The sequence below is a fragment of the Nelumbo lutea genome, chromosome 2, assembly GCF_056320005.1.
Source record: "Nelumbo lutea isolate HS-2025 chromosome 2, American lotus-T2T, whole genome shotgun sequence".
Classification (NCBI taxonomy): Eukaryota; Viridiplantae; Streptophyta; class Magnoliopsida; order Proteales; family Nelumbonaceae; genus Nelumbo; species Nelumbo lutea.
The window spans coordinates 29,468,511-29,612,689 of record NC_142685.1 but is presented as its reverse complement, the minus strand read 5'-3'; the positions used below and the strand labels follow the sequence as shown (position 1 = coordinate 29,612,689).

Sequence of the window (144,179 nt, the reverse complement as noted above, 5' to 3'; positions counted from 1 at the left end):
TTCAATTGCTCTATAGATATGATAGATAAATCCATAAATCTAAAACATATTAAGTCTTTATAAGTAAAGAAAAAATTACATTTTCAAATTTTTTGTTAATTTATATTTTCCCCAAATATCTTCATGAAATTTCCATAGATCTACTCATAACACACAAAAAAAAATTGTGATTTTGAATGTAACAAATGTAAAGTAACATAGATTTAAACATTCAAGAAAAAAAAAATCACAAGATATTATAAAAATTGAAAAACCTACATACTTTTTCCATATTTTTCTTACAATTTTTTGCACATCTAGCACTCAAAGAATGAGATTTGGAGTTTTAGAGTCATTTGGGGGTGAAATAAGGCTTATTTCAGGTTTAAAGTTTGTTCTCCCCCTTTATTTTTTATTTCAATTTTTAGATGTTTCTTTTTCGTAATGTATTGGTCGATACATCCCAATACGGTGGAAAAAAGATGATATGACCAATTTTTCACCGTCTCTCATATGGGACTTTTAAAGATACGATACAATACACCCCTATTAGGCATATCATATCAAATCTTAAACATTGTAGTTCATCTAATATTATTTTACTACAAGCATAAAGCCTTGCTCATCTAATATTACAAATACAAAGTTCTCTTCTATAGTTCCAATTATTAACATTATACTTCATCTCATGAGATGCTCAAAAAGGCTAACGTAAGTGTGTCTCAATCTCTCAGATAGTATGGCCGAACACCACTCCTAATTGGCTTAATTAAGCCCACGAGAAGTTCAATGAGATTTGCACTAGTGTTTCTTATGTTGGATAGTGTTTTATCCAGTACTATTTTAAAAACCAATTCAACTGGTTCAATGCTTCTTATGTTGAATGCTTTTTGTCTCTCGGTCGTGGGTCACCAATTCAACTGTCTAGGTTGGACGGGTCAAACCGTAATGCATCAGCACCTGAATAAGTTAAGAGTGATTTATTACACATTAAAGAAACTAGAAGAGCTTGCCATAGACCAAAAAGGATATAAGTAGTAATAAATGATTTAAGCACTAACAACTTAATAGTAGATATGACGTTAAGGCCTCATTTGGTTTGCGGGAATAGAGGTCTAGAATTGAAATCGGAATCTCAGTCCCATTCCTGTTGGAATGGCATTTCCCTGTCCCTCCTTTGGGAATGAAATCCTATTCCTACTGATTTTAATTCCCATTCTCATTCTTCTTTGAACCAAACAAATTATGGGAATAAACCATTCTGATTCTGATTCCGGATGATTTTGACTCTAATTCCGACTACAAACCAAATGGACCCTTTTGGTAAAACATGATTCATTAGTCAACTCATATAATTTGGATAGGGCATAGATGCTAATGATGAGATTTTGAACAGTTACTCACAGTTAATATAAAGATCACCCCAATCAAATAATCAACAAGAGAGTTATGCCCTATGAAATTGATCGAATGGCTAGGTCAGATGGGTCAACAGTTCAACCACCCGGACTGGTTGGACCTAAAATTATGATTAGATAACCGTTCGAACGGTTCAACTGTCCGGATTAATGGCCTGTAAAAAACACTGGTTTTGTCTCCTCTAGCCTTCGAGACTGGTGTTTGAGGCAAGGGGCAGCTCCAAGCCTCTCATATTATCTCAATTTTCTTCCCATGGCATCAAATTACACCATCGAATTGGAATGATGTAATCTTCTGTTCCGTCCATTGGGGCTATACTTGTTTTGCTATCAAAGGTCAACACTCACTCAAGAGACTCAAGACGACACCATCACTCCATCGGTCGGTGGACAATGGGTAAACCCGTCAACCACTTCGATTGATTTTCCCCTCTGTCACGGTTTGGCTCTTAACCGCTGGACATGGTCCAATCTAAAATCCGAACCCGGTCCAAGATCCGATATTTAGTTACCCCTTTAGAAAGACCCACTGTTTCATTCTCTGACAAACCGAATGAAGAAAAAGGCAAAAGCCAAGCCAATCTCGATTTTCCATTAAAAACCAATACTTCACATCGAAGAAACTCCCCTCTCTCTCTCTCTCTCGCTTTGTTGAATTCAGCTCTTGGAGCTGATGACCTTTCGAATATAAGTAAACGGACGAACTTGCCTTGCTCTGCAAGACCCACCAATCGCTTTTAGTTTCCAACGACTTCGTTCGCAGAATTGAGAATTCCTTGCGTTGCCGCTTTCATGGAATCAGAAGCTTCATCAAAGAATACGAGCATGGCAAAATTGAAGATAGCAGGATCTTGGTCGGGTGCTTTGGAAGTCGATTTAGATGTCTGGACGATACCCATGTTGAGAGAAGAGGTTGCCGGGCGATCGAATTGCAGGCCCGAATCAATCAAGCTTATTTGTGGTGGGAAAGTTTTGAAAGATGGAGAAGGGAATGATAAATTGAGTGAATTGGGTATCAAGAACAATGGAAAAATTCTTGCCAGCCGGGTTGGTGCTGATGAAGGGAAGTCCATGAAGGAAGCATTCTTGGCCGAGGAGGAGCGATCTCGCAGGCTTGCTCGAATCAAGTAAGTCTTGGGGCGTTTTTGTTTCTTTGAAAGTTGGCTTCCTTGTTCTTAATCATTTGAGTTTGCTAGAATTCTGATGTTTGCTGTAATTCATGGTGATCTTATCTTATATGGTACTTCTTCGATGGTTTAATTCCTTTAGCTCCTTGGGTTTAATGACGAGGAACCAATGTGGTTTGTATGACTATTTGATAATAGAAACACCCATAAAGCATGCTTTTTATTTGGTTTAGACTTTAATCAGAAGCTGATGGAGGATTTCGGCTGGAAAGTAACCATTGATATTCCTTGCACGTTTCAGTGCCATAATGCTTACATTTATATCATTAGTCATAATGCTTGCTTTTGTCTCCTTCTTGTTATTTACTTATGCCTTCTGCAACTGCAACTGGATTACAACTCTTGCTAGCTTGGTACCCCCTAGAATGGTTAAATTTTCCATGCAGGTCAATTCCCCATTTTATTGTTTTTAAATGTTTTCTTTTCTCTCCATATAAATGGGTAAACACTACAATTATTTCAAATAGGACTTTGTTATCTGTTAGGGGTAAACCATCAGTTTCCAATCTAAACAGGAAAAAGCTTAGGATGAGGGGTTTTCCCTCCATGGGATGACCAAGTATTGGACAGACTCTGCTACTGAAGTTACCTTGGGGACTAGAAAAGGGATTGAGGATTTCTCGGTACATGGAAAACTCTGTATAAAGATCCAAATGGACAAGAAACCTTTTGAAAACACTGAGAGGCCATCCTTGAATCCTTTTTCTATGGGCTTAGTAACCTATAAATGCCACATTCTCCTCAAAGACAATTGCCCATTTGTTTATCTCTTATGACCCGTACAAATTTATATAAATGAAAAATAAATCTTTTACCCCAAAATGTTAGCCACCTAGCTTTACGGAAAGTTTCAATAGCTCTATCATATTGATCTACAATCTAGAAGTTTCCTGTTTCAACTTGCACCTATTATTTGCTTGACGTGCATGACTATGGCTCCTATAAATTAGAAGTGAACAATATTATTCTTTTGCAAGGCTTATTGTCATTTACTTCAATAGAGCAAACTGTGAAAGTTATCTCTCCATTATTTATATGTAACAACCCTCAGAATGACAGGCTATTCTTATGGCTCCAGAAATTCCCATCTATAAATCATTCTTCCTACTTCTTTGACAATGCATATTCTTTGGTATCAGCAAATAGAAATGGATGCTGCATTGATATGGCTTCCCCTTTCCGATCATGAAATGGAAGTTTCACTTCTCTAAATTACAAGTTTCTTTTCTCAAGTATCTGATAATAGGGACCACTCTATGTTTGATCCACCTTTCTTAAAGGTCAAAATCTATTTTACACCTTCCTCCCATAGTAGTGGTTCCTTAAGCCGCATCACTTTTGAGTTTTGAACTCTGTATTCGTTCCCATTTACAGCTTGACTCCTTGTAGTCTTTTGCACTACCCTTGTATTGTCTACCTGGAAGAAATTAGCATCTACTATACATTGTGAAATTCCATCATTCTGTAGAAAGCTTATGTGTTTAGAATATAGCATTGTTTCATTTACCTATACCTTTGTCTGCAGGTATATTCTAAAAATTTGAGAGATATCCCATTGTTTAATCCAACATAATATGTGTATTGTTGTGTAGAAAAATTAGTCTCTTCTAGTTTAATTTAATGAACTGCCTTAGTCCATGTCTGCTATTTCATTGAGGTGGATTCAATGGATCTAACTATTGATGGGCAATGCCACCTTTTACCCCATGCTAATGCAGCATGGTTAAACATTATGACCCTCTCCATATTATACCCAGTGTTTTAAAAGGCATGGGAGGTGTACGCCTGGAGGCACGCCTCCAGGTGAGGCACTCCCAAAACGCCCTGAGGTGTATGCCAGAGGCGCTGACACCTCTGAGGCATACACCTCATACGCTTTTTTCATGAGGCGTGCTAGATGTGTACGCTTCATGTGCCTCATGCACATCTTATATAAAAAGACAGAAAAAAGAAGAAGAAAAAAAGGAAAGGAAAGGAAAGGAAAAGAAAAGAAAAGAAAAGAAAAGAAAAGAAAAGAAAGGGAAGAAAAAAAAAAGAGAAAAAGAAAGAAAAGGAAAGGGAAGGGAAGAAAAGATAAGGAGAAAGAAAGTGGTTTGCCCCCCTTTCAACTAATGTTATGCATCTTTATTCTTCTTAATATAAAAGATTTTTATTAAAAATACAGAAAAAATCAGATACCCACTTCCTCTTCATCTTCCTCCCCTTCCTCCTAACCACACTCCTCTTAAGGAGGCTTACGCCTTTTGCGTTCTGAACTACACCTCACGCCTCTAGGTAGTGGAACGCCTCTGCATTTTAAAACATTGATTATACCATAGATTATTTTGTTGCATGTCCTTCAAAATTTCTTTTCTTCCTATTTGAGCCTTAAATTTTGTAGAGTTAATCTTTGAACTATCATGTAGTGTGTGTGAAGCATATCATTAGTTGCCTTCAACTTCAGTTCTGTTTGAAGGAGTGTTATCCGTAAGAGGGAGAGGGGAAAATATAAGGATAGAGCTTGTTGACAGGTCCTTGGAAAAAGGCATGCCACTGCCAAGAACATAGGGAGTTCACTTATATTGTAACATCTGGATGATGAGGAATGGTTAGGCGAGTCATTATTCTCATCTATGAAGGAACATGTGCAAGAGTAAATTATTGTCCATTAAGTCATATTAGATTGAACAGTTACTAACTTACTACTATTGCAGTCAGTTGATCTTTCATCCATTATATCTCTTGTTAGGAATGCATATGGTGGGTGGCATCACCCTACCTAGTATTTGATGTATTTGTTCATTTAAAGGCATTGCTGGTTCATCACACCCTCCACTGGGTTCTGTTCTCTTTTTAACTCTGAGCTAAAATCTTGAAATTATAGGGCTGCTGCTGTTGCATTGGCTGAGCGGCATGTTGATGGTTCATTACCAATGGAGGACTTCAATATAGAACTTGAAGATCAGAGTGGAAAGAAGGTTCATTTGGGGTCTGAGACTGATCAACGGTATGGTTTTATAATGTTGCTATATTCAAAGCTGAAAATTTCAATATTAGTGGTGTTTCAAATATCTACAATCCCATTCTTAATTTTTAATTCATATTTGGACTATCATTTGGCAGGGGAGTGATGATGGGCATGATGCTTCATGCAAATGCAAAGCGACTAATTAAACAACGAAAGTACAAGGATGCATTAGATGTGCTTTCCATGGGAGAGGTCAGTTACTGGTGTAATCCATGGGAGATTTAAAGCTATTTTTAATTGTTTGAATAGTAGTTGGAATTGGTGTCTGATTGTAGTAATTGAAAGTATTTTCATTATTTTAGAAATCAAATTTGTTATTATCCAATCAACCAAAAGACAGAAGATTAGTTACTTCCTAGGACATGTTGTGTAAGTTATTTAAAAGCTGAGGAAATTAATGTCCCATTTCAGTGTCAGTACAATTTTCTAAATCAACCCTAATAGATGTTGAACCATAGCAGGATAGGGGACATCTGGACACCAATCACTGGCCATGCAGATTGGGATTAATTTTTTATTATATATTTTGCCTCCTGACTCTTTGTCATGATTTTGACTTCAAATTAAATGCTATAGATCATATGGTCATGGTTATCCAGAAGGTATTTTCTAGTATAGATATATATTTTTTTGAGAGGAAGGTAATCATTTTTTTTGTTTGATAATTAAAGGTAAAGTAATCTATTAGACAATAAGCAAACAAGATCTGCACAACAAGGAACTGTGCAGTGCCCAATCAAAAACTGTAAATTTTCTAACTTGTCTACCCTGTTTGCATAGATGCAAAAGATCTCCAGAATTATAAAAAGAGCTATATGGTCTATTACTGAATAGTCTGTGTTCCTACCCATGAGTACATCCTACCCCAAAATCCTTTACATAAATTTTCCTCTGTGACAAACTTATTTTCAAAGTTTTTTGTTTCTTTCGATCCATCCAAACCACTAATGCTGGTCCTACTCCCCAAATAACCTTGCCTTCTTCAGGGAGACCTTTCAACTGCCAACACTGTGGCACTGCAAATAGATTTTCTGTGAAACAGAACTGAGCTTCAAACAGTCCCAAAAACTTTGCCCGTAGGTTTTGAGCAACTCTACAGTGGATCAGTAGGTGGTCTGAATCTTAGAAGCTTCCCCACACATTATGCACTTACTAGGCAGCACACTCATCCCTCTCCTAGCAAAAACATTTGCTGTCTAACACTTGCCCAACACTGCCACCCGTAATAAAAAAGCATCTTTTGTAAGGGTTTCAGTATTCCACACTATGGCTTCTGGGAATCCCACCATCTCTGCCTGCGTGAGTTTATTATAGAAAGATCTGACTGTGAAAATTCCTGCTTTATTTTTTGTGAGACTTCTAATAGGTAGACTATCCTTTGATCTACCCTATTGGTGCCTTCTTCTAATAACTCTATTGCTCTTTGATTCTGTAAAGCTAAGAACTGCTAGTTATCTTTTCTCAGTAAAGTCATCAGAATGAAAAGGTACCTACTTTTTCAATCTTGTTGATTATGTGAAATCTTAGCAACAGGTGTTTCAAAGCAAAGCAAGTGAGTTCAGTCCCCACTCCTTTCTGGGTGCTTAGGCAAACCAATTAAGTAAATAACAATGTACATTTGCCAATAAAATGCTTTCCTGTTTGTTATTTTATTTGATACCGATTTAGCTAGATTTGGGCCCCGTTTGGCGTGTCTTTTCGTGCAGGCTGTCAGCTTTTTAGAAGTCTGGCAGCCCGCATTTTGGTCTTTTCCTGTTTGGTTGGGAAAAGATCTAGCTGTCGAAAGCCACAGTCCCGAAAAGACGCAAGAAGTCTGTTTCGGGCTATTTTCAGGAAGCTCCAAGTGGAGCTTTTCGCCTTTTTTCAACTCATCTTCACACAGAAAGACACGCCTTAACCAAATGGTCTTCAAGCTGCTAAGATCTTAATGCAAGCTCACATCGTCTTTTGGCTGTCAGGTCTACTGGAAGATCTACTAAAAAAGACTTGCCAAACGAAACCTTAATCTTTGTGAAATTGTTTTACCAAAACTACAAGTTACCATTCATAAGAATTAGAAAAAAAAACTACAAAGAAATCATCTAAGCCTTTCTACAAAGAGCCCTCTTTTCTATAAAAGAAAAACACAAAAAAAAAAAAAAAATGCATGCAAGAAACTGAAAATGATTTATATTGTATACAAATATGTTACTTCTCCTCTATCACTACCCAAATGAAGAAATTGAAAGAAAATTAAGAAAGTGAAATAGGAAGCAGGAGAAATTGTAATATAAATTAATGATACTTTGTGTGTTCTGCATACACAATAAGAAATATAAATGCATATATATTTTGCTATAATGTGGTGCCAAAGGCTGACATATCTATGTGAACCAACCCAATTCCATGGGCCTGCAAATATTCACTAGCAAGACCAAGCCCAATAAATTTTTGAGTGGAGTCCAAGGCCCACAACATTAATTCCATTCTAGTAAGCCCAAGGCATTGGTCACCAATTTACGTGAACCTCATGTGGCATGCAAAATATTTAATCCTAATCAAATATTCTCAAAATTATCATAGTCCAATCTTGAAGATTTAGTAGACATTTGGTGGATTTTAGAAGCTTTTTTTTAGCAAATATTCTTCTTTTTAGTTTCATTGTTTAGGAAAATTAATATATTGAAGATCCCAAAAGAGATATTTTGCATCCTCTTCTATATAAACTCTATTTTGAGGATTCAATTGAATGAAAATGAATAGTTATCTCTATCAATGTGTTTGGTGCTGAATACAAACTTATGAAGGCACTGGCTCTTTCATATTTAGGGCTGGCTCCTAGAGAAATCTAGTTGTATTAATTCCTTTATTATCAACCTTTAACTGAGAACAGGTATTCTATTTACTGGTTGAGTATTAGTTATTGAACCTCTCTTATTATTTCCAAATTTTCTATTTCTATTTCCTTTTTTTCTACATTGCTAAATCATCCCCTACCCTTATTTCTCTTCTTTTTCACTTTTTTTCCCTATCCACTTGTTATTTCTGCTATTAAGTTTCTGTAGTCCCTTAACAGCATACCCAAACCCATTCCCTTTTCTATTTTCTTAATCTTTGAGCACTCTTAAGTTCTGTCTGGTAGTTTATCTTGTTGGTATCTAACCCTCAAACAAGCAAGCTACCAAGGGCCTTATGGTGTGTTTATTTTGTTAAGAATCAGTTCAACCGCCACTATTAATTATTGCTTTGGGGGTCCAGCATTAGAGATGCAATTTGGGTTCCTGATTTGAGGAATTTTCAGTTTTCCACTGCACCAGGTTTGGTCCATTGGGCTTGGGCCCCTTTGAAATTTAAGAAATGCTCAACCAAAGATTTCCCAAGTTGCGTCTTACCTGTGTTGCACATAAAAGGCACCATGATTTCATGATAACCATGGTTGGAAACCCAAAACCTTTTCTTTTTTTATGTAACAAGTGCTGGTACGACAGAAGTTGAATGTCTAAAACATGAATACAAATGCTTTTAGTGTAGGCAACTTTGAGAAATGGAGTCTACCTACCAATTGAAACCATTATGAAGACAATTCAACTGATCTGTATTTCTCACTTGTAGGAGGCTTTCTCTCTCTGTGATCCTAAGGTTATTGAGGTAAGTCAAATGGTTCTTTCTTCCAAAGAAAAAAGCAAAAATGAAAGAAAGGGAAGTTCCATGCCCATAGTAACATCTCTGATTTTCTCAGTTACCTTGTTTTTGTATCTAGATGATTGATAATATCCCAATACTCCAAATAGACACAGTATGGTGTTATTTCATGCTTAAAGACATCACATGGCTGTCTATGGCGGGAGAACGCCTTGCAAAAGCAAGACAAGGAATTGAGCGTACTCATGGGAAGGACTCCAGCCGCATTAGAATCCTTCAAGGAGGTTCCTATCCAGAGCTTGCATTGTGAGTACTCTTCCTAAATGCTATATATCATATATTTATCTTTCTGACCTTTCAAAATAGTACTCTAATTATGGAAGTCTATTCTTCTTTACCACTTGTTATTAGGCACTTGAGACTGGAGCTCCTGGAAGGTGTAGTGGCTTATCATAGTTATCAATTTGAGAAGTCTAGAAAGGCATTGAACTCTGCCCAAGATAAATTCCTTCAGGTACTCTGGTTTCTATCCACTAGAAATGTCTTCTATATATGTTCAAAGTAGTGCACTTTCAAAAATTATGTCAGAATAATTGGTTAGACCAAATATATCTGATGCAGAACATTAAACATTAACCTCTTTTCAAGGTTAATATGATCTCTGGCATTTTGGTTGTTGATTCTAACATAGTAGCTTGCTGTGCAATTTTGAGGGAACCTCTCCCTCCTTTTGATGGTATAAATACAAATAAAGAATCTAAAATGTAGCACTTAGCCACTTACCCACCTATAAATGCAGAAGGCCAGAATTCATCTTAATCTGGATTAGTTGCAATATTTTTATCTCTGTTCATGGAAATGATGGATTTAATAGTCAGTGTCAATCTAATAAACTGCATTTTGGTTGAAATAATGAGGGACATTGTGTAAAATGTTTAAAGGGAATTTTTTTTTATGTTTGAAAAGTCATCTTATATAGTAAAATAATTTGTTGAAGTAAAGAAACAAAGCACATAAGATGTATATGGTTTTGGAAGTTATAATTTGAAGTTAAAAACAACCTTGTTCCATGCAGCTTATGTTGCCTGGTCCCATATATTCCAGATTCTTCATTTTAAAAGACAGTTTCATTTATTTATTTTTCTTCTTTTCTTGTTTTCACTTCATTATATTTTTTCCCTTAATTTGATTTTCGTTTTTATTTTGATCAGCTCCACGTATCAGATGAAGCTCTATCACTGCTTATAAGCATGGGTTACAAGGAACGGGAGGCAAAAAGGGCACTGAGAATGAATAATCAAAATGTTGAGAATGCTGTTGAGTTTCTTATTCAGGAGAAATTGAAGAAAACACAAAAACGAGAGGAGGACATTCGGCGGAGAAATGAAATCATGTGGGTATTCATTTCGAAAGTACACTTTGGGCACAAATAGCTATCCATCTCTTTGGTATATTCCTTGTCAGTACTGATGAAACTTTGACAACTGCAGGGAGCAGAAACGTTATGGAATGACTCCCCTTAAGAAAGCTGTGGATCTTGAAAGATTGAATGAATTGGTCTCCATTGGGTAAGCAGTCTCAACTCTCAACCACTATATTTAAGAATATCTCTGCTGCCTCTTACTAAATTAAATTTACTCGCTGAGAGGTTGTTTGGTCTTAGGGATTGGAGGTGAGGGAGGCAAATCTTATTATTTACAGATGCTGGAATGGCTAAAATTAGGAACTTCTGTGATGCTGTAAAAACACTTTTTATTGGATTCATACATATTAAATAGAAGATATGTAGTACCAAAAATGTTGTTCTTTTTTCTTTCCCTAATCACCAATTAACCTACTGGTATTTTGACAGCTTTGAGAAGGAGCTTGCAGCAGAAGCACTTAGGAGAAGTGAAAATGACACACAGAAGGCCTTGGATGACTTGACAAATCCAGAGACAAATTCTAGTATACAGGTTATTTATATTCTCTTTCAAGATCAACTTTGCACCAGGTTCGACATCCACATCATATTCTTTGTTTTCTTGCAGCTCTACATTGAGTCAAAGAAGAAAAAGAGACTTAGACAAGCAGCAGATGCTGCTATTGAAGAGCTTATATCTATGGGATTTGAGAGATCAAGAGGTACCATAGGAAACATTGATTTGCACCTGTCTTCTTAGTGGAATTTGCATTAAGCAAGTTTTTATGGGATCAACTTGTCATCGTCCTGGATCTTTAGAATTTATAGATTCATTAATAGGATATCTATATAGGAATTAAATGTATAGTGGGAGGATATTTCCATTCTAATTGCATCTTCCTGCTACTTTGGTGTCGTGTATCTATTTGGTTGACTTGTTTTAATTTTCGAACTATTGTAATGTTTCCTCATTGCATAGATATGTGGCACATAGAAATTAAAGATCTTATCATTATTCCTTGTTTTCTATCTGAAGTGGTTGCAGCTGTACGGTCATCTGGGACAAAAGAGCAAGCATTAAATTTGCTGATTGAGGAATCTATGCCAAATCCCACAACAGAAGCTAATGATGGTACAGCATTTGATTCTACACTACATAGTAGCACAGGTTCTGCTGGTGTGAACAGTGAGGATATGGTTGAAAGTCCATTACACATCAATGATACAACAGAAGAACGAGACATGGAGATGGAAGATGCTATTGTACAAGAAATAACAGGAGATTCATTATCTGACTATGATATTGAAGTTACGAAAGAAGGTGAAGCTATAGCTGAGTACTTGGCTCTTCTGACTTCTACAGGCAATAGTGGGAAAGACTCTACTCAGTGAGAATACAGAAATCCAACTGACTACATTTCTTGTGAATAGAACTCTGCAAAAAAATGCTAAAGGTTAGGTCTGTATCAAGTCCACCACTCCCAAAACCCCAGATAGCTGGGACCAACATTGGGAGATGGCCTTTTTAGAATCTTTGTAATTTTACATTACAAATAGACTGACTGAGTGTTTAGGATGCTTAGCAGAATGAATGGAAATATTCATCAAAAATCAGGTTTTACTTTTAATCCCTTGCTAGTCCAAACTACTACTTTGGAAAAAAATAGCTCTTTCCATGGTAAGAAGCCTCTAAGTTAAGTCGCTCACCATGCACTCTACCGACTTGATATCCCTCTGGAGTGCTTATCAAATTGAAGGTTACATGTCTGAAAGTTACTTGTCTGATTACTCCTTTCTTTTTTGTTGATAAACCCAATAATAAAAGAGATATTTCTCATCTTTGACTTGTTACACCATATGGTAGTAGGATCAAACTTTTGGTCATAAAGGTTAATATTTTTTGACGGCAGAGGAATTAGCATAGGCAGACCCTGAGAAGAGAACCACTTGTTTGGTGCACATCAATATCTTTCAAGGGATGCAGCGTGGGTAAGAATAACAAGACTCACCAATAATTTGTTAATGGTTATTTAATTCTTATAAAAAAAATTAGAAATCATTGAAGGGATTTTCCTATGCACAACTGGGCTTCTCACTCCTGCAAGCTGCTGTAACCAACAGGCCGGTTTGCTTTTCACAGGATGAGTTTGCCTTTGATTATACATTTATACCTGATCAATGTATGCCTATCCATCACATTCCTGATTCCTCAATCTCAAGGTTGTGACTTGTAAGGCGAGGTATGATCAGGTGATGCTCCTCCCAGACCCAAACTGTATCTAGAGGCATTGCCATTGCTTGTGGGACCTGGGTCAGATTTAGATTGGAAATTTTTGGTTTATTTTATTAATGTTTTATGCTTGGCCTAAGCAGCATGATCTTGTATGATGCTTGATTCAGTAATTATATTTGCGCTCCTACAGGAGGTTAATAAAGGATCTTTCTCTCGGATCTGCTACCCACATTCTTATGCATCGAATACTACAGCTGCGCATTGGGAATATATCCTTTGTCCATATTCTCAATACACAAGAGTGGTGTTCTGTGAGTAGAGACGTTATGTAGCAGATTCGAACTGCAGCAAATGATGATGCCTTCCTCCGGTTTGAAGGCCAAGAATTTTATCTAGGGTCCCCAAATTTCTATGACGACTGATCCTCCTAGATAAATGGTTTCCTTTCAATCCATTTTGGTCAACAACTAATTAGAGGTGCTGGGCCATTACAGCGTGGCCGAATAAGCCTAAGGCTTTGTCTGCCGCACAGCAAATTGTAAACACATTTCACCATGTGGCTACACAATACATCAATAAATAATTGAACTCTTTTTTATTTTGGGTACTTTCGAGTTTTGAATGATGATCCATCCCAAATTTTCTACTGAATCATTAGATCAGTGTCATGTAAACAGATTTATTAGCTGAGCATTCCTCAATCATATTTGATAAAACCTAAGACTTGTTACTTCAGATCACTGTACATCATGTAAGTCTTATCTTATCTTCTGAAGGAGATGACTAACTTGTGGAGCATTTGGGCCTTTCTTCCTAAAAGCCAAGTTGAAACCATTTGGATTTGGTGTCTCAAGTTTAGTTTCTCCTTAATTATTGAGAAAAAAAGTTTAGCTTTACCTTAAGGATAATTTTCGGTTGTTTTATCAGATAAGCAAAAGCTGTCTTCTATTTGTTTTTGGCTTTTGCATTTTCTTGGTGTTTTACAATGATAAATCCATGCGTTGTTGTGCTCATAAAACACCAAAAAATCAAACTGAACAAAATAATCCAGTTTATCAAACCAATCAGTTCGGTATTTTTAAAAAATTGAATGACCAGTTTGATTTTTTGTTAGCCTAAAAAACTGGCAGATAAATATATTATATTATAAATATAAAAAACCAAAGAACCAGAACTGGTCAACCAATTAACTGGTTGATTTGGTTTGTTTTTGGTTCAGGGGTTTTCAAAAATACTAGTTCAGTTTCAAAAAATACCCCACAGTTCCATTAACTGAACCGTAAGCACCCTATCCACATGCACAATTTAGAACTTTTAAGATTCCCTTTAAATGCCGATAATGCCCTCGTATGTTAAATGACTATAAACCTTTTGAATATCTCAAATATCTAAATTGCCCTCAACTATTTCCTCGTACGTTAAAATGACTGGAATGTCCCAAATGCTTTTAAAACCCAGACTTATATCTTCTCCCACTTGTTATTGTCCATTTACAATAAAATTAATTATCCAGATTTATATACAAACACAAATTTGTAGAGTACAAAACCTTGCACTTTGCATTATTTTATATGTATTTGTACAGTACATATTTGTGTTTGTATTCCTTCTAAACTCAGCTTTAATTACAAACAGTGTTGCATTGCAATGCTTTTGGTAAGGCTGTATTTGATTGCAGTGCAATTTTATTTGCACTAGTACAAATGCATGGGAGTGCAAATAAAAAAAATGCAAATTGTTATTTAATTTTGTGATTTTACTTTATTTTGATTTGTATCTTAATTTACTTTCGTTTGTACTACAACCAAATAAGATAAGCAAAAATTTAAAACAAAAATAAGTCAGAATTTACACTCAAATAATTTGTATTGTCATAATTTTGCATCAGTACAAAATTATTTACATTGTAATCAAACACGGATTTTTGAAGGAGTATAGATGGATTAGCTGTATTTGGCAGATGTGTTAGAGGTTACTTAACTAATAATAACAACACTCTATGCAGAAACAATTTCAATTTCTCACTTTATGCAGAAACCATTTTCTATCCATCCACATTCTATAGTCTCTACTGTCTATGTAAGTCTCAATTTGGAAGGAGTATATATAAGTGCAAAGCCTTGTATTTTGCACTTATATATATATACTCTTTCCGAACTGAGCATAAGGTTCTCTTCATGTGGCACATTAATTTATAAAGGCATGCCTTCAGCATTAATTGTTACTATTATAAAATACCCTATGCCATGGTTCTCTCCATGTGAAGGCATGTCTTCAACAGTAAATGTTACTACTATAATATAAAGTTCATAGACAAACGTGTAGGCAAGAAGAGCGATGTGGAGAGCAAAGGGCGGAAAGTAAAGCTTCAGTGTTCATAAAACTGTGTTTATACTATTTGCAAAGTACTTCGTAATTTGTATCGAAAATATTTTTTCATGAAAAATAATATATAAATATAGAGATGTTCTCAATACATAACAGTATGAATACACTATATAATTTTATAAATATCAAGTCATCTCAAAATAAAACTTATCGTTGTTATCATCATCATCATCATCATCATTATATGGGGTCGATTATTAGTATCATCCATGTCTTTTTTGGTATGTACTTTTTGTTTTTCACTCATTCCACATGCAATAGATTGTGGGGCTTATAGTTTTGTATGCATACATTTTTATGCACGTGATTAAAGTATGTTAATCTAATTTCTCTCATTTTATCACCTTCAACTTCAACTATTCCTGAATTTGACCCTATTCTTTCCAATTCTATTCATCCATCATATTATTTGCGTTTATACCATGTTCATTTTTCTCATATTCCTTCATTCAACACCGAAGTAAATTATCATTTTTAGGTCTGGGGTAATCTAACCCTAAGCCCAAAAAGTCGTGCAGTTCAGCCAATAAATTATCAACTGACAACGGTTCAACTGTATGGTCCAGTCTCGTTCTGACAACACTGATTCAATCAATATGAGTGTCAGCTTGGTCTGCTCGTCTATCTAGTTCTTGGTAGGGTACCCTTTTCTGTATGTCAACGGCTTTTTTGGCTCACTACCCTTTTGTTGATTACGATCCAACTGTCCTTAGCTTCAGATCAGGTACTCCGCCTACACATTTCTGGTGTATGGTACAATCTGTCTTGGCCGTTTTCCACCGTTGACTCCAGAGTCCAGATGCGTTAACGACCAGTTCTGCTCTTGTACCAACCGGTGTGACGGTGACCGCTTTCTGGTGAGAATGTGGCTGTCCACCGGCTAAAAGCTGGTGGTTGGCGCGTTTCCAGTTCTGTGCATCGTCTTCAGCCATGAAAACGTCCCAAGAAGCTTGGAGTTCACGGAGCCGAGGGCCCCACCGCCGTTTCCTTCCGTGATGTGTTTTTCTCTTTTTCGCTAACTATTCCTTTCGTGAAGGTAATAAAAAGCTTGGGTTCTTGTGTAGCTTCTTGGTGGCGTTTACGCTAAAGCTGTGGAACCTGACAACAACCAGAAAACGGTTGGTTCTCATTCCTTCTTCTGCAACCATAGACGCTGTGGATAAACAGGGGATTTCTGGACAGTATTGCTTTGGTAGGCGGTAAATTCCTCTTCTAAAGAAGTTTTCTGGTCAAAATCTGTGTTTGTTGTGAGAAAAAAAGTTGGAACCAGAAGAGTTTTCTCCAGATAAATTGGGAAATACTTGGGCTTCAAAGGCGGATTTTTGGGTATTGGAGGTTGTTTCGTTGAAACAGAATCGGGGGGTTTGTGTTTTGGATTGGATTTCGCAGAGAAGCTCTGTCACGGTCCTAACGGAGGAGAGACCGACCTTCGTTGGGTGAAGGTCTTTGATAGGTAATTGGGTTAGAGCTGCAAGGATTTGTTTAGAAATAAAACAAGGACTCTGGGGTTTGCTTTCTTCTGTCTTGGGGTTTCCAATGGGGAAGTCTGTGGGGAAGAAGAAGAAGAAGCAGGTAGGCGGGAAATCTGGCGAGGAAAATGTGAAGCAGAGGAAAGCAGGACAGCCGAGCTCCAAAGCCTATGACAATGACACAGTTATCTTCATCGCAATGTCACAGGAACTGAAGGATGAGGGGAACAAGCTGTTCCAGAGGAGAGATCACGAAGGAGCCTTGTTGAAGTATGAGAAGGCTCTTAGGTTGCTTCCGAGAAGCCATATAGATGTCGCCCACCTTCGGAGTAACATGGCGGCTTGCTATATGCAGATGGGCATCGATGAGTACCCCCGAGCAATCAATGAGTGCAACTTAGCTCTTGAAGTCTCCCCCAATTACAGTAAGGCTCTGTTGAAAAGAGCGAGGTGTTACGAAGCTCTGAATAGGCTGGATTTGGCCTTCAGAGATGCTGGTGCTGTTCTGAACAAGGAACCGAATAACCTTATGGCGCTGGAAATTGCAGCAAGAGTGAGGAAGATGCTTGAGAAAAGTGGTGTCTGGATGGATGATGAGGGAGTTGTTTTGGCTCCAAAACAGATTGAAGAATCCCCTTGTGCTCCTACTCCAGGAAGATTAGTTAAAGAGAATGGGAAAAAGAAGAGTGACAAGGTTGTGGAGAAGAAAGTTGAAGATGAAGTGGTTGTGGAGAAGAAAGTCGAAAATAAAGTGGTTGTGGAGGAGACTGTTTGTAATACCAAGGAAAAAGAACCCCCAAGGACTGTAAAATTGGTACTTGGGGAGGACATAAGGTGGGCTCAGTTACCAGCTAAATGCAGCATTCTGCAGGCCAGGGACGTAATCCGAAAGCGATTTTCAAGCTCAAAGTCCTTTCTCATTAAATACAAGGATAAAGAAGGTGACTTGGTTACTATCACTACTACTGAAGGGCTGAGATGGGCTGAAGCATCAGCTGAACCACATGATGCAGTCAGGTTGTACATTGTGGAAATCAGCCCCCAGCAAGAGCCATTACTGGACGGTGTAGGGAATGGGAAGGTCTATAGGCTTGAGAGAAACAAAGATAATGTTCTGGACAATGGGAGTTTAGGAAAAGTTGGGGAAATAGAAAGAGGGTCTTTTTATATGAATGATTGGATTGCCCTGTTTTCTGAGTTGTTTAAGAACCATGTTGGGTTTGATTCAGATGCATATTTGGACCTTCATGAGCTTGGGACAAAGCTTTGTTCAGAAGCTATGGAGGACACTGTTACAAGCGAAGAAGCGCAGGACATGTTTGATACTTCAGAGAAAAAGTTCCAGGAGATGGCTGCTCTAGCCTTGTTCAACTGGGGAAATGTTCACATGTCCAAAGCAAGGAAGAGGGTGTTCCTCACCGAAGATGCTTCAAGAGAATCTGTATTGTCCCAGGTTAAAATTGCTTATGAGTGTGCACAAAAAGAATATGTGAGAGCAGGAAAAAGATATGAAGAAGCTCTAATGGTCAAACCAGACTTCTTTGAAGGTCATCTTGCACTCGGGCAGCAACAGTTTGAGCAAGCAAAACTTTCTTGGTGTTACGCAATTGGAACTAGGGCTAATTTGGAGACATGGCCTTCTGCAGAGGTACTAAATCTTTATAACAATGCCGAGGACAACATGGAGCGGGGATTCCAGATGTGGGAGCAGATGGAGGAGCAACGTCTGAACAAAATTTCCAAACAGAATAAGGTCAGAGTGCAATTGCAGAAAATGGGGTTGGATGGACCATTCAAAGATATATCATCAGAAGCTGATGAGCAGGCTGCAAACATGAGATCTCAAATAAACCTTTTATGGGGTAAAATTCTGTATGAGCGATCTATTGTTGAATTCAAATTAGGGCTTCCTGTCTGGAAAGAATGCTTGGAGGTTGCAGTTGAAAAATTCGAACTTGCAGGAGCTTCTCCAACAGACATTGCTATCATGATAAAGAATCATTGTTCCATTGGAACTGCAGTGGAAGGTAAGTATGACGGTCTAGTGACCTCAGATCTCTTTTTTCTTTTCCTTTCCTTTTTGGTTTAAGAAAGTATGAATTTACATTTTGACCTCTTTGCATTAAATACAGGCTTGGGTTTCAAAATTGATGAGATAATACAGGCATGGAATGAGATGTATGATGCTAAAAGATGGCAGAGTGGCATTCCATCTTTCCGCTTGGAACCATTATTTAGGCGGCGGGTTCCAAATATTCATCATATCTTGGAGAGCATGTGAATCAGGGTCTGAACTGAAATTGCATAGAGCATTGGAAGATTCAGATTCACTCCTCCATTGTCTGGAATCTGCACTGATGCTGACTTAGGTAATTGTGTCTCCATCATTTCCTCTTTTTCAAATATAGATACCTCTGCTACCATTATGTAGGCATGACTGTAACCCTAGTTGCCACAAAGGGAATCTAGTTTAGGAAGTGCAGTCTATATCAGATGCATGGTTAGATTTATTTAACAGATAATACCCCCTAAAGGGAAAACAGAACAGATGGCAAAACAGGATTCGTGTAGCTGACGCAGTATGGCTGGGATAAGGCTTAGATGATGAAGATGATGATGACTCCTAAAAGAAAACAGGGGATAGGCAATATTGGTTTTAACTTTTAAGGAGTTGATAGGCACTGCACCTAAATATTCATACTTGTTTTTAAGTTATTGAGATGGTGAGGCCCAGGATCAGATCCCCTCCTCAGGAATCTTTTGCTATTTGTTTATTTTTTCATATTCAGCTGGAAAGTTGCCATCTTTTAATTTAGGTCAACAAGTCCTATATGAGCCTTTGTTTTCTGCTATGTTATTGATATACTTGTGATCACTACAACAAAGTAAACAACTTGGATTTTGTAGCAAACATCTATAAACTTTTGTATGGCAATTGACCTGCGCTCATTTACATCAAAACCCAGTTCTTATTCATGATTCTGGAGATAAACTTTTGCATGTTCGTTTGCTACTTTACATCCTTCTGGATATCTTGTTGTAGAAGCTTAATGTAACCTGCTTGTCCCGGTCACAGATATCACATTTTTGCCTCTTTACTTCTGTATGATTTCCAGAAGGTTTCAATCTAACATGGAACTATTTGTCATCTTGGTCCAATCTTCTATCATCCTTGTCTTGTTTACTCTTATCTGCCATGCTTTGTGTTTGAAGTTTCTGAGTTACCATATTCTTTTCTTCTACAGTAGTAGCCTTTTCCAAGGTCAAGTTGGTCCATTATATCTCATCTTTGATGTCAACTTTCAATCCTTTTTTTTCTTGTCTGTAACATTGTGTTCATAATCAAAAAGCAAATAATATAATTGTCTACACCCCATAGGAATGCATGTTTCAAGACTCTCTTAGAAGAAATAAAAGAAAGATATTTGTAATAAACAAGATTTGGAGAAACTTCCTCACAGAAGCCTCCTATTTGGTTTCCTGGTGTACAGCTGTATAATATTCTGTGTACTAACCAAATTTTAACGTTATGAAATTTTAAAGACTAGTAACAAGTATAGAGATATCCTTCTTAATGCTAAATTCTTATCTAAAAGATCAGTGGGTAAATTCTTTTGATTACACTTACATGAAACCTCAAAGAACATAACATAAACTAGCAATTCCCATGGATATACATTCTTCTTTTCTCTTTGGAATATCTAACCATAGATTTATCAATGAATTAGATAATCTTGGTCTGAGTGTAAGATGACAAGATTAAGCTTTCTATCTCTACCATGAAGTGCTTAGACCATCCCTAAGAGAAAAAAGCATTGACCTAAGTAACATGATGAGGACTGCATCATTATTAGTAATTCCCTTTAGCATGTTTGGTGAAATTCCATAGTTTTGCATATAATTATTAATTAGAGAAAAGCTAATTAAATATTTAATTATTAATTACAGACAATTCTCAATATTTATTCAATGTCAAGAAAGCACTTCAATATTCATTCAGAATGATAGCTTTCCTCCTTGCATGTCTTCTACTTTGTCTCAATTTTTTTCTGGGCATCCTTCCTGTTTTAGTTATTTCTTCTCTTCACTTCAATAACTAAAACAGGAAGGATGCCCAGAAAAAATTGAGACAAAGTAGAAGGCATGCAAGGAGGAAGGCTATCATTCTGAATGAATATTGAAGTGAAGAGAAGAAATAACTAAAACAGGAAGGATGCCCAGAAAAAATTGAGACAAAGTAGAAGACATGCAAGGAGGAAGGCTATCATTCTGAATGAATATTGAAGTGCTTTCTTGACATTGAATAAATATTGAGAATTGTCTGTAATTAATAATTAAATATTTAATTAGCTTTTCTCTAATTAATAATTATATGCAAAACTATGGAAATTCAAATGTCAGTTTCTTCTCAGCATTTATAGCTAAGGTGAAATATATTTTTCTTTGTCAATTGTGTGCAGAACTCCTTGCTACCTGGACTGTCATTTGAGTACTTGTGAAGGAAAGAAGGTTTAAGTTTTGCAGTGGAGTTTTCTGCATCAAGCTAAGGATCTGTTGTATCAATTACTTTCTATTTTGGGGAGAATATCATACCACAAGGATCATATAAAGAAGCAGAAATTTCTTTTTTCTGGTTTCTGCATCTTCACAGAGTTTCAAGTAGTAGGTAGATGATTGGATTTGTAATTTATTCTTGAAGTAGTTCCTATAAATGATTTATGGACTCTTCTGGTTCAAAAGTTCTGTAATTTATTCATGTATTGTCAAGTTTGCCAATTTGCAATTTTTTCAGTTCATTTCATTGTAGTGTAAAACAGTTTTTATTTTCACCCTCATTATGGCTCTATTTGTTTCTTAGGAATTTCTGGGAAGAAAAATATTTCCTTCAGTTGTAGTATTTTCAAACGCTTGTTTTGAAAGAAATGTAAAAATCATCCAACTTATGTAATTATGGAAATATTTTTGATAGATAAAATAGGACAGAGCTACTATCTTTGCCATAGGGACCTAAATTCAGCCTTCCAATCAAGGATCAAAGTATCGGTATCGGGTATCGTATCAGATAAGTTGGATATGGATATGGATACGAATACGGATATTGATACTAATGGTGCACGATCTGAATGCTCCTAGCTGAAGGGCAGCTCGAACATCAGTTGCTTAGTTGGGTGGTCAAACTGCAAGGAAACTTGGATTAGAGGACCCGGGGTGGCTTACCCGGGGTGGTCGCTCCGATGCTTAAGTCAATACTCAATGTGTGCGAGCTGTAAGCAAGTAGGCTAGTGAGCAAATGATCGTATGTACCTTGTGTCATTGGGGTAGATGCTCTTATATAGGTGAGTTGTTGTGGGTCTCATGAAACACCTCTGAGATCCTCGGCCCGCGCTATTAGGAGTCTATTCCGCACCAAAAGGTGGACTTCGTGATAGCCGATAAGGCTTATCAAGTCCGTTCGATCGGGGCGGGATGAGGATAAGGCCTACAGTTGTGTGGCATGATCCCAAAGAACTCAAAGACAACTGGCTTGCTTCTAGAAGTATGCTATGTGTCACCTCGGCAGGTCGGGCCATAATGAGCTACTCGGTCCTCGATCCTGGCCGAGGTGCCCAAGGTACTCAAGGTGGCATGTCCTGTCGAGGTGGCAGGGAATGCCTTGTCATCATCTTGTCAACTGCTTGCGCCCACGTGTCTGCCTATTAGTAGGTCAGGCCAAATCACCCATCATCAAATACGAACAAAAGATATAGAAATGCTTGGATACGCCAGGGAAATGCATACAAATAACATAGATATATTAATAATACTAAACCAAAAGTTAAATTATCTATGAATAAGATATAAACACATAAGAAATGCATACTTCAATTGGTTATACAAAGAGAAATATTACAATAAACAATACCGAGACTCTAGAACATTCAAGCATTGTACAATAATTATCATTCTTTCAATTTTATAATTATAATTTCATTTTTTATTAATTTTTGGGAATATTTTTTAGTTTAGTATTTTTATTTAAATAACAACTATTTTTTAAATAATAAATATGTTTTCATTTTTAACATATAATGTTTTATTTCACACATAATTGTAAAATAAAACAAATAAATTTTCTATTTTTATATAATAACTCTATTTTTTTCAAATAATAACCATGTTTTCATTTTTAACATATAATTATGTGTAAAATAAAATATATAAATCATCTAAGGTAAATGAAATATATTATTTTTATAATTTTTTGTTTTATTAATTTTTTTGGAAAAGTTATATGTTAAATTATTTATTTCAGTTTTCATAATACTATTTTTAACTTGCATTAAAGATGAAAAACAATCCAAAAGTAGTCAATGTAAAGTTTTGTCAAACTAGACATAGATATGCCTCTGTATCAATGTGTATCAGACTGTATCCATGCTTGATATGGACCGGTATAGAGGTGTATCGTGCTGATACACACAATTCATGGGATATGTATCCAGTTGTAGCGTATCCTATATCTATAATCATGGATACGGATATGATGCACCCCGTATGTTGAGACACAAATAAAGGGAATACAAGTGTACAAGAAAAGGCTACGCCAGCCTTTAAAGAATGTAACTAACAACCAACCACTAGAACAAACTAACTAACAAATTGGACAAGTGGAGAGGCAGGTATAACAGAATTGTAACAGCAGTATATAAATAAGGAAAGGAAGCTAGGAGGGGATTATCAATTTGGGAATACAATCTCTCTCTCTCTCTCTCTCTCTCTCTCTCTCTCTCTCTCTCTCATTCAAGAGGCAGGCTCCCTCGAAAGAGTCCCTGAGTTAGGCAGTCCCTAACAAGTTGGTATCAGAGCCAATATGCCAAGCACAAGGTCATCCACAATGGAGAACAAAGTCGACAACATGGAAGGAGAAATGCAAAGAATATTGGCTGACGTCAAAGAAACCAAAGAAAGCTTTGCATCCTTGCTTGAACGACTGGCACAAGCACCACCTGCACCGAATCAGGAAGAGCGTAGTGACACCAGTCATTGAAGCGGATCAAGAACAACAAGAATCGTGTTTCTCATCTTCGTAGGGGGAGATCCCACATCCTGGCTTCTACGAACAGAAAGATAATTCGATTACCACGACACACAGGGACTTGATCGTGTCCCATTAGCTTCGGCACACCTGGAAGGAGAGGCGATCATCTAGTACTAGTGGTACCGGCAATGGCATCCAAGAGCCACATGGGCAAACTTCACCGACGCCTTAACCATGTGATTTGGAGTCTCGGCCTTTGAGAGCTGTGATGAAAGCCTCGCTAAGCTACAACAAACCAGCTCCGTCCAAGATTATCTGATGGCGTTCAAAAGATTAGCTGTGCACGTGCAAGGCTGGCCAGAAAACGTGCTTGTCGGTAGTTTTGTTGGTGGACTCAGGGAAGAATTGTAGCCGGGGGTAAAAGCCATGCAGCCCACCACCGTTCTTGAAGCAGCAACATTAGCTCGACTACATGAAGACAAACTAAATCGGGCAAGAAAATCAACCTCTGGGAGCTGCAATCATACCAGGTATACCAAACCCAGAACCAGGTATCTTGGGTAAACCGGAGCCTAGATCAGGAGTAGGAATCACAGGCAAGGACGCCAACTCTAGTTCAGGCCCCAGCTTAGCCAAGAGGTTAACTTGGGCTGAGATGCAAGCCCGATAGGAAAAGGGCATTTGTTATGCATGTGGAGACAAATTCAGGTCAGGCCATCGCTGTAAGATCCCTCAAGTTTTCTTCCTTTAACCTGAAACCGAATATGTCAAGCAATCAACAGACATTGAAGAGCCAATGGACAACCAAGAATGGGGGCAATGGATAAAGGAATACCCGGAAGTATCCCTGCAATCCTTGACCGGTCTTGCTTCTTCTCAAACTATGAGAGTAACCGGACTGGTACAAGGGTGCCATGTGTCAGTTCTGATAGACAGTGGCATCACTCTCAATTTCATTACCCAAACATTGGTCAGACAACTAGGGATTCTGGTCCAACCATGTATAGCCTTCTGGGTGCACGTAGCTAATGGGAGCAACCTAGTGTGCGACAGTACGTGCATAGAATTAAAGATGAAGATACAAGAACATGAGTTCGGTGTAGATCTGCACCCCCTGGAAATTAGTGGAGCAGATGTAGTTCTCGGAGTCCAATGGTTAAGGCAACTAAGGCCGATGATATGTGATTGGGCCCGCCTCACCATGGATTTTCAAGTGGGCAGCTCACAAGTGCATATTCAAGGGCAGTTATCCAAGGGTCAAGGACCCATTAGTCTCACCTCCCTAAGGAAACAAGCAGTAGACCTAGCCCACACCATATTAATGCAGATAGACTCCCACGGGAATGGCCCCATTCTAGCCCAAGGAAGCAGATCCGAAGAAGGCCGCACACAACTGCAGCAACTACTTCAGAAGTTCTTAGTGATCTTCCAAGAACCTAAGGAATAGATTTCAGGTGGATACACAAAGAGAATCACATTGAACCAGAGGCATTGGTGGTATGGTCAGGTCTCCCAATTGAGGATGCAACTTGGGAACCTTATTTGGATTTATAGAATAGATTTCTACATCTTGACCTTGAGGGCAAGGTCGTTTTTAAGGGATGAGGGACTGTTGAGACGCAAATAAAGGGAATACAAGTATACAAGAAAAGGCGACGCCAACCTTTAAAGAATGTAATAGCCAACCACTAGAACAAACAAACTAACAAACTGGACAAGTGGAGAGGTGGGTATAACAGAATTATAACAGCAGTATATAAATAAGGAAAGGAAGCTAAGAGGGAATTATCGATTTAGGAATACAATCTCTCTCTCTCTCTCTCTCTCTCTCTCTCTCTCATTCAGGAGGCAGGCTCCCTTGAAAGAGTCCCTGAGTTAGGCAGTCCCTAACATCGTATTGATACCTTAATCCTTGCTTCCGATATATTAGATTATTTATGTTTTAAAGCGGAAGGAGACATACAGATCACAACAGATTGGATTCAGAAGGAGAATTTGGGGGATTGGACGTTGTGCATTAACCAGCAGAAACAAAACCCTTGGCCCAAAACCTGCAGATTTCATTTCTGCAGGTCCCAACATGTCGTAATAACAACAACAGATGCACTAGCTAGAGAAGGGATGCAGCATGGTGAACCATATGGAGGATCCTATCCCCTGGGGTAATACTTGATTGTTGTGTGGGTTGAATGCTTGTATATTGGTATGGAGAGAGTAGCAAGAGGGCTAATTCTGTCTCAGTTTTTATGGAATACCTCTTGTTTTATTATTTCTGTACTATTTTATTTATTTGTTTTTCTAATAAAATCTGATTAGTTAAATGATTTCTATTGATAGATATTTTGTGGGAAATATCTGTAAATTTTGGGGGACCATGTGTGTAAGTTAACCAAGCCTTAAATATCAAGGGTTTGATTTATTACTTTCACATTAAGCCTACTATTCTCAAAGTTTATCTGTTATTACCATCTTTCCTTTTTTAACATCTTTAATACTTCCCTGGTGATGAGCAATGATGACTGGTTTAAATGAGAAGATTGCAATTCACTTTTGCTTCAGGTTTTGTTTGACCTCATCTGCACATCAAACAAATGAAGCGAAGTAAAACCTAAAATAAAGGTACGTTGTGCAAATGAAATTGCCCCCATACCGTTCCACTAATGCAAATGAAATTGCACTACAAACAAATAGCATGTTTTCTTCTCTTAAAAAATCATGGAGCCTGGTATTGTTGTCATCTCAGTTTTGAGAATTTTGATGGAAATCATGATTCACTTAATTTGCGTTGTATTCACATGAATCTCCTCATAGTTCAATTCATGGAATGGCAATACATTGAAACTTCATCACATGTTTTTTACTAAAAAAAAAGAAAGAAACTTCTTATACCCCGTTTGCTTTTTGGTAAGTCACTTACCTGGGTAAATGCATTTACCTAGACAATTGTTTCCTACTAAAGACTTATCCGGGTAAGTGTATTTACCCATGTTCTTTTATTTTCCATGTTTAAGGTAATGACCATCTTAGCCATAAAAAATTCATTATTAAAAGGGACATTTTTGTTCCATACAAATATTAACAACTTTCCCTAGATGAGAAAGTTAATTTACCCACCTAGGAGATGGGTATTGCTTTTTCAGTTAAATAATATGCAAGAAAATAAACCTTCACTAATCCCTACATAAATCTGAAAAATAAACATGGGTTTTTTGGTCAATAAGAATCAAAATTAGACCAACTTTCCTCCTCAAAATCCAAAAAAGGAATACTCCCTTTAAAGACACTTCCCAATTATTACACAACAATTTTCAGACATTACTGAGTGCATATTCTCTCTCTCTCTGCTTTTGCCACAAACGATGAGACCTGGTTTAGTTTCATGCTGACTGCAGGATCGCCCTCTTATCATGAGAAAGTTTGGTTGCAAGGACAACTCTGTAGTTATAGTACGACGACCAAGACAAGTAATATCCAATCCTTCGATTCATTTCTTTTCTTACAGTAAAATTAGGGCTGCGAAAGAGTTGTACTTGATTTTGCCCAGCCAAACAAGATTTTTCAAGGATAAAGCCAAAACACCTATGTGTGCTTAGTTGGACTTCATGTACAAACTCAACGGAAATACAAATGCAATCATTCGCAATATGAAGAAGAAGAAAATTGGCTCCTTGAACATTTTACACAACCATCCTTTCAAATGTGCTATTGACGAACATGTAACCTGTGATGCTCAAACTGAAAACTAATTAGGCGTTCGATAGTTGAAAGCTTCAATATTAAGAAAAGGGTTAAATACTTGATAGACTAAAACTTATTCTACTGTTTGAAAACTACTTAAAATACCCCTTATTGAAAAGAGACCAAAGAATCTTTCCGCTAACAGATGCTAATAATTGTTTATTGTCAGAAAAATTAGGGATAATTTTAAGTAAATTTTTAAATAATAGGATAAGTTTTAGTCTATGATTTCTATTTGGTAAATCATAATTAGGGTACTTTTAAGTATTTAACCCTTTAAAAAACTGAGAAGGACCAGTTGAATCATGAACCAGGCGGTCCAGGCCCCTAGCCAGTTCAATCAAACCCCAAACTGTTGAACCAGCCAATGATCCAACAAAAAAATAAAATAAAATACGTTGAAGCAATCCTGATTTTTTGAAAATTTTAAACGTAAATGCAAACTTTGAAATGCCATAATTTTATGTTCAGTTGATCAATTAGGGTGGTTTTCTTTATTATATATATATATATAATAATAATAATAATAATAATAATAATAATAATAATAATAATAATAAACATTGGTTAAACCATTGACCCGTGAACCTCTCTCTTTTTTCTAAGTTGATATTCGGTGGACGTTGAAAAACTTTAAGCTCAATTTAGAAAGAGTACAAATATAAATATGTACAGCGTAAATACATACAAAATAATATAAATTATAAGATTTTGTACTCTACATATTTGCATTTAAAGAGTCAACAAAAACTCTTCAACAATGCTAATAATTCATTGAGTAATTCAAACTCATCCAAATGGTAGATTGTGAATTTGAATCATGTTGGGAATATGCCTAGGCCCAAGGTATAGGTTTGGAAATCAAATATGCTCCTTGCATAGCGTGCTTCACACCAATCTCATAGTATATCACTGCCTGGGAACATTTTTTCATGAATGACAATTTCAAGTATGGGAGATGTTCTCAATGCATGGACAGAAACATTGTGACTAAGGTCAATATGTATTGAATCATAAGGCTTCTCAATACACCCTAGAGGGGGTGTTTGGAGTTTAACCTGATTCAGGAGGTAGACAGACCTTAAATTAACCTCTCTGAGCCAAGTTTGCCAAAAAAAAGAGGGAACAAGCCTAATACAGTCCAATAGGCCCCTATTGGACTGTATTGTATGATATTTTGAACCTTGATTGTGACATTGGTGTGAAGCACATTTTGTAACAAGCAAATCCAAACTGTAATTAGCAACTCCTGCTGAAGTTGCGTCACCATGTATAGGGGTGTTCATTATATGGTTTACACCGTGAAACTGAACTAAATAAAATCATAATTGGCAATTTGGTCAGCTTTGAGTTTAAAATGGTTTGGTTTGATAGATAATTCCACAAACCATAATTGTTTTTGTTTAGTTTGGTTTTCTAAATTTTAGAAATCAAACCATAAATTGTATTAAACCAGATTATTTATTAATGTATATAATATATGATAAATATGTTTAAACATATGCATGCATGTATATATTCATTTAATATTTTATACATTATTGTTGGTTGTTTCAATTTTTAACTTATCATTTGATGTCGAATGAGTTTTTTTTTTTATATTTGAAAAGGTGTAAATATAATTTATCATTTTTTCTTGAAAAGGTGTAAATATAATTTATATACATGTTATTTAGACTTTCTAATTAGATAAAACCCAATAAAATATCGCAAGCCATATTAAAAACCAGACCAAAATCTAATAGAATGACGTGGTCCAATTTACATGGTGTTTGGAAGTGTGGGCGTTTTTCGGGACCGATTTTCAAGAAAAAATGTCAATATTTCTAAGACCCATTTTTCACAAAAAATGCTTCTACCATATAGGTAGTGAGTAATACTATTCTGTTTGGTAAGGTGATTTTCATCACCGTTTTTCATGTATGTGCTAACGGGTAAGCACCACATAGAATATACATCAATCAACCGTTGGGGGAAATGGTTCACCAATGCATGAGTTTTCATGTATTGGTGAGATCCACATGCCCAATTTTTTAATAATCGGCTGAACCAAACAATGAGATACATGGGTGTTTATTGAAATGCCTATGTCATCCAACATGGCACCATTTTTTTGAAAAACGGCCATGATTCCAAACATCCCCTTAGTTTGTAATAAAATAGTTTAATTTTGGCTTAAAAAAATAGTTTGATTTTCTCCAACCAAACCAGTGATAATGGAGCCAACATAAGAAAACGTAATGATTTCCTTACATTTCCCTTCCTTTCCCAACCTTTTCTTTCAAATCAAACACAGCCCACCGACCTGGTGATAATGGGTCCACATGATCCATTTCGTTGGATCAACTACCCGATTATTAAAATTTGAAAGTGCGTACAGCTTACGCACCTCGAAACTAGGAGAAAAGAAGAACGCATAACCAAACGAAACGTATCAAGAAAAGTTGACAATATCTCATGAATCCAGCGTTCATCGTACTCTATGTATCTCACTCTGTGACTACCCTTTGATCCTAATTCATCCATCTCAACCGTTCAAACTCAGCTCTCCATGTTTACTCCAGATCATTAATATTGAATTTGGAAGTTTCTTGGCCACGTGTACGGTAAGAAGTTAAGAATTCACCAAAAACAATAGAGCACAAATATAGTACATGTGATTTGTCAAACGAAAAGGTTTGGAGAAGAGATTCCATCACCACCATCTCCTTTAAAAGATGCTGGTGGCTTGAGCCTACGAGTTCAGGCAGAAGTTTTACACAGTTTGGTTTGTTCCTAATCTTCACAGGGAGGAGCTTCGATTAGGGTTTCTGTCTGATCTCTTCTGTCGAATTTTTGTGTTAATGGAGAAAATTAGACGAGCATCTCATGCAGGATCATGGTACACCGATAACGGTAAGCCAGTCCCAATTTCGAGTTTCATAAGTATCTTCTCGGTGTCTTTACTCTTTAGTTTCACAACTTATTTCTTCTAAAGGTTTGTTTGTCTTTGTAATGTTTGAGTAGGGCTTACCTATGATGTGTTTTGGAATTTGGATTGATCATTGAAACTGTTTTGTTTCTGCGTCTATGTCCTTTTTTGGTGTTTAGGATGATTCTTGAGACGTTTGTGGGTCCATATGTGAAAATTTCAGTGGGATAGGTTGTTGGAGTTGGAGAATTTATTTGAGATGGATTCTTTTATTGGTAGGAGAGAAAAGGAAAAAATTTAGCGCCAAAAAGGAGATAATGTGTTGTTTACCTGAAATATTGACTCTCAATTTAGTCCTTTGAATTTGATTACACTGGACGATGGTCAAACTTTTTGAGATTGGGAAAACTAACATCCATGTCGTAGCTTGTGTGGTGTAAGTGTTCTTGGAGAATTAATTTATAGAGAGCTGTTAAGCTTATATGGTTTACATAAGCCTATGGGATTACTTGAGATGCAGTACTTGATAACTACAAGGTCATGGCTATGCTCTCTGAGATCACTTGGGAGATTGCAAGAGAATGCGATTTTGTAAAGTTTTGGTTTGTGCTGATGCTCGGTATTGCACCTCTCTTCACGGATTTGTATTTACTGGTAGGCTTGAAGTTTGAAAGTAAAGCAAGCATCACCTGTGAAAAACAAATGGAAAATAATAGTCCTAAGAAGTCACTTTTGTAGTTGTACAAGATTGCTCTTCTGATAGGAAAGGAGGTTATGACCTATGAAAATTATGAAAAACAAGTTGGTCAATTGGAACATCAAAAGCAGTTCCTTGTCTCAAGGAAAATTCAAGAAATGGAGTAGAGGAACCCAGCATAAAATGAATAATTTATCAAGTTTGGATCTTCATACTAGGGCTCTAAAAGATGTTACAGAACAACTTGGAGACGACTAGGATATTTGCTTTGTTGTCTGCCTACAATAGGATAAGGGATGATGACTGGGACTTACATGTACTCCTTAGAGTGTAATTACCTAATAATAGTCCTTTCTAAATAGGTCTTAGGAGGGATAGACTTGATACTGACCTAATTTCTTTTGCACAAAGTGTCTACTCTCAGATTTGAACCCAGGTTCTTATGACTTTTGGCCTGAGATTTTACCATTGCACCAAGCAATGGCCTTTAAAAGCAGTATTTAAATAAGCAATAATGTGTTGTGCTCTTGGATTCCTTGGAAGATGATAGAAAAGATGGGGCAATGATAGCTCTGAGGAAAAAAAAAACATGACTTCATGTATAATCTTTAACACAATAATAATGCATCATTGAGCTTTCTTCTTCATCTCATTATTGTTTTCATGGGAACTTGAAAATGGGACCTATTGAAACAACATGATGAAGAAAAAAATTATTGCTTTATGTTCTCTAGCCTTAAAGTCTCCTCCTCAATCCTGAATTATCAGGTCATTTTACAAAGATACTCCACAATAGAATCTGAATGGCATATACAAGGTTCTTTTTTTTTTTTTTTTGTGCTTTGGTGATGATATATAAAAATAAGTGCCTGCAATGAAGTTTATTTTATATTTCTTTAGTATCTTTCTTTTTATTGGATAAATTCTTTTTTTCAGAATGCAGAGTACATATATGAAGGATGGAAATATAATTTTATTAAGCTTGAGAATAACTAAAAGCAGGTCTGCATGCATCTATTATATTACTGAATCTAAGTTATGACATAGAAGTGCTGACTGATAACAGGGCAAATTGGGATATGCAGGGAGAGTTTGTTGTTAAACAAGAAATAATGTATATAGACTAGTTTCCATATGCATAATTTTTCTTAATGTGTTTCTCTTGACACATTCAGATTTCTCTCAGCTAGAGGATATCTTTACCATTTATCAAGGTTCCAAATATCGACACGGGTAGGGCGTATCGGCCTGTGTTGGTACATTTTTTTTACTTTTATTTGTTTTTTTTTCAAAACTGGTTCAGAGGGGTCGGTTTAAGGCCCGGCTACCCTCTGAACCGGTGGCTGACTCGATACAACCTCTGGAGGGGTGTATCGGTAAGCCGTCGGCACGATACATATCGGACGATGCGTATCGATACTTTGAACCTTGCCATTTATACTATTTCTGAAAAGACTTCATATATAATTCATAGAAAAATCCAAATTTGCAAAATGTTTTACATGTTCTACTTTTAATATAGATTTTTTCCAAGACAAAGCTGGTTTCGACCTTCTTTAGTTATGTCTTTTATCAACAATATTCTCTCAAGGGAAAAAAATCATCTAGAGGAAAAAAAATTAAAAATCCTGTTATATGTTCACCTCAGTTTTTTTTGTTCTCCTGTTTTTCTTTTGAAATTTGTGTCCTAGTATTCTCAGGAGTGCTTCTAACACTTTCATTTTACTTTATAGCAAACAAACTAGGAGAAGAGCTTGATGGATGGCTCAGAGAAACTGGTCTGGCTAAATCTCCTGATGTAAGAGGTGTTATTGCCCCGTAAGTGATTCTGAGCGGTCCTCACCATTATGTTTCAGAATTAGTAACATGCCCGAATTGTTGAGGCATTCCTTGCCCTTATGGTGTCATTTAAATGCCAGGCATGCTGGTTATTCATACTCAGGTCGTGCAGCAGCATATGCATTTGGCAACATAGATCCTACAAACATGTAAGTTTTCTACTTTCTTCTACTCCTCCAACTCTCTCTCTCTCTCTCTCCCCCTCTCTCTCTGGGTGGGTGCGGCTTTTATCACCTTTTCTTAACTTGTTACTGTATTGAGGTTGCCCTGTCAATTTGTCATGGTGCATAGACAGAGTGTATTTCTAATTTAGCATTTGGTGGATGATGAGCTTCCATGTTGCCTATGGATTTGGGGAACTGGGTAGTACATCCAAGAGGCTTTCTTTCTTAGCATTTTACTGCTCAGCAATTTTCATATATCATTGATTGTGTGTTTGTTTTCCAGATATGCTTAAAGATGGACATGGTTATTAATCATTTTAATGTGTTTCGTTGTTTGATGATGCACATTGTTTTAGAACGGCTGAAGGAGATTCATGCCTGGTAATAAAATGGCTGAGGATGGTAAAGCTGCTCTATGGACTTTTTTTTTTTTTTTTTTTTGAGGAAAGGACGACTTTCATTAAAATAAACAAAGGATGGCTCTCCTCAATGCTTTTGTAAATCCCTCCCCACCACAGATTTAGCCAAAAAGTCAAACTCTCTATTCAGCTTCTAGAAATCCATCTAAAGTGACAAAAAACAAAGGACAAAATTTCTTATCGAAATGAACTCAGTAAAATTAAGTGGCTAAATAGGGAGATGGCAGTAAGGTATCAAGGGGCACAAAGGTTGGGTAATAGCATGGCTGATGCTTTAGCAAAACAAGGGGTGGTGAGAGATAAAGGTTTTATCTCTAAGAAATTGTATGTATTTTTTATGTTTGTAATTAATAAAAGTGAAGGTTATTGATTTAGGATTAAGCTACTTTTTCTTTTGAAGTTGTCAAGTGTTGAGCTATATAAAGCACACTTTGTTAATAAGGGTCATTTAACCTTTTCTTCGTTAACACAATCAAGGGAATTTATTAATACGTTATAAAAAAGAGAGAACCTCTTCGGTTCAATGGATAGGACTGAAAGGAACAACTGCAAACAGCATAAAAACGAAATACCATGGTAAGTCTTAAATCTGAAGTTTTGCAATAGGTGGCACTGAAGAGTTGTTTAACCTGTTTGGGTTTTATTTATTTATTTTAATTAAAATACCAGTGGGCAATATTCAGAGTACCTATTGGTGGATGGGTTGATTTTTGTACTGGACACATTAGGAAGAAAGTATGGTATTGCAAGGTGCCAACTAGTGGGTTGGTAGGGTCTCCTGCTGGTCATAGTGGAGACTTGGGATCGAATCCCACCTGCACCTGGGTTGGGGGATGGGCTACCCTCCATTGTGTAGCCCTTCAAAAGAAATCAAAAAAAAAAAAAAAAGAATAAAGTATGGAATTTGGATGGTGATACAGGTAATGGTTGTATGTAGGAGGCTATTGTTCAATATTGTGCTGCCTGCCTATTCTTGTGCAGAGCAGCTCTGCACAACCAGAAAATTGGAGAACGGAAATGCCTGCTCCACCAAGGGCAGTGGGAACACAGCCAATTTGGTTCCATGGAGAGGCCTGGTATCTTTTGGTGCAGAGAGGAGAGAAATTTATTTGTGCCATTATATTACTGGGTAACATGAGCCTATATCATTTCTGTTATTGATAAAAAAAGAGTCTATATTATGGAATAATATCCCCATCTTGATCTAAAAGATTTTTCTTTGTATTTTTTTTTGAACCAAAGATGAGGGTGATTTTGGCCTTCCTCCATGGTTTTTCATAGTTGAGTGGTTTCTTTGTTTACATTTTAACATGGCCATATGTCTATGTAATCTTTTCTTTTAGCATTTTTATGAAATCCTATATCTAGAATAGTCACAAAAATGGGAACGTTGGTGCTATTTAAATACCCTATGCATTTGATTTTCTTTTCATTAACATTGCCCCATCACATTCCAATCTTACAATATAGCAGGCTTTTTGTAACTGTGTGTTGTCCATGCTAGTGTAATGAGAGAACAGCGGTAATTGCTCTCTTTGTATTGCTAATATGTTACCAGACATAAATTTTCAGTTCTCGGGTGTTCCTTCTTGGTCCTTCTCACCACTATTACACTCCAAAATGTGCTCTTTCAAGGGCCACAGTTTACAAGACGCCTTTGGGAGACCTGCCAACTGATTTGGAAGGTATTGCAATTTTATCTTTTTTTTATGGATGAATTATGTACTATTTACAAACTTTGATAAAATTTACCACATTTTTGAGATTGATAAAGTTCACAGGACTTTTTCCCTTTATCTTGCTTTTCAAAATGCTTTGGACATTCTTTTAATTCTCACACCCTTGGGTAATTTTTGCCAAGCAGACATGTATCTTTAATATGTTGTTCCTTTGTTCCTTGCATTTCCCTAGAGTGTACCTTTATTTTCCTGTAATTATTTGATTTTCCTAATGCTTTAAGAACATACTTTATTTTTCTTTTCTAAAAAGACTTCTTATCTTGATTTTTTTCATGGAAATATTTTTGTACTGAAGGCATTATGTTGTTTCATAATGAAAATTGGCAAGCATAGCTGCAAGACTAATTGACATTAAATACGAAAATATGAGAACATCTTGATGCCTGATCTATCAAAAAAAAAAACATCTTGATTCCTGTAAAGTTGGTTAACAGGAGAAAGTTGAGGGTGATAAAAGCTGTATCATATTCAATTTCTTGGTAGTCCAAATAGGTTTGAGATTACAATGATATTGCTTCTTGATATTGTTGGAGAGTGTACCATAATTTTATCTCCTGTTGTTCATATTGTCCTTCAATAAACTGAAGGAAAACTCACGTACACATTGTTCTTGGGTTACCAGTCAATGAGGAGCTACAGGCAACAGGAAAGTTTGAACTTATGGATCTTCGAGTAGATGAGGCAGAACACAGCATGGAGATGCACTTGCCTTATCTTGCTAAAGTATTTCATGGGTAATCTTATTATAGATTAAGCTTTTATTCTGTACTTATTCACGACTGTGTCTAATTTTTAGTCATCTCTTGCAGTTACCCCGTAAAAATTGTACCTATTTTGGTTGGTGCTGTAAATTCAGAAAATGAGGCCATGTATGGAAGGTTGCTAGCTAAATATGTAGATGACCCAAAGAATTTTTTTTCTGTGTCTTCAGATTTCTGCCACTGGGGATCTCGGTATGCATCTCAAACTTATCCACCCTTAAACATTATTTAATTTTTGTTATTTTTTATGCTTTTCTTGCTAGATGCTTCTGTAATAATAACAACAATAATAACATTAATATATCAGCATTGATATGCTAAAAGGTAACATTTGCTGTAAAAATTGGGAAGTTGTTTTCTTGAAAACTTTTATTGTATAGGTGGGGTAGATGCATGGGTGTTTTAAAGGCTTCCTCTTTTTTAGGCCTTTTTTTATGTGTTCTTATGAATAAATTACCTGCCATGTCTTTGGTATGTGTCATGTTACTCAAGGTACCATCAACCCTGGGCTTATAATGCATGATACCAGTAATAATTTGCCAAACTGCAGTTACCATCTCACTAAATAGTTCATTATCATCATCTAAGCCCCATCCTAACTATATGGGGTCGATCATATGGGCCCTGTTCTTGATCACTCAACACTCTGCTCCATACAGAATTGCTGGCCTTACAACTGTTTTATTAAATTTTGTCTATTACATAAGACTTTGGATACATCCCTCCATATTCCCATCCTAGTCTAATTTATGAGCAACACATAGTTGTCAAGGTAACCTTGGCAACAAGGCACTGCTCATGGATGGTTGCCTTGATTAATCACCTACCTATTTTATACATGTTTCTTTGAAAAACTTTTATATTATAATAATTAAATAAATATAAACTAAAATGTTGATTTTTTTTGGGTGCATATATCAATTTCTTTTTATTATTTTCTTATTTATTAGGGTTCAATCAACACATGTTGGTGTGTGCTGTCTTGAACCTTCAAAAACTTGATCTAAATCAATGGGCAGGGAAGGAGCTTAAAATCCTGTCCAATCAACAGATTCTTTATCTTTATCATCATCATCAACAACACATTCTTCTTCGGCTCCTCCTTCCACCCCTTTTTTCCCTTTTCCTAGACAAAAGTAGGTACTCAAACCCTATATTTTTTAATTTTTCTTTTCTTTATTCTTTTTCTTCATAAATATGTTAATTTTCTATATTTTTAATATGAATCTTATACTTTTTCATGAAGTTTGTAGTAATTGCCAATGAAAGATGGTTGCTGGTTGCTATGGAACCTTGGGAATTACCCTAAGATTCATGTTTCTATGTAAGAAATTCCATTGCCTAGGCGATTCAACTAGTTAACAAGGTGCTCCCCCTAGCCTAACCTCACCTTGGTGACTTGAAAACTTTGATTTTATCTCTTGGTTATGAATTATCAAACCAAGATAACAGAAAAGGTCACATTGATTTATCTCTTGGTTTCTAACCCTAACTGCACCTCAATCTGTGCTCCTATTATTATTAAATTTGCACAGCATATGCTCTGTTTTCTCCTACCTCTTGTTACTAAGGTATCCATAAAATTAATTATGCATTAACCTTTAATTAGTTTTATTAATTAGTACATGTTATCAGCAAACAAGCACCATGGACCCTCCTCCCGAGTATGTTTAGTCAATTCATCTAATTAACCGGCAAAACCGGGACTCGTGGAGCATTAAGTTTTTCGTCCAGTCTGAGTCTTACAACATTGTAGTGAACAGACCTGCCATACAAATACGATAGGATCCTAACTAGGAGATTCTGATTGGTGAAAATTCTACAGGCTCATGAAAATCCCACTGACTAAAACGATGGTAACTTATAATCTTCTAAACCTCTGAGTCGCATGCTTGTGCCAGATTCAATTACACCTACTATGACCGGAAATATGGGGCTATCTACAAGTCCATCGAAGCTTTGGACAAGATGGGCATGGAAATCGTAGAAACAGGAGACCCATATAAATTTAAACAGTACCTGTCAGAATTTGACAACACAATTTGTGGCCGACATCCCATTAGTGTCTTTCTCCATGTAAGTTACTACTTTTTCTTTTTCCTTAACGGACAGAAATTAAAAAAAATAAAAAAACATATTTTCAAATATGCTAGCAGTTTTTTATAACCTTTCTTTTCTCTCAAGCATTTTCTATTTTTAACTAAATGTTAATTCATCAGATGTTGAGGAACTGTTCGACAAAGATAAAGATTAATTTCCTACGATACGAGCAGTCAAGCCAATGCAAAACCATGAAAGATAGCAGTGTAAGTTATGCATCTGCCGCTGCAAAGGTGGAAGGTTGAAGTTGTAAGAATTAATCATCTAATTTCGATGAAATTATAGGGGCTGGTATACTTAATCTGTGTTTCGACTATGTAGTTTCTCGTTTCATTGCTTGCCCCTAGGAACTTATATGAAAGTCGATTTCTGGTTGGGGACATGATGCAAAAGCTGACTTCAATTTCTTTTGCAACAAATTTTTTAACCTTTCTCCCTTAGTTTCATGGTTTTGTTCTGTTTTACGGCAACTTTCACGTACAATACTAGAGTTTTGTAAGTAACTTCAAAGTTATTAGAAAAGCATCAATATATATAAGTAGTACAAACATCTCACAGAGGAGCAAGATGCAACCTTCACATAACTAGCTCATTAAAGCCAATGATTAGAGTATCCACCATCTTCTAACCAATTGTATGATCGTATCCTCATTCTCGTGCAGCTAGTTAGCCATTTAAATCCTTTCATTTTATCCCCATAAGTCCAAATTACAGATTTTATCTTCTGTAACCTACCTGCCACTAGCTTGGAATCCCTTCAACAATTAGCTTGTCCATGTTCAAAATTTTACCTAGCTACACGACTACACCCCTTCAATTACTGCAGGAAATTTAGTCCTAATCGAGTCTCCTACACCCCCTAGGCTTGAAAGCAAAACACCAGCATGACCTTTATTTCTAAAAGCACCCCCTACTCTACAAGGGTCCAGATTACCTTGGTTGCTCCCATCCAAGTTTAGTTTGATAAAATCTTCATGAGGTGTCCAACAAGAGGGTACCAATTTTTTTCTTGAAAAACTAATTGTCACGTCAACTCAATTCCCTTATATATCACCAAAAAAATACGGGAAGAAGATATCCACTATTTTAATCAAATTTATCACCTAGTCAGAATTGCTTTATTGATGTCTCACTTCTTTCCTTCTCCAAGAAAATTCTTGTATTTCTTTTTTTTTTTTTTTATAATGGTCCATATCATTATTGCTTCTGCACATTCCACATGACTATAGTTCTTTTAGGCCACATAAAGGTAATGAGATCAGATAACCTATTCACCTATGCTGGCAAGTTCCATTTGCACTCAAAAAACAAAAATTAAAATAAAATAAAACATTTCCAAATGCTTGCCATAAAGGGACAGGAGATTAATGGATGATAGCAACTCTCCCCGTTAACTTTACAATATATCAATATGGAGTTAAAGAGGTCTTCTCTTCAACAGATTATCCATTGCATTGATCTCATAAAAGACTTCCCAATAAAAAAAGCAGATTTTATAGCATTATCTTATACTGCTGGTCCCAAGCCCAGTTAAAGGTGAAAGGTTAAGTTTGCAGTCAACATGAAACCTCAGTCAATCCAAAATGATTTTTAAATCATGAATAATTTTGTAAAATGCCATAGCAAAGAGTTAAGTGGTAGATCCCAAATAGTTGGAATTAAGGGTGAGTTGAGTTGAAAACAACAAGGCTGATTCCATTCATTTATAAAAATTTAGGTACAAGTGAAAATTAGGCTGGACCAGCCAGTTGGACCCGTTGAACCATGATTTGGATCCGTGGCCAGTTTGATTATACCTAAAACCTGCAATTCAAGAAAAAGCGATCAAAATTGGCTGATTGACTAGTTAATTGGAGAAACGGTGATCCAGTCGATGTTTTATAAAACCACCCAGTCACTGGTCTCTTTGATTGCTGAGAAAATTGGACTGAGAAAGGATGGGATGAGAAATGTTGGGATGAGAAGAGGAAATTTTATTTTCTCAGTTAGTTATAATGTGTTTGTTTGCTGAAAAAATTTTCATGAGAAAATCTATTTTCTAGTGTTTGTTTTGCAAGAAAATTTATAGGAGAAAAATCATACTAAATTATAAAAATGCATGTAATTTACTTTTATGACAACTTGCACCCCTCAAATGTTGGGATGACAAAATTTAAATGAGACAAATTTTGTATTCATTATATGGTAATATGGTATAGACTGCCAAAATGGACCGAACCATATATGATACTTTATTTGGGCTTACACGGCCCATCTGGACCGGACCGGAACAAAAACACCCCTATTAGGTATTAGCATCTACACCAAACAAAGAATGATAGGCGGCAAATTTGGGCCCAGAAGCCCAAACCCATCTCTTCTCATTAGGCATTAGACCCAGATTTACTTGAAATTCATAATCAATCGAAGCCGTCCAATCAATTGAATTTATGTGGTTGACCAAAACCTAATAGTCCAGATTGATGACAAGTTAAAACGTTTCTCAGTAACTCGGTATTGAGTTGACTAGCGAGTCGAATTAACCCATGACAAGGCACCGCTTAGGTGTTTATCGCTTATAAATACGGAAGGCATCCGTTCAAGGAGAGAGAGGCAGAGGGCTAAAGCGAAAGCGAAACCTGGAGAGAAGAAAAAGTTGAGAAACCAAACTTTGATTGTGATGAACCAAAAAGCTTTGAATCACACATGTCTGCCATAGTGTGCGGCAAGAGATCTTTCTTTGAGGACATGCCAACAACGACCCTTGTTTCTTCTTCTAAGAGAATCAGTTGCTCCTCTTCTACTTCTCCGATTCGATTCTCTCCCCCTAGGCCCATCTCTGCTGCCTTGTCGTCGTCTCCTTCGTCGGCCGATTCTACGCCTCTGCTCAATCATCTCAGAGCTATTTTCCCTGGCATGGATGATCAGGTTGCTTATTTGTTCACCTTTGCATTGAACAGCTTCTTCGCCACTAGAGTTGCAAAGAAGAGAAGCTGCTCACTAATTGGGAGGACAAGAGGACCGAGGGTGGTAATGTTGGTGCGACCAGCAATTGCCCGAAAATTTTTCTTAGTTTTTTCTTTTCTCACCGGGGTGATAATGTTTTGGTGCGACCCACTCACTTAGTTTTGGATCCCGCGTCCCTCTTCTTTTTCATCCCAAAATACGGTAAACAAACAAGATAGGAATAATTCGAGAATTTTTTTTTTTTCTCATTCCTTTCTACCAATAAGACTCTAAGGTTAATTACCTTTTCCTATTTTTTCCTTTAAAGCAAACACAGCTTAAGGGAATGGAATGTTGAAAATGCCAATGGTAAGACTTGAACCCATGACCTTTTATTTGTACACATCCATTCTTTTATGCTCTTCAAATGTATGTATGGCTTTAATACACATGTGTTAAAGTGCTTGAACTCTAGTCAATTGTTTTAAATTAAAAATTAGAAAATTAGCCATCTATTCATCAGATTCAAACATTATAATATTTGTAATATATATTATATAGTATTCATATGACTCAATATATAAGTATATATATATATATATATATTTACGTCATCAAGGTTCGACTTTCTCTAACTCTGAAATCTCTCTTTTATAGATCTATGCTGAATTTGATTCTCTAAATAGTAAATATTGATAAAATCAGGAGCTCTAGGCCACGTGTGAATAAGGGTATCAACGGATCAGTTTTGGATTGGACCCCATCCAATCCAAAATCAATTTGGATGGATTGGGAGAACCAACAAGACATATTGGATTGGATTAAACCCGTCCAAAATATTTATTAGATTGGACTGGACTTGGTCTGTCTAATAAATTTATATTGGATTGGGTTGGATTAAGCCAATATCTGATCCATTGATAATATAAGAGAAAATGGACCAGATTTAGGTTGGAATCAATCTAAATTAAAACAAATTTGAACATATTGGATGGTCCAGACATTGAATTGGACCAGTCCAAAATGATCCAATATAGTCATTGGATTGGATTGAACCTGGTCCATTTGTAATAGATTCACATTGGACTCGATCGGATTCGACCAAATCCAGTCCAATTGACACCACTAGAAATCATTCAAACACGCTGGACTCTTGCATGAGTAATAAAGTTACATGAACGGTACCCAATTCCTACACCAGTTGAGTGTGGATCTGTTGGCCACAAAATGCTGTGCATAAGACCCAACAGCTGACATTAGGAACATCTTGTGTCATTTATGGGGACCAATGTGTGGCTGTAGTACCTTGTGGACAGGATGTAGTCAGTAAATCCATACACCAGCCTTGTTGGTATAAAATGTGCCATCAACGTTCAAAATTACCCATCCACGCAGAGCTCTCATTTGTTGTTTAATGAATTGCACCTCAAGTGAGTTATAAAATACAGTAGGCTGTTATGGACACACCGCCCGGCAGCACACAGCACGCATCCCCTGACAACGTGCAGCACGCATCGCACGGCAACAGCACTGCGAGACGCATGCATCACTCGGCAATAGTAGTAGGGCGGGGCCTACACGATAGCTCATCAAAGTGGGTCTACACTTATCTTACCACAGCAGCTCTGCTCATCAACTTGTCGCCAGCTACACTATTCCTCATCCCTTAAGTAAGAGTTGTGTTACCATTAGGAGTAGGTAATTAGGAGTTTGAGTTTAAATTGGATTTCCCTAGCCTAGCCGAATCCAACAAGGAATTTCCTTCTGTAATCTCCTATTTAAGGAGCTACGAATTGAAGTAAAGACATTCAGTTTTCCAGTCAAGAGAAGAGTGAGGAGAGTTCGGGTGGTCTCTTGGACAAATCACTCATTCGGTTTCCACAATAGGTTCTGCACGCAAGGGAAGGCGCAAGGGAAAGCAGAGGTTCTCCCCGTGGACCGACCCGTGACGAGATCCTACGCTCGAGCCCATAACATTTTGGTATCAAAGCCAAACGTCATGGGCGATATGAAGCAGCTATCATCCAAGGTCCACGAACTAGAACATAGTCTAGCAGAAACCAGCATGGAGGTTCGTGAAGTCAAGGAAGATGTCCGGGAGCTGTGATGCCTGCTGGAAGCATTCCTCTCCAACAAAGAAAGGAGTTCTGAGGGAATCGCCAACACAAACAGATGTCATCCGGACTGGGCAGAGGCATCTAGCGAATAGCAGATCGCTGCCCTGACAGCCGCAGTTATTCCCAAGTATAGCTGTTTGAAGTTTCCCTCATACAGCGGCAACGGCGACCCACTAGGATGGCTGTACCGCTATGAGCAATTCTTCCGTAATCAGCGCACGGAGGAGAAGGACAAAGTCAGCCTGGCCGCGTTCCTCCTGACCGAAGAAGCAGAACTCTGGCTCTACCGAGTGGAGCAGGAGGAACCAAGTCTTAGTTGGGATCAGTTCAAGTCGTACTGCCTCCTTCGATTCGGACCCCCATTAACAAGCAACCCCTTGGGGGAACTCATTAACCTCAAGCAGATCGGGACCGTAGCAGAGTATCAGCGGCAGTTCCAGACCCTTCTCGCCAGGGCCTCTTTGGTACGCCCAGACTAGCAAGTTGATATGTTCACAGTTGGTCTAGCTGAACCCCTGAGAGTTGATGTAGAGATGCAGAGCCCGTCTAACTTGGTCACGACAATGAATTTAGCCCGAGCCTTCGAGCGCAAACTGCAGATTAGCCGAGGGTCGTCCAGCATGGGATGCCCAACAACGGCTTGGACAAACCTAAAGCCTACTAGAGGAGGGCCTTCGCTGGCAGCCAATAGGGAACCACTCGGAATGGCTCCATATCCAGCAGCCAGCCCAGAACGGAAGCTAGAGACGAGCACCAATTCCAGATCAGCATCTAGTGTGGGGAACAGCATCGGTACACCCCCTATTAAGCACTTGTCCAGGGCTGAGATGGCAGAATGCAGGGCGAGGGGGCAATGTTTAATTGCGATGAACTCTACTTAGCAGGGCACAAGTGCAAGAGACTTTTCTGCCTCTTGGTGAAACAAGAGGAAGATGAGGATGAACCCCCTCCATGGGAACCCGATCCAGGAAGGCAAAGCCATTCCACCTATCTAGGATTCCTTTGACGGTGTTTTCGACACCCAATTCGAGCTTGAGGACAAGCTCATAGTCCAAGAGGGGTGTGATGTTATGGACACACCGCCCGGCAATGCCACACAGCAGCCTGGCAACGCGTAGCACGCACCGCACGACAGCAGCACTAGGCATCAGCACGCACCGCACGGCAGCAACACTGCGAGACGCGTGCACCACCCGACAACAGCAATAGGGCGGGGCCCACACGATAGCTCATCAAGGTGGGTCCACACTTATCTTACCACATCAGCTCAGCTCGCCAACTCGCCGCCAGCTACACCATTCCTCATCTCTTATCCTTATCTTATCTTAAATAAGAGTTGTGTTACCATTAGGAGTAGGTAATTAGGAGTTTGAGTTTAAGTTGGATTTCCCTAGCCTAGCCGAATCCAACAAGGAATTTCCTTCTGTAATCTTCTATTTAAGGAACTATGAATTGAAGTAAAGACATTTAGTTTTCCAGTCAAGAGAAGAGTGAGGAGAGTTCGGGGATCTCTTGGACAAATCACCCATTTGGAGAGTTCGGGTGGTCTCTTGGACAAATCACCCATTCAGTTTCCACAATAGGTTCTGCACGCAAGGGAAGGCGCTGCCAGGCGGTGCATGCGGCGCGCTGCCGGGCTGCTGTGCGGCACTACCGGGCGGTGTGTCCATAACATAGGCCTCATGTATTTTATAAATATCATTGGTTTCTGATGGGATCCGGTGCATTAATGCTGATATGATCATGGAAGAGATGTCAATTGTATTGGTATCAATCAAAAAACCTTGCCGGTCTTCTTGCCTCTATTTGTTTTAATGATTTAAGGGGTCGTCATAAATCCCCCCTGCTATACAATACAGCCATCGCATTCAGCTAATCCGAGTTATATTGAGTGGTAGTAGAGGTTCATGGGAATTCTCCACGTCCTGTACACGAAGGAGAGATTTCTTGATTGAAACTGGGCTTGACCACTTGAGTCGCTACAATGATTCGGAGTGCTTTTTTTCAAAAATCCACCTATAAAATGATCATCCCAAGAACCAACAATCCACCCAAAGGTTGCTTTTTTGCTGAGTTGCCTGTCGATATCCCTCCATTCAGAGAACCTTTCATGAATAGAACTGAGGAGTATCTAGTGTTCTAACAGTTAGAGGCCCACCAAAACATACAGCTTGTTTCGGTCCGCAAGTGAAAAACTAGATGCTCTAGAGCTTCAATCTCTTTTTTTCCACAGAGAGCACAAACAGGATCAATATGAGCACTTCTTCTCGCTAAGGTATTATGCCATGATACAAAGATACGTGTTCATGCCTATCAATTTATCGTACCACTTCGGCACTTTGGACATAATAGATATCAAATATGCACTGAAACTCTTACATTATAATTTATGAGGTAACACGAAATGAATTCATGGCCCTGTTTTTGCTATCTTTCTTTGTTTTGATGTCCTGTCCGTAATCCTTTTAATCCAACGACACAAGATGGTTTCTCTGAAAAAACAATACATTAGAGATACTTTAGTTTACAATGCACTTGTAATTGTAAGCAAACCTCTTCATGGGCTGGGCTCAGGCTTAGCTTTTATCAAAATTTGAATGGATTCAGTCCGAAACCTGAGCCTAAAACAGTGTAAAGCAAATCTCAAAACCTCGCTTTGTAAGAACTAAGAGGGCCCAGAAGAGGGCTAGAAGCCCTTTATCCTTCGTATTTATACACCAATATCCCCAAACTGGTGAGTCTTTAAGAGTTTTAGTTTAGAGAACCAATTTCCATGGCTGCCACCACCATGCAGCAGGATGACCATTTGGGATCATTACAGAAAACCATCCCATTTACCATACCTACTACACCTGGCTCGTGTATCTGGATGGGTTCATTCAGTGAACAATGTACTTAAATCCTTGGGGCTCGGCTCCTAATATAGTACGTTTCTCTGCTCCTCGGGCAACTCAACTACATATGGCACAATGGTTTCTAAAAACAGAAGCACCTTTCTTTCCTAGGGTAGCGTACAGCTGAGTTTCATGCTGTTTTGGGGCCTCTGAGACGTCTGGTGTATGTGGGTTGTGCCGTTGGAGAATGATTTCGGAGGAATCGGGTTTTGGAAAATTTTAATGCTTGACATGTTTAAATCTTCATAGGATCTGTTTATCAAAATTTTTTTCGGATTTGAGTTTTGATCTTACCATAGTTGATATTATATTTAATGCAGATACCTTCTCTCAATACCTATATGTATATTACTAAATATATATTTTATAAGAAATAATATACATAATAGTAAAAAGGGTTGAGAGATGATTCAAATCCTTCCCCTTGTGTTTCATTATAGAAGTCTTGTCGTCTTCACCGTTGGCCTACCACGCCATTTCTGTTCAAGAGGAACATTATTACAATTGGATAAGACTGATCATGGATTTAATGGATTTGGAAAATTGGAATAAGTTAAACAAGTTTGGGACGGGTTTGGAATCAATGGTTCTTAAATGGATTTGGAAATGGGTGGGACAATTTTTACAAATACCCTACCCGTTGCCATTTTAGAGGACAATGTTGGTCGTCCTTTGTCGGTGTAAATTGGGCTTCAAATTTATAATAGCCCAAATTACTAAAGACGTTCTATTGCTCTAATGCCCTCAACGTAGAGATTCAACCCAATAGGTATCTTTTTTTTGAAAAAGACGAAAATAACCTTCATAGTTGTCACAAACTTTTTTCTTTACTATTAATAGGGACCTTTTTGTCTTATCAATAGAGATTTGCTGTGCTAACGATAAAACGAGTTGTGCTGTGCCCTAATCCACCAACCCGACTGTTTCTGTTTGTTCTGATTTGTCTTCACCGATCTAGACTCTTGTATATTCACTCGAGAAAAATGCTAATCGTTAACTGCACCAGTCATTACTCATTAGAATCACAAAACGACAAAAACTATAAAAAAAGGGTGGTTTGGTAAATAAATGAAACTCATCACCAATTAATACGTATACCCGTGATTAGATTTTGTCGCCTTCTGCTTTGAATGAGACTCATCACCAATTATACATCTGCTTCCAATAATCAAGGGCATAAATACATTTCGTTCCCCTTCATTTGCCACGTGGCAAGTATCGTATTCGTTGTGATCAGACTGGACCCCTCCTAGTCCTAGAACCCCGCCGCTGGTTCAGACCTTAGAGCAGCCCCGTCTTTATCATAAGTGGTGGAACTTGCCAATAACAAGGTGTGATGATTCAAGAGAGCGATCCCACCGAGTAATCCAGACACCGAAAAGAAAAAAAGGCAAAACCTTCATTATCCTTGGAGTCAATGAGTGATAAAAAAGAAACACATGAGAGCGCTCTCATCTCTCCACCACCGTAGAAATTATGGGTAATGGATTCAAGTAATACTTGACAATCGGGTCGGGCTCATATCGGGTTAAAGTGACATCGGGTCTTTAATCAACTCAACAATTTTTTCTTCTTTTTTTTTTTATCATTCGAGTCAATTTATCTTTGATCAAGTCAACGGTTTTTACTTAAAAATATAGGTTTAACCGTCTTGTAACCCAACCTCATTTGTGTTGGCTCATGTCACCTCCTGGATCAGGTCACTAGACAGGGGACCCTAACCTGCTTTTTTCCGAGTTGGGCTTGTGAGTTGGATCGACTTCTTGCTACGTCTAGATTCAAGGCCCATTTAATTTTAAGTTTGAACTATTTTGGTGGTAATTTGACGTTTGAACTTTGAACAGAAAAATCAAAATCTTGAATCTCCTGTTCCTCTTTCCTTTTTCCCTTTATTTATGTGTTTGGATCGGGTCAAACATGGCACATGAGATTTCTTTCTGATATGGGCCTTGACGATGGGCCCCATCTTCCCTCTATAGCGACAGCTTAATTAATCTATTACAGAAACGACACCACTAATCCCTTTGGTGTTGGTGACGATGGGAATTTGTTAATTCTTTCAAAGAAAGAAAAAGAAAGCAAACAGAGGGCTCTCTCACGGCCTCTCAGCCTTCCGCTCTCACACCTTGTCCCACTACACGCTACGAACCATGTCACATCAATCCCTACAACCTACCCGATGTCTCGCTTCATATCACGAATCCACACGTACGAGACGTAATTCGATTTCTCTTCTCCACAAATTTCTCACGATACGCAACCTAATTTATCGTGGTCACCTTTTTTATGGACCAAACACTCACCACCACGCACCCATTATGTGGGCTGCATAATCTCTTTACTTTCTTTTTTCCTTTTTGAGAAATTTATCTGATTATATATAATCTCATGGACGTATCCATTCTTCCATGGACCCCACTCCTGGCCCATCAGCCCATTGGCATAAACATTTTCAGCCTCGTGTCTAGGCCCACTGTTAGATCAACTTTAATTGGCTATATCCATTTATTATTATTATTATTATTATTATTATTATTATTATTATTATTATTATTATTATTATTATATTTGGGGATTTTGAGACAGGAAAATAATGAGGTTCAGTCGTACAAGATGATTAATTGGTTGGTATCCGCTAACAAGTCATAGAGTTGGAAGAGAGGGACAATCACATGGTATATGATGACAAGAGGGTTGTCACCGTTGGATTTGTATCCGACGATGATGGTGATTTTGAGCCAGACAGCTGATATGATCCCTATGATGAAGAAGAGGCAAGGAAATTGAAGGACCCATTTATAGGAAGAGGTGGTTTTCTATGAAATTTCTAGGGTTCTGTGTCGGTATTCTGTAATAGATAGAACAAAAACTAGGCTATCCAGATTCGACCTTTTTTTATCCATCTGGGTCTGACCCGGATAAGGATTCTGCCGTGGAAATTTTTACCAGTAGTTCAGGTTTGAAATGGGTTCGGATCCAATTCCACATCTAAAGCAGACAGGGATAGGCACTAGACTGAGACTGCCTTTATTAAATGAATAAAGCTATTGGTATCTTATTCTCCTGTCTTTGTATGTACTGATTAGTTTAGAACCGGCACTAGTTTTTAGGTCATGAGTTTGCTAATTATGGGATGGATGTTAAATCTTTGATTAAGGAGGATTTGCCTTGTTTGGAGGGAAGAAATCCGAAGGAATTGAAATGAGCACAAGGGTTTTCAAATGAATCATGATTTGTGCTTTGAGGATTTGAAATAATTTAACCAAATACAAGCACTGGGACAAGGTATGTGCCCCCCCACATGGCTGAGGAAACCAGAGACCATTTTTAATGGTCTACCAATAATTTGAACTTCTAAGTGTTCAGCAATCCTGATTTCTTTTGAGTTTGCTTTCATGTTCTTTCCCCATATCAATTACAATTAGAGAAAATTCCATCTTCTAAAATCGAATCAACACGGAATTTAAAATCCTTGGTGAATTCACTTGATTGTTTCCATAGCTTCTGTTATTAATAGCAGCGTTCTCTGATGATAGACCCACCATAGAGGATATCATAAACTTACGGGTTCAATTGAAGGTGGGGTCCAGACACCCAATAAAGAAAAAAGCCAAAAAAAGGTGTGTTTGGTTTTCAAGAACCACATCCACAAGAACCAGAATCAGTCTGTGTGTTCTCATAACAGCCACAAACAACAGATAACATTGAGAGGCGAGGATTTGACAAAGCACCAACTGTTTTGAGCTTGAAACCTAATCTCATTGGGCCAACTAAATTACTAAAAATTCTGAACTAAGACTGGCCAAATCTCTCAGGAAACAGTTGAGATGATATCACAAATGCTGAATGGTTTTGCAATGAAGAGACCTTCAAAGCTCGATGAGCCATGCATTGATATATTCTTCAACCCTAAAGTGAGTTGAGTATATTAGATGATGTCGATGAAAATGATACATATACCACTTCACTAGCTTGTCTTCTTATTGCTTTAACGTTCACGGCACCAGATGAGTTATATCTGTTTGTATGGATTCTCTAGTACAAGGTCTCCATCATATGCACATGGATATAAAATAAATAAAGGTCATTTTTCATACATGTAGCTCACATGCACATCAAGTATGGATTGTTTGTCATGTACTGTCAATGTAGCCTATTAAAAATTATGCAGTTATTGAAAGCTAAAGACATTTGTTTAGGTAAAAATAAAAATAAATAATATATATATATATATATAAAGAGAGCCTAATAATTAAGAAGGTCAGGATGATATAAATTATTTCTTTCTTCTCACCCTGTAAAATGGATGAAAATTTTTGCAGACTGAAATATTTTTAGCTATCACCCCCATTAAATTGAGAGCTTTGTTTTCAGCTCCTTTTAATTTGTTTTTATGTAAATGGAAAGAGAAGCAAATCACTTGGGGTGAAAATATATAGATTGAATTTTTCAGCATGTAAAAAAAAAGAATCCATCCATTTTAGGTTTAAACAAAGAGAACTTATGTCTAACTCTTTTACCTCTCGCTTTTAAGGGTTGATGTTGTTTCAATATTAATTTTCTTTTAGCATGGTTTTTAAATTCGGATCGGACCGGATGGTCAGATTGAAAAAACCAGGAACCGATCAGATGATTGGTTCCATTTTACCCCAGAACCGTTATTTCACCAAAAACCATTGATTTGGTCAATAAACTATTGGCCCAAGTTGTCAAACCATTTGAACCGTCCAACAGTTTTGGCTGTGTTTTAATTTTTTCGTCAAAACGGGCCATCCATTCGGTTTGAACAATCAAACCGTTTGACTCAGGAACCAAACTCCTCCTCCTTCTTCTTCTTCTTCTTCTTCTTCTTATTATTATTATTATTATTATTATTATTATTATTATTATTATTATTATTATTGAATAGGCAAATTGAAATTACACGACAGTGTAGATTCAACCAATTTTCATGATGTACCCCTAAAAAGCAAACAATCAAGCAATACCAAGCCTTTAAATCAGTAGAAAACTACTTGAGAAATATCTATTTCCCCGGAAAAAAAAAAAAAGGGCATTAACCTGGTTGAATACATGGCATCTCATTACAAAATCCCTAAAAAGGGTTCAACTGCTTCTTTTTGTTTTTCTTCTTTTATTTATTTTCATTTATTTACTTTTATTGTATTTTGGGATGGATGGAGGTGGATGTGGATTCCTCCTTGGTTAATCTCATGCCACTTGTTTTGGTAAGGAACATGCCACCAAAAGGTCAGACATCTGTACACATAAACTTGCTATCTTGTCATTGAAGTGAAGGATATGGACCCCTCCCCCCTCTCACGATAAGTTGTGTGTGGCCAAACACTAGCTTGTCTGGATTACTATGCTACCTCTCTCCTTTTTTCGGAACTTCCTCAGTTCAAATTTCTCATTAGTTAGCCTTCTTTATGATATACGAACTTTGTGCTAGCATCCAAATTGCCAATTTCTGGTCTCTTCTCTGTAACAATAACCACAGAATGCTTTTCTAGCATGCCTAGCTCCCCTCGGATACCACTTCAACAACTTACTACATGTTCACAATAATGAAGCTCGCTCCATTCTTATTTTTGAATTACTTTCTTTGAAAAACACTTTGGTCCAACAATTGCCCTTTCTACTTTCTACTTTTGACTCTAAAAGAACACTATCTTTTTCCCTCCGTTATATGAGTAGTCACACAGTTTACTTTAAATTAAAAACACATTTTCAACTTCTTTTTCTTTTAAAAGTTAAATCACTAATATTGGCTCCAAAGTTAAATCAAGATCTCGACCAATCATATTAATATCTGCTTATTTTTCATTAATTTGCATTTGCATTTGACAAAGCACACTTTCTTATTAAACCAGATGTGTTTACTAACACGTTCAAATTATCACCTTCCTTTTAACAAAACAGTTAATATTTTGAAGATCTATTACCAATTAAACCTGATTTCACTTTATCTGCTTTTCTTTTCCTCGCAAGCCATCAACCCTTCAATAACCTGAAAAGTTATCGATATGAATGTAGTTTTTGTACTTAGCGTTTATTGTTTAATGGCAATACGTGGCCTTATATAAACTACAAAAGTTTCAGGTAGAATGACACACATTGTTAAGAAGTTGGATTACCACCTTTTATGGTCAAAATAAATTGTTGGGTTAGCACGGATCAATTCAAGCCCCACTCAACTGCAACTCTGCAACCCATCCAATTGTCAATGATTTTCAACAGTATCATTGGGTTGGATTAAGAATATGAAATGTGTTGGATATAAACCAAATTTGTTATATCCAAGTCCATATTAAGTTCCCGTTTGGAAAAGGGAAATGAATTCGCCCCACAATGTCCGTACATCACCGCCATGTATTAGGAATATCTCCTAACGATAATATCATTGGTTCTGGTATTATCGTCTGGAGATATTTTCAATACAGGGCAGAAATGTATGTACTGTGGGACGTTGTGGGGCACCCCTTGTAAGGCATAGATCTGAATTCAAGGGAAATAAGCCCAAATAAATATTTTATTAGGAAATAAACTTGTTTTGAATAAGTTCAGATGCTTATTGGGCTTCTAGCCCGTCTTGGTTTGCCATATAATTTTTTAAATACTTATGTTACCCCATTTAAAAGAAACGCTTTTCACCAAATACTCGCAATCACTTATTAGAAAGTAAGCCTATTTTGAATAAGCTCAAAATTTTGGCTTTTTTAGAATGCTGTTTAAGTAAGCATTTATTGCATTTCTGACCATCTTAACCCCACATAATTTTTAAAATACCTATACTACCCCATCGTTTTAAAAGAAACACTTTTTTTACCAAATACTAATAAGCATTTGTTGGAATAAACACTTGTTAATAATCCCCCAGATGGAGGCTAAAAACCCATTTATTAATTCTCAACTCTCTACCTACCTTATATTTCTAAGGGCATTGTTAGAAAACAAGATATACAAATTTAATACGGGTCAACTTTTGCAAAACGTGGGATCCGATTAAATAAGAGACAAACCAAGTAAATGGGTTGTTATGCTCCATTAATTACATGAATAGGCCCACCTAGCGAGCAACACGAGGTTTGCTCTTTAAGAGAGAGACCCATCGCCTCTGTCGCCTGCTCCTTGTCTTTTAACTTTTTAGAGCAACAACCCTCACAAAGTGTTAACTCGGACTTTATGGCTGGAGCCTATGATGATGTTTAGCCCAGAAGCTCCACGAATATGGCCCACCCAATTTAATGATTATGGCCGTCAGATGGCCAGTGTGATTATGTGAAGGTGTATCTGATAGAATCAGTTGGATGAGAATGGGACGGACAGATTATTAAATTATAACGATTAATGTGAGAGGTACGAACTGAGGAGTGAGGACATTCATGGGCTAGCCATTATCTCTTGTTAGTACAAAATCGGGTTGGATTCCGCGTAACCGTCCCTGTCATCCAAACCTAAATAAACAACCCGGAATAGTAAAATTAGGGTCCGGACGCCGAAGGATGTGTTCATGTGCAGTTGCAGGCTCGGATCCTCGTGACTTTCCACGTTCAGAGAATCAGACTGGCTGTTGAATACGATCCACTTAAATATGGGTACGGGTACCCACAATACCTGTTTAGGTTTCGGGTCGAATCAGGCTCTTGATGATGTACGAGTACCCATTCTGTTCTGGATGCAACATAAGAATTATCTGAATGGCATCTACTACTTAAGGACAAACATGGGTTGTACCTTCTTGTATTGTGGAATCTTACACTGAGTCACCGAGGATCGCTCGTCGGATCTTGTCGCTGCATGAAGCGGAGATACATACTTGTGCATTCAACGGCACCGAATCGTCACGCGTTAAGGTGTGTGACTCTGTGAGCACTATTGGACTGTTAACCGGTCAAGCTGAGGCAGCGTGTACTCTCCACAGCCACGAGAGACGAGAGTTGGGCTTGAGACTTTCAGTCGACGAGCTACTGAGCCAGCTCGCTCCTCGACACAGTACGGAAGTGGGGCCTAGTTCATGGGACCCACCGGCCGGTGGAATTATGGAAACACAGCCGACGCTGAAGCCTGAAGGGCTTCTGGTTCATTTTTTAAAAAATAAAATGTTTAAGGGTTACAGTAATGAGTAATCAACCCAACGTGCCATTCAGTCGTACTGAAGGACTTATTCATTAAAAGACAAAATAATAAGTCAGCTGATTCAGGTTTTATTACCTTATCAAAGGGGCCCTTACACAGGAGGAGCGTGGACCGGTGGACAGTATGCGCACAAATGGTACAGTTTCCTATTATGATTGACCGTGGCCCTGGAGACTGGAGAGAGTCTGAGACGACTGAGTGTCAGTGATGTAGACCAAGGAAAGTGGATCGAAGCATACGCATGTAGACGCGCCATTCCTTCCCTTCACTGCGGATGATTTTTAAGAAAGGAAAAGAAAATGAACGAAAGAAGAAAAGATAAAGTGATAAACCTCAACAAGGTAGAGTTTGGTGAGATAAAATAAGTGAAGAAACAACTTAGAAACTCCCTCACGTATCCACCTACTTTTTACCTTCGTTTCACTGTATTCTTTCCTACCTCTCTCCCTGCTCCACTCATCCATCCATCCAACACCCCATCTACATAGTTTATGTATTCAAGCTTCAAAATGAGTGTGGGATCCCCCTTGGGTGGGCTGGGGTTGCGCGTTGCGAGTTTCAACTTCTTCGACTGTTCAACGTGGGTCCCACAGGCTGAGTATAACAGATGTGAAACACTGCAATGTTTGTATACTACTCGGTGTATTTTATCACTCGGCTCTATTACTCGTGGTCGTGGCCTGCCACCCCCTGCCACTACTGCCAACGTATTACGTACTTCTTTTTAACTGTCTTTTAAAACCCCAGAGAAGGTAGAAGCGTTTGCGCTTCACAGGCAGGCAGAGCGTCCTGAGCCCTTGAGGGTCCCGCCTGGACCCACACGTGCATGGGGCATAGATTATAGCCACGTGGCAAGTATAGGTTGGTAATTTGTTAAACCTAATTTGGAGAAAAAACTGGCCATAAACAGCGTACCTCACTTTTCAATAAAAAGCCTTTGTGTGACAACTGACACCTTACGCCAGGAAAAGTAGATGAAAAATAGCATAGGAGATGCGTTGGAGACTGCAAACCCAGCCAAAATACCGCTATCGTCAGTCTTCACATTTATTTCTCTCCTAACGAGAGATTCATTCAGGAGACACCCAACCATTCTACCCTTTTATCTTTTATCACGATATAGGAAATTAGAATTTAGGAATCGCTCGTCAATTATTTTGGAAGCTAACGCATCTTTTTTTTTAAGTTTTATCCTCTCTCTCTCTCCTCCAAAGAAAATCTAATTTGACAAGGAAGGATCCAGTGTCTGTCGCCCATCGCTTCGTTGTATTTCCATCTTTTGGTCAACATGATCAGAAGCCGTTGGTTGTGCTTTTGACGGTGATGAGATTACTAGGCGTGGTGAATCGAAAAATACAGAATCGACAAGGCAGTAGATAGGCTTTTGTTTTTTCTGCGAGGAAGAGTTCACTTTAACGTTATCTGTGGAAAGGAGAGAAGACGCAATGGCAAGAGTTCAAATCAGCCCCCAGAAGACTGTTCCCCACAACGTCCCACAGCACGTCCCCCGTGTATTGGAAACATCTTCCGATGATGATGACATTGTTTCCGTTACACGGCGGGGATGTGCTATAAAACGTTGTAGGGGCTGATTCGGTATCTAATGACTAATGGGCAACGGAAGCTTCAAAGCTAGAAAGAAGGATAAGAAGAGGAGATAACGTGTGAAGGGTGAAGCACCAATGACTACAACTGTACAAGCATCACTTATAACAAAATTGACCCTTCTCACAAACTTTTATTGACAAAAAATGCCCCGTTTGGTTGACGGGCAATCATTGTCATTAGGAATGAAAGTTTGGTCTTATTTAGAAATGAAAACGGGGCGGGCTCGGGGTGGGGATTACATTCCCCAGCCCTGACCCCGACCCTCAAATCACCCTCCGTCCATGCCCCTCATCCCGGCAAGGAAAGGAATCCCCCCTCCATCCCCAACCCCGACGGGATGAATTCTTGTCGGAGACCCGAATCCTCGACGGATTGAGAGGTTGAGACAGAGAGAATGAGAGATTGAGACTAGGAGAGAGAGAGAGAGGACCGTTGGGAGAGTTAAGATCGGTGATGAGAAAGAGTCTAACGGGTGACGGTGGTCAGCGGCGATAGGCAAAGGTTAGAAGGACTGACAATTGAAACTCTTCTTTATCTATTCTCTATAACTCGAGAAGGCACGAAGCTAGGATTTTGAATCTTCTACGGCAACGGCGGGTGACAACGATGATAGTCGTTGATTCGACAATAAAGAGTCAAAGATGAAGGAAGGCAAATCAACGAAGTTGTTCTAAAGATAGACGAGTTGAGAGTTCTTCACTTCTCTATTCTCTTTGTCGAAGGTTTTAGACTTTTTACAATTTTACTATTTTTCAAGTTTTCATAATTAATATTTTAAAAATGAATAATATTATATATATATATATATATATATATATATATATATATATATATATTAATCGGGGACGAGTCAGGGCGGGGATTGCATTCCCCGTCCCCGATCAGGGATTTAGAGGTAGCCCCATCCCCAACCCCAACCCCGCCAAGGTACCCCTCATCCCCGACCCGATGGGGTCGGGGAGCCCGAGTACCCATCGGGGATGGGAAAAATTGCCACCCCTAGTAAGGCTGCAACTTGGGCCGAGTTGGGTTTGGTTGATGTTCAAGTTAGGGTTAGGGTTGAAATTCATGAACCCGACTTTACTTTGGGTTGGGTTAGGGTTGAACCCTTAGCCAACCCAACCCAACGCGAACTTGACTCTATAGTACATGTCATACATAAATATATGTAGACTTGGCAAAAAGTTGACCCAACCCGAAAAAATAGGGTTAGGGTATCATATATTAGCAACCCGAATGTGAAAATGACCTGACCCAACCCAACCCGAAAAAACTAGGTTGGGTTGGGTCATGTGTCAACCCGCTGACCCGATTGTCAAGTCTAATTGGGATTATTTATGCATTGTTAGAAATTTCCACTCTTTAATTTTTATTATTTAGTCTTTATTTTTTATTGTTTACTCATTAAATTGTTAAATGTTCAAGTTTTTATTTTATATTTGGAATTTTAAGGTTAATTCTTTTAATTTTGACATTTTTCATGTAATTTTTTTTTTATTTTTTTTAATTCCAATTATTTTTTGGGATGACCCAAATTGACCCATGGGTCAACCCTAAGCTGAACATTTAGGGTTAGGGTCTAGCACTTAACAACCCAACCCGACCCGAACCCAACACACACAACCCAATTGCCAGGTCTAAATATATGTTATATGTAATATATAACATACATTGATTTGTTTAGATGCATGATATTTGTAAAGCCCCCACCACATAGTATCATGTATTTCTTTTAAGATAAACACTTCACTTAATCCTAATCAGAAAGACTAAAACCTTAATAACATTATTTTATATTTTTTGAAAATTTTATTCATCATCTCCTCTATGTTGTTTTCCGCTCAAGAAAGATCTATCATAAGTCATAACTCATAATAAACTATAGTCATTTCTAACACTTGTGTTTTTCTGAATTTTGTACTAAAAGAATAAAAAAATAACGTCAACAAACAAATAATAATGAAACATATGATTAATATATTTAGAGAAATTCTATGAGGCTTTAGAGGATGGGAAGAAGGTTAGCTTGGGCCCAACCCAACCCGAAATTGACTTCAAGTTGGGTTAGGTTAGGGTTGAAGGAATTTAGTTAGGGTTAGGGTTAGGGTTGGGCTCAACCCAACCTAACCCGGTCTGGCTTACAGACCTAACCCCTAGTCTTCTTTCCTTCCAATGCCTTAAACAATTTAGGCTCATTGGAAAAGAGTACAAATACAAATATATACAAAATAATATAAAATATAATATTTTGCACTCTACATATTTGTATTTGCATTGCTTCCAAAGTGAGCCTTATGATGTGTTTAGTTGCAATGCAAATAAATTTGCACTGAAGCAAAATCATGGCAATGCAAATGATTTGAGTGTAAATTCTGACTTATTTTTGTTTCAAAGAATCAAATTTTAGCTTATGTTGTGTTTGGTTGTAGTGTAATTTTATTTGCACTAGTATAAATACATGGGGGTGCAAACGAAAAAAAATGCAAATTCTAGTATAATTTTATTTTGCTTCATATCTTAATTTACTTCATTTGTACTTCAATCAAACAAAATAAGCTAAAAGTTGAAACAAAAATTGATCAGAATTTGCACTCGAATTATTTACACTTCCATAGTTTTGCATCAGTGCAAATTTATTTGCATTGCAACCAACTAGCCTTATTTTAGTTGATTGCAATACAAATGAAGTAAATTAAGGCATGAAGCTGAATAAAATAAAATCTAAAACAAAATTAAACAAGAATTTGTTTTTTTTACATTTGCACTCCTATGCATTTGCACTACTGCAAATAAGATTGCACTAAACGAAACACAGCCTTAGGAATGGCAATGGAGCAAGTATAAATTCCCTACCCCGCATCCACTCCATCCCCATGAGATCTCCCTTTTGTTGTTTAAAAACTCAATGTTCATAGGGGCATTTCAACTACAACAAGAAGATAAGTCTTTGAAAGAAGGAATGTCAAATACGTTTCATTGCTCCCTCCCTAATAGGGGTGGAGCCCCCCGCCACCCCCCCCTCCATGGTTCAGAAAATCCCCACCGCAATACAGCTTTGCATGTAAATTTTCCCCTTCCCCCCTCTCCATCTTAATGGTTGGTCCCCTATGGGCCCATCCATACTTGATTTATGTTTTAGCCCCCCATATAACAATATCTTGGCTCCGCCCCTATTCCCCAAATTTGGTGGTAGCATGATTCGAACTACCATGCCATCTCTACTGAAATGAACCGGCTAATATACGAATTGAGTCACACCTGAGTTAACATCAAGGGTGCAACTTGGGTTATTCTGAGTAGCATTTTATACTTGCATCAAGCCAAGCCCATTGAAAATTTTGATGGAATCCCAACCCGAGCCTGCCCAAGATGCATCCAAATTCCGACTAGGGACAGGGAATATGACTTTTCCCATTTCTGAGACGGTCATTTAAAAGCTTATCAAATTCTGAAATTTATATCTAAATCTCGAGAAAAAAGAAGTTTGAGGAATTTATGCCCCATTTGTTTTTCGATAAGTCACTTATCTGACGCGTAAATGTATTTACCTGGGCAAGTGTTTCCTAGGAAAGATTTATCCGGGTAAATACATTTATCCATGTTCTTTTATTTATTTATTTACCATGTAAATAAGGCAATGGCAATTTTAACCACAAAAATTCCATTATTAAAAGGGGCATTTTTGTCCCATCCAAGTATTGGCAACTTTCTCCTAAATGGGAATGTTAATTTACCTACTTAAGAGATAGGTATCACTTGCCCAGGAAAATAAACTTTCACTGATCCCCACATAAATCCGAAAAATGAATATGAATTTTTTGGTCCCCTCAAAATCCAGAAAAAAAAGAACGCCCCTTTAAGAGAAATGGAAATATGGGCACCCTAAATCATCTTATATATTTCAAAGGTATTTTAGAAATTAATTTTAATTTTAAAGGTGTTATGATAATTTATCATCAAGTTGAGAGCAGGTTCAAAGAATTATATACTATCCATTCCTATTCCGTTCTTGATCTGGGCCAATAAAAATATCCTTGTCCCTGTCGCATCCCCCAATTAAGACCAAGAAAGTGCATGGAGACCTGGTTTTATGGAAAAAAAAAATTGCCATCTCAACGGATAATAGGGAAGGAATTCGATACTTTTCTATCAGGTGGATTTGCAAAACCCTGTATTTTATATTATTTTGTATACATTTATACTGTATATATTTGTATTTGTACTCCTTCCAAACTGAGCTTTAAGGTTACAAATGGCATTCATTTACTCAATTTGAATTTGATCAAAGGTAATCCAATTTGACTTAAATGTATATACTTATATATACTCAAATTTTGACTGCATTTGGCATTCCTTATTTTAAGGACTTATCTCCTTTTTTTGCAGTTAAAATACCTCTATAAATACTTAGTTTTGAACTGGAAAAGGAATATAAATCCTTAAAATAAGGAATACCAAATGCAACCTTATATTATACCTATTAGTAAAATTGATTTAAATGTAATATTTTTACCAAAAGAGACATAAATTCAAGTTACCCATAAAGTTATTTTCAATTCCTTATTATTCATGATATGCAATATCAGTAATTTTATTTAATTCTATTAAGAACATATAATATTTCAATTTATTTTTAATTTAATTTTCTAATGCTATTTAATATTCCCATTAGAATCCAAATTCGATTCCATAAATCAGATGGATAAGATTCGATTTCAATGTGAATTTTAATGCATCAAATTTCGCGGCCCTGCTCTCCTACTTCTAGGACGACCAATTTTTGATCTCAGTCACAGTCATTTTTATTTCATTACTACAGTAATTCAATGTTTTCAACGGTCTGCCTTAAATAAATAAACAATTTCTTAATAGCCACATCATCACGGTACGGGTCACCCAGGATTCAAAAACAACCCGTCAACTAAAGAAATCGATTTTTTGGGAAAATCGGACCTTACAAAACCAGATCACTACGAATCAAGCCCTCACATGAGGCCTTGCTCATAGAATCAATGTGCGCTTTTGAATGGATGACATAAAAGTAGCCGAGAAAACCAACAGAGTATTCCACCTGTAATGGAAAAGGTCAGTCTTCTGAAATGACGCTAGAATGGTGGTCACAAGGACCACAGCCTATCACTGTGGTCCACCCTCTCAAGCCCCTCATTATTTAATTGAATCCCATGTGTCACACGATTATCTTCACAAGCAACCAACCTACCTCCTGCCTGTGGTCCTTGAAGCACGATAACATTCTGTATCATAAGAAACGACTAAACAACTAACTAATACTCGTTTTGAGTCTTTTGACCACAATAAACCAATTATTATTATCCAAACAATTAAACAGAGAAAAATAAAACGATGATCCCATCAAACGAAAAGTACTTTTCTAAGCCGTGATATACGTGCCAAACACGACTATTATAAAGTCCTTAATCCCGTCTTAATCAAATCATAATTATGATACATGCATACATATATAATATAGTCGTCGTCTTGGCCTTGGCCTTGGAGAACCCAACCCCCCGGTATCCGATAAGTCGACGAGTCACATCGTCCGAAATAATTGAGACCACGAGAAACTTGGTTCGTTCACTCTGAAAAAAAGATTCATTGTAACCCAGTAGACTTTGGCTCGCTAAAAGACACGCAACTCTGTAGACTTTGGGATTTGGACTTTTTCACTCCCATGTACAGCCATCTACGGTTCAATCGAACAGAGCTTAATTCGATTAAAAATAATTTTATATTCCAAATTTTCTATTTTCTTCTATGGGCTCAGTTGCACTAAATATTTGATAAGTTAAAATTTGTGTCAAATGTTGATAAAAACCTATGTATTTCCATATATATATATATATATATGATGTTGGAAAGATGTGATAAATATGGCTTTGATCAATCAAAACATCTCATGAATTTTAATCAAAACCTACTTAATTGGTTACCATCTTCATGATGCCGAATGATTGGTTTATGGGCTTGTGAAGTTTCCAACTGAACATTTTTGTTGGTTGAATTAATCAAACTTAGTCCCTTGATTTAACATTAATTAAATTGTACCCGTACACCATTATTTTACACTAATTAAATTGGAGCTCGAACTATTTGGTTATAATGGGTATAATTCAAATAGATTGTACCCGTACACCCATTAAAATGGTAATGAAATGGATCATATGTGGACCGGGTCCGATCAAACCCGGATCTTCATCCTAGATTAGAGGAAATGGTTTCGGATTCACCCTTGGATTCCATAACATGCATAGTTGCATACATTACGGGATCGGGCCTATGTTGAAAACTTGGAATATTTATCTTTTTCTTTGGATCCAAACCAGCTGAGTATGGGTATGGATCATGGGTGGGTTAGGGTTACGTACAGGGCGATACCCCAACAACCGTGTCTTGGACGGTGGGGCCCCGTGGCGGTGGCTGAAAAATGACTAAAATGACGGGGCCCACGAAGAATGGTGAGGAAATTCCATCGCTGGTCGTGGGGATGCGGTCAGGTTGGTTTTCAGGTGGGGCCCACCTGAGAGTGGTGCATTGTCCCCGAGCCTTGGTGTACGGATCACTCTAGTGGTGGGACCCACGGAGTGAACGGTCTGGGAAGGAGTGAAGGGCAGGGGGATTAACGTTGTAGACTCGGAGCAATAAAAATGCGGTCCTTTCAATAGCAATAAAACGTGTGCACTTTCTTTTTTTCTTTTTTTTTTTATTTTTCACAAAAAAATCGGATTCAGTCATTAAATTACTGTCGAAATAATTTGAGTACCGACAATTTGTATCGCGCCGATATATCGCGAGAATCCGAGAGGGTGATATTTTGCAAAACTCGAGATGTATCGTTGTCATTATCTCGTTGCCGAAACGAAAAGTCCGGATCACGTTATACTATTTCTACCATAAACAGGCAGTGGCAAATCTCGTAATTTGTAAGTTTCCTTTGACCAAAATTGGTAAAAATTCGTCCATCCGGTTTTTGTCGTTTATTCGGGGAGATCTGAAAAACGAGAGACCAACTTCAGTTTCTCTCTCTCCCGAAGATTTTCTCTCTCTCTCTCTCTCTCTCTCTCATGCAATCACTCACATTTACCCCACTCTCTCCTCAGTCTTTCTTTAAGGCTTTAGGACAGTTGTCTGTTCAAGATTCCGCGCCGATAAAGTCGACAAAACTAGCCGGCTCTGCGGTGCCCATTTATCGCTGGACTTATAAAAGTATGCGTGCTTATCAGATCTGATCTGTTAATCTACTTATCAAAAATAAGCAAGTCGGCTTATCTTCTGTTCCTGTCGCCTCTCTCTCTCCTCCCCTATAAATTCTCTTATCCTGCGAGTTCATGTCGTATTTTTTTTCCTCTGAGAAAAAGAAAGAAAGAGAAGTGGAGAGAGAAGGGAGAGTTGTTCGAGTTCGTCGTCTCTCCTCTCTCTACCGTGTGGTTTGTTGCTCGTCTTCATCGATCTATGGTTTTTCGTTCTTGAGGTAAGCTTCCGGTAGCTCTCGTTCTGCTCGAATCTTCGGCTTTAAAGTTGGCTTTTTCTTTTTTCTTGACCTTGCTTTTTTCATTTCCCCCCTCCTTTTTCTCTGCATCTTCGATTCCAATACTCTAAAGCTGCTTTTGTTTTCCCCGATTGTTGAAAACCCTAATTTTGCATCTGAGTTTCATGGTTTGAGTTACTTAGTTCGGCGATTCTCAATTTGATTGAAGATATGATGGAAAAGGGGCTTTTTTTCGCATGTTTTGGGGAATATTAGTCGAAGCTTCTGGTCTTAGTTTGACTCTGAATGCGTGAATGCTTGTTTTGTTGGTTTTAGTTTCGATAATTGGAAGAGAGGACTCTGAGTTGTTTGTGATTTTTTTGCAGAAGATCTGTAGCTGTTTCGTCGGATTTCGGTTTATTTGAAGTGTCTGGAGAAGCAGGGAGGCCGTTGCGATGTCGTCTCTCAGTAGAGAGCTCGTCTTTTTGATATTGCAGTTTCTGGATGAGGAAAAATTCAAGGAGACCGTTCACAAGTATTTTTCTTTTTTTTTTTTTGCTTATGAAAATTTTCTTCTTTGACATTTTTTAAGGTCAACTCTTTTTCTCTTGCTTATGTAATTCGGTCTTGTTGAATGTGTTTCTTTTCAACAGACTCGAACAGGAATCGGGTTTCTTCTTTAACATGAAGTATTTCGAAGATGAAGTTCATAATGGAAATTGGGATGAGGTTGAGCGGTATCTTTCGGGTTTCACCAAAGTGGATGACAACCGGTATTCAATGAAGATATTCTTTGAAATTAGGAAGCAGAAATACCTTGAGGCATTGGATAAGTAAGTTTATTAATTTTAAAGGTTCTGTTTTTGTCATGCAAATATTACTTTCTGATTTTTTATGTGAAGTCATATTTTCCTTTCCTTTTTCAAGGCATGATCGCGCCAAAGCTGTAGATATTCTTGTAAAGGATCTGAAGGTTTTTGCTTCTTTTAATGAAGAGCTGTTCAAGGAAATCACACAGCTATTAACATTAGAGAATTTTAGGTATTTATTTTCTCATATTGATCATTCTAGTTTTCACCTTAATTTGGTTATTTAGATATTATACTAATACTAATGGGATTTTCATATTTCTATCATCTTTACAGGGAAAATGAGCAACTCTCCAAATATGGAGATACAAAGTCTGCTAGAACAATCATGTTGGTTGAGCTAAAGAAGCTTATTGAAGCTAATCCTCTATTCCGTGACAAATTGCAGTTTCCTAGTCTCAAAAACTCAAGGCTAAGAACCCTCATTAACCAAAGGTAATTTCTGTGCCATTTTTTGTTGCTTTAATCTTTATATATTAAGGCTGTTTTGACAGTGAAAATAATTGTGCATTTCATGTTGACAATGACTTACTTGTATGGGTTTTTGTGAAACATGTGCCATGGTAAATAGTAACTTTCTTATGCTTGAATAACTGATCTGGGCATGCATTGCAGCTTGAATTGGCAGCATCAACTTTGTAAAAACCCAAGGCCTAACCCCGATATAAAAACACTTTTTGTTGACCATACTTGTGGTCAACCAAATGGTGCACGCGCCCCTTCACCTGCAAACACTCCTCTTCTAGGATCTATACCAAAAGCTGGAGGCTTTCCTCCATTGGGTGGACATGCGGTGGGTAACCTCTTAGCTTTGTTAGTCATGAAATCATATTGTTTATCAGTTGTATTTAATTTTCTTACAATCCTCCAAATGTTCGTTTTCAGCCTTTTCAACCTGCTCCAGCACCAGTTCCGACCCCACTTGCTGGTTGGATGTCTAATCCATCTAATGTAACTCATCCAGCAGTTTCTGGAGGACCGATTGGCCTCGGTGCTCCTACAAATCCAGGTAGTAGTCTTAATTCTTAAGTAATGCATGCAGTATGTCTTTGAATTATCATCTTAGTATGGTGAACTAATATGTAGGACTAGTGTGGCCCTAGACAGAGTGGGCAAAATTAATGAAGCCAAGCCCAAATGGCTTACTTGAGTTAATATTTTTTTTTTACTTTAACATTTTTCCTTTTTCCTCATTATCTTTTGCAGCTGCTATTTTGAAGCATCCTAGGACTCCTCCAACTAATAACCCTGCTGTCGATTATTCATCAGGGGATCCTGATCATGTATCTAAAAGAACAAGACCCATGGGAATTTCTGATGAGGTAGACTAGATTTACTCTTGCTAGGCCTACCCTTACATTTTTAAAGTGTTGGCTTTTAACTTGGATTTTTGTGATATCTATAACCCCCATCTTTACAATTTGTGTAGGTTAATCTGCCTGTTAATATATTGCCGGTAACTTATCCTGGTCAGAGCCACAGTCAGGCTTTTAATACACCAGATGACTTGCCTAAGACTGTTGCACGGACATTGACACAGGGGTCATGCCCAATGAGCATGGACTTCCATCCTGTTCAACAAACATTACTTCTGGGTTAGCTTCTTGTGCACTGATGTCCTTTACCATTCTACTTTAAATTTATACTTTAATCATTCCTTATGTTTTCTTTCTTTAAGAATTGTTTATTTCTTAAAGAATATGACATTTTTTATAAACTTATAAATTTGACCTAGTAGCTGTTGACTTCTAATTACATTGCATTTCAGTTGGTACCAATGTTGGGGACATTGGACTCTGGGAAATTGGTTCTAGGGAGAGGTTGGTTCTAAGAAACTTCAAGGTTTGGGATCTTGGAGCATGTTCAATGCCTCTTCAGGTGTGTTCTCTTCTTATCTGTGCTCTGCATTATTATATGAGGAGGCGAACCATTTTTTTAGGTTATATGATGTGCTCCCAGTTTTATCTAACAATAGAGTTATCTAACATCTAAGTCAATTTTACATGGAACTCAGGCAGCTTTAGTTAAAGATCCTGGTGTATCTGTTAACCGTATAACATGGAGCCCAGATGGTTCTTTGTTTGGTAAGTTTATATATATTGCTTCAACTACAGGTCTAAATCCATTAACTGTATTTTTGGTGATGAATTTTATAATTGTGCTCTTTACACAGGAGTTGCATACTCAAGACACATTGTGCAAATATATTCTTACCATGGTGGTGATGACGTGCGGCAGCACCTAGAGGTATGAGCTGCACCTGTTTCATTTCAAGTAGTGATTCATTATCTTTGATGTCCTTTTGAGTGGTTTTCTTATAACACTGATTTTGATGCATAGATTGATGCGCATGTTGGTGGCGTAAATGATCTGGCATTCTCTCACCCTAATAAACAACTATGTGTTATATCTTGTGGTGATGACAAGACAATTAAGGTGAGTTACTGATGTGAGACAATTTCTAATAAATAGAGAATATCGAAAGTTATGTTAATACTTTCATAATTTTAGGTGTGGGATGCAGCTACTGGTGCAAAACAGTATACTTTTGAAGGTCATGATGCTCCTGTTTTTTCTGTATGCCCTCACTACAAGGAAAACATCCAGGTAACAACTCTTTTCAGTCCTATTCTTTTGCCCTCTATGTTACTATATTTTGGAGCATAGAATATTTCCTCTTTCTTCATATGCAGCCAGTGGCATCAATCTGCTTTTCTCCTAACATTTTCTTCTTTTGCTTTCATGCATTAGTTTATCTTTTCAACAGCGTTGGATGGAAAGATAAAAGCATGGCTGTATGATAATTTGGGTTCTAGGGTGGACTACGAAGCTCCTGGTCATTGGTGTACAACAATGGCTTATAGTGCTGATGGGACAAGGTTGCTTTACTTGCTTTACTGGATATGTTCCTTCCATCCTTGCATTCACCATCTTTGCAGATGTAATGGCATGCTGATCTTTTTGTTTGACATTTTGTAGGCTCTTTTCATGTGGAACCAGTAAAGAAGGTGAGTCGTACATTGTTGAATGGAATGAAAGTGAAGGGGCAGTGAAGAGAACCTATCAAGGATTTAGGAAACGTTCCATGGGTGTTGTTCAATTTGATACAACTAGGAACCGATATTTGGCTGCTGGTGATGAATTTTCCATCAAATTTTGGGATATGGATAATGTTAATCTTTTGACAACTATTGATGCTGATGGAGGCCTACAAGTAAGTTCTTAAAGAGTTTTCCCCCTTCCTCCCCCCTATTGTGATTAAAATGGTGAAGAAAAGGGAAACATGGTCTAAGTTGTGCACTTTTGCCTCTTTTTTCTAAAGGCAAGTCCACGTATCCGCTTCAACAAGGAGGGCACGTTATTGGCTGTTTCTACGAATGACAATGGAATTAAAATCTTGGCAAATGCTGATGGATTGCGGTTATTACGAACATTTGAAAATCGTTCTTTTGATGGCCCAAGAGTTGTATCTGAAACTGTAACAAAGGTTAGCTTATCATGTAACTTTTTCTGATGTTTCGCCTCTTGTTGAAAATTGATCTCTGCTTAATAAATAATACTTGTTACTTCAAGCAGCCTACAATTAGCCAGATTACAGCTGTTACAGCTGCAAGTGCTACTGGACATGCAGATAGAGGTGCCCCTGTGGTTGCTATTACTGCAATGGTGTGTGACAGATTTTTGTTTTCATTTCTCAGTATATCTCCATACCAAGGCATCATTTCTTGAGGCTTAGTGCTTCTATTCCATGTTTTTATCATTATTTCTTCAATTAAGTAGACCTTTGTGCCAGAATGTTTAAGATGTTTTAGAAGCTAATTCTCTGAAGTAACATAACAATTGATTTTGCTAGAATGGGGATGCACGGAACTTGGGAGATGTTAAACCTAGAATAACTGAAGATGTCAATGAAAAATCGAAGATTTGGAAGCTTACTGAAATTAGTGAACAGGCTCAGTGTCGATCTTCGAGGCTTCCTGATAACTTGAGAACAAACAAGGTATGGTTTTTCAACCATCACTAGCATTTCTGTGCAGATGATGTTATTTTCTAATATTTAAATGAATGGGTTATCTTTCTTGGAGAAATTTGCTTACTATTATGTATGTGATACTTGTGAAATATGATCTTGTACTGTCCATACTATTTCAACATTTCTTTGATGTTGTGAATCGTTTCTTGCTAAGAAAAAAGTCAATCAAATCATTGTCTTCTGGTGTGTAGCTCCACAAAGCAATATATGCTATTATAAATGTTGTACTACATGAGACGCGTGTATTAGTTTAGTTGTTTTAGTTGAAAACAGTATACTGCTCTTTTATTTTTTCAAGAAAAAAAAACCATCCCCTTGGGATACTGAACCTCTTACTTTTGAGCTACTAGATCTTGAAGGCCTAACATTTCCAATTAAAAAGAAAAGGGGATTATCACAAGCTTCTTTTTATGATTTTTGCAGATATCAAGGTTGATTTACACTAATTCTGGCACTGCCATTTTGGCATTAGCATCAAATGCCATTCATCTACTTTGGAAATGGCAGCGAAATGAGCGTAATTCAACTGGCAAGGTAAATGGCAAATGTCAATTTTCATAATGGAAAATTGATATATTTTAAGTCATCCTCATGCCCTCTTGAGGTTGGAAAATGGATTATGAATAGATGTTTCATTGTGCAGGCTACAGCCAGTGTTGCTCCTCAATTATGGCAACCATCAAGCGGCATACTAATGACCAATGACATAGTTGATACCAATCCTGAAGATGCTGTTCCCTGTTTTGCTTTGTCCAAGAATGATTCTTACGTTATGTCTGCATCAGGAGGAAAAATTTCCCTGTTTAACATGATGACCTTTAAGGTGATTTATGGGCAATAGAATTAAATGTTTGCGTATGGTTTTACTTGATGTTTGTGGTCAACTGACTTATTCAACTTTTGTATGACAAGCTCAGACAATGACAACATTCATGCCTCCACCACCTGCAGCAACATTTCTTGCTTTTCATCCTCAAGATAACAATATAATTGCTATTGGCATGGATGACTCTACAATACAAATATATAATGTCCGAGTAGATGAGGTATGGTACATTGCTGGCAAACTATCTAAGCCATTATAGGCCAAGAATCAGCACTTGAAACTGGTCTCTCTTTTTTCATGTAGGTCAAAAGCAAGCTTAAAGGGCACACCAAAAGAATCACTGGTCTTGCCTTTTCTCATGTTTTGAATGTACTAGTTTCATCTGGAGCTGATGCTCAGGTTAGATTCTAATCCTTCAATTAATTTATATGCACTATGGACAACCATTTAACTTATAGTTTTACTTATTTTTATTATCTCCTTTGAATATGTTCTATATCAGTTAATTATTTTCCTGATTTAACTGCCCCTCTAAGCATTTCTTAAGAGCTGTTATTTAGAGGTTAAATTTCTGATTATATTTATTGCAACAGCTGTGTGTGTGGAACTCTGAAGGATGGGAAAAGCAGAAAAGCAGATTCTTGCAGATACCAGCTGGAAGAACACCAACAGCTTTGTCAGACACACGAGTGCAGTTTCACCAAGATCAAATACACTTCCTGGTTGTCCATGAGACACAGCTTGCCATATATGAAACAATGAAACTAGAGATTGTGAAGCAGGTGGGTTCAACTCAAAATGAAAAAAAAAAAAGAATATTGTAGAAGTATTGAATGATTCTTTAACTTTTTGACACTTGTTTTTTATGTTTTTTGCAGTGGGTTCCAACCACTGCACCAATCTCCCATGCAACATTCTCATGTGATAGCCAGTTAATATATGCCAGCTTTTTGGATGCAACTGTGTGCATATTTAGTGCAGCAAATCTCCGATTACGATGTCGAATTAACCCAACAGCTTATCTTCCAGTTAATGTCAGGTATTCTAGATATCCTTATCCCAAATGCAGTTCCTCTAAATATTGTAGGCTGTGTAAATCTTCAGGGTTGACTAGCTGACAAACTAAATCAATACCAATTGTTTAAGTAGTGTACTTATGTCCATCTGATATGTATAGGGGCTTTTGTAGCAAATTGGAAATGCAACTTGGAATGTTTATTATGGGCAACGCCAACCTTTCCGCTATCAAGAGGAGGTTAACATCTCCATTTTTCTTGGAAAAAAGTTGCTCTATTTAATGTGTAACAGAAACTCAGGAATAGGTTGTTTTAATAACTTATATAGGTTTTCTTCCATTCTTTCATTTTTGTTTTCTCACAAATTGAAATGGCAGCCAGAAAAACTGTCCCTCTCTCTCATTCAGTCACTCATTCTGTCTGCTAGTGATAAACAAATTAAAAATGTAAGTAATAGCAATAAAGAGCTTAAAGTCATGTGGAAAGGAGTTTCTTTATAATAAATGAAAATCTACACTGCTCTGGATCCTTAGAAATTTACTTGCTGCTAGGACAACAGCTTTATGCCACCATTCCAATCAATCCCATAATGCAACTTCAGCCAGTGGGGCATGGAAGGAATGGTCTTATGGAAGAATAGAAAGATAAGTGTTAATATCTAAGTCTTCAAGCAAGAGCTGGACAAGTGGTTCTGTGGAAGAATAGAAGAATAAAAATTAAGATCCTGGGCTTCAAGCAAGACTTTTATGGAGAAGGATCCACAAGATTGCAGGGATGACCATTACAAGCTAAACTTCATCTCTGGGTTGAAAGTTCCTTTAATGGTGCCACTGTTAACAAATAGTGTCAGCTTTTAGAAAATTTAGATAGGTTTACAGGGGAAAAAGAATAAAATATAACCTTGTGCTTCTATCCTTCAACAAGCAAAAACAATTTCAAGACAGAAGTCAAAGAGGAAGGGTGAGGACAGAGAAGGAAGGGGAAAGACTTAAGTGCCTCTTGTTTTTCTTAGATAGTAAGTAACGTGTAATTTTCTCCAAAAGAATACTAGGACAATGATCGTCTCCTCTTTTAGGATGGGAAGGTTAGTTTTCCCTTTATTTGTTAATTATAATTAACTATTGTTATTGTTATTGTTAGGGGGTGGAACTTTGATATTTTCAGAAAAGAGGGGATTGCTCCTTTTGACAGTCGATTACAAAACCACATAACCTGTATTTAAGAGAATCTTAAACTTCTCATAATAATACTTTCTGGTAAGAACTCGTGATAACATGGGTGATGTGACATTGCGATTGCTGTTCCAAGGAGTATTACCTCCTTTTAAAAGGATTTATGGTGAATTCATTGTGGGGGATGCATCATTGTAATTTGCATAGTTCAAATGCATGCATTATCCTCTGATGCTTTTTTCAGATTTATATACTGATTAGATTTTTCTGAGAACTTGAGTTTTCAGATTTTTGCCAAGTAGGTTTCCTGCTTGTATGTTAATAATCCACTACCAATAAAAAGAAGTTTAGGAAATCATTAATACAAACCTCGAGCAGCACAACCATTTTCTAAAATTCCGGATTTGTCAGTATAACTAATTCTTGTGATTGGGTTGCAGCCCAAATGTATATCCACTTGTAATTGCGGCCCATCCATCAGAAGCAAACCAATTTGCATTGGGACTAACAGATGGTGGAGTCCATGTCTTTGAGCCCTTGGAATCCGAAGGAAAATGGGGTGTGCCACCGCCTGTTGAGAATGGGTCAGCTAGCAGCATGCCCACAGCAACTGCAGTTGGAGCTTCCGGTTCAGATCAACAGCAGAGATGATGGAGGTTCCACGGCACCAAGTTCTTTTATTTGTGTAGCTTAGATGACATTTGACCTTTTTTAACTGCAACTTTGGGTATGCTCCCTGATCTGTATATTTCTTTAGATTGTGCATGTTACAAGGTTTTAAGTATCAATACTCATTGCATTGCATCAGTTTCAACTGAGAGTAGGGATTTTAACAGTCCATCCTAATAAACCCATTTGTAAATATCAAACTGAAAAGAAAATTTAATAGGAGTATCAACTAATAGAAACCCATTATATGCTATCGTTTTATTGTGCTATTAATATTTTAAACCTTGGTACGTTCAAGAATTGATTGTCAATATTCATGTATTTATTCATTATTATTTTTTTGGGTGCAGCTTGAGGTTCAGGATAATTTACTCGAGAATGGATAGACAGAAAGCATAGACTCAACGTATAGGATAAAGGTTGGCATAAAGCTATATGTGGCAGTAGTGATGGTAAAGTCACTTCTATTTCTTTCTTTTTTTTTTGTTATTATCCTTATTTTATTTATTATTTTTCTTTGACATCAAAGGATACTTGGATAGTGACGGTGGACGTTGTTTTATGTATCAAATTGCAATGTAGTCTGTAATTTTCTGTTACCGACAGTCTTCAACCCCAGGCACATTTGGGTGGAAGAAACACAAAGATTTTCTGGAAGCTTACTGATTAATGTTGAAGTGCTTTAGAAAATCAGTCTCTTGAATGAATTTTGCCACTAGTGTAGATGTGATTGATTAAATGGCTTAACAAACATCAACCTTTATTTGTTGTTAGCATCTTCCATCTGGGTCTGAACTCCGGAGTCTTTTAAGCTAAAGCAGGAGTGCAACATTGGACGGACATAACAAGCTTGTCTGCAAGAATGTTTGTGGGACTTTGCCAACCTCAGTACACGCTACTTGCAAACCTGGATCAGCCTGGCTGTGCAAAATCGGGAACTCCCTGTGATTATTTGGTAACCTGGTTGATCCAGAGAATTTAGTTGCCCGGCAAATGTTTGCTATATCTACGTGTAAATTTTTTTGTTAAGCTGAGAATAAAGATACATCATACATGGTGTCGGGCGAGGGGACTGAAGGTGAAGCCAAAAGGCTGCTGCGTATGCTTTAGCTTTAATGCCCCATTTGGGAGGGCTTCTGGCTTTGTGAGGACTGAGGCGGCCTTTCACGCAACGGCATCTGGCTTTGCGTAGTCAGTAATGAACCCCACCTGGACAGCCCGTAAGCCAGGCCATGTTTGGTGAAAACCCCGGAGAGCCCAAAATTACTATACTGAAGCCTTCTTGTGGCTTCTCCAAGCAATCTCAGTTCAGACCTCCCAAACGAGCCTTATGGATGCATGAATATGAATACTAAATTTGAACGCCAGTATCCTCAAACTCAGAACTCAAAAGGATGTCTTTAAGATCCAGCAAATATATCTTTTTCATGTAAATCTAAATCTGGGCATGTGGCTTAGGGGCGAGTTCATCTCTGCATATGTGTGAGCCAGAGACACCTTCCGCAATCTAATCTGGGCATGTGGCTTGATGGTTATAAACGCTTTAAGTCTGATGGTACACCAGCATACATTGATGATTGATCTCACACCATGCGCATTAACGATGCTGATTAAGACCTGTGATGAGACGGAATTCAGTAAAAGGCCCAATCGACCAGACCAGAAGAAGGCACGGCAATAGAAGAAGACGCCGAGCTTCTATTTATGAAACTATGACACATTGACATCCCAGGCCCAAGCATAGAATTAGTGATGATTTGAGGGACTGAACTAGTCCACAAGGAAGAACAGGAGTCAACTGTTAATGTTGTTCGTATTATCTATTTTTGCAGAGGGCCGGGGCTGTCTTTACCAGACGTGATGCATCTTTCTGAGAAGACACTACACAGAGCAGAATCCGGAATCCACTAATCCACTGCTTGTCTGAACAATGGCGACAATCATCGATACGCTAACCTTACATTACAAGTCAGAATGAGAGCTCATTGAGGATCTCTCAAGTCTCATCCTCCAGCTCAGAAGCATGTAGCATCATCAATAGATTATAAGATCAAAGTAGTTTTTCTAAAAGTTTGGTCTCGACAACTTGGTTTTTCAGAGGAACACACCACGAGTAATGTAAAGCTCATTTGTCAGGCATGGAAAACCCGGTTCACCAGTAAAACCGTGACCCATTCACCATTCTAGTTTTTACTTCGGGTAAAAGACTTGGGCAATGTTTGGAACCAAAGCTATTTTCTGAGGGGTATTTTTTGAGAAAAGGGTGCTGCATTGATATGCCATTTTCTCAGGAAATAATTTTTGTTTCCCTGTTTGGGACCATTTCTGGTTGCTGCTGCTGCCACATTGGCATTTTTCAGTACCATGTCATCATACTGTTGCTAGAAATAGTAAAAAAATGAGAGAACACTAAAAAGGGCATCTCTCATACTACACCTTTCCTGATTTCCAATTTGCGGTTTGAGAAAACATTTTCGGAAAAATGCATAACCAAGCAAGGCATGATTTGAGAAAAAATGCATAACCAAGCAAGGCATTATAAACACCTAATTAATTAAACATATCCTGAGCTTTCTTAAATCAACTTATTTTTGTCACCCTTAATTAACTTAAACATACTTCAGTTTTTCAAGTAGACTTGAAGTACCTTGTAACTCTTCTACTCTTTATTTTCTTTCAAATTTTCAAAATCTACCATGAATTTTTCAAACTCATGTTGATGGTGGGCTTTTCTCTCTCTCTCCCTCTCTCTCTCTCTCTCTCTCTCTCTCTCTCTCCACATATCCAACTAATTAAAGCTCGTTGGTTTTCAGCAAAGCTTTCTCAAGGTATAAGAACTCCTAAAGAAAACCCAAACCAAGTCTAATTCTTGTAATCTTGCATGTTTTCTTTGCTATTTTGGTTGTTGAGCTCACACAGAAATAGCCAGAGAGAGAGAGAGAGAGAGGAATCTTTGTTGTAAATTTCTTCTTGCCCATCTCCTCTTTGTTTGTTAAATTGAATTCCGATTTCTTTTTGTACAAATCAACAAGTTAAATGACAATATAAGTTGTAAGAAAAATATGAGAATAGATTAGTTAAAGGAAAAAAATCCCTGCACTGAAAAGCTTGAGAAATGTCATTATTTTTATTTGTTTCCAACTGGGGGAGCCATGTCATACCAACAGGAAAGTAATATGAAAGCCATCCAAAAAGAATTTAACCGTTCCCCGGAATTCAAGCTCCACATTTGGCATGCAAAAGCATATGCCTCCACCAGGATGAAACCAATAGTGGAAAAAGGAAATTTACAAAATTCAACCCAGAAAATCCAAGAAGCCATCCAATTTTCCCCAACTCCTGTCTCCCTAAAGAATGCTCTAAAATTCTGCCGGATATCTGTTATCTTAGCAAGTTGTAACATACCAAACTATAGTCATTAGTTCTCCTATGTATACACCTTCTATCTCATTGTGCCAAACAAGCTTCCCTTAACATTTACAATGCAGGCCCAAAAATCTGTTGGAGGGCATTAGCCACTTTCTCTCTTACTGTTCCTTAGCAACAGAAATCTGTACTTATCATCATTCTCCAGAAGATATGCTGGAAGACTTTGCTACTTCTCTTTCAATTTCCGTATAGGAAAAGGCAGGAAGTAAAGAGAAAAGCTGAAGAAAACATAACCAAAAGTTATCTTCTTCTTCATCTTCTTTCACCTCACTTCTCTTTTTTCAGAAGAGCAAAATAGGGTTTTAAATTTTTAAATGAGTTCACATGTAGTGTTTCATTGATGAAGAGTATGTAGTGCAATGGGATCAGCCCACAACTATTTAATTCAATTTATGAAAGTTAAGGGTATGTTAATTTAAGTCTTTTAGCCTTTTACTTTTTTTGTCTTATAATACAAGGCAGCCCTTCACTAGATCGTAATCATAGTATGCATCATGCTATTGACGTCAATTCGTCAAGGATATATAAAATAAAGGAGTAAGAAGAATCATATGTTAAGCAGTAGTTACATACAAGGCAAGAAAACGTCGGTGCTGGAACTTTGTAAGAATATGATCTATCATTGGTCAATGTACAAGGGTTGGGTTCCTTTGAATAAAGAAATTCTTGTTCCAATCAAAATTCCCTTTTATCTTTTCTATCTTTTTGGTTTTTCATTCATCTTGTTCTATAGATGAAGTGCATCCATGCACCCTGCTGTCTCTTAGATGTCACAATATTATCCTTATATCATCACCATCTTTTCCAGTTTTCCATTTACATGGGATTAGTTACGTGAATATTGTTTTGCCATAAATGCCCTAATGTGAGCATATAAGAATTTCACAAAAGTTTTAAGACTAGCTGCCAACCTGATGTTATTCTTTTGCGTTTGGGCTTCGAACCAATGGTATAAGATAATGATTTAAAAAACAATTTGGAACCAGAATTGTTTTGGCCACCAGTTTTTAGGTTGACAGTTTGATTATCCGGTTTGAATGGATGGTCTGTTCTAGCAAAAAAATAAAAAATGGCTAAAATCATTGATCAAGCAGGTTGACGGTTCAATTGTCAGAGTCAATAGGTCATTGACCGATTCGATAGTTTTCAGTCAGGGACTGGGTTTGAGGTAAAACAGAAACAGTTGCCTGAACGGTTTCTGGGCCAAACGGTCCAACCGCCCAGGTCAATGGTGATTCGAAAACCATGTGTAAGACAAACATAGAGTTACAACATTATCCTTAAATCTTTATCTAAAATGGAAAAAATCATTATATTTGTTTTGTAATTTAGAACTTGTCATTTTTTATTCTCAATTTTTTTTTTCTTTAATAGGGGCAGAATTTCTTGGGTCCTAATTTAAAAAAGAGCATAGCATTTAAGATTTTTAAATTAAATACAAACCAAAATAAATATATCAAAGTAGCTTTTAACGGTTCTAAGAATGGGAGTACACAGATGCAAAAGCCGCTGTTGAGTTTTAGTACTTTTTTTGGTGTTTATTTAATCACACTGATTAGGTGAAATTGATTAGTGTGGATGGAAACATCAGTTAATTTAAGTAATATATAGTTATAATTTGCACATTTTATGCAAGGTTGTGTTTGGTACCATTGCTTTTTTTTTATTATTTATTTAAAATGTTTTTGGATTGATCAATTCAAATTGGTAAGAGTCATTTCATCTGGAATGAATAGACTTCATCCCCTCAAGCATTAAAGGTTAAATTGATATTTCAACTATAAATGTCAATGATCAGTCCCATACATGTACTTTTAGATATACAAGTTTAAATTATAAACATCATCAAATAACAGTTAACCGTTTCCTGCCAATTTGTATTGATCTATCCAAAACATTTCAGGTTGAAACAGCAACGACAAACTTTATAGGCTTATGTGTCTTTTGAATTCAATTCAGATATCCAGATATTTAACTGAATCAAATGTGGATATAGCTTTCAACGATTCTTTTGATATTTGATCAGGCTTGAATATTACTAAGAATATCAAATATTTATTTGTAGCAATGAAACAGGAAATTAAGGGCCGTGATCTATTAAAAAGCCCAATATACAAACGGAAATTGCACTTGTAAACATGATAGGATGACATGAGACGTAAAATCAGCACTGCCTGAGAATCTTACATGATACCAATGTTTTAAAAAACGACTCGGAATCGGATCTGTTTGGGCCACCGGTTTCCAGGTCAATGGTTCGATCATCCGGTTCAAACAGATGGCCCGTTTTGACAACAAAAAATTTGAAAAATTGGCCAAAACTGTTAAATGGGTCAAATGGGTCAGCGGTTCGACTGCCCAGGTCAACGGGTCACTGACCGATTCAATGGTTTTTGGCCAGGGATCAAGTTTTGGGTAAAACAGAACCAATCATCTGAACAGTTCCTGGGCCAAATGGTCTGACCATCCGGGTCAACAGCAGTTCAAAAACCATGCATGATACAGTAATGGTGCTACATCTGATGATTTATGAACAAACAAAGATGAGAAAAAAAAAATGCTACTTAGAATCCTTCAAATTCCCAGTGATGCAAATTCAGACTAAAGCTGGGTTCTAGGGGTGGAACCTGTATATTGGAGTTGGGCATTAATAACTCTATCTGTTGCGAGGTGCCAACTGGCCAGTCGGTAGTCTTTTGTTGGTTGTAGTGGGGACTTGGGATTGAATCCCGCCAGCACCAGGGTTGGGATTGTTATAGTTTTAGGGGATGGGCTACCCTTTGTGCTGTCCCATGCAGCAGAAACAAAAAATAAAATAAACTTGCCAGTTGTCATATATTTGAAGTACTGTAACCATTAAAAGAAATAAACCTACTTGAAGATCAGCAAAGTTCAAAGTATTGATATGATATATCCCATATCAGGAATATTGTATCATATTGAGGTCACTGAATCACTAAATAAACTGTTCTTCCTAGAGAGATCCTGGCCCAATCCTGAAACTCAAATATTTTTTATCCAGTTGTATCAAAACATGCATACACAAGTTTTGTGTTTTGTGTAAAACCATGGGTGGAATGATGTTGCCATATACATTGTAACCACTATCTCAATACCCCTCTTAAAATCACATTTCCAATACTAGGGGTATAACTTGGGCAGGTGGAATCCAAGCCCAAAGTGATCCAATCCAACCCACAATTTTACACGAATTACATTTGGGTTTTCAATCCTTGAGCTGAGTCTGGACCTAACTCTTAGTAGCCCGAGCTCGGCCCAAACCCATCTCAAGCAAGACCCTTGTAAACATTGAGATGTCTTGCAACCCTTGTTAAATAGATAGGTGCATCAATGAGATGGTGAATTGGTGACCTATTTATAGCCCTCCACAAGAGAATTATAAGTTCTATGCTTATCAGTTATCACAAATCCAATTTGATCATGGCCTTCCGCACAAGAATTAAAGCTCTGACATGGCATGTCCTCATTTTATGGGGGGCCTCACCCAATGTTCAAAGGGAATGCAAAGACCATCAGAAAAGAAATTTTATGAGACACTTCGCAACACATGTTGGATATGCTTGGATGCAGTAAAACAAAAATAAGACGTGCATGTGCTAAGAAAACTCGAAGGATCCCATAAAAATATATCAATTACACTAAATATAAGTTTAGTTTAGGTTCAAATCGTAATTGTAGTTTTTATACCAAAAATTTGTGTGATAGTAATTAAGGTAAATTCATAGCAGAAAGTCGATTAAACAAATTTAAATTTAAATAGTTGCCCTAAATAAAGGAGCTAATTAGAAGCTAATGCTTGAATACAGAATTATAGAGTACTCTAGAAATTAGAAGTGTCGGATAACTTTTAAATTTTGTATTTGTTTACTGGGTACCAAGACAATTTTGAATTTGAATGGTTGCCTCTACCATGGCTCCCAATGCCATGCATCCACAACCTCAAAAACATATCACCCGTATCAGCCGATACATATCCTTCAGAACAATACAGAGACTGGTTTACTGCCCCTACTCCATTCTCCAGCACAGAATATAACCAGTTAGTCACAAACTCACAATATAAATTAGATTCAAATTGAGAAAAGTTGCTAATTATGCTCATGAAACATGGAACCATGTAAAACAGCGATAAATTCAACAGCGCATCTCGAGAAAGCATCTATTATACAGATACTTGCATCAGTATATATACAAATTTCCATGCTCCAGAGAGGCATGTCTTGACCATGCCAAGAAAGCATATTTACACTCTGGGAATCACACTGGTTTGAATGAGAGTTCACATATGGACGACACTCTTTGCCTTGTGTCACTCTTGACAAACATTCATACCCACATTACCCCATAATATGCACAATTCATCAAGCATTTTCTAGCTTAGTTGTTTCTCATTCAGATACTTATATACATAATTGTCCTTGCAGGATATTCACAGAGCTTCATCTCATGTTATCATGGGAATCACTCAGGTCGAACACTTACCAGATCAGGGAGGAATGTTGATTGAAGCTTCTTTATTTCGCTAGGTGTGACCTTGCATGACTCTAGAGACAGTGATCTTAAGTTCTTTAAAGGCCTTAAATGCTGCAGTCCCGCATTAGTTACACGAGAATTTGACACATTAAGAGACACCAATGCAGTCAATCCTGTATTTTTTTGCACATAATATAAGAATCAGAAATATGTCATAATTCGTAAACTTAAGATGCATCAGCACCTAACTCCAAGTCAATGGAGGATTTTGACCATAGATTTCACTTAGATTTCCAGTCCAAAAGCAATTCTGATTGAACAAATCCAACCTATTAAGTATGAACAAATTACAGATGTAAATTGGGTACTCGATTTGAATAATTTCCTGTGCATCAGGTGCAAGACCCCTTCAAATTTTTAACAAAGGCTCAGCCCAGGTCCAACCCAAGTTGTACCCCCTACCATTGTTAGACTGTACTTTTCTAAGCAATTAATAAATACAATGGCTCACAGAAATTGGCCACTCAAGCATTTTTCCAAGGGAACACCAAGCCAGCCCAATCAATGCGGGGATCCCAACTAAAACAGCATACAGACCACATGTAGTGCAAACATACAATGGGAACTTCAACCATGGTACCCTATATTTGTCCTCTAAGCAGATGAAGAATGAATATTCAGCTTAAAAATAAGTTGACATACCAGATATTAATTCCAAGGTTTTATCTGTCAGATTGCAGTTCTGTGACAAATTTAGTAGTGTCAATGAAGTAAGATCTTTGATATTCTTCACACCAGCATCGGTTAATCCTCCACCACATATCTCTAGGGACCGGAGGTTCTTGAAGTCTGACTAAGCACAAGAAGATGGTCAAAAAAATGGGAGAAATGAATATTTCCACTCTCAGGCTTTTCAGAATGTGTAAGATTAGTCCATTGGTTTAATCCATGACATACAGATAAAGTTGGGTTCACTTAAATTTTAATTAAGATCAATTTCCATTCTTGGTGTCAGAAAATCAGTTTAGTTTGATTGACCACTGTAATGTAATGACAAATACCTTTACCACCTTCCCAAAGGATAAGGCAAATATGATATGCCAGCAATATTGACTTGAGTTCATATTGACACAAAATGGTAGTATGGATTGCTTGTGCAATACTTAAAGTACATATGTGGAGATTTCCAGTCTTACACGCAAATAGCTGATGAGAATATGTGGAAACACAAATAGATAATCCCTTCTCTCTTCAACCTACTTTGAATTTTTCACAGGATAAATTTTTCTGTAATAAGCATCCAATATTTAGGTTGGCATTACTTTCTTGTTCAAATGAAAATTCATTAAGAAACTAAAGCCTCAAACATAACCTCCATGCAGGAGTCCCATACATGTCTGCAAATAAGGTACTGATGGACCTCAATGGGAAGATTATCAAAATAGGTTGGCAATAGTAGTAAATGAAATAATTCTTGGTAGTTTGACTTACAGTGCAAACAGTTTGTTCCAAAATCCGTAATACGAGCACCAAAAAGATCCAGATGAGTCAAGCCGGTCAAACCTGTATTGAAATTCAAACCAACCATTTGTACTTGGGGGGCAAGACAAAATGTAGACAAAGGAAATCTAAAAGATTCTCACAACAGGACATGTCATTTCGGTGACATCTTATCATATAATACAGGTATAGGTAGCATAGTACAGTCAAAATTAAATAAAAATACAGAAAGAAAAACAAGGCTGCGACTAGAATTTGACACATGGTAAGAATACAATAGGTGGATACTTCCTACATGAGCAGGTGATATGGCAAATAGGAACTGCCATATCCATTGTTAAAATATAGACCCCAAAATCATTTCTCACTGTCCAACCCATGTCCTTTTTGGCCTGCCCTCTCTCCTAGAACCTTTAATTTACAACATATTGCTTCTCTTCACACTGGTGCTGTAGATCGTCTTCTCTGCATGAGACTAAACCATCTTAGTCTACTTCTCAATTTATCACTTACTGGGAGATTTTCCGAAGTTCCTAGAAATATTTTCATTTGTGATGCATCCTTACTAGTTTTTCCACTCATTCATCTCAACATTCACATTTCCACTACACTTATTTTTTGAAATGCACAAACATATAAAAAATTGAAAAACAAATCATGCAATACTTGTTTAAAAAGACCAACCAACATAGCTCCTTCATATCACATATATTTTGACTTAGAGAAAATCTACATTTAGAAGCACAACAATATATAAAAAGGCTTACTTGTAAGAGCTGCAAGCCCAGTATCTGTAACTTGGCGAGAATCTAGATTAAGTGATCTAAGAGACGTCAATCCAGACAACTTTCTTAAACCATTGTCGGAAACCACAGTAAACGACAAATTTATACTCTCCAGGTTAACCAAACCTAAAATAAAGGGCCAATAATCAGGATTCAAGAATAAGGTATGTAACCATGTATCCCAGTTAAACATAAACCATCAAAATCTCATTGCTTATTCTGCATCTCAAATGGTGCACAAGAAAGCTACAACTACAGTCTACAGTCAGAAAACATGCTCTTATTATTCATTAAATTGCAAAGTATCAGGACAAAGAAAAAAAATCAAAAAAATAAACAAGTGAATAACATGTAAAATTTCAAGATCTAAGGTTCCAACCAGAACTTCTAGCTTATCCATATGGCATATATCAAATAACAAAATGCCTAAGAGGTTCCTACAAGTTTCCCCCACTCTCTGATACATGAGACACAAGCTTCTCTGTTTCATGGACAACCCAGAAAAAATGTATTGAGAAATGGAAAACATTAGAGAACATGGAGCAATTATAATCAAAAGTAAGAATTTAGGATTTGTAACAACATGACTACAAATAACAGAGATAACATATACCAAGAATGTTACTCTATGATAATTGATACCTATACATGCTTAGTTGTAAAGTGTGTGAACCCAATACAACACCAATATTGCATGGACACTTCTAGATAGACGGTATAACATTAACACATTTAAAATCTGTAAAACGGTATGTTTTAATAAACCGTACCAACAAAATTCTATGTACATTAGCGGTTCAACTAAATTTGGCAAGACAAATCCTGAGAAATGACACGTCTTGAAAACATGGATATAATCATATAAAATCACATCAAACGAGATACTCAAACACATCCATTTCCAAGATTTTAGAAAATCAACACTTGTATCCCTGTTTGTATTCACATCTGGCTGGGCATCATAGATATTATTTCATGTTCATGTCCTTATCCTCCCCTTGTTTCTGTCTTGCGTTCCCAGGGTTTTCTCTGAGAGGAGGGGGTGGGGGGGTGGGGGCTCTTAGACACCAAAGCATTGTTTTTTTTTTTTTTTTTGATGAATAACAGAAACTGATTCATTAAAATATTAAAGAAAGATGTACAAAGAGGATAGAGGGAGAGATGAACTTTCTTAACTCTCCCTCACCCAGATGACATGATTACAAGATTACAATACAGCCCAAAACATATGATCCCTTCCCACCCCCTGATTTACTAAAGTATAAGCAAAAGAATTAGCATTCCTTTTGCCGATTACACATTGATTTTCATTTGAGACAGCCATTTACTCCTTTTCCCATTAATATAGTTCCACCATCCGGCCTCCTCTTTCTTTTGCAGCCACTCAATAACTTTGAGCCCCCCTCAATTAGAAGCTTATAAATATGCAGCTCTTTAACCCTTTGGAGTCCTTCCAACACACCCATTATTTCAGCCTTCAAAGAGCCTCCCACACCAATTGGACCCAAGTAGATGGCAATGATTCTTCCTTCCTCATTTCTGAAAACTCCCCCTATGCAATAAGGATCCTGATTTCCTTCACTACTCCCATCAAAATTCAGCTTAATAAAACCATGTAAAGGTGGGGACCAACTTGGTCTTAAAACAACCTTGCAAAGAGCGGAGTCAACAACTTCCTTCCAATTTCTCACCAAATCATCTGCATGGGTCCCCTTAAAGAGATCCAGAGGCTTTACCCAGTGGATCACCCTAATTGTAATGACATTAGGGCACCTCTACTTCTTTCCTCATAAAGAAAAATCCTCTTGTTAGAATGCTCGAGTCAGGGGTATTTTGGTCATTCTGGTGTATCTTATTGAAAGTGAAATGTCCATTGTATCTGAGTTTAAGTTATGTGTCCCATCTTCTATGAGGGACAAAATTGTCTTCCTTGTAACTCAAGTTTTTTCATGAATAAAAGTCAAGTGGGTCGGCTAGGAGAGTGACTTTTGAACATCCTCTCTTCTAGTCTGGTCGAAAACTCTTCTCCTCTCCTTCTTTCTCTTTTCTTTCTTCTTTCTTCTTTTCTACTTTGACCTAGAAACAACTAGGGTTTATTCACATGGTATCAGAGCATTAAGGTCTGGTGTTCGTTTTCTTGCTGCTGTCTTCTTCCTGGGTTCGTTGCCAGCTTCACAGTAGGTTTCATCATCCTACAACTGATCTGATTGAAGACTCGATAACGGGCTGAAATAGAGTTGTCGTTTTGAGGGCCAGGAGGTGAGAATGCCTCTGGCCGGTGCTGTGGTGGTCGTTCAAGTGGTATACTAGACCCTCTATTCAGTGTACGAAGAGGGCTGGTCGTATACAGGTATGGTCACTGCTGTCGTGTGTTTAGAAATGGACTGTGAATGCTGATTTTTTTTGTGCTTCGAAAGTTAGTTGTTGTGGTGCTGGGTGAAACTGATACACATATCAGTCATGTCTTTTTTTTTTGAGTTTTCTTGCTCACATGTGTGCTGAAAGAAGAATGGTAGACTGCTGATGTCCATGACAGTAGTGGTGTGGTGTTGATTGTGTTGTGGTGGCTGGGTTTTTAAATGCTTAAAAGTGAACCCCTAGACATTGTGTGTAATCAGTTCTGCAGTATGCAGAACAAGTGTTCGATGAAATGACTGAGTAATTTCAATAGTGGTGTGTTGGTGGTAAATGGTCCTGCAGTGTGCAGTCCAAGTGTTTGATGTGTTGACTGAATGATTTCAGCTTTAGAGTGTAGTGTGTAATGTGCAGTTGAAGAAAGTGGGTTGGTGGTATTGTAAGTGAGATAAGTCTTGTGACAAGTGTGAGATTGTGATGTATATTCAGAGGAGACATAATTGAGATGGCTTCAACTGTGGTTGGGAATGACAACAAAACAAGCATCATGCTCTCTTCAGATTATCTAAGTGTTCAAATGACATCCATCAAGTTGAATGGTGAGAACTATGTATCATGGACAAAATCTGTGGAGGTATTCTTGAAGGCCAAGAGGAAAGTAAAACATGTGAGGGAGGAGAAACCTTCCTCTGATTCTCCTGGGTTCAGTGATTGGGAACAAGATGATGCACAGACAATGACATGGCTTTGGAACAGCATGGAACCAAAGATTAGTGTGAACTTCATGTTCCTAGATACAGCCAAAGAGATCTGGGATCATGCTAAAAAGTTGTACTCTGGACAAGACAACACAACTAGGGTATATCAGTTATACCAAGAGTACTTCAATTTGAAGCAAGGAAGTCAAAGCTTAGAAGAGTATTATGCAAGTTTGAAAAAATCCGCAATGAGCTAAATGTGTATCACCCTCTAACATCAGATGTCCAGATCCAACAACAACAATGTGAACAGCTTGATGTGACTAGGTTTCTTGTGGGCTTGAAGGCTGAATATGAGCCTGTCAGAGCACAAATATTGGGGGGATCAGCTCTCCCCTCACTTGAAGAAGTTTTTTCCCGTCTTAAGAGGACATCCATTGAGCCAGTGGAACATTCTTCATTCTTTGATAGATCCGGTTTGGTAGTGACTAAAAGGAGTAGTCGTGGAAGTAGAAGTGGTGGTGGCAGCAGTGGTCCTCCAAGCAACCATGGTGGACACATGTTTAACCGGGCCAGTGGCCGGATTGGAGGTCATGAGTCAGAGGGAGGCCGTGGAAAAGGAAGGGGTAATGCTCAGAGAAAATGTACACATTGTGGCTTAGAGGGGCACACAGTTAATTTCTGCTATGATTTGCGTGGTCCACCCAACACTTGGGCTAACCATGTTACATCTAAGAGCAGTAGCACAATTACTGAAAGCCAGCAAACCCCCACCACACCCACTTGTGCTTCTGGGTAGGAAATGGTGAGTGTACCATGGGCAATATATGAGCAATTCCTTCAAACATCTCAACAGAACACAGATACACTTGCCCATTCAGGTATGACTTGTTTAGCTTCCAAAGCCTCACCCTGGATCATTGATTCTGGCGCCTTGGACCATATGTCTAGGACTCCTGATGTATTTTCTTCCCTTTCTCGCACCTCCACATCTCAGACAGTTACACTTGCTAATGGTTCTACATCTCCTATTTGTGGTGTTGGTGATGTTGATCTCTCCTCATTGTCTTTAGCATCTGTTTTATATGTTCCTAAGTTCCCTTTTAACCTTATGTCTGTTAGTAGATTAACCAAGTCCCTTAATTGTTCTGTAACCTTCCATCCTTCTTCTTGTGTGTTTCAAGATCTCAAGACGGGGACGAAGATTGGTGGAGGGCATGAAGCCGGTGGTTTGTATTACCTTGATGGTGGTGGCCCTCCAGTGGCTTTTCAATCATCTCTTACTCCTCTCCAATGGCACTGTAGATTTGGTCATCCTTCTCTCAAGGCTTTGAAGCTGCTAGTTCCTTCCTTGAGTCATCTTTCATCATTAGATTGTGAGTCATGTCAGTTGGGAAAACATCACTGAGTCTCATTTAGTCCAAGAACTAATAGTCGTGTCTCAAGTCCTTTTGCTTTAGTTCATTATGATGTATGGGGTCCAGTTAAAGTGGTGTCATACAATGGGTTCAAGTGCTTTGTAATCTTTGTTGATGACTTTTCAAGGATGACATGGATCTATCTTATGAAAGACCGTAGTGAATTGTTCTCTATTTTTCAGAAATTCCATGCTGAAATACGCACTCAGTTTGGTGTTCATATGAAAATACTTCGCTCCGATAATGCCAAAGAATACATCTCCTCATCATTTCAGCAATACCTAGAACATCATGGAATAATTCATCAAACTTCTTGTGCCTACACCCTGCAACAAAACGGTGTAGCTGAACGGAAAAATAGACTTCTTCTTGGAACTACTCGGTCCTTGATGATCAATATGCATGTCCCAAAGCACTTATGGAGTGATGCTGTTCTTACATCCTGTTTTTTAATAAATCGGATGCCCATGTCAATCCTTGGAAGTCAATCCCCTTTCTCCGTGTTGTTCCCCACTTTGTCTTCCTTTCCTCTCACCCCAAGAGTCTTTGGCTGTTTTGTTTTGTTCGGCACTTGGGGACTGGAGTAGACAAGCTAGATGCTCGGGCTATGAAGTGTATTTTTCTTGGCTACTCAAGGACTCAGAAAGGGTACAAGTGTTATAACCCTAAGTTTCATAAATCATTTGTGTGCCCCGATGTCACCTTCTTTGAGTCAGTTCCTTTTTTCTCCAATGTCGGGGTCTCTTCTTCTCCCTCTGTGGTTCCTCTTCCTGTTCCAGTTGTGGACCCCCTTCCCGTAGCTCCCACTCCTACTGCAGATGCACATCATATGACAGTTACTACAGAGAGACCGCCAATTACTCAAGTGTATACTGGTAGAAGTGCTTCAGCTCCTCCTCCACTTCAACACCCGCCGACAGATCCTGCTACTGCTCCTTCTCCCTCAGATCTTCATCTCACTATTGCTTTGCGGAAAGGTAAACGTACTTGTACTTCTCATCCCATTTCAAACTATGTTTCCACTGCTCACATTTCTGCTTCTCATTGCAAGTTTATATCATTACTCTCATCGGTTCCCATTCCCAAGACTGTACAGGAAGCCCTTGCCTCTCTAGGGTGGCGGCAAGCCATGGAAGAAGAACTCTCTGCTCTACAACATAATCATACGTGGGAACTCACCACCCTTCCTCCTGATAAGCACACTGTTGGGTGTAAATGGGTCTATACAGTGAAGCATCTTCCTAATGACAGTGTGGAACGATTGAAGGCACGGTTCCAAGGGCTATTCTCAGTTATATGGTGTGGACTATATGGAGACATTCTCTCCTGTGGCTAAAATTGGTTCAGTTCGAGTGTTGATCTCATTGGCTACTATGTATGATTGGCCTCTCCTACAACTTGACATCAAAAATGCCTTCCTACATGGTGATCTTGTTGAGGAGGTGTATATGGAGCAACCACCAGGATTTGTTGCTCAGGGGGAGGCTGGTAAGGTGTGCAGGCTCAAAAAGGCAATTTATGGACCGAAACAATCTCCTCATGCATGGTTCGGCAGGTTCAGTGAAGTGGTGAAGGCCTTTGGGATGAAACTGTGTCAGGTTGATCATTCTGTGTTTAGCTATAACTCAAAAGATGGAAAAATCTTGCTAGTCGTGTATGTGGATGATATTGTCATAACTGGAAGTGACAGTAATGGAATTGACAGGCTAAAAAAATTCTTACAGGACCACTTCAATATGAAAGATCTGGGGAAACTAAAGTATTTCTTAGGAATAGAAGTTGCGAGGTCAAAATAGGGGATCAACCTATGTCAGAGGAAATATGTTCTTGATCTACTTGAAGAAACAGGGTTGTTAGGTGCTAAACCAGCAGAGACTCCTATGGAACTCAATGCCAAGTGTAGATGCAGGTGAAGAGTTTGATGATCCTGGAAGATACAGAAGGTTGGTGGGAAAGTTGAACTACCTGACCATTACCCGACCAGATATATCATTTGCTGTGAGTGTGGTGAGTCAGTTTATGCAACATCCCCGAGTTCCTCACTGGGAAGTTGTTCTAAGAATTGTTAGGTACCTAAAGGGTGCTCCAGGTCGTGGTTTGCTATACCAAAAAGGAAGACCTCTTGAGATAGTAGGGTATACAGATGCTGATTGGGTTGGCTTTATATCAAACAGAAGGTCAACCACAGGGTATTGTACCTTCCTGGGTGGCAATCTTGTAACTTGGAAGAGCAAGAAGCAAACAGTGGTGGCAAGAAGTAGTGTGGAAGCAGAGTACAGGGCTATGGCCCATACCACATGTGAACTAGTATGGTTGAAGAACCTACTACAGGAGATGGGTTTCTCAATTGACAAACCCATGAAACTATACTGTGATAACCAAGCTGCTATTCACATCTCATCCAATCCTGTCTTCCATGAAAGAACTAAACATATTGAGGTGGATTGTCACTTTGTGAGAGAGAAAGTGATAAGTGGGGTAATAACTACATCTCATGTGAGCTCAGGAAATCAGTGGGCAGATATCTTCACAAAAGGATTGTCTCGGGGAAGAATAGATTACATTTGTAACAAGTTGGGACTATATGATATATACTCTCCAGCTTGAGGGGAGTTACAATGCTCGAGTCATGGGTATTTTGGTCATTTTGGTGTATCTTATTGAAAGTGAAATGTCTATTGTATTTGAGTTTAAGTTGTGTCCCATCTTCTATGAGGGACAAAATTGTCTTTCTTGTAACTCAAGTTTTTTATGAATAAAAGTCAAGTGGGTCGGCTAGGAGAGTGACTTTTGAACATCCTCTCTTCTAGTCTGGTCAAAAACTCTTCTCCTCTCCTTCTTCTCTCTCTTTTCTTTCTTCTTTCTTCTTCTCTACTTTGACCTAGAAACAACTAGGGTTTATTCACACCTCTAATTCCTTTCTTCCCAAGCTGTTCAACTCACAACCACCCTTGTGCACCTCCATAACAATCTTCCCTCTTCTAACAAAGGTAGAGGCAAGAAAGTATTGTACGCTTTACCCAAATTAAAGAAATAAAAGGACAAGAGATTAATAAGTGATAGAAAAACTCATCTTCAGCCTTACAAAGAGAACACTAGTTGGGGGATAAGCACCAATTAGGTCTTTTTCATTGAAGTAAAACATAGGTGTTAATTCTTTCCAGAAAGGCTTCTCAGCAGAAAGCTCCAGCTCGATGAGGGATAGGCTTGCTCCAAACCTCCTTAATAGGAAAAGGCACCCCCAAGCTATTCCTTGGCTGAACTAAGGATGAGAAAAAACAAGCGCAAGAAAATGATCTAGAAGAAGAAAGAGTCTAAATTCAACAATCCCTTTTAGTAGGATCCAAGAAAACCCCTTCCAATCTTTGAAGAAGTGACTAGACAATACTTAATTCCAATTTACATAGCCCTCTCTTGAATTCCAAGTTCCAGTCAAACTCAGACATTGAAATGAAGGGAACTAGGAAAGAAGAAATAGGCCCATCCCTACGGTTGGAAATGGAATAAAGAGAAGGGAATCGCTCCATCAATGCAGAATTACCCGACCAAATATATTCCCAAAATTTGACTAGATTTCCAGAGCAAGGGTTCTACCTAACATATGACAAAAAGGATGGTAAAATTGCATGGATGGATTTCTAGGGGGAAGCTCTGGAAGCCCTAGCCAAAATATGAGAATCCCAACCATTACTCACAAGCCCATGAATACTAATGATTACTTTTGTCCACAGCATATCTCTATCCATTGGAAGTCTCCACAACCATTTCCCTAACAATGTAATATTCCGTTCTTGGATGTTCCCTAACCCAAATCCACCAAACTTCTTCCTTCTACTAACCACTTCCCACCTTACTCAATGGTCCTTCCTCTCCTCACCTAGCTCCCAAAGGAAGTCTCTACATCTAGTCTTCTGCTAACCCCTTTAGGAATCCTAAACACCAACAAAAAAAAAAAAATACACTGGTAAGTTGGCAAGTGTAGACCTAATAAGTGAAATCCTTCCCCCTCAAAGATAAGTGGTTCCTCTTCCAAGATGTCGACTTCTTTACAAATATTTCAACTACAAGATTCCAAAAATTACTTCCTCTTGAATTATTTCCCAAAGGTAATACCAATAGGCAAAAAGGCCATTGAGCCAACTCACTACCCAAAACCTAAGCACCTTCAACAATCTCCCTCTCCTCCATATTTATGCCCAAAAAGCAGATTTTATTAAAATTGCTTTTCAAATTAGACATCCACTCAAAGACTTTACCTACCTACCCAAGGTTTCCACCGTCACAAAACAAAATATCATTATCAGCAAATTGCAAGTGGGTAATTGGCACCTCATTCCTACCTACACTCCAACCCCTACCAAATTCCTATCATCAGCCCAGTCACAAGTCTTCCAAACACATCTGCAATCAATGTGAAAAGAAAGGGAGAAAGGGGATCCCCTTGTCTTAAACCTCTTAGCACTAGAAAGTGGTACACCATTAATCCAGTCAATAAAATCGAATAATGACAAGTCTTAATGCACCCTAAGCTCCATTTACACTATCTATCACCAAAACCAAAACCTCTCATTACCTTAAGCAAGAAACCCTAATCCACCAAATCAAAAGCCTTTTCCATATCAAGTTTGCAAATAAAACCCTTCTTTCTAGTCCTTTTTATCTCCTCAATACTTTCATTGGAAATTAAGATTTGATCTTGTTTGTCCCTTACAAAAGCCCCTTGGAAAGGTGAAATTATGGGAGTACCACTCTAATCCTTTAGGAGAAAACCTTGGCAATGATTTTGTATAAACTATTGACCAAACTAATCAGCCTAAAACCCTTTGGGTGCAAAGCATCAACTTTTGTTGGAATCAATGCAATAAATGTTGAGTTGAGCCCCGGGTTAATCGCTCCCCTTTCATAAACTCTTCAAACACCTTTTGTGGACCATCTTTCAACATTTCCCAGCAGTCCTGATAGAAAGCCATGGTGAAACATCCGGTCCATGAGCTTTAGATCTACCTGTAGAGAACACTACCTCCTTAATTTCACTTAAATCAAACCTTTCAGTCCAAGCCCTAGAATCCTTTGACAATCTAGACCACTCTAGACTCTCAAACAAAACTTTCTCATTCAATGGTCTCCTGAAAATAGATTTAAAATGATCCACAAAAACTCGGTCAATCTCATTCTGTTGAGAGATAGTTATACTACCCACAACTATTTTCGAAATAAAGTTTTTCCTTCTTCCCCCGTTGGCCAATGCATGGAAAAATTTGGTATCCCTAGCTCCTTCTGCCTCCAACTAATCTCCTCTTTAAGTAAAATATCTTCCAATTGTTCCCTTAGAGACCATCTCTCTTCCTTATCTCTTTCTTCAAAAGCACCCATAACTTATTTCAAGTCCATATTCTCAGTTTTGCTTATAACCTCTTGCTTTTTCTCTTCCAATCTTCCAAAGTGTTACTAATGTTGACCAGGGCCATGAGCAATAGCTTCATCATCAAAATGAAAGGAATTGCTCTCTTCCTCACAAATTATCATAACCAAGGAATATCATGATAAAAAAGTTCAATAATGACTTGAAATAAATTTTTTGAATCAATTTTAATTAAACAAATAAAAAATACCTACGGATACAATTCCCTCTCTACAATCTAATGCATACTTGCTAATTGTATTTGTAACCTAAGTAACAGTAAATCTGTCTAAGATTTCTATAACAACGGAGTTTTTTTTATCAATAACAATTTCATTAATTCACCAAAGAAGTTACATAAGGAAGACACACTTATTCTCCAAGTACAATCAAGAAAACAAAAGAATAGGTAGAGAAAAAAAAAATTACAACTTAGCCCAAAACATTGAATCCCTTTCTGCCCCTTGTTTAACTAAACCATCAGCTAGAGAATTGGCTGATCTTTTGACCTAGCACATTTTAACTTCCATCTCCCGCACCAGCCACTTAAATTTCCTCCTCTGATTACTGTACCTCCATAAACCATTGCTGTCTGCATTCAGCCACCCTATCACCACCTCCAAATCCCCTTCAATTAAGAGTTGTCTGATATTCATCTCCTTGGCTTTCTAGACTCTTTCATAACTGCAAATATCTCAGCTCTAAGGGAGTCACCCACTCCAATTGGGCCTGAGAACAAGGCAAATATGACCCCATTCTCATCCCTAAAAACACCCTCAATCCCTGATTGTCCAGGGTTCCCCCTACTACTACCATCAAAATTTAATTTCATGAACCCAGCAGGTGGAGGTGTAAAAGAAAAACATTACTTCCCCAAAATTTTGAGCACAGTATTAAATGTAGTGGATGAATTTGCTGATTCATGAGGCAAATCCATGTCCAGAGCACCATTATGCATCTAAGATAAGGGTGTCATGTTCTCGTTTGGTTTCCAAACTGTAGTAAGAATGTCAAGTACACAAAAAAAAATGTCTCCTTTACTTTTATTTAATTTTAATTTTATTTTTCATGTGTTTATCTGTGTCTTGGTTGTCTATCTTCATTTCGAAAGTTAAACCGAAGTACGAGAATTTCAAGTTTTCCCTTATCTTCATTTAGAGCAGTTCTTAGAAAGATCTGTAATATCATAGAATCCAATTTTTTATCATTATGATTGGGTAAAGGGGCTTTAACATAAAATTCAGTATTCCGAGGATTAAGCAAAACACTGGTAAGTCAGCAGTACCACCACCCTGCTGTGAGCTTTTAGGTCTTCTATCATTACTACAATATGTCTTCAAATCCTTCCCCTAGACTTTTAAAAATCTTCAACTCAAACTAGATCACTCTTCACAGTTGTAATCAATGGCCTTATATGCAGATCAAAAAGTGACCTTAGGCAAATTTCCCTCAACTTGTCACCTATTGGAGCCATCTTTAAGTTCCTACAGATGCGGCCATTTGGCACTCATCCACCTCAACATCCTCATCTGAGCTACATGACCCTTTTATAGATGAGTATTTTTATTGTTTTCCCAGCATTTTACTCCACTAACATCACATGGTTTCATCACTCAAGAAGAACACTGGGCATGAGGAGTATTGATCAAAAGTACTCACTGAATACGAAGACTCCATGACCCACAAAAAATTTGAAGAATTTGATTTTTGCTTGCTTTTTAAAGTCCTAGAGAAAACCAAAATCACATAACAAAGGCAGTGCCAATATGAAAGTATCTACATGTATTGCAATTCTAAATGAAAACATTCACACAAAGGTTTCACCAGATTATATCACAATTCATAATATATTGATTACTAATAAAAGAATGATAATAATATATTGATTAAAATAAGAGAACAAAACAAAGAATAAGATTCAAGAGAATACAGTTTACATTCTCCAATCAATAACGTTAAAAAAAATCATGGCACACAAAATCCAGAAAAAAGTAGTACACTTATAAATTAAATGTGTTAACATTGTCTACTTGTAGTGGTCCTATCATATCTTGCAAAAGAATGCCTAACCAGATAGATGACGGAGCCCACTGCTTCCAACTTCAGTATCAGACAACTCCAAGATTTTCAAGTTCAGAAGACCTGAGCTTCAAAAACCGAAACACAAATATGCAAACATCAGCAACACTGGAACATTCAGTCTTCTTTGACAGCTCACAAGAGCATTCAATCAAAAACTAAAATCTTCTCCTTGTTTTGACTAATACTAAAATCTTCTCCTTTATAGTAAAATGACAGATGTTTTTTTTTAATTGAAAGAAAAAAAAAAATTAGTGCCGTGTAACTTTAACTAGGTAAGAAGGTGGAAGACACATGTCTGTAAAAAAGACAAATAAATAAAATGGTGCAGATACATTTCTACAATGAAAATTGCTTTGGATAAGTTCCCCAAAATAGGCATCACCAAATCCAATAAAACTCCTATACCATAAGTTATTTACATGATCTTTTCCTGAAAAAGAGAGAATAGGATATGACCCCTCCTCCCAAGACCCCAGATAGCTGAGATCAACATTTGGTAACGGCTCTTTACTATAATGAGGAGATACACAAAGCTGCACAAGATCAATGAATAGACAGTTCAACCACCATGAAGAACTACTCAGGAAATAAGCCATCACAAGTGTAGGATCCCTGTTAATCATAGGTTAGCAACACAATTTTCTGTAGAGTTCAGCCTCAGCCCTCTAGGAACCCAGCAACTCTGCATCACCAACCCAAGATATCATTAAGGTTGTAGAGAACACTGATGTGGGCCCCACAGCAGTGGTTTCCACTGTGTTCGTAGGACAGTATGTGTAATTATTTGTTTCAGTCATGGTAGTGTCAGTTGGGGTCAGTTTGTTATTTCAGTTTTTATTTACTTTATTTGTCATATAAGTACTAAGGGCAGATCTGTCCTTTTCTCTATGTACTAAACATAACCTATAAATACTAAGAGAGTGGCGGCGGCAGATGTGTTAGAATCTGTCCCTTCTTTCAAACCTTTGTGTTCTCCCGTTTCTCTTCTCTCTTTTCTCCTTCCTCTCACTTTTCTTCTACTTTTCTTAACCTAAAATTTATTAGGGTTCAAGGCTGATTGCAGTCTTGATCTTCTACTTGGTATCAGAGCCTATCTAGGGCTTCTCATGTGTGTCTAGTCCAGCTGACCACATGAGAACCAGCTAGGGCTGGAAGCTTATGAGAGTATTGGTCGGCTGATTCTTGGAGATTACCAGGAGAGTTTCGCAGCTGTTGAGGACTTGCCACAGCTTGCAGAGTGTTGGTAATCAGGAAGAAGCAGCGAAGGGGGTTCAGGCAACCCTGGAAAGCAGCGAACAGCATTCTTTGAGTAAGTTTTATTTAGTTTTCAGAGACTGCTATCAGTCGAGATAGGTTGGACCTATCTAGAAGGAGAGGCCGAACTGCTTTAGGGTTTTTCTCTCTAATCTAGGGTTTGACTGTTGGGCCGAACCCTCTTTATCTTCTTGGAAAGTGATTGTTTTAGGGTTTTCTCTCAGAGGTGATCAGTTTTAGGGTTTCACATTGACCCTACGACAGGTCCTAACTGTACGGACTGCTTTGAAAGTGCGGCTGAGCACTTATTTCAAACCTACGATTAAAACTCTAATTCTGCTCCAGCATCTCAGATAACTCTCTAAGTTGGTTTCAGACCTATTTTTGGCTTCGAACTCTTCCAGGGGATAAAACTTGTACGGACTGCTTGGTACTGTGATTGCCGATTTGTTTCAGATCAGACCTGCATTGATTCTATATTGTTTTCTGATTGTGATCGACTGTCCAAGTGTTGTTTTCTGGTGTAGTGACTCTTAACAGTTTGTAGCTACTGATTCTTGACCAAAGATGGAGTTTAAAAATCAGGGAGAAGGTAGTTTTGGGAACAGCAGTTATGGTAGTGTATCTGAAACTGGATTTCAGATTACAACTGTGAGATTTGATGGGTCAAATTACTTGGAATGGGCCCAATCAGCCATGATGGCTATTGGGGGAAGGGGAAAACCGGGTTACCTCTTGGGAGATGTGAAAGAACCTTCCAAGGAGGACCCAATGTACACCAAGTGGGTTCAAGAGAACTATTTGGTTATGGCATGGCTGTGTAATTCTATGCAACCACATATCAGCCGAAATTACTTGTGGGCAAAGACAGCCAAGGAGATATGGGATGTTATGAAAGAAACATATTCCCAACCCCTTAATGTTGCCAGAGCCTATGAACTGAAGTGTGAGGTGAACAGTCTTAAACAAGGAGAGAAGCCAGTTTCTGTCTACTTCTCTACCTTGAAATCCTTGTGGCATGAGATTGACCATCTAGAGACCCTTGAATGGGAGAATCCCAAAGATGCACAGACTCACAGAAAGCAAGTCGAGACAAATAGGAAGTTTGAGTTTCTGGCTGGCCTGAATTCAAAATGACATTGTGCGGCAATAGATACTGACCAGAGATAGAGTGACCCTCTCTCAAGCATACTCCCTGGTGCATAGTGAAGACACCAGGAGGAAAGTCATGATGCAACCTCAGCCCCTTTCCCCAGCCCTAACAGCTGTTAAACCTAAATTAGGGGGTGATCCAGAAAGGGACAGGAAGAAGGAAGATGAACGGGACCTGGTATGTGAACATTGCAAGAAACCCAAGCACACAAAAGATACTTGTTGGAAGCTACATCCTCATTTGGTCCCAACAAAACTAAGAAATAAGAAGGGTAATGCTCATGTGGCTGTGAACATTGATTCAGCATCCTCATCAGGCACAAAAGGCACATCCCTAGAGACCTTAGCCGCGGTTCGGGCTGCCCTCATACAATTGGAAAAGGAAATTGGGAATTCAGCTCAGCCATCTCAGTCACCATCAGCTCCTGCCACATCTGCATTTGCACATTCAGGTACTCGAGCCTCGGCTTACCATGCTTCAGCTCCAGGTAATACTGACCACTGTTGGGTAATAGATTCAGGTGCATCCGACCATATGACTAGCTTGCGATCATTGTTCACTACTTATCACTTGTCCTCCGGCAGAGATAGAGTATCCATTGTTGATGGCTCTCTTGTTCCCATTTCGGGCAAGGGTGACATCAATTTAACGGATACTATCTCTTTATCATCTGCCTTGCATGTTCCTAAGCTTGATACTAACCTGCTTTCAGTCAGTAGTATTACCAAACATATGAACTGTTCAGTAACCTTTTTCCCTGACCGATGTACTTTTCAGGACTTGGAGACAAGGAAGGTGATTGGGACTGGTCGTGAAACGAATGGGATCTATCTGCTTGAAGAGAGTTGTCGTCGAGAAGAGCCAGTGGATAAGAAGTCCTTTGTTTCTCAATTTGTTAGTCCGGTTATGCTTTGGCATAATCGATTAGGTCATTTGTCTTTCTGGTCCTTGAAGACTATGTTTCCTGCTTTATTTGAGTCTGTTGAATTGTCAAGGTTAAAGTGTGAGAGTTGTGAGTTTGCCAAACATTGTAGAACTTCTTATTCTTTGAGTAATAAAAGGAGTAATTATTCTTTTGATATTGTGCATACTGATGTTTGGGGGCCATATCACATCTCTTCTATGAGTGGGTACAGATATTTTCTATTGTTTGTTGATGACCACACCCGGTTTTCTTGGGTCTATCTTATGCGTTCTTAGGATGAGGTTCCTGCTCTAATCCAAAACTTCCATCAGATGATTCTCACTCAGTTTGGAGCCAAAATCAAAGTTCTTAGATCTGATAATGCAAAGGAATACTTTGCTAAGCCATTGACCTCCTACCTCCTTAGCCATAGAGTTATTCACCAAAGCACTTGCCCTCATACACCGCAATAGAACGGGGTTGCCAAAAGGAAGAATAGGCACATCTTGGAGGTGGCTAGAAGCATTATGTTTACCTCCAATGTACCTATTCGCTTCTGGGGTGGTGCTATCCTCACGGTAGTATATCTCATTAATCGGGCTCCTTCATGGGTTCTTGATATGAAAACCCCTTTTTCCCTTCTATACCTAGACGAGGAGTTGTTCCTCATTCCCCTTAAAACCTTTGGTTGTACCTGTTTCGTTCAGCTTCTCAGGCCCCATCATTCCAAGTTTGAACCTAAGGCCTCCAAATGCATTTTCCTCGGTTATGCACAAACTCAAAAGGGTTATTGCCGCTATGATCCTGTTTCAAGGAAAAGGTTTATCTCCATGGATGTCACCTTCTTTGAGGAGACACCCTATTATCCTAGGGTTTCTCCTCAGGGGGAGAGTAGTGAGAGTGGGATTTTGAGTCTCTTTCCTCAGGGGGAGCGCAGTGGGAGTGGGAGTGGGGCTGTTCCTTTACCTATTCCACTGGGTGATGGAGGTTGTAGTGGTGAGGGTGGTTAGAGGGATCAGGAGTTGAGAGTCTATCACAGGCGATGCAGGCAGGTTGATCCTAGTCATCGGCAGTCCAGGCCAGCTCCAGTTCCTTCTGCGGCTCCATATCCAGGTATTACAGTCCTAGAGCCCACTAAGACACTTTCCACTGTTGCCACTTCCCTTCCTGTGGATGACCTTGATCTCCCTATTGTCGTCCGCAAAGAGAAACGACATTGCACCACATCTACAGCTACATTTCACGGTTTTTATCCTATGATCACCTATCCCCCTCTTACCGGTCCTATCTCACTTCCATTGCCAATGTCCATATTCCAATAACAGTGCAAGAAGCCTTATCAGTTCCAAAGTGGAAAGATGCAATGCAAGTCGAAATGGATGCCCTGTTGAAAATAATACTTGGGCACCGGTTGACCTACCCAAAGGAAAGAAACCGGTTGGATATAGATGGGTATTCACTGTGAAGCATAATGTTGATGGCTCCATTGAAAGGTACAAAGCCTGGCTGGTTGCAAAGGGGTTCACCCAGACTTATGGTATAGACTACTTGGAGACCTTTGCCCCAGTAGCCAAGATGACCACCATTCGAGTTCTGTTATCCCTTGCAACAAATCATTATTGGCCTTTGTTCCAAATGGATGTTAAAAATGCTTTTCTGAATAGAGACTTACAAGAAGAGGTCGACATACAGTTGCCCCCTGGATTCTATGATACAGAGACAGGTAAGAAGGTTTGCCGACTGAACAAGGCATTGTATGGTTTGAAACAGTCACCTAGATCTTGGTTTGATAGATTCAGATTAGCCCTTGGAAAGTTCGGTTATGTATAGGCTCAGTCAAATCATACACTATTCATTAAGAGGGTGGACTCCTCTCTGACCCTGCTTGTTGTATATGTGGATGATATTGTAGTGACAGAAAATGATAGTGGTGAGATTGAGTCCCTCAAACAGCTCCATCAAGAGTTTGAGGTGAAAGACCTTGGTACACTATGGTATTGTTTGGGTATTGAGGTTGCTAGATCTAAACAAGGAATCTTTATCTCTCAGAGAAAATATGTTCTGGATCTGTTGGCAGAAACTGGAAAGTTAGGTGTTAAGCCTACTGATACACCCATTGAACAGAATCACAAGACTAGTGCAGAGGGCGGGGAGCCTCTTGAAGACAAAGTTATGTTCCAACGGTTGGTTGGAAAGCTCCTATATCTCTGGCTCACTCGGCCAGATATCAATTATGCAGTTAGTGTTGTCAGCCAATACATGCATTCCCCTAGAACTATTCATCTTCTTGCGGTAGAGAGAATACTAGCATACTTGAAGAGATGCCCGAGTAGAAGTATACTGTTCAAGAACAATAATCACATGAAGGCGGAGGTCTATACAAATGTCGATTGGGCTGGGAGTGCTGATGATAGGAGGTCTACCTCTGGATATTGTGCCCTTGTGGGAGGTAACCTTGTCTCTTAGAGGAGTAAGAAGCAGAGTGTTGTTTCCCGCTCTAGTGCTGAAGCGGAATACAGGTCAATGGCTAACAGAGTGGCTGAAATCCTATGGCTGAGATCACTACTTGAAGAGTTGGGTATTGACTATGAGAAGCCCTTGATGTTGTATTGTGATAATCAGGCAGCTATTAATATAGCCCACAACCCAGTGCAACATGACAGAACTAAACATATTGAAGTTGATCGACATTTTGTGCGAGAGAGGGTCTCATCACAAGAAGTGTGTCTCCCGTATATCACATCTAATATGCAGCTCGCAGATATCCTCACCAAGGTTGTACCAATAAAGAAGTTAGAGGCAGACCTATCCAAGTTGGGAATGATAAATATCTACTCCCAACTTGAGGGGGAGTGTAGAGAACACTGATGTGGGCCCCACAGCATTGGTCCACACTGTGTTCGTAGGACAGTATGTGTAATTATTTGTTTCAGTCATGGTAGTGTCAGTTGGGGTCGGTTTGTTATTTCAATTGTTATTTATTTCAGTTTTTATTTACTTTATTTGTCATATAAGTACTAAGGGCAGATCTGTCCTTTTCTCTATGTGCTGAACATAACCTATAAATACTAAGAGTGGTGACGGAAGATGTGTTAGAATCTGTCCCTTCTTTCAAACCTTTGTGTTCTCATGTTTCTCTTCTCTCTTTTCTCCTTCCTCTCACTTTTCTTCTATTTTTCTTAACCTAAAATTTATTAGGGTTCAAGGCTGATTGCAGTCTTGATCTTCTACTAAGGTAATAGCAAGATGCCAATGGCCATGCTTTAACTCCATCGGATAATCTGATCACAAAGGATGAATTAACTAGGAATGAGATAATGGGCCCGTTTGGATCCCCCCCTCATCTCTGCTTCTGATATGGAATTCTAGATCTCCAATAGAGCCACTAGAAGACCAAAAGTAACTGCCATGAAGACATGTAAAAGACCCCTTCAAAATACCAATAGGCCATAGCTCCAAAATAAAGCTTCTTTCAAAGGGTAGGAAAACTTCCCCATCAATAGTAAGAAAACTCCTTTGTCATAAGTCGATGCTCCTTTGAATTGAACTGTGGGGCGGGAGGGACATGTCCAACAAAGAAGAAAGAGTACTTGGCTCCTCAAAGCCTCAAATGATGCTCTGAGCCCACATCATTAAATGAATGATCTCCTTCACACACCTTACTCATTAAACCCCCTTGAACCAAGCTTCAAATTTTCATTACTCCCTTCACAAATAATGAGTCCTTAAAATTAGATCTTTTTTATTAATCTTTCTTCAAATTTTTCAAATAGCAAAGTCAATATTAAAATCCAAAGTCATGCAACTAAACTATTAAGAAGCTAATATTAATAATTATGGGTTAATTATTTGGCTTACAAAAAAAAATAGTAAAATAGGATATCAAATCTGCACTTGAATCTTTACCAAAAAAATACCACTATTTGAATTTGACTTTGGTGTCATTAGAAAGTATTTCAGATGTTTGCCTTTATGTCACATATCTGCTGGTTGTGATTATAAGTATTTCAGTTTCTTATGGGATCCCTAGAAAATTGTTAAGAAGATATATGGCAATACCTGCTAATATTAATTCCACATGTCTTATCCCTCTCCATACATGTGTTCTATATGTCTCTTTATTCTTCATTACACGGCACAACTTTTCAGATCCCATTGTAAATTTGCTAATTTGAATAGAAAGAAGTATTTTTGACACTGTGTTTGTACCATAAACATATGTAAATATGTATATATGTGCAACTCTTGCATGGCTATGTACATATTAATGTATGTATAGGTGTGCACAGTGTCCACGTACATAGATATCAACATATCCATGCAGCTCGCATATACATGTACAAGCACATAGCATAAACACATAAGTACGATGGTTACCCTACATGTGAATCAACCACTGGTTTTTTGAAATTTACACAAACAAAACAAAGTTCAATACCTGCCAAGTTAGCTAGCCCTTCATCACCAATCTTACAGGAATCCAAATTCAAGCTTTCCAAATTTTTTAAACCTGCCAAGAATTAAGGCAACAAAATTTACACTTACGCAATTACTCTTCCTCAAAAAGAATGATCTTTCCAATTGCCTGCCTCAGTCTCAAAGCCTACTAAAATTTAGAAAGTGGCCAAGGATGTCATGATCCACATGGAAGAGCTCTCAAGACAGGAGGAAGGAAAGAAAATGCAAGCAAAAACTAAACCATTAAGAGAGGTATCCTCCAAGAGGATTGGCACTTTGGAAGCACCATAAATAGATCAATGGAATTTCTTATGGACAACTTCTATACTTTGGATATGTTTCTTAGGAAATTTCTTAGACATACAATATGAGAAGCAAACTGTTTAACAAGGGAGCTGGGAGCCACATTTAGCCTGATTAGTAGAACATCCAATAGTGTGCCTAATTTGACTGCATGCAATCACATATGTGTACTGTGTACAAATCTATTACTATATAAAGCAAATGCCACACTCATGGGAAAGTACAGGCAGAAAAACTACATAAAGAAGACCTATTATCTTTTCCATCCACTACTAATTCCGAGTGCAGCACACATGCCTTCCTGTTTTTCTTTTTTTTTTTCTTTTTTTTGGGGATAGGAAATGGTAACTTTGATTGATATTGGAAAAACTTATTGAAGAAACAAAGGTCCAATCCCTAACAGTAGTACCCATGACTTCCTTTTTGAATAATATGCATATATAAATATATCCACAAAGAGAGAGGGGGCACCTTTCAAATGTACCAAGCATGCATCCGTAATATTATTGAACCCCAAATTCAATACTTTCAAGTTCCCGAGTTCTGCATGGAGCATTATTAGAAGAAGTAAGCAAGCATGAAATTTAGTGTTACCACCTTCAACAATTAATTGTGAGAAGTCATAATATCACAGTTAAAGAAATAAAAATGTATTTCATTCCCTTTTCTACAAACAATTGAATTACCTAATAAGGTTTTACATCACTTACCAGAAAACTTCTCGCATCCATCATCGAATAAACCACATCTGTTAAGATTCAGGTATGACAGAGCAACAAGAGCTGGGCAATCAAATGACAACACAAGTCAGGAAACCAAAAGAAAGAGATACAGAATTCATACAAATTCTGCAAGGGAAATGAAATTTTAATTTCTAGTCAGAAGAAAGAAAATAGTTTTTTCTTTTTCTCACCCAAAAAGTGTCGTTCACAACATTTTTATTAAATGAAACATTGATATTTACAAAGAAGTGAAAATATGAATAACCATTTTGTATATTGTTAAAAAGAACCCACCAATAAAATAAACTACAATATAGATAATTGAGATTTAGAATTTGATTAACAGAAGAAGTCCAAAGTGTAAGAGAATGTGAACCTGAAATAGACTCCAAGCATGCAGCAGTAATTGGGCATCCCTCCATGTTCAACAGAACAAGCTTAAGCAAACCTGCCATGCAAAGGAATGAAATCTAGCAACTGCAAACAAGATAGACTCACCCAGAATCAAGGACCCAAATCAATGGTAAGGACCAAAACTAGAAGAACCATCCTAAAGTACACCAAATTATGGCACCCTATTTTATCAGTAACAAATAATTTTATCACAAAATGACCAAGTATACGTCAAAATCCTACAGAAAGTGAAAAAGAACCTCCACACACACACACACAGACCTTGCAAATGTGCAATTCCAGAATCTGTGACTTTGCTGCATGAAATTTGCAACTCTTTCAAGTTTGAAAGCCCTGAAACATAATTAAGAAAGGATTATCTCCATGTTGAAAATGTCAAGGATTTGACCAGTATACAAGGCAAACATCATTACAATAATTTTAATGCAACTTTCACATGGTTTTGTTGTATGGTCCAATCACTTCTTCAGAAGTTTCCCCCCTTCAGACCTCCCAATTCTGAACCCTTGTCTGAAAGAATTATTTTACAATGGTGGTAAGAATACTGCATAGTTTTAAGGTGTATAGGTGATTCAAGCAACAGCAGAGGTTCCTTAAAAATAAAGGATATTTTATGATTAAAAAGAAAGAGGTCCAATGCGTAAACCATGACCTGCTGACAAGGATTGAAGGTTCAACCGACCAGGTCACTGGGTTGTTGACTTGGTCAACATTTTCTAAATAGAATAAAAAAAGTGGTTAAGGGGGTAAACAGAACTGGATTCCTGGCCATGTAATGGGTCAGATAGTATGAGCAGTGGGGTCAACAATGTGACTTTTGTTACCTAGACAGGTACCCTTTTGAAAATCAAGGCATTCGGACTAGTCTCCAAACCAAAGGCTTCTAGTAGCCTAGGTAGGCACCTAAACAATGCCTTGACAACTATGGGGTATTGCTTCATGCTTTTGGGGCCAAACATGAAATAAGCACTCAAATTGTCAGTAGAAACAATGAGGAATGGAGCATAGTAGTAAATCATGAGGCATGAGCATCCCAAATTCCTAAAATACATAATATAATTTAAATCCTGATAAATCATCTAACAATCACAGATTCACAGACAACCTTCAAATTGGAATTAGACAGATGACTTTGGAAATGCATATCCATACCAAAACAAACAAAAGATAAAGAAGTTCCATAGTAGAATGATACCATGCTTCTTTATTTAACAAAAGCTATTTTAAATTCCATGCATGTAAGTTAGTCACACTTCAGTCAACAAATGTGAAATATGCAAGACAGTAGGTACCTGAAAGAGGCTTCAGGTCTGTATCTGTTATGCAGTTACAACATCTGATATTAAGAGACTCAAGCTTTGTTAAACCTGTTAAAAAGAAGAACAATATATCAAATAATTGCATGACCTTAAGCAATTTAAACAAGCATGCCAAGAAGAATGATGCCTAGACAGTTCCCATGAGATAATAAGCATCCAAATTTAGAATAACTGAAGCCAATATATCCCCTTTCTGCATTTTTCCCCTGACCACTTCATCAGGTTACCTCTTACTCTAAAGGGCTGGAACCTGACAAGAAGACCCAAGGCTAACTCTGCTAGCAATCATGATTCATGAAGCGAGTTTTTCCCTTTTAGACTATACTATTGTGACATAGTGCCAGGCTAGTAAATAAATTGCGCTAAAGCTCAAATCAGGTTGTTAACCTAGATTGATCCTCAAGTTGGGTTGGCATTTACCCTTCTAGTGCCAGGCTAGGGTGGCCTCCAACCAGATTAAACAAACCCAATTTGAAGTTTAACCGGATCCGGGACTTTTTCTTTTTCTTTTTCTTTTTTTTTTTTTTTTTTTTTTTTGGGGGGGGGGGAAGGATAAAAGCTAATATGATCAAATAAACAGTGCAACTTGGGCTGGCACAAATTGGTATTTTACACTGCTTCAGGCTTTGTCCTTTGGACTGGGCCCATTCAACTTTTGACAAAATCCTAACAGAAACCCGCCCAAGTTGCACCCCTACCCCCAGGGTCTCCGTCTCTGCTTCAAATGCACGTCAATGAAAAGATCTAGAGGTATATGTAGATAAATACAAAATTTTGCATGTGGAACCATCAATTTGTCCAGATTTTCAACTAAACCTATTTTGTATATTGCCCAAGAACCACAAGTTCTTGGAAAATGTAAGTGGAAAGAAAGTTATCATAGGTACCAGAGTCTTCCAAGTGCACCAAAACAAGAAAAGAAAAAAAGGAATGGCAAGGGAGGGGGGAGAAAAGTCCACTTCACAAGAAGAAAGATTTACTGTTCCAACAAACCTTTAAGATGAACAAGTCCACCATGAATTCCTGGACATCGCTCAAGATCCAACTTTACCAAGTTCACTAAGTCAGAAAAAGCACTCATTCCTTCAGAAGTTATGCTGGCATTCTTTTTTAAACTCAAAGTGGTCAAATTTGAAAAACCTGAAAGGAAAAGATAACAAATGATCATGCACATTTCCTGATATACAAGCTAACAAAATAGTTAAAATATTCTTTTAGTGCAAAGGGGGCATAAAAGTAGATAGAAGAACAAAGATTAACATCAAAAATATGCAGCCACAAAGAGTGCATCCTGAGCCTTATGACTAAATACTAACAGTACAAAGTATGAAATTGTGATTCTTTCTGTATAAGAACACTATAGCTGGCAATTTTCAAAACTAAAGGGTCAAAAGAATAAGTTCCAATTGGTCTTTTGATAAACAAGAATGGTAATAGGCAATCAGGGGTCTCTTAAGCAGAGATCTTGGCTGTAGTTCAGGGTTTTCAGTCGGGTCATACCTTGTGTTTGGACAGAATACAAGTCCATGGAGACTCCCAATTTGTCATGATGGAGGCTCAAACCTAAGGCCCTTGGCTCCCAAGGCACCTAATCAGAGTCCAGAGAAGCCAAATCCCTGGCACCCCTCTCTGAGTTGCCCATTCAGATGGATATGAATGGAAACGTATGATTCACAAACTAGCAGGCAGCCTTGCCAGAGAAGGGCTTAAAAAGCAGGCAGCTATCGTTTACCACACTTGACAGGCTAACTGTTCATCATACTAAACTTTTGCACCAGTTGATATAATCAGCCTTGGGAATGTGGCCCCATTGTTCCTTCCACTTGGAGGACAATGAGGCTGTACTTTTTTTCTCATCAATAAATATCCATTAATCAGTTGCTGGTCCAGAAAAAAAAAAGGTATGACATCCTCTTCCAAATATATGCCACTGAAAAATCAACTTCAGTTGACTCCCAAAATTTTATACTGCAATCCGCATATTCACATCAACTAACAGTAACATCTCCCCAAGGTTAGAAATGGATATCAAAAATACAATAAGAGGAACTCATGCATCCAATCAGAATAACTTAAAGTAATTGTTTACAAGAATAGCAAGCAGACAGATCATCAGTATTACAATGCCAAATTTTGGGAATTTAAATGGCCATAAGAAACTAAAAATTCACACGGATGCATTAAGTTAAAACAAGTAATCCAAAATAATATCAATTGTTGGAAAATGGGCCTGCTGCCTGCAAGATGCAAGTTCTGCATTACTCAAGAAATGTCAAATTAGTTTCAAACTGTTTAGTTGTTATTAGATCTTAAATTACAAAGACATGTGTGGAGCACATCCAGGTTGCATGTCCATGGGATTGCTTAGTACAGAGTGGAAAGGTGGTCAAATTCTATCAGTTTATAATTGGCTCAAATATGGATCCACCCTTATCTGATTTGATCTGATCTTATTCCATTTGATTTAAAAATATGTGCCTATATATACACTTAAAACGTGTACCATATTTATTTGCATGTTGTATTTTAACTAAAGAGTCATATGTTCAAATTTCAAACAAGTTATTTTAAATTCATTTTATTAATAATATAAAATACTTTGATTATTTTAGGTTTAGTTTATTAATAATATCTGATTGCAAATTGAATTCAATTCAAATCCAACATAAGCCCGACAGGTAAGATTCAATTCGAATCTGAATATAGACAAATCAAATTTGGGTTTACCTATATCCGATCCATTTGCAGCCCTACACATTTTACATTTATTTCCATGGACCATAAAAACATTCTAAGGATTGTCATATCACCTAGCTAACTAAATATACATCTTACAACATGGATGAAATACCTTAAAATCGAACTTAACTATATGTTTATTATAGGAAAAAAAAATGGTCAAATAAAAAGAGGACCAATCTTAAATCCCTAGTCCTTGGGTGCTTAGCTCACTGCTAGATACCCTCTTACTCACAAAGCTATCAGTGTCACATTAGCCAACCAGGAGATCAAATGGAATGAAGGTTCACACTCATTACAATTTCACTTTCACCTCTCTAGTTTCCTGGCATAAGCACCCAAGGATTCTTTGATGATCTGTCTCTCATCAATCCCATAACAAGCTAAATATATCCCTTTATGAATATCATTTGATATCCCATAGAAACCAAAAATCCAACATCCTAGACAAAGGACAACCGAGCTCTAATTATGACAACTCCAACTGTCCACAATATGATAGAATAATTGTTTCACTGCTATCTCCAAAATGTGAATATTCCCCTCATGCCCAAATGCTGAGGATTACGAAAGAAAATCTACCAAAATTATTTTGATGGTGCTTGCATTATTTTTTATGCAGGCTAGTAGTTGAAGCTTCTCCTTGAACAGCCAGAAGAAATTGATGAATACAGTATTGAAAATCAAGAAGCAAAAGGTTGGACGTCAAATGGAGGAATTAGAATTTACCAAATGAAAAAGAAACCAAGTCAAAATGCAAACAAAAGATGCACAAATACTGTAGTAAACAAGAAAGATACAAAACTCTAAAAGACAAGAATTTGGAAGAGCAGTAAATTAAATTCAATTATTAAAGAGGAATATGATGTTTTTTCTTCATAAAAATTGCAATATTGGAAAAGATTCAGTGAGAAAACAAGAGAGAGAGAGAGAAAGAGACCACTAATGTGTTCTAGCCCATGATCTGAAATCTGATCACAATAATTTAACGTTAATGATTGGAGATTTTTGCAATCTTTGAGGAAAGCCAACCCAGAATCTGTTACATCTGAGCAAGAAACATCAACAGATAATAGAGAAGGCCCTTGTGAAGAGATAACATCCATCCAACTGTCCTTCACTTCAGGCCATTCCCCTAAACAAATATCCTGCAAAAAACAACACAAATCCCTTTTAGAAATTGTCATGCAAGTCATCAGGTTCTAAAATTTATTGCATGACATTAAAGCAATCAATGTTTCAAATGATGGAATATCAGATAAACCACTGTTACCTGAAGAGCACAATCCCAAAAATGTTCGAGAGAAGAATCAGTCAAACAATGGTAAGTCACTAATTCATTGAAGATTTGCTGACTAATATCCCTTGGGAGCATTGAAAATGTACTATATTTATCAATATCCTGTTAAACATAGGCAAATAAACTCATCAGTCACAAAGTAAACTTCAGGTTTCTAAGACAAACAAGCAAAGAAAAAGACTCACCTTCCGTATTTTATGAATACAAAGCTCCATGAGGGATGGACAATTGCCTCTTCCCTGCTGAATATCTACACCAGGGCGTGAAAATGAGGTTACCAACCATTTTGAACTTCCACTTTTGGAATATCTTCCAGAGACCCCTCTCCTTACACTCTCTTCATTGACCTGTTGGTCTCTCTTCCTTGAACAAGCTCCTCCCATTTAGTGGTTCAATAAATATCACAGGAAGTGCATCAAAACAACAATGTATTCTGCTTAAATCCACAAAGATATGACTGCTTGCAACCTACATCATCCTACAGAAAGAGAAACAAACAGTTTAACAGAATAAGCATTTGAGTTGAGTTGTCTCCCTACAGATGCCATCAAGAAAAAACATGGTTTGTGCAATGGAGTTAGACAAAAATACAAAATTAAAGAAATCGGATTAAATGTTCACGGCAAACTCAAAAAAAAAAAAAAAAGCAAGTCCAGATTTTTTTCCAAAAATAATAAACAAAGAGAAATTAGGAAAAAAAATCAAAGCTGATAGCCGTATCAGGTGAAACCCAGTGGACCAGGTATTGCAGATTCTAATCAACAGCTCGGCTGCAAAATCATCCTGACCGTAGTTTGTACTTCATTCAGGCTTATGGGTTGCCAAAATTACTCATTAAAGTAAAAAAAAAGTATCCGTTTTACCATCCAGAACGCATTCGCTACCCTTTCTATATTTGAAGGGAACAGTGACCAATATTCAGGAGAGAAGTCGTTTCCTTACAACAAACTTACAGAGTTGCAATTATTAAAACCATAAAGAACCTCAGCTAAGGTAATACTTAAAGTTAAAGGAGGCTCTTTATTACTTAACAAATACAGTTTCGAAGTAGGACTGTCCGACTGATCAGTATCAAACGAAATAACAAAACAGAATAAAAATTTGAGCTTATAATCTTCTACAACAGACACCGACAAAGAAACTACACTACGGTCCGACGATCAACACCAAACAAAAAGCAAATGAAATGTTACTACTCCAGAAATAAATAAACATATATAGGAAATAAAAACATAACACATGATGAATGCTTAACAGGGACTTACAAACGAGGATGCAGGGGAAGAGAAACAAAGATAAAACAGAACCAGAAAACCCGATGATCGTCGAGAAAAAAACATCCTAAAACGAATGAACCCGAAAGCATTTCCCGATCAAATACAGTTTATTACGTTAATGGAGACAATCAGAAGAGGGAATGGAAAAATACCTGAAAAACAGGGAGAAAACCAAAAAAGCCTCATTTAACCATCTAATTGGTTGTTCGATGATGAAAACAGAGAGGTCGAAAGAATTCATTCCTCCCTTCAATTCGAATTCGTGGTTTGGGCCCAGAAAGAAAGCTGAAGTTGCACGAAAAGGAGGGAGGGACGGAGGGAGAGGAAGAGAACAACAAAGGAAGAGCGGAAAGTCACAAAGTGCAAAAGTAGCTGAGCAGGAAAACCGAAGCGAACTCCGAGTCATCCGATACTCGACACGTTTCGATTTTAACAAGTGAAGAGGTTCGTCAGGTTGATGCTTCGGGAGAACATCAGATAAGGCCCAACGGAGAGAGGAATAGGTCCCACATCGCTTTTATTATTATTTTTATTTGCTTTCTCCAATTACTAATAGCGGAACGCGCCCCCAGTGATGCTTTGGAAGATCAGGGACGCAAAGTTTCATACGTGCTTTTTAATTAATTAAATTGTTGATTATGATGACTCGGACGAGTCACGAGTTTGGTGGCCTGACTGGGATCATGGAATGCATATTCGAGATATGGGCCCCACGTAATTAGCCACGTGTTTGATATTAAGAAGATGGTGACCATTACAATCGTAGGTCCCATTAGAAGATCTACACACGAAATCAGCATATTTGGGCTTTATTTTTAACCTTCAAAAGAGGCTTATGAACTTTTTTCTCCACCTTTCACACATCATCAAAGTTCAAAACTCAAAAACAACTATTTTTTGCCCTTGCCCACCTGGCAAAACACGTTGGATCCGCTATAAATAAATATCTACAACAGGCTATAAAACCAATCAAGAGTGAACACGTCAGTGATATAATAGATATTGATTGTCCCACATTCGAGTGGTTTTAATAAAAATAAAGCTTGTTTGATTTAGGGTTTATCCGGCTTAGATGAAAGTTGGAAATTTTAAGGCTGCAAATGGATCAAATGGAGTAGAATATGTTAAATTAATATTTGATTTCAAAAGAATTTCATTTACTCATATTGAACCGGACATCGTTAATAGATTCAACTTCAATGTACTAATAAAATAAACTGAAATTGATTTTAATTTGTAGAACATGGACCCGTGACTGTTCAGTGAAGGACTGAAGATACAACATTATATTCAAGCCAGCTTTATTAATTGATATAATATATATTTTTAAGTTAAGTAGGTATAACTATATATATATATATATATATATATATATATATATATATATATATATTTAAAATAATATTGGATTAGATATGGGTGGATTCATATTCAATTAAGACTTTGACAAAAACGAACCTCTAATGCCCTGACCCGAGTCCTTTGCTTGTTTCAAACCAGACTTCTAATCGAAGTTCTATTAATCAATTAAGCAAATTAGAAAAATTAGTTTTTTCAATGGTACAAAAAGTAGGGAAAAGTTAGGCAAAGTTGGTCTTAGGTTTAGAAAATCTAAACTTGAACAGGAAGTCAAGAACCGAGCTTAAAGGCGATTCAGATTGTACATAACTCACTTGTCTGTTGTGCTTTTCTTCCAACAATGGATAAAATGTGCTTCTGTATAATTGTCTTTTTTGGGGTTACAATTGTTTTCAAAATTTTCCATGAAATCCCAAAGTCATGACTTTTTACTTCCTCTATCTGTCATAAGTATTTGCTCTTTTTAAACAAACTGGACTCAAATTTGTATCCAAATTAGGAGAAGGAATTCTACCCAGCTGGTAATGCTGGTGATTTTAGTTCCCACTGACTAGAATTGAGATTGCTTCCAGCCTTCATCCTCTCCACCCCAACTCTGCATGGCCAAAAAGAACGATCAACAAGCTCTGTTAAGCTTTTTTTTTATATATATATAAGTGAGCTCTGTTAAGCTTGTAATTAAACAAATAGAAAAGCTAAAGTGGATTCAATGGGGATGATGAAAAATACCAGCTTGGTATGACCTGATCAGAGCTTCATGGTGATCCCATGTTTCAAAAGCATGCCTTTGGGAATTGGATGGTTCAGAGATTTCTTCGAAAATGTAAATATAGTTTAAGGAAGACCCATCCTTGAAAGGAATGATGTGCAGATAGAATGAGAGAATAAACAGCAGCCATGGTCAATGCTTTGAAAGGTAATCTTTACCTTTTTTACTTAATGGAATCTATTATCAAGTGGATCATATTAAGACACCTAACGAGGTGCTCCATTCATGGGCTCATATGGCCCCCACTGATAAGCATGAGAATGCGGGTTCAAATCCAAGAGCGTCTACTTTGTACAAAAAAATTTTATCCAATCTATCCCTCCCTAGACCCAAGATAGCCGGGACCAGCATTGGAAATGGCCTTTTTAGGGGGTTCAAATTCACCCCTTAACATAGTTCTATAGAGAGCTTATATGGAGGACTCTGATCAATAGAAGTTAAAATTCCCCATTTGAGGAATTGTTTGGATTTGTCACAACAAACCCTCCAACTGGACGAAGAAAATATCTAGAAACCTCAAGATATTTTAGTGATTTCGTGACTAAAGTCTTTCACATTTGAGAACAAAAAGTACTGTACCACCATTCCTTTAATATAATGATAAAAGAGTGAATAAAGAATGTGACGACAGAAAACAATTTGCAAGTTGTATATTGTATACGTTGAAAGATTGGTAGGTCTGTCGATTCATCAAATTCATTATTGCAAGACTGATAAAGTATTTGAGACTCAAGATTAAGATATATGGGTTAAGTTTGTCAGATATTTGTATCCTTCCCACCAAACAAAGGTAAAAATAACGCATGCCCTGTATCTCGCAGCATGAAAGAGCTAGCAGGCCAGGGCCACAGCAATGATTATTAGGGATGGAACAGATAGACCCCGCCTCCCTGTCTGAGATAGCAGACCCTCATCACTTGAGGTAACAGATTCAGTTCTAATGCCTTACCTATATTCTTCTTCTTCAATAGGTTTTTTTTCTCTAGCATATCACGTGAAAGTCCATCAAGTTTAAGGTGTGGACAAATATAGGCCCATTCATACTTGTGCTTAAATTAAGTTATTAGGTGAAATCCCTGAATAGATTTTTATTCTTTATTGTATATTAAATTAAATTTATTATTTTTATAATTTGCATACATATTCCACCTCTTGATACAAACCCTTGTTACCTTGTTATAAGATTTGCCTCATCAGTGATCGAAGGTGCAACATGTGGTTTTTTAGCAGTGCTGTTAGACTTGGACCAGACTAGATGGTTGAACCAGCGGCAAATTTTTGCCTTTTTGTCTAGTCTGAATCTGAGTCAAACTTTATCTATCAAACAATGGGGATAATTAGGATGGTACAATATACGCTGGGACAGTAGGGCTGCAACTTGGGCCAAGTTAACCCGCACCCAACACACGAAAAAAAATGGTTGGATTGGATTGGGCAAGATTGATGTTTGAATTAGGGTTGAAAGGCATGAAGCCAACTTCATATTGTATTAAGATTGAAGTCTCAACTAACCCAAACCCAAATTCTTATTTGTATGTATATATGTATAAATATTGAGTTAGACTATGAGATGAAAAGACATGGCACTAGAAAAACTTATAAGTAATAACCAATCAACTGGAATTATAGAAGTAACTATGGGCTTTCATCCAAATTCCCAAAGGTTTGATTGGTCAAAGTCTTTCTGATATCATATCTTTCTGGCATTATAAATTTTCCCATAAATATTATATAGTCATTAGACCTGTTCAAGGGATAGTCTTTGGAGTCTGTCTATGAACATTTTACACTACTTCAGACACAAAACTAAGCCCAAGTCTAATCCATGAACATGTATTTATGTATATAAATCCTTTTATCTATAACAATGTTAAAACTGAATTGACCTAATCTTTTTGAGACCAGGAATGGAAAAAGTACAGAATTTGCCTTAGCCCAATCAGGTTGAGTTAGGATTGATAAGCCATAAGTTTAGATTGGGGCAAGGTTCAAAGTATCGACACGTATCAACCCGTATCGGCCAATACATATCGTGCCAATGGCTTCTAGATATGCCCTCATAGGGGTTGTATCGGGTCAGACCATGGTTCAGAATGTTAGACAATGTATGCCCTTAACTCCAATTAGTTGATGTACTTGATGACATTTATTGTAAATGAATAAAAGTATATAATTGATTCATGTGTTTTGGTATATTTCTTTGTAATACCCTTAAACTGAATCTTATGAGACTCGCGTTAGTTTAGAATTTTCACAGCCATTGAATAGATCTGGGGAGATTTGTCCTGCCAAGACTAACATTGATGTGTTGCCAAGTTGGTTGAACGGCTTGTCTCAACTGCTAGGATGAGACCTGAGGTGCATATAGTGTGGGTTTTCTTGAAACCCTGAACCGGACTAAAATTCCAATATTGCCCTGAACCTTAGAGATAGATGGGTAAAACTGGAATGTTACACCTGACCCCTAAACTTGATTATGATATTGCACTAGGTGTCGGATTGGACTATCTTTGATATACCGATCAGTGAGATCCTTTGAAGAGGTCAAAACCTGGGTATATTGGGACAGTCCGAGAATTCATCTGAGTGGGTGATCATAGTGACAGGATCAGCCCCTTTGTTGGACAAAGTGAACGATCGGGGATGCACTCTCTCTAATGGAAACCTAAACTGCTGGCAGTTGATTTCAAATGTTGAAATTTGTTTTTGCAAAATATATTTATATAAAAATATACATATATATATATATATATATATATATATATATATATATATATATATATATATGTATATATATATATATATATTATGGTTTCAAAATGTTTGCAAAAGGTTTTCTTTCACGAGATCCATGTGAGTAGAGAGTGAAGCACTGTTCTTTGCAGTTGAGGGAGAGGTCATCTCTTGTCAGGTAGTGTTTGATCATTATAGGTTGAGAGGTTAAGTGTAAGACCATTGAGGATAATCCTTGATGGGCTAATCTTGCATCTGCCCACAGTCCTTAAGTTTTCATAAGGTGGCTGGACCCAAAGACCATTTAGTGTAAATGTTGGGCTCATTAAGAGCCCATGGTAATGGGCTCAGGGATTCACTGTCTCCTATAATGAATTCGGCTAGTCCTTATAACAAATGCTAGGTTAAACCCATGTGGCTGATGTGCAGATCGATGTAAAGGTCGTATGCCATACAAAGATAGCTAATTGGGCAGCAGGTTAAATGTGAAAGTGAGCACATAGGCTTAATGGGCCTAAAGCCCAATTTGAACTGGGCTTAAATCAGTTAATTAAAATGGGCTAGATCTGATTTATAATCTGATTAGGATTAGCTGAAAGATAAATCTTATCCATTTAAGAGTTCAGATCCAAATATCAGATTTGAATCAATAAACTCTCTCCTAATTAGATTAGAAGGCAGATCCAAAGAAGACTATAAATAGGGGGCGAATTCTTCAGTTTTACATACAACAATCTGTAGAATTCTCTCATTGTTTTTACTATTTCTATCTAGTTTGATCTCCACCTGTGGAACTGATTAAGAAGATTTCTTGATATTGTTTCTTGGCTAAAGAAACAATCTTAAGTCATGCTCACCAACCATTAACTCCATTCTTGCTAAAGAATTCAATATTTATTGAAGAACCATCCTGGTGATCATGCTTCACTATGCACTATGCCATCTTCGGTGGAAGCAAGTTTTGGTTTTCTCCTTGGGCATAAACACGTTCTTTAGGAGTTACTACTACTTCGTACCAAGTATATCCCTCTCCTCCCTTTGGTTTCAGATCTGATCCAGTTTTGTTTCAAGAATAATATTAAAATTACAGTTTTCTAAATTAGGAAATGTGATTCCCAAGGAGAGAGAAATTTTTAAAATTTTGCCCAACCTTCCTGTAAGGTTCAGCCATGTATATGATGAATCTCTCATCTCTTCGCAGAAGATAGTCAAAACTTAAACCGACCCCTCTGAACCAATTTTGAAAAAAAAAACAAATAAACAAAACATAAAAAAACACCAACACAGGCCCGTGTTGATATTTAGAACTTTGGGTTGGGGGTTCAATAACTCAAGTCGAGGCTTGGTTTCAAGCAGAAATAACCCAGCCCAATTTGCACCCCTAGTGGACAAGCATGAAGCACTGGTTGCAAACGTAAGGCGTTGTGTGAGGTGAAACCCAATAACGGCCGGCCCTATGAAACCAACCCCCCCAACCAGGCCCTCTATTAGCACGAATCCTCCCATGGCTATAAAGCAACCACTGATCAGAGATGCCTTTTTTTTTCAATTTGAGGAATATATTACAAGTTTACAACATCTAAAGACAATTTTATGAACGGAAAAAGTAAAATTTCACAAAGCATGAAACCTCTAAAAGACTCAGGGAACTAATCGGTGTATGCACACAAACAATTACAGTTGCAAAAGACTACAACTCACCTCCTATGGAATAGGGATTTATCGGTGTACAAAAAATTTTAATATCATGATACTACAACAGAACGCTGTTCCTTCCAAGGCCAATACCTAACCCTAGTGGGAAACCATTTCCCTTCCCATGACTATTGTGATTGTGCTGAGAAGAGTTCATGCGGCCATTATTAGTGTTCTTCGGATCCACATCAATGGAGACATGGCCGTTGGTGTTGACATGATGAGAATGATTCCCTCCCTTTTGCAAATTTGAACACCTTGTCATTTGTATCATCCCAGTCTCTTCAGAATGGTTTGATTCTTCAACAAACTCCACATCCTCATTATATCCATTGATCAAGAAATCTGAACAGTTTTTCTTGACGCCACGATCATATGGGTTTCTGAAATGACCACTTGGGCCTCTAAGATAGCCATACCGCATTGCATTTGCCATTTCGTTTGTTGTGATGTTGCGAGATATCTGCAACCATTCAGAAGTGATTGTATATTAGCACAAGACTTGCAAAGCAGAGGCATTAAGAATCACATGAAATAAAATAGATGCCTAAAGACCGTTTCAGTATAGATTAACTAAACACCATGATTATTTGATTTTCCCAAGTTCACCCTGCTTGGTGTTGCATCTTGATGAAAACTGAGTTGAATTATGCAACTAAAGACAGTGACTTCAATTGTGTCGAAAGCCACAAATATAAAATACTACCTTAGATGGTATATCCGTATATGCACATACCTGAGAAGCTTGTACAATAGTCAAGACAGCCACACCAAAGAAGAGGAAGAAATCCACAATGAGAAATGATATAGCCCCAATATGTTGAGTGCTGACGTAGCTCATCCATGCTCCAAAAGAAGATGGAGCAGTTGGATCCTTCAATACTCCTGCATTTAAGACAATTCTTTCATTGCCAGAAACATATTCACAGAAAAGTCTTTATTTCTTCCCAGAAGATGAAGCTAATAAGTAATAATGTTGCCCAACTAAATCAATTAAAGTAGGACACATACTTAAAAAAGCAACTGCACCAGTAATCAGCATTGCAGAAATTTCTAGAATAAGAAACATGAAGAAATCCCATTTGTTTTTCTGCATCACAAATCAATAGATGGTTATTGTTCATTCTCAAGAGAGGAAAAGTGAACTACCAGTTGGATTTTCAGCAGTGCGCCCCAACCATCCCTACATATTATGTATATTCAGTATAAAAGGAATAATGACCCAATGAGTCCCACGTAGGAATTACTATTGTCCTCAACAAGTCCAACCTTCTGAATATGCCAATATTTGGAAGACCAGCCAAATGTCATATCTAATGGGGGGCAGAGATTCCAGATCATGGTTAGGTCTCATAAGTTAAATCCATACCCAATGCACGTATACATTCACAACTGATTATGGGTTGGATCCTAAAAGGAAAAATGTAAAGAGGCAGAAATAATCTATACCCAGTCCAAAATATGAAGAGATCTCTTTTTTTTATACAGGCCAACTTTAGCTTTAGGGTGGATGTGACCTTTGTGAAATCCATTTCATGCCATATTGCTGTTTAAGACCTTGGCAGACCATCTTTGATCTATTTCATGATAGCCTACCTGACAGTTATCTTTCATCTATTCTTAAAGTTTCAGAAGAACCTGAAGAGGCAAATGGTCAGTGGGAAGCACCTTGCCAATACAATTTGACACCCAAGGGCAGTGATGGTCAAACTGTTCAACACAACGATCACATGTGGAACAATGCTTTGCACGAAGAGGCCTGACGATCTAAAAAGAAAAGAAAATTGAAAACACATCAGCTTTATCAAAGTTAATTAACTGCTGTTCAAAGAAATCAACTGCATACACAAGAATGAGAACCAGAAGTGGATGCCACCTTGCATGTTGCACAGAGCTGAGACCAATTCCCAGCCATCAAAGCAGGATGGTTTAACTCAGTCTTCAACAGGGGTTCCTACAAAAAGATTAGAGATGAAATGTGTCATGATTCTTCTTCTTTTTTTTTTTTTTTTTTTTTGGGGGGGGGGACAAAAATGATGGGGATAAACATTGGCTGTTACGAATGCAACTTACATCATCTTTCTGACCTTGAGAATCATGCATATTCATTCTGATGTAACCCGGATCCTTGCTGTGAGAGAAAGATAAACAAATATGAGGCCCAAATAGAAAAGAAGTCAAAACATTTTCATTCCAAAATTTTATCTTAGTGTCAACAAAGTAATTTATTGTATAGATGTTCAGAAAATGATCTCTCTTGTTCCCCTGCACTGCATATCTCTGCAATTATTTACAGATATGAAAACAGCCACTTATCCCCTACTCAGCCCCACCTTATTCAATCTAGCATATCATCAAGGTAGAGATCACAATAACATTTTCTGAGCTACATTACATGGATGAAAGCATAACCGTCAGAATAAGACATGGTATAAGGTTAAGCAAATAAAAACTGATAACACTAAATAACAAACTTAATAGATTCACTATTCATGTCAAAAGTTATACTATAAAAGATCAAGGTTCTTCAGTGACATATTACAAATATAAAAACGAGAAGAGACCCCCCCCCCACAAGTTTCATGCTAGTTTCAGTGTCCACATGTGTCTGACATGGGTATGATACCTATTTTGAAATTCCCATGCAAAAAAAAAGTTATGTAACCAAAAACAAATAAAAAAGAAACTGTAAAGCAGCAAGTGAGATAATATAACAATCCCAAAGATCAAGAACAGCAACAAGAAATTAAAATTTACAAACAAGAGAACATTTAAGTCCAACCAAGCAACAGAAATGTGAGACTAAAGCTTCCTGTCATGGTGTCATAGAGATGTTAATAACTTGGTGGTTCTTAAGCTAGAATGGATAACACCTACTGAAAGATTATAAATTGAAATTCTTACTCAAAACACCTTACTTTTTTGTTTTCTTTTCTTTTTTCTTTTTACTTTTTTCCCTACAAGGACAAGGTCTATTGTATCATTATAATATTAACAATCCACATGGTTAATAGGTATAAACTGGTGCATAGTTAACTATAAGATCACATAGTTACTGGACACCAATTGCCTTTTAAACAGGATCAAGTTCAACCTATGTAGACAGCTTTCAAAATTCAGACAACTTCAGATTGAAGACATCAGCAACTCTTACCAATGTTTTAAAAACCAACCAAGAACTGGAACCACTTTGGCCACCAGTTTCCAGGCCAATGGTTCGATCATTCGTCCAAACTGATCAGCCCATGATGTTTTAAAAAATAACAGTTTGAGGTTAAAATGGAACTGGTACCCTGACCGGTTCGGGCTGAACAATCCAACCATCCAGGTCAACAAGAGTTCGAAAACCTTGATTCTTACTACTATAAGATGGTTAAAACTGAGGGTGTGTCCCTTTGTTACTCTAACATCTAAAACAAACAGCTCATACTGCTAGAAGATGAGTTACTTTTAACTACACAAAATCAAAAACAAAATAGAACCTGCACTCTCTATGCATTTCCATTGTTAAACTAATTTAGTTTCTAAAGTTCTATTTTTTTTCATCAGTGTTTCTAAAGTCCTATATCAAGAAAAGGTCCAAACAGCATACCTGCTACACCTATAAAACAATACCAGTCCAGAAGTTGCAAGGAAAACTCCCAACCAGGCAAAAAGCCCAAAAGCAGCTGTTAACTTTGGTAGATTTGATACTGCAGTAAAAAAGAAACAACAGAAATAAGCATAAGACATTCACGTTAGAGAGAAAGTATAACATTTATATGCAAGGACCACAGTAATATACCCATAATGACTGAATGAAGATAGGTGATGATTAATATAAGGATTATACACCAAAGAACAGGTGCAAGCCCTAGCTTTGAAAGTTTTCCAAGGCGAGTGTTGCCATCACATCGTTTATCAAGCAACCTTCTTGCATTTCCCTGCAGAATCATATATGTCAGGAAATATAAAAGACACTACAGGAGATCAGTTGCAACAAAGACAATAAATAGTCCCAGTAATTGCATTGAGAAATAAGCTAACACCAACATGGAAACTAATATTATGTTCCAGAAGTAATTGAAAATTTGTGCATTTACAATCTAGAAGAAAGATTAAGAGAACTCCTCAATGGCATATTGATAGTAATTAATAAGATATTTTCACCTAAAATCTTGGTTTGGAAGTAGCTTGCAATTGTTAGGAGATGATTAGTTTATATTTAATATTCTTGATATGTCTCATACAATAGCTAATAAAACTATTTTATTGGTAAAGGGACAAACAAAGATACAAACCAGTAGAGAAAAAAGAACATAGGGCCACAAAAGCCTGAAACATTGAAGTGGTACGCCATACAAATATACAGAAAAATCACCTACACCAGAAAGATAGGCCCCTAGTACATAGTACAAACCTTTCTACTTGCACCCTCTTGAGGAAGATTATCTGCAACCAAGTTCACACATCCCAGAACCCAAAAGAAATAAAAAAAAAAAAAGGAAAAAAAGAAACGATCAGTCTGTACCAAATATCAACTCTCTAAGGGGACGACTAATTTTTTTTATAGGAAACATGATCAAGAGTCAAGACTAAGGTGATAGCCAAATCTTCCTCAATGAGAATCCTCTTGTAGCCTTGAGGAAGACATAACCTCTTTGAAGAGGGATGAATGTTTTTCCCCTTGCTATAAAAAATAGAAAAGAAAAAGAAACAGAAAGAAATAAAGAAAAAAAAGCAGCAAGGTGCCAACCAGTGGGTTGGTAAGGTCTCCTGCTGGTCGTAGCGGAGACTTCAGATCGAATCCCACCTGCACCTGGGTTGGGGGGTTATGGGTTGGGGGATAGCCCTTCAAAAGAAATCAAATAAATAAATAACAAAGTTCAGTTCTAACCAAACTATCAAGGGCATTAACACCTTATTTCACACGTTATGATGACCCAGTCACCCAGGAGCATTGATAACTTATTCAATGATTAAGAGAAGTATGAGTATGTACAACTGCCAAGCAACCCAAAAAGTGACCATGATCAAACCCTATTTCTATAACTTTTAACATAAATCAGATTGTGTATATCCTTTCCCCTATTTGTACATCATAAAACAGTCCTCGAAAATAGCTGATTGTCAAAATGCCAAAAGGCCCAAAACTTCCCACAGGCCACACCATCTCCTCTAGGTCACTGACCATGTTTTTTTCAGTAAGATGGAAGAGGACTACAATCCTGGGGGTATCACATCTCCAGTAATTTTCAAACCCATTATCCTCCCACTGCTTAAATGGACCTCTTTTCTTAGATTCTCCAATTTTGTTCTCAAGATTTCATGGACTCCTTCCCATGCAAAGGCTTATAAGTTCAATATATCCCCATGACAAACCATACTCTGATCTTGGTTCCTCAACCAATGCCTGGGTATGGTTGGATGGAAGTTGTAAGTAACCAAAATCAAGTAACTTGTAACATGACTCCATTGAATGGTAAAGCTTACTTTGTCACCCATTATTCGGGTGCTCAGGAGATTGACAACATTAATATAATCAGATTTTTTACTTATCCGACAAAAACAAAGAACTTGAGAAGGATCGTTAATATCTTCCAGTGACTTTGTTGCTTACATCCTACTGTTGGGAAAAAAATGTATGTTGCCAACATCTGTTCTCTCTTTTAGTAAATAATACATTATTTGTATCAGAAAAAAAGAGAAGTATAAGAATTATGACAGAAAGCACAAAAAGAAAAGGTGGATCCATGCAAATAGCTTTATATTGATATCATATCACTGCTACAAAAAAAATCCCTCAACTTGGCCAAATCATCCTTGATATGGCAAGGAAAATGCCAGAAACGTATAGTCATTCTGAGGTATCCACAGTTTGGCTCTTTCAGTGATGATTTTGCATCATAAAACTGAGATCTTCAAACTGAGAAAATAAAATGCAACCAAAGAGATCTTCAACACATATATTACTAGGAGAGAAGAATAAACATATTCCAATCACTCATGAGTATGACTCAAAGGAGGAATGAATAGATCGGATTCAGCAAAATCTGCATCCGAATCCAGTCCGAAATCCAATCAGATTTGAAGACCTCGGATTCGGATTTAATCCAACTCTGCTTTAATTTTTTAAATACCAGAAAATTTTAAACTTTAATTAGTTTTCAACTTATATATATAATAAATTAATGTAAATATAACATATTGAATTTATTATATACATAAATTTATATATAATATAATATATAGAATATAATTTTTATATATTTAAATATAATATATAAATTTTATATATTAAAATCAACAATTATTATAATATAATTGGATCCAGATATTTTTATAAATTAATTGGATCCAATGGGGTCAAATCCAAATCCGATTATTAATCAGTTAGATTGCAATATCTGAATCCAATTACAATAATACATCATCTGAACCCGAGATAATCAGATCAGACCTCAGATTTCCAGGTATCATTGACAGGCTTAAGTTGAACGTTGAGATGCCAATACATACAACTTTTTATGGTATTATCTCAACTTCTACTATAAGCATATAAAATCTATGGTTCTTAATTACATAGACAAATAAGACATTCTAATGATAAACTCAGTAATGTACAGGAAACTTAAATATTCATTCTTCAACAAAAGATTTTCGTTATGAACAAACTTTAACAGATTGAAAGTAATTCCAAAAGTCTGGAACCACTGAGAGGTAGTACCTAAAAGGACATGTCTCTCCCTATGGAGTTTTTTTCTTTTGCTAGTTTTTTCTTTTTATGGGTTTTCTTGTTAGTTATTAGGCTAAAGATATTCTTCCAGTTTCATATAACAAAGATCAGAAAAGAACTGCATTGCTCAGGGGGAAAAATAACTCAAAATGGTCCTAAGACATAAAAAAATGTCTATGAAAAGAAAAGTATCGGACCATTGATAAATATCGCAAGAAACATATAGAACCAACATAACAAATTCTCACTGTTTACTGGATCAGGATTTGGTTGGAAATGAGACTGGAAGGGGTCTTTTTTTGTCTTTGTATTTGCTTCATTGGTCTTTATTGTGAGGGTGGGGGTATTAATTGGGTAGTGTTTATTTTTTCATGATTGAGTATTTATTGTGAGGTATGTTTTATTGATTTCTTCTTAATATTTTTTGCATTCAATATAAAGAAAGAGTAAGCTCTCCAGTCATGGAATACCTACAAGGAAAAAAGCAACTTGTCTATGATTCTTATCAGAAGCAAGTTGTGCTGGTGTAAAGCCAGTGTTATCAGTCACCATCAAGTCTTCTTTCTTCCCTGCTTGCACTAGCACTGTACATGCCTCTAAGTTACCTCTAATAGCAGCCCAATGGAGGGGAGTACAACCTGAGAAAAGGGTAGAAACACAGGTAAGGAAAAATAACATTCACGCAAGATATTTTCATGAATATAAAGATTAGAATCCAACTCACTGCAAAATATATGAGTGAGTGCTCAAAAGTAATCAGACAATGAATAGATAATGCTAGATTACCTTCTTTATCCTGCCGTCCTCTATATGCATCCAAAAATAGAAGAAGGCGTATACAATCAGCAAAACCTTTGTAAGCAGCCCTACAAAGATCAAAGAAGAATAAATAATTATCTTTCCTGCTAAAAAATCAAAAAAACAAGTCTAAACATTTTACCTAGCACCAGGGCTATTGACCATGAAGCAAATGCCAGAAGAAATTAGTATCTACAAACACTTACAAGTAGTTTCCAATTGATATTAAACATATGCCTCAGAAAGAAACATTTTAAAAAACCAAGTACTGTAAAGTTGAGAAAAATTTGAAAGCATACCATACAAACTATTGTATGTCCACATATGACAAGCATGAATACACTAGCAGCTGAGTCAAAATATAAACTTTTTCACAGAAGCAGCTAAGGGCATCGCTTTCTGTACCAATATGCCTTTGTACTAAATTTGGTTTGAGTGAACAATGTTTTAAAAAGCTTAAGCTTTGAGGCATGAGGAGGCATATGCCTTGAGGCGAAGCATACAGATTTTGCCTCAAGGCTTAAACCTCACAACTTTGATATGAGGCTTAGGTCCTTGTCAGAAAGAAGCATAGTTTAAGGTGCAAAACAGTGTAAGCCTCAAGAATCAAGGGCTATTTAGTATTTTTTTATAAATAGGGCAATTTAGTAATTTAATACAAATAAAATATAATTTATGTATTTTTATAGTTCAAAATATATGAGAATGGCACTTTGGAAATTTTGGGCTAAATAAAAAGAGTAAAAATAAAAAGCCAATAGGGCAAATCAAGTTCTATTAGTTTCTCTTAGTGTTTTAGGAATGCCAAAAAAGGTCCAATCAAATTTTTAGTTTCTCTTGATTAAATCAAGTATGATTTCATTCTTATTATTCTAAACCTAACATCCCAAATTTATTATTTTTCTCAGTTCTCTTCCTAATGGATTTCTTTTCTTTTTATTGATTTTTAAAAGGCCTAACAACGCGTCAGGGCTTACACCTCACCTTTTTAGGCCATTACACCTCAACCACACCTTTAGCATTTTAAAACTTTGCAAGTGAATAGATTTACCCAATCCTCTATGGTTTTTTTTTTTTTTGATAAGTGAATAGATAATAGAATTTTATTAAAGAGAATAAGTAGTGAGTGAATAGTACAAATATAAGTACAAATTTCATTAGATAGAATTTTATATAAAGCGAATAGTACAAATTTTATTAAAGAGAATAAGTAGTGAGTGAGCTTCCCAAAGAGAGATGCAAGGTGTGGCCTCTCTCAACCAGCAAAATAACAAAAGCAATTACAACCGAGCCCAATACAGTTGTTCCCTTGTAGCACCTTTAATAGTTAGAGTATCGGCAAAGGCATTGGTTGTCCTCACTCATTGGATTCTCAAAGTTAGGGGCGGAGCAAGAAACTTTTCTTGAGGGGGGCCAAAAGCTAAGAAACATGGGTAAGAGAGTCAAAATATAAGTGGAATTTAAATGGGTGTTATGGGAATTTTGAAGGCATAGGGGGGGCCATGGCTCCCCTCCGCCACCCCTTGGCTCCGCCTCTGCTCAAAGTCATGTTTCTGGTCAACCATTTAAATTTCTTCATCTCATTCTTATAGCCCCAAATTACAACTTCCGGTTCCTTTAACCACTCCATCACCACCACCTTAGAATCACATTTAATTACCATCATCTCCAAGTTTAACTCACATGCAATTTGCATTCCCTGTAAAACTGCAAGCAACTCAGCTCTAATGGAGTCTTCCACTTCTACTAGACCAGAGAAAATGGCAATGATATGTCCTTCCTTATTCCTCAAAACTCCCCCAATTCCAGAAGGGCATGGATTGCCCCGGCTGCTTACATCAAAGTTCAATCTGACAAAATCTTCTAGAAGGGGTGAGTCGGGTGACCAATCTGACAAACAAGTATCCTTGTTTGTACCTTATTTAGCAAGACAATCAGCCAAAGAATTTGTTCATCTTCTGACCCAGTGTACTCTTACATTCATGTCCCTCATATACCATTTAATTTTTTTAGTTTCATCTCCGTAGTGCCAGGGAACAGAATCCGGTTTTTGTAGCCATCCCAATTCCCACCACCACCTTGGAATCTCCTTCTATTATCAAATTTACTAGGCTAAGTTAGTGAGCAATCTGAATTCCTTGTAATGCAGCAAGCGGTTCTGCTCTAGAAGAATCTCCTTCCCCCACCGTTCCCTATAAAAGCCCCAAAATGTTCCCATCCTTGCTCCTCACCACCCCACCTACACCAGACTGGTCTGGATTTCCTTCACTGCTTCCATCAAAACTCAGCTTTAAGCACTCTTCTAAAGGTGGTGTCCAATTTAAACGTGTTCTAACCTTCTGAGAACTTCTATTTGCAATCTCCCTCCAGTTTCTCAAAAAGTCAGCAAAGGAAAACTGATGAAAACAGTCCATAGTTTTTAACCAATATATCACCTTGGTTATCACACACTCCTTGATTTCTTGTACACTAATACACTTCTTTCCTTTTCCTGAAAAAATTCTTGCATTTCTCTCTTCCCAAAGAGACCAAATCAAAGCCGTTTTTGTAAACCTCCATATTATTCTTCCTCCTTTTTTGGCCCACACAAAGGTAGATGGGTCAAATAACAAACGTAACTCTGAAGGGAGATTCCACCTACACCCAAACAAAGAGAGAAACCAATCCCACAGTTCAGCAGAAAAAGAGCAGGAAATAAATAGGTGATAGCAATCATCACCATTAGATTTGCAGAGAGTGCACCAGTACAGGGATCAGCAATGATTGAGCCCGTTTTTGCAGATTATTGAAGGTGTTTACCTTCCCATAGAAAACTTTCCAACAGAAAGCATTAACTTTAGGGGGAATAGACCTACACCAAACTTCCTTGACAGGAAAAACTTGAGGGTTAGGGAAGTGACAAAGAGACTTGAAAAGGAAGCACACAAAAAGAAACCCTTAGGGTTAGGAGACCACACCCATCTGTCTGGGAAAAGGGGGGGTCCAAACAGATATTATCAATAGAAAGCAAGAGCTCAGTATTCTTCCTCCCTTAATCCTCTATGGAGGCCAAAATCCCAATTCAGACTCAAGGGATTAACAGGAGGGTTAAGGAATTCTTAAACTAGCTCTTCTTTATACGAGGAAATAGAGTACAAGGAAGGAAAGACATCTTTAAGAGCTGAGTTACCCACCCATACATCTTCCCAAAAACAAATAGAATTCCCTGAGCAAATACCATACCTGACAAACCTGAGAAAGTGAGGAAGCAAGATGTGAACTGCCTTCCAGGGAGTTGCGAAATTAGCCCACTGAGAAACACCTGCACCATATCCATTAGCTAGTCGACCATGGATACTTGCCACCACATCATGCCACAATCTTTCACTCTCTAAAGGCCATCTCCATAACCATTTTCCTAATAAGGCAGCATTCTTTTGAACCACACTCCCTAACCCTAACCCACCCTCCTTGCTCATACATACCATCTCCCAATTGATCAGATGGTCCTTCTTACTTTTCCCTGGCTCCCACAGGAAATCCCTCATTAATTTCTCTAACTTCTTTGCTTCCCTAGAATGGATTCTAAAGACAGAGGAAATACACTGGAAAGTTGGCAAGAGTAGCCTTTATCAAAGTAATTCTGCCTCCCAGGGAAATATAGTTCTTTTTACACAGCCAACCTTTTGCCAGCCTTCTCCAAGATTGGATTCCAAAAGCTGTTTTCCTTAAGATTGGCACCTAGGAGAAGACCTAAGTAGTTCAACGGCCAAGAGGAAGTGGGACATTCTAAACAAGCTGCTAATGATTCTAAATCCTTCTCCTTCAAATTAACACATGCAATGCAGCTTTTTTCAAAATTAATCTTCAAATTAGAGATTCCTAGCCTTTCTCAAATCCCCCCCCCACAAAAAACTATAACATCACCTGCAAATTAAAGATGAATATAACCTCAATTCTGGCAAATCTCCAACCTCTTAATGAGCCTTCGTCATCAGTCTTTTATATTAATCTACTAAGCACATCCGCTACAAGAGTAAAGAGGGAGATAGAGGGTCGCCTTGTAGAAGTCCTCTACAAGCTAGGAAAAAGCCGCTTACCACTCCATTTACTAAAATGGAATAGTGACAAGAACCAAGACAACCATTCACCCACCTACACTACCTCCCTCCAAACCCAAAGTTACTCAAAACTTCTAAAAGGAAGGACCAATCCACCAAATCATAAGCATTCTCAAGATCCAATTTACACACAAAACCTTCCTGCCTAAACCTTCTCATCTCGTCTAACATTCATTTGCTATCAGAATTTGATCAATGTTTTGTCTTCCTTTTACAAAGGCCTCTTGAGCTTGACTGATGATATCAAAAAGCACTGCTTTTATCCTTACCTCAATTTCTTCAACTTCTTATGAAATCTCACTCCCTTCCATTTAACTCCTCTCACTCCCCATTCCACCAATTTTCCACTTTTTGTACAAAATACAAGTGAGTTACCACTAAGGAAAGTTTCAGGGCATAATCTGATAGGACAGTGATCTGAGGTCACCTTGGGCAAAGCTCTTGCAATCAACCCTTGTCAAAGTTCTTCCCATTCTACATTAAAGAGAAATTTATCCAATTTCAAACACAAAGGGTTTTCTCGAATGTTGGACCATGTAAACCAAGCTTGCACCAAGGGAGGCTCTTTTAGCTCACAAGAATATATGAAATCATTAAACTTCATCATGCTAGTTGAAATCTATTGTTGGACTTACTAGATTATTCAAAAAACCTAATCACATTAAAGACCCCTCCGAAGCACCAGGCTCCATCCCACAAACCTCTTATTGCATATAGTTCCTCCCATATCTCATTCCTTTCCCTATAGCTATTAGGTCCATATACATTATATAGCACCCAAATAAGTCCATTTCCCTTGTTTTTATATTTTATCAATATAGAGAATCTGCCAACCAGCTCCTCAACCGATTCCACCACATCATCCCTCCATAAGGTGACTAAGCCTCCAGAAGCCCTCCATGAGGCCATGAGGGAATGAACATCCATCTAACTCCTCTTTCCTTCCAAAAACTCCTAACTCACTTCCTATCCACCTCTGCTAATTTTGTTTCTTGGAGCATTACAATTAAAAGACTCCCTCTCCTAAGCAAAATCCTTACCCTTCTTTTTCTTGCACTACCCTAACCTCTCACATTCCAACTTATAATCTTCATTATTCTTCTCTCAACAAATCCCCCTTTTTTTGTTTGCTCCCTACTTTAGGCCTTTTCAACTACCCCCCTTCCCCCCCCCCTGGCTGAATTCAAGATCACCCTCAACATCCAAAATTAATCTCTCCACTTCTGATCTCTTCCTTCTTTTTCTTGCTTCTTCTCTTCACTCTTCCTAGATTAAACCTTCATCTCCCTAACTCCCAAACCTATTTGCTCCAAAGTAGCACTACATTTCATGCTCCAGTAGTCAACAAAATAATTCAGATCTATTGATCCCCCTGCTTGGAGAGTGTGTCTGTCGAACCCATTGCTGATCTACGAATCTATGAGTATATTATGTTTACCTCCTTTTCCACTGCTTTTAACCCCTTCATTAAACTCTTGTAGGACCAAGATCCTTGATCATCTTCCTTCAACCAGACCAATACTACTCGGGAGTTCCCTTCTACAGCCCACTGATTCTGAATTGGATCATTAAAAGGAAATATATAGCTTGCAAGGCAACAGAAACGGTGTGGTGTCTGGTAGATTGTCATAACAGTTAAGGTTCAATAAGTTTGAAATCCTATTTTCCTCTTTAGAGATATTGAGCACCTTTACCCCATTGTCTGGGCTGGGTGCTGTTTCAATAGAAACTGATTGTGCAGTTGGTTTTCTTTCCAGATTTGCAACTTTCAAATAAGTGCTCAGGGTTCTTACCAACTTTGCTCCATTCTTAAGAGATGTCCTAGAGGATGTAGATACTTTTTTTACCAGTAACAACATAATTCTATTGCTTTCTTAAAAAAACAAGATTTTGGTTACTAAGTCTAAGTGCCTTGAACTCCTTTTAGTTAGTTAGCCTTGGCTAACACCCCCCCCACCCCACACACACACACATTTCTTCCACTTGGTATAATACCCCATTACATTTAGTTTCTATATAGCCCGGCCTTTTTTTGCCAAACCATCAGCTAGGCAGTTAGCTGACCTTGAAGTCCACCCATAGTAGACTTCAATTTCCAAAGACAGTTCTGATATTTCTCTTATCATGTATATCTTTGATGTGGAGTGATGTGACCAGCCTAAGACCATGCAGCAATGCCCATAATTCATGGATACATTTGCTTTAATATTCTCTTTTTGAAAGTGACCTTCCTAATCCTAGCATTCCCCTTCAAAGGGGTACAGGACCTCCATCTATTTTTCTTTTTTTCTATTTTATTTCAGAAATATTTCATAATATGATTAGATCTAGCAATTGAAGTTTTAAAACCTATCACCACTGTTGTAAAAATCTTACAAGACACAATACATGATCTAAATCACAGTTCGCAATATCAATGTGATTTGGTGAAAAGGCAAGGTACCAACCAGCGGGTTGGGGGATGGGTACCCCCTGTTGTGTAGCCCTAGCCCTTCAAAAAAAATCTCAGAAATCTCTCCATTTTGTTAGGGGGCGATACAAAATTCTCCAAGAATTTTTGTTCCTAATATCTCTGATATTTTGCCCATATGTTTGCACTATTTCAAATTTCAATGCTAGACTATATACATTTAAGGTTTAAAATTTTTGAACATTATTAGAAACTAAATGATATTTTATTAAAATCACCATAGTTTTTTAAAAAATCTTTTCCTAGAAGAACGAAAGGGGATTTGGTGATTGGATGATCAATTTATCATTCCAATATGACTTACTTACCAAGTCACTATAATTCAAAAGAAAAAGAAAAATGCACACAACTACAAAAGTGGATTCTCAATCTAACCAAACTGTGGAGTTACAAAAAAGGTATATAAATGACAAGTAACAAAAAAACAAAATGCCAAAATGCAAGCAATAACATAAATAAAAAAGAAACGATGGCTAAAAGACTAAAAGAGAGATACCTTTTTAAGTTTCTTAATCTTCTCTTAAACACTAAAACCCTATAACATAGTTATCTTGACCAAAAAGGTTTCTACTAGAAGCACTGCCAAAATGTCTATGATGTTGCATTGCTGATTGAGACAAAATGACACCAGCACAAATGGCAACCACACCAAACACCTCCTTAGTTCATGGTTTAAAGTATTGGGTGTTTCGATGATTAATAACTTTTAGTTTTTTTTTTTGGCAAAATTGCTTCAGGAAGTCAGTATTATGCATGTCCCTGAAACATCCCAAAATCCAAACCACCCCTTAATACGATACACCCGACACGGGGTGTATTGTGTCAATACTGGTGTGTGTTGTGTAAATCTCATTGTGAGGACTGTTACCACTTTACTGGATTCTTGTTTTGTTAAGATGTATGTGGAATCAACCAGTAGGGGTAAAATTATTGTTCTCACCAACTACCTTTGCTTGCCCAACAAAAAGTGGGGGGAGTATGTGGAGATGTTCCAGAGCAGCCACCTTATGGACAACTTGGGAAGAAAGAAATGCTAGAATCTTCCAACATAAAGAGAGGTCCTTTACAGAAGTGAAGGAATGTATCTTAACCAGGGCTATCCATTGGCTCAAATCCTTGGCTACTTTCAATTCCTTTTCATTTGATGACATTTGGAGGAATTGGGCCACAGTTGCACACACTTTGGTTAGGAAAACTAGAGCCACTACAGTTTGGATAAGTCCTCCAGAAGGATTTTTTTAACTGAATTTTGACGGAAGTAGTCATGGTAACCCAGGACCATCTGGCATTGGAGAAGTATTGAGGAATGAGAATGGCAACATCGTATCCTTATTCTCAGGCCCAGTAGGGATAGGGAACTCTACAAGAGTAGAGATATTGGCTGCAGTACAAGGAATTCAGATTGCTAATCAACTAGGAGTGGAGAACCTATTAATTGAAGGAGATTCTAATTTCTAAGGAAATTGTGGCCTGGCTGTCAAATCCAGACTCAGTTGTTTGGAGTTATATGGATCTTATCAAAAAAAGTTAAATGTTTAACAAGGCACATAACATGTAGATATCAGTGGGTGGGTAGGGAGGCAAATGCCTTGGCTGATTATCTTCCTAAACAGGGGTCTACTAGGGATCATTTATTTTGGGCAGCATTGTAATCTTTATTTCTGATCTCTTGTAATGTTTAGGGGAGGCTGCATCTCGTGCCTCTCCATGGGATTCTTGGAAAGTTTTATTTCTCTTGATTAATGAAATCATTTTCAATTATAAAAAAAAAAATACTTTAAACCTTGCCTTAATTAACTACATGGTGTTTGGTACTATGATGTTTCAATCTTGAATATTTCAGCTTGAATCATGAAATTGTGGAATAGGGAAAGTGAGATGTTTTAGCACAAAAGACAAAACACGATGCTCAACAGCTTAATATAGTTTCAAACATGTAGGTGCCATTAGGTGCCACACAGGACAACTGGAGTGGTAACGCCCCCCAGATACAAGAAACACCTTTTTGATGTTCCCCCAACTGCACTTTTTTTAAAACAAATATAAAAGAAAATTTACTTGAAGAAAAAAGAGAATTACAAGAAAGGTGATAAAAAGCCACCAAAATCAATTAAAAAAACCCAAGACAAGCTCCAGCCAACCCCACCAACAAACCTTAAAATACATAAAGATAAAAAGAAACCAAAACCTTCACCCAAAAACTTTTTAACCTTCAACCCAAAGAAACACTACCCTGTTACAACAAACCTCTCAGCCCTTTTGATAAAGAAAATCCCCAAACTCCTTTGCCCATTTGATCCAATAACTTGGACCAAACCCTCTTTACTTTTCTTAATAATCTTCTCTAGTTCCTTCATCTTCTTAACAGGACCCATCCCAAACATACCCCCCAACTCCACACATAACTCATGCAAATGTGGTGTCCCTGTTCTAAGTTAAATATGCCCAACTAAATTCGTTTTTGCTATGTTAAAGTCAAACTGCCTATGTGGTGCTTAAATGGAGTCAAAATGGGAAGGCAACACGAAAGTACCAAATACCACCCTCATTAACCACAAATTAATTGTTTTTTTTATAAATAAATAGGTTTTATTGACAAAGGATTAAAGCAGTTACAAGCGCACAAGATGCAACCACAACTTAATTGTTGAGCTACATTTATTTGTGTTTCTTTCTTTTACCAACTATTTGATATAATAGTATACTTATATTACCCTTATCTAACTTGTTTATGGTTAAAGACCTAATCTTTGGCATTTTTTTAGCACAAAGTTATCACTCTTTAACTCAAACCTGCATTCTCAAACTTGTCAGCCCAAGGCATGGAAGTGAGATTTCAGTGTGTTAAAAGGAGTGCTAACTCCTTTGCTAATGCCTTAGCCAAACAGGGGGTGGGAAGCGTTCAATCTCTGTGGGCTTGTTTGTAATTTTTGTTTGGTTGTTGTCCTTGGGGAGGGCTAAGAGATTTTATGGTTCAAGACCATAAAATCTGTAATTGTTGATCTTATTAAAATTTCTGTTATTGATCAACAAAAACCTGTCAGCCCGAGATTTTATGGTAATCTTTAACCATTTAAGATAATGTTATATTTTTCATAATTCTTAAGATAATATATATTATGCCTTAATTTTGTTTTATGTATGCCAGTTGCTTTAAGCATTTTAAATGCATGTTGTTGAGTGAGAGTACATAAAACAGAAAGAAGGCTACAATAAAAGGATAATGGAAAAGCAGTTCTTCTAGGTCATCTTCCAATTCACAGTTACCCAAATCATATTACATACCAATTTTGTGGATATTGGTTAAACTCAAACCAAATTGCAACTGTGATACTTATACTTTGGAAGAGAAAGACTACAATTCTTTGGAGATGCACTAGAACGGCTGTCTGTTGACAATCTGGGAAGAAAGAAATCTGAAATATTCTCTAAAAAGGAGGGAAGCAGGGAAGCATTAATTATTAAAGTTATTACTATCAGAGTGCTGCAGTGGGTGAAATCCTTGGAAAATTTCGAGTATATTTCTACAGATACTTATACTTAGCAATTGGAAGTGGCTGACTCAGCTGCATCTATGGCTGAAATCAGGCCTTTTTTTATCCCCACCAGTTGAAGGTTTCATTAAGCTGAACTTTGATGGGAGTAGTGAAGGTAACCAGGTTCTTCAGGTATTAAGGGTGTCTTCAGAGATAAATGAAAAATTATTGCATTATTCTCAGGACCAATTGGTACAGGCGACTAACTTAGAGCTGAGATTATGGCTGTATTGGAAGGAGTACAAAGGGAAAAAGAGCTAAATATTAGAAGATTGATTGCTTAAGGCAACTCTATGCTGGTGATTAATTGACTACAAAAAGAGGAATATGGGTTCTTGCATTGTGTAAATGAAATAAGAAGGTTTAAATGACAGACCCAAAATCAGTATTTTAAAAGCACAAGGCACAAAAAAAGTGCAAGGGGCATTATGCGCCTGAGGTGCGAGGCATGCGCCTTTTCGAAGCAAAGTGCAAAAGATGCCAAAAAATTCAAAAAACAATAAAAAATAAAAACGATTAAACATAATACTAATTAAAAATGTAAACTTAAATTTTAAAATAAATATTTAAAAAAACTATTAAGCCAAATTAAGATACATAAGCATAACATGTAAAACATATTTAAAATGAAGTTTAAAAATAAAATCAAGCATAACATATAAAACATATTCAAGCATGTAAAGCTCTCAATCTCTTTATTTTTTTTCCAATTGCATAACTTCAAATAGCTAATGTGAAGTTAAACATTATGCATTCCTAATTCTACGAACCACCTTTTGAAGCGCAAGGTGCACCAGGCGCATTCCTTTTGAAAGTGTTGCACCTGGGGGCTATGTGAGGCACATCAGTACTTGCTCAACAAGGGGTTCTAACTCCTTTTAAATCACTGCCCAGAATATGGAAGTGAGATTTAAATGGGTGAAGAGAAGTGCTAACTCCTTTTCTGATGTACTTGATAAACAAAGGGTGGGAAGGGGAAACTTGTTTTGGGCTTTGTTGTAAGCTTGTATATTTTGATGGGGAGGGTTAAGAGAGCTTACCCTCCCCTTTTCTCTTGTATCATCTTTAAGTTCTTAATAAAATTTTCTATTATTGATCGAAAAAAGGACTACAGTAATAAATCAGCGGCTTTATAGAGATAAACTATATAAATAAGTGAACCTCAAAGTGTTTGATACAATTAAACAAATAGAAAAAAACTGGTAACCTAAAAACATGAATGTAATAACACCTAATATAACTAATTAGAGACCTGATAACATAAGGTAAAAGAATCTAATTGTGTATCTCTTCCATTTTAAAACATGTGCAAAAATAAATTTACTTGTCTCTCTATCAAATAAAACATTGTACAAGGAGATTTATATTAGCCAACTTAGTGATTGTGCCTCAGACGCACCCAGGCACATAGGCAAGGCACATTTTAGGGTATGCACCTTGCCCAGCTCTTTCAAAAGGTGCACCAGCCCTTTCCAAGAACCCCTTATTTGTTAATGTTGTTCGTTCATTCATTTTAATCAAATATCTTCTTAAAAGGAAATTATAATTATAATATCATTATTTTTATGTGAGAATTAAGAACTTAAAACCCTAACATGGACTTGTTTGGGCTTGCCTTGAGGGGCGTGGTACAAAGGCTGCTCATAGAATTTTTTTTTTTTTTATCAATAACTTTGAAACTTTTATTGATTAAAATACTTTAGGATACAGCAATAGTTACAAAAGAAATCAGCATAGTAAGCTGACCCAGTAAAGAATTACAAATGTGCCCAAAACATATCTATTTTGTGAACCCCTTGCTTTGCTAAGCTATCTGCCAAACTGTTGGCAGATCTCCTTACCCATCCCACCTGAATTGACAAGTTCCTTAGATACTTGAAGTAATGCAATTGAGGAAAAAAGGAGATTGTGGGGTTTTTTTTTTTTTTGTAATTTTGTGCCTTGTTTCAAAAAGGTGCACCTCGCCTTGTGCCTCAGGCACAAATTGCCCCTTGCGCTTTTAAAACACTGAACCAACTGAAATAGTTTAGCAAAATAAATAAAATAAAATAAAATCCTAACCCTAGCAAAGCAAACCTGGTTAACTAAAGGATGGTAATTTACAAGCTATGAACCCAAATAAAAACAAAATGACCTACAAACTAAGTAATTATGTTCTGAGTGGTGGTATGTCCGTATAGACAATAGAGTCAAAACAAGGAGATCAAATCAGACAGCCAAGGTTGGGCTCGTTCTTTTAGAAAACAAAAACTGATACTTCCATCTCAGCCCATCCAGCCTTTCTTTTTGCATATGCAAAATGAAGAGTATGTGCTAAATGTTTTATATCATTTTTTGTTGCATAATACAGTTTATATCAACTTATAATGCTGAATGGATCATACATTTTATGACATTTATCATTTCCTATCAAAAAAGAGGAAAAAAAGAATCCAACAGTTATGAATCTTTTGAGGTGAACTAGCAAATGCATAAGCACCAAATAGTCACCACATTGCCTAGTCAGGTCAAAACAACTAGCATCACCTCTCAAGATTAACAGCACTGACTGGGACTTTGTTCCTTGTCATTTCTGTTTTCTGTTACTTTTTCAAGGTGTTCTTTTGTTTTAAAATCTTAATCAGAATAAGATTAACTTGGCTTGTCTAAAAGACATTTAAGCACTTTTTTAGAATACTTCCCATCATATCTTGGTTAATGAGAAATTTTATGTCAACTAATTGGCTTTAAAAAGTTAAACTTTATTATGTTATCTTATGCTTCTGTTGCAAATGGTAAATATTAATAAATACGTGTGTGGTGGTTGTGGATTGAAATATAATGTGAAAAATTACTTTCTATGTATTTGGACATTTAACATATATAACCTGTGGACAGAATTGTGAATAATAGAAATAATCTTACACTATAAGTCAAAAGAAATAGGTAAAGTTACAGTTTTGGCATACCAATGTAGAGGGCTTCTTCCATCATTATCAGGAACATCAGGATCTGCATTCCATTTTGTAACTATATGATAAAGGAAGGCTGTCTGACCATATTGTGCTGCAACATGAGCTGTCTGCAAACAGGTGAAATTTTAGATGGTTGCTGACCGCCTGGCACTTGGTAGTAAATTTTTTCAATGCAAAAACAAGAATAATGACTGAAATTTATCAAAAAAAAATAAAGATGGTGGATTTGAGTTGTAGAGAGATTTTGTCCCATCATCCCTTGATTTAGGTTTTTTGTCTTTTCCATCAGCTCCCTCTTTTGTGTTTTCTCCTTATTTTCCTTAGTTTCTTGTTCTGTTTTTCCATTCATGTAATGGCCATTGGATTTAAGGTAGTAGCTCCCTTTCTACTTTGGTTGTAAGTACCAGATAAGCCATCTAATAGGGAAAACTTTTAGTGATAGTACTAAAGACATGGCTGTATGGACTAACATGTCACGTGGAGAGAGCATAGAGACAACACAGGTTGTCAAACATGGACAGCTAGGAGATCAAAATCGAACCTATAAAAGGCAACTAGGAAATCAAAAGAAATTTACCAGCTGGCCATTAGAATCATAAGAGACATGCATTATGAGGTTGATTGAGGTCAAATGACCCCCAAAGTACTATCATGCATGGCCTAACATTTGCTAATAATGTGTTCTTCTATAAGCCACTCGCATAAAATTGAATTTAAAGAGAGCAGTGGAATGAAAGATGTCCCTGTGGTTCTCTAATTATAACTTATACCAACAAGCAACAATTAGTGAAAATGGGGGCAGACAAGTCATTATTACTTTAAAATACAATATAACCATCCAGGAACAAATTGAGTATAACACACAGAGTTTGGGGTTTTAAGAAAGTAGACCTTAATGAGTGTAAGATAACTTTTATGACCACTCTTAACAAAATATGGAGCCCCCCCCCAACTCAATCGATATGCCATCCTACCTCACTGAATTTACCACGAACTATTCCACACTCCTCAGTTTACTGAGGAATAGGATAACCACTTTATGTTAAAAAGCAACCTAAATTTTGAAAGGGCTGCCCCCAGAATTGAATGTCATAATTCTCCTAATTGAACATCAGCATCCTTCACATGGCAACATTTTCCAAATAATCGATGTTCATGGATGTAAACATGCTGACAAGTTCACTACTAAACAAATCGACATTGAATTAGTTTTGAGTGCATCTGATCAATGCATTTAGTTCTACATTCCCAAGTCCCTATAGAAGTACTTTCAAAAGACTCTTAGTTTGTTTGCCAATTTTACAGACCTGATAACCATACAAATCAGCAGCATTGACTCGAGCACCCTCCTGGAGTAAGAGCTCAGCAACCTGGATTGCACCCCTTACAGCACTCCAATGCAGTGCTGTCTGTCCAGTGTGATCGGCTACATTCACATCCCCTCCATGCTGGCACATAAATAAAAAACCATCGATTTAGCACTAACTTTCCTTCACCTATGCTTCAATTACAAACCCAATCAAATACAGTAAAAGGACAATTTAAAGCTCATCCATTTGATTACAAATAAACCCCATCTCATCCATGCTGTTAATGTCTGTTATGCAAGAACAAATCGACAGTGCCCACATTCATAGTCCAACTAAAATCGTATAAATATTCCATTCCCATCAGCAAGCGTACAGAGAAGTAAGAAATCAACTTATTCAAATTCTCCAATAAAAAGGTTAATTAGGAACTTTTTTTTTTCTGATAACCTCGCCTACAACTTAAAACCTTAGCCATACAACCAACTAAAAATCCTCACCAAAAATTCCAACAATGAAAAAAAATGGAATGCATCCAAACCTCGATTATATATTGTGCAGCCACGGTCCGATTGTTCAAAGCCGCCCACTGCAACGCATAATACCCAAGTCCGTCAGGTTCAGAAACCGAGCATCCCTCATACTTGACCAACCTATGCAACTTCTCCATATCACCATACGCCGCAGCCGTGTACACATCGTTCCTAAGACTCTCATCACCTCCGCCAACGCCGTTCGTCTCCGCCGAATCACCGCCACTGTTACCCGTCTCGCGGTTTCGGCTATTTCCTTCGTCGACGACCTCGATCTCGGACACCATCTCTTCGAGAACTCTCAAGTGTCGACGATCAGAAGCGTTCAAAACTATTTGGAATCCAGAACACGCATTCTTCGGTTTTTTAATTAATTTGACTCGCTATGCTGGAATTTCAGGATTTAGGGTTTTTTATTGGAGGAGAGAATAATTACAGACCAGAGAGGTGGAGGGAAGGTGAAGGAGATGGGATGCAAGTCACCGTCGGTGTTGACTGGGTTTATCCCAAAGCGAACCAGAAACCAGAAAAAAGCCAACCCAGTTACGTCTGCTACGTCTAAACCAGCTTCTCAGGTTTATGTTTTGTGATAATACTAATTTAATCAATGCTAATTACCTTTGATTATCTTTTCCATGGAATTGCAGGTTTTACACTTTCTTGGTAAATTAAAAATAAATGAGAAAATGATCATATTATGACTAATCGATTCCTTTTCCTTCATTTGAAGAGTGATTATGTGTCGTTGGATTGGAATATATTTTGGCCATACCAGATATCCCACGATGTGCTTGATAAGTCATAAGAGTTGGGATGTCCAGAGTCCAGCCAAGTAATAAACGCGTTCCAAGTTCGACTTCGACTATCCTTTCAACTTGATCAAATACTACCAAGTACCAACACGCTATTGGGAGTGCTTCGTTGGTAGCAATCTGACCAGATTCCTACCTAAAATTAAAACCCGTCATGTATGAGAAGTTTAATTGAGATATAAATCAATTCAGATCTCCCACCTACGTGATATTACTGATATACATTGAGAACTGTAGCGAGGCATGGCCGTAATCATTACATTCGCACCCCAAATCACCTCACACCCACAGCCATGTATTGGGAATATTTCCCATAAGTAATTAAGTCTAAAAACTGAATCTGCTCCTTACAAATTGATCTCACAATACATATCATCATGCATTGACAATAGAGAGATGTTCCTGTTGCATGGTAGGATGTACCTGTAAGGTGGATATGACGCGCCCTGTGGAAGGAAAAATCCCAATTCTTAAGTATGGGGCGCCAATATAATCTCGGTACCAATGGGGAGGGTTTGGTGGGTTTTTGGATCAGCTGCCCATAGAAAGCACCCCACAGCCCACAGATCCGAGCTGGATATGTTGGACTGAACGTACGTTGTCGCCTTGTTGGGAAGAGATTGGATCCGAACTCGTAACACGAACCGCTCATGTATGGGATGGTTTGTGGATCTTAACCCTTTGGGCTTTGGATTTCCCAACGGCTAAAATTAACATAGATCATTGTGAAAAAAAAATCATTAATTTTGTTTTGGGTTGGCCCAGATGGATCGGGTGGTGGACAGATCCGAACAGATATTGCCTGTTTGGGAGGGTTGAGGCACATCAGCTTCTTGTTTTTCAAATGTTTGGAACATCCAGAGAGTTCAAATCTACCATTATCAGTCATTTCGGTTACTCCCAAACAAGCCCTTGTGTTACCTTGACCATGGCCAAGGTGTAAGTGTGTAACCGCGTAGGTCAAGTCAAACGTAGGGTTGTCGAAAAACCCAGCCCACTAAAATTCATGCAGTCCGATTTAAGCCCAGTTTTTCTCCTCGTAGTTTCTGTTGGATGATGGGTGATGGGCTGGGACAGCAGGGGCGGTTGACGCATCATGCAAAGAAGCATCGTCGAAATCGGAAAATTCTTCTCTTATTTGATTTGGAGCAACTTCTTAACCCAAGCGCGTGGGCCAAATCAAACCTATTATGGTTAGACATGTTCATGGGCCGGGCTGGATTTGGGCCAGACTTTCACTTTGTATTAATAGATTTTTCTAAGGTTCGAGCCCGAGCCAAGCCCGATCATCGGGCCTACAACTTGGGCCCGAGCCCGACCCTCATAAAATGCTCGAAACCCGGGCCTGGGCCCGAGCCCAAAATTTAGCCCATGTTATTACTACTACTGAAGCGGCTGAATAGAGAGAGAGAGAGTGATAGATAAATTATAAAGAAAAAATATAAAAAAATGTGTATATTAAAATATAAATAAATATATATATATATATATATTTCAATAAATATTATATTACTTATATATTTTATATAATATATAAAATACATATTATATATTTTAGAAAATATATAATGCTGAATCGGGCCAAGCCAGGCTTTTTTGACAAATCCCGAGCCTGGCCCATAATACAATCGGGCTTACTATGTTAGGCCCATGGGCCTAATTACATGACCAAGCTCGACCGGGGTATGGGTCAGGCCGGGCTGGGCCATCAGGCTACCGGCCTATGAACAGATCTAATTATGGTAGAAGAACCCAAGCATAATAAGGTCCATGTGACTCTAAATCTCTTGCCCACGCCTATTCATAATACATTACCCCCGTAAATTGGGAACATCTCCCCCTGCATAATACTATGCAGAAGATGAGATGTCCTTCATATATAACTGCAATAAACGCGAACAGGGTTTCCGTGGAGAGGAATTCCGAGCTCCGTAGAACATTGATTCAGGCCCAGTTTTCTAGTTGGGGGTTGAATCTTTAATCATGGGGATGGGACTGATCACTTGACTTCAGAGAGACTTAAAGGTCAGTTGAAGCAAAATTTAGGAAATAAACAAAATGTTCCATCATGGAAAGTTCTTCACTTCTTCATGTGGACCAACTATTTAACTCAAATATGGACAGGGCCGTGGGCATTATTTATTTCTACACATAAAATCAATATTTATAGTTAGTATAATCAATTATGGGGCCCAAGTGGATGAAGGCTTCCACTCAATGGCATAAAGGTTTTCTGAACTGCTATGATGGTGGAGGTATTTTATAACTACAGTATTATATGTTCAGTTGTTAATCAACCTTGACTTTTTCTGCTTGTGAATTTATAAGTCGTCTGATATTAGTTTATACGATACATTAGTTATGTTATTTCATGGTTGTATTTGGTTTGATATCAAACAAGAGAGATTAGAGAAGGAAGTTGAGGGAAATTTTAAGGAATTTCACAAGTTTTTTAGAACTTTCCTTTTTCAACTTCTTGTTCTCTTATTTTTCTATCAACCAGCAGAAGGGCATGGGCACGTGCTATGCATGTGTATGATATATCTAATGTGAAAATATGTATAATAGTAAAAATTATTATTATGAAAGATAATTTGTTAAAATAAAATCAAGAAGAAAAGTCACATTGTGAACAATTAATTTGTTCATAATCTTAATGTACAAATATTATTATAACAAAACGTAAAGAGTGGATAATTACCTTCTTAACATTAAAAAAATATTGTTATAATAAAGTAAAAATAAAATGTAATAGTGAATTGGACAAGCATTATTTGTATTTTACTTTTTACTTCCCAGTATAATTTTTTCTTGGCAACTACAAAGGTAGAAATGGTGTCACTTTGACAATTAAATAAAAATAAAAATATGAGAGATAAGGTGTTGATACATTGATTGGTTTAGGTTGAGGCTTAGATTTTAAGAAAAAAGTTTGGATAGTGGTGGAAATGACCAAAAAAAATCTAATGCTTAAAGGAAATACAGTGATGATTATACAAAGAAAATAAAAAACATTGCTTCTCTAGGAAATTATCAATATAGCAATGATTACATTGTCACCCTCTTTCTCTAGGAAATTAGCAAAAACAATGTTTCTTTTCTTACAACCATTTAAATCAAAAGTTGTCAATATTAATACCAAGCTTATCATGTATAAATTTTGAGACAATATTGCCTTGGTTTTCATTTTCATTATATAAAAATAAAAAGGAATTACAATAATAAAAAAAATAGAAAATCATAAAATAATCAATAAATGGCACCATCACAAAATGGTACTGACAAAGTAATAATTTGTTGACTCATTGATGGTCCTAAATATTGGGCTCGATGAGAGAGAAAATGTATTGAGAGAGAGAGAGAGTGAGTATTAATCAATATGATTTTGAGTTTAATTTTTGTGTGAGTATATTATTTATAAATAAATAAAAAATGTTAGTAATCAAATAAATAAGAGTTTATATATAATAATTCATTTAATTTAATAAAATAAAACTTTATTGGAACAAGACTAGTACAAGCTATCCTGAACTAGACCCAACCCTTTGACAACCCTAAATATTGGGCTCAATGTGGGAGAAAGAGTGGGACAGATAAATAAATAAATAAATTTAACAAAATGAATAAATCAAGTTTATTTATTATTGGGACAGAATTGGTACATGTTATCCCAAACCAGACCTTACTTGTCGATAGCTCTAAATATTGGGCTTTGATTTTGCTAGTAATAATAATTTATTAGTATATTATTTCCTAAATAAATAATTTAGTAAAATAAATTAATAAAATTTCATAGATAATAATTTTTGAATTTAATAAAATAAATAAAATCTTATTGAGGTATGACTAGTATAGGTTATCCTAAACCATACCTAACCCATTGATAGCCTAAATATTGGGCTAATAATAATTTGTTAGTAAATTACTTCTAAATAAATAAATAAACTAGTAAATTAAATAAATAGACTTTTATAGGTAGTAGTTTATATAATTTAATAAAATAAATAAATAAATAAAGGTTTATTGGGACATGATTGATACAAACTACCTTGAACCAGACCTGACCCATTGACAATCCTAAATTTTGGGCTCAAGGGAGAGAGAGAGAGAGAGAGAGGAAAGAAATGAATTTCATTGTTTTTGCTTTATATGATGGCATTATTGTACATAATCGAAATTTAGTGACACATTATATAGATACATAGATGTATATATAAGAAATTTTAGAAATTTATACGTGCAAATTTGGAAAACAAAAATTACATCATCGACTAAAAGAGTTAGATGTAACAAATATAAAAGGGGGAGAAAGTATCATGATTACATTTATGTTAAATGATGACATTGTTGTAAATAATTAGAAATTCAATGACACATTATATAGATGTATAGATAACAACTTTTATAAATTTATAAGGGCAAAATTGAAAAACAAAAAATTACATCATGTACGAAAAGATAGAGCGTAAAACTCTCTCTTTTATAGGAGGTATATGGAAACAAATATAACCTATGTGTTACTATGATCCTAATTAATATTCTCTAAACC

General features: G+C 37.4%; 6 protein-coding genes and 1 long non-coding RNA gene across 21 annotated transcripts; 5 read left to right on the top strand and 2 right to left on the bottom strand.

Moving 5' to 3' along the window:
- Positions 1-1,831: 1,831 nt before the first annotated feature.
- Positions 1,832-12,242, top strand: NUB1 (ubiquitin-associated (UBA)/TS-N domain-containing protein). Its single transcript, XM_088973912.1, has 11 exons — positions 1,832-2,524; positions 5,448-5,570; positions 5,687-5,783; positions 9,183-9,218; positions 9,331-9,518; positions 9,624-9,726; positions 10,424-10,605; positions 10,703-10,780; positions 11,065-11,167; positions 11,243-11,336; positions 11,651-12,242. The coding sequence occupies exons 1-11, from the start codon at positions 2,190-2,192 to the stop codon at positions 12,004-12,006; spliced, it is 1,695 nt and encodes a 564-aa protein (XP_088830038.1). The 5' UTR covers positions 1,832-2,189; the 3' UTR covers positions 12,007-12,242.
- Positions 12,243-15,897: 3,655 nt separating this feature from the next.
- LOC148869522 (protein PHOX1-like) lies at positions 15,898-21,539 on the top strand. Its single transcript, XM_088968162.1, has 3 exons — positions 15,898-18,731; positions 18,837-19,073; positions 21,165-21,539. Exons 1-2 carry the CDS (start codon positions 16,772-16,774, stop codon positions 18,983-18,985), a joined length of 2,109 nt encoding a protein of 702 aa, XP_088824288.1. The 5' UTR covers positions 15,898-16,771; the 3' UTR covers positions 18,986-19,073; positions 21,165-21,539.
- An 8,562-nt stretch (positions 21,540-30,101) lies between these two features.
- LOC148869520 (AmmeMemoRadiSam system protein B) lies at positions 30,102-38,530 on the top strand. The gene is made up of 8 exons (XM_088973911.1): positions 30,102-30,355; positions 32,802-32,886; positions 32,988-33,056; positions 35,063-35,175; positions 35,852-35,963; positions 36,039-36,182; positions 37,892-38,066; positions 38,210-38,530. Exons 1-8 carry the CDS (start codon positions 30,304-30,306, stop codon positions 38,333-38,335), a joined length of 876 nt encoding a protein of 291 aa, XP_088830037.1. The 5' UTR covers positions 30,102-30,303; the 3' UTR covers positions 38,336-38,530.
- On the top strand, positions 37,024-37,364 carry LOC148869521 (uncharacterized). Its single transcript, XR_016108267.1, has 2 exons — positions 37,024-37,126; positions 37,237-37,364. It is a non-coding gene; the product is annotated as an uncharacterized LOC148869521 (long non-coding RNA).
- Positions 38,531-63,023: 24,493 nt separating the features above from the next.
- Positions 63,024-74,296, top strand: LOC148869519 (topless-related protein 1-like). 13 transcript variants are annotated; one of them, XM_088969077.1, is made up of 29 exons: positions 63,024-63,262; positions 63,649-63,794; positions 63,913-64,092; positions 64,187-64,300; positions 64,405-64,563; positions 64,744-64,921; positions 65,014-65,137; positions 65,335-65,450; positions 65,558-65,723; positions 65,897-66,006; positions 66,143-66,212; positions 66,302-66,375; positions 66,469-66,564; positions 66,640-66,735; positions 66,880-67,007; positions 67,108-67,342; positions 67,451-67,615; positions 67,705-67,794; positions 67,982-68,128; positions 68,585-68,695; positions 68,805-68,984; positions 69,079-69,207; positions 69,291-69,386; positions 69,581-69,769; positions 69,866-70,026; positions 71,616-71,902; positions 72,195-72,296; positions 72,619-72,799; positions 73,303-74,296. In XM_088969077.1, the coding sequence occupies exons 2-26, from the start codon at positions 63,715-63,717 to the stop codon at positions 71,824-71,826; spliced, it is 3,405 nt and encodes a 1,134-aa protein (XP_088825203.1). In that variant the 5' UTR covers positions 63,024-63,262; positions 63,649-63,714; the 3' UTR covers positions 71,827-71,902; positions 72,195-72,296; positions 72,619-72,799; positions 73,303-74,296. The 13 variants fall into 13 exon arrangements, with proteins under 13 accessions (XP_088825203.1, XP_088825195.1, XP_088825201.1 ...); XM_088969069.1 differs by adding an exon at positions 70,165-70,242 and having other exon boundaries at positions 72,619-74,296; XM_088969066.1 differs by adding an exon at positions 70,165-70,242 and having other exon boundaries at positions 63,121-63,262; positions 65,014-65,140; positions 72,619-74,296.
- Positions 74,297-79,441: 5,145 nt separating this feature from the next.
- Positions 79,442-110,302, bottom strand: LOC148869518 (uncharacterized). Of its 3 annotated transcripts, none has more exons than XM_088970245.1 (16): positions 110,002-110,302; positions 108,758-109,050; positions 108,546-108,674; positions 108,213-108,420; positions 105,527-105,673; positions 104,507-104,581; positions 103,476-103,547; positions 103,177-103,248; positions 102,789-102,860; positions 102,550-102,621; positions 101,756-101,827; positions 93,995-94,066; positions 82,035-82,178; positions 81,259-81,330; positions 80,470-80,616; positions 79,442-79,940 (listed from the first exon to the last, which is right to left on the bottom strand). In XM_088970245.1, the coding sequence occupies exons 2-16, from the start codon at positions 108,953-108,955 to the stop codon at positions 79,756-79,758; spliced, it is 1,737 nt and encodes a 578-aa protein (XP_088826371.1). In that variant the 5' UTR covers positions 108,956-109,050; positions 110,002-110,302; the 3' UTR covers positions 79,442-79,755. The 3 variants fall into 3 exon arrangements, with proteins under 3 accessions (XP_088826371.1, XP_088826373.1, XP_088826374.1); XM_088970247.1 differs by having other exon boundaries at positions 80,470-80,620; positions 110,002-110,300; XM_088970248.1 differs by lacking the exon at positions 80,470-80,616 and having other exon boundaries at positions 110,002-110,300.
- A 5,931-nt stretch (positions 110,303-116,233) lies between these two features.
- LOC148869517 (protein S-acyltransferase 24-like) lies at positions 116,234-139,812 on the bottom strand. Its single transcript, XM_088971253.1, is given in 14 exon segments — positions 116,234-116,478; positions 116,481-116,868; positions 117,142-117,290; positions 117,417-117,495; positions 118,074-118,172; positions 118,282-118,359; positions 118,479-118,536; positions 119,998-120,097; positions 120,190-120,328; positions 123,595-123,758; positions 123,907-123,986; positions 136,973-137,085; positions 138,286-138,426; positions 138,827-139,812. Coding segments are annotated over 14 exon segments (1,890 nt in total). The 5' UTR covers positions 139,106-139,812; the 3' UTR covers positions 116,234-116,455.
- Between the last annotated feature and the right edge of the window lie 4,367 nt (positions 139,813-144,179).

What these genes read in the sequence shown, in the direction of transcription:
- NUB1 (XM_088973912.1), top strand. Translation starts at nt 2,190, where the DNA reads ATGGAATCAGAAGCTTCATCAAAGAATACGAGCATGGCAAAATTGAAG. An exon ending in AGACAAATTCTAGTATACAG is followed by an intron (nt 11,168 to 11,242) that starts GTTATTTATATT and finishes GTTTTCTTGCAG; the next exon opens with CTCTACATTGAGTCAAAGAA. An exon ending in GGGATTTGAGAGATCAAGAG is followed by an intron (nt 11,337 to 11,650) that starts GTACCATAGGAA and finishes TTCTATCTGAAG; the next exon opens with TGGTTGCAGCTGTACGGTCA.
- LOC148869522 (XM_088968162.1), top strand. Translation starts at nt 16,772, where the DNA reads ATGGGGAAGTCTGTGGGGAAGAAGAAGAAGAAGCAGGTAGGCGGGAAA. An exon ending in CATTGGAACTGCAGTGGAAG is followed by an intron (nt 18,732 to 18,836) that starts GTAAGTATGACG and finishes CATTAAATACAG; the next exon opens with GCTTGGGTTTCAAAATTGAT.
- LOC148869520 (XM_088973911.1), top strand. Translation starts at nt 30,304, where the DNA reads ATGGAGAAAATTAGACGAGCATCTCATGCAGGATCATGGTACACCGAT. An exon ending in CCTGCCAACTGATTTGGAAG is followed by an intron (nt 35,176 to 35,851) that starts GTATTGCAATTT and finishes TTGGGTTACCAG; the next exon opens with TCAATGAGGAGCTACAGGCA. An exon ending in TTCTGCCACTGGGGATCTCG is followed by an intron (nt 36,183 to 37,891) that starts GTATGCATCTCA and finishes TGCTTGTGCCAG; the next exon opens with ATTCAATTACACCTACTATG.
- LOC148869519 (XM_088969066.1), top strand. Translation starts at nt 63,715, where the DNA reads ATGTCGTCTCTCAGTAGAGAGCTCGTCTTTTTGATATTGCAGTTTCTG. An exon ending in AGAACCCTCATTAACCAAAG is followed by an intron (nt 64,564 to 64,743) that starts GTAATTTCTGTG and finishes CATGCATTGCAG; the next exon opens with CTTGAATTGGCAGCATCAAC. An exon ending in TATCTTCCAGTTAATGTCAG is followed by an intron (nt 70,027 to 70,164) that starts GTATTCTAGATA and finishes TGATATGTATAG; the next exon opens with GGGCTTTTGTAGCAAATTGG.
- LOC148869518 (XM_088970245.1), bottom strand. Translation starts at nt 108,955, where the DNA reads ATGGGAGGAGCTTGTTCAAGGAAGAGAGACCAACAGGTCAATGAAGAG. An exon ending in TGGGCTCCGTCATCTATCTG is followed by an intron (nt 82,179 to 93,994) that starts GTTAGGCATTCT and finishes CCTTTATTTTAG; the next exon opens with GTTTGGTTAACCTGGAGAGT. An exon ending in TGGGCTTGCAGCTCTTACAA is followed by an intron (nt 81,331 to 82,034) that starts GTAAGCCTTTTT and finishes ATTTCAATACAG; the next exon opens with GTTTGACCGGCTTGACTCAT.